Below are 144,179 nucleotides of genomic sequence, written 5' to 3'. Positions count from 1 at the left end.
TCAGTGATGTTGAATTGAGGGCAATGATGTTTCAAAAAAAATGAGGTATTTGTATTAAGAATGAATCTAAAATAAAGAGAAGGGGCAGAGAGAATGCAGTCAAAATTCAATGCATACCCAACAAAATTATGAAAACTAAGGGAAGAGGTGAATTGAGAGAGATCAGTGAGAACATTAAAGGTGCAGTGTATTCATAAACTACTTTGCTGCTTTGTGCAACTACGTAAAGATTACATGTATGTAAGCAGTACTCCATTGCTCTCTTCCATCTTTCTAGGCCATTCCTTCCAGTTCTTATTCTCCTCTGAGACTGTACATGTTTAGAGTATTGGTGTTTCTCCTTATTTCTACAAATTCCTTGTTCAAAATATAATATGCTTTAATCATGTTAAGTAACTATTTAAAATGAAGTGGGGAATAATGTTGAAGCATTGTGCTTAGTCCAGGGGGTTCCTGAATCATTGCTCTTAGAAAGCGTTGACACTCAGGGGATTTATTTGCATGCAGTCAGTCGCTCTGAGAGATCAGCTTCCTAGTGGGTGATGTACAGCATGCACAAGTTTTGTTGTTTCTCTTGGATTAATAAAGTGCTTTTTAAGAGGACCCCCAACTGAGGTGAAAATCCTTAAGTTTTCTGCTGCACTTCTTCTCAACCATTAAGTGTTTCATAATTAATTATTGTTCAAAACAAACCTGTGGCACAATTAGCATTATTCCATTATCCTTTTCATGTTATAAACACATTGAGGCTTCATATGAAGCAATCAATCAATGACAATTCTAAACATAAATTCACGAATCAATGTCTAAAGTGTTTGGAACCAACCAATTTTGACAATCTTTTCCCAGTCCCAAATTTCACATGCAATTAAAGTTCCTGTTCCAGAATTTAATGATATCTGCTACATTCTGATTTTGAGCTCACATAATATAGTTATGAGAAGACATAAAAAGATGAGCATTTAGGACAAAAACATAACATAGGGTCATCAAATAAAATGTATGACCCCCAGTCAAATTCAAATCACCTACATAATAAATTGGAACTTTTCATAAGCATATTCCAGAAAGACTAAGCCTTTTTTCCTACATCAAGATGGCAGGTATCCAAATAAAATGCACACAAATTGAAGAAATAGCTCCTACTTCTCAGCTGACCATTTGTGGCTCTTAGAAATGAAGAAAAGGATGCCTGGAAGTAATCAACTATGAGCCAAAGAAAGTTAGCTAATAATACATCTTTGGCCACATGCAATTGTTTACTGATTACCGTATATAATACTTCCTATAAACTAACAATGGAAACACTTTGAACTGTAAAAGTAAGAACAGAAGTTGCTTCCTTATTTAGATAGATCTTAGAGTTCAGAAAATTCTACTTTTCATATTTTATTTTACCCTACTTATTTAAATCATAGTACCAGTCAGTAGCCAGTGCAGAAATGATAAATCCATTCACTCTGAATAAACTATGGGCATCTAAATGATCCTGTCCTTTTGATTATACCCTTTTTTTTCTGTCTCTTATTTTCTCTGTGCTATCTGTATGGTTTTTCAGTCTCTAAGTTTCTATTCTCTTTTTCTCTTATCCATCAGGTATATTTTATTGTTAGAATGGTCATTAAAATTTGATAATGTTGCTTCTCTGTTTAAAAATCACCAGTAGTTTCCCCCACAAGTGCCTTTCATTAAGTGGTCCCTAATTCATTCTCTGCTACTCATTCCCATGGGACTTTCTGGCATATTGAAATCTGGGTAGATAGATCTGCTCCAATTGTCATTTATGTTTGACATTCAAGAGACAGTGCAAGGGTTATTTAACCCACAGTCATTTTTCTTAATTCTCCAAAGCAGCTATTCTCATTAGATTCAACATAATTATCTTTCCTTTAGCCAATGAACATCTTGTTTATTTTTCCATTAATGATATTTAATCACTGTGGTACCTAGCAGAGAGTCAATGAATATTTATTCATTTCTTTGCTTCCCTTATCCTTACTTCAGAAAAAAAAGAAAAAGAAAACAATAAGCTGAAGGGCCTATTACATAGACCCTAAACAAAGAAAAAAGTCACAAAGTTAGGTAATGAGTATGTCACTTTGCTCTTATATTCAATATTTCTGTATAATCTCATTTATTTCAATCTCATTGAGATACATGCGTTTCTAATTGGTCCGGTAATTTCTCATCATTTTGTAATATGGGAACATTAAACAAATAACTTTTAATGATTAGAGACAATTAAAATATTTGAATTCTGCAAATTATATCATTACTATATTTTAAGATAGGACATAATTTTGCTTAAAACCTAAGAAGACAATAGAATAGTATTATTTAGGAATCTAGAATTGCCATGTATGTAGAGATATTTCAAATTGAGATTGTTGGTTTGCTATATTTTTAGTTAAAAGTGGAATGTCCATGTAGTTTGTGGATTTCTCTATGATTCACTTTGGTGTTTGGGGGCACCAAGAACATCTACTGAATGGTTTCAGCAAGGGTTGTGTGAGTTGCCTTACAGTATAAAGCTCTATGATTCTAATTTCTTGAATGTAAATGTTGCAGCTAATTTGAGCTTTTTATATAAGTAGAGAGATTATCGAACAAGATAGTGGAAATAGTCATCACAACAAAGTATAAAATTTCCATTTTTGCCTATTTGTGTGCAATATCCAGCGCTTGGTTTCTGGGCATCACTGTATATGACTCTGTTTCATAAAACAGTAAAAATCCAAGCTTAATGGCCTATTTCGTCATCTCTGATAAGTTAAAGACTACAGATTTAATAATATGGGAAGAAATTGTTTTGTAGGGAGAAGAATTAATGTCTATAGCTATACTTTTTTTTTTTTTTGGTCGGTCATGGAGCTTGAACTCTGGGCCTGGGAGTTGTCCCTCAGCTCTTCAGCTCAAAGTGAGCACTCTACCACTTGAGCCACAGCTCCACTTCCAGTTTTCTGCATGGTTTATTAGAGATGAGTCTCATGGACTTCCTTGCCCAGGCTGGCTTTGAACCATGGTCCTCAGATCTCAGCCTCCTGAGTAGCTAGGATTACAGGCGTGAGCCACCAGTGCCCAGCGATAGCTATACTTTTAAGTGACAATTATTTCTAATATTTATTTAACTCTATCTCCATTATACTAGACATAATGAGGTGAGCTCCCTTGAATTTGTCTGTAAATGAGGACACAGAACTTTTTTTTATGAAGAACTTCTTTTTCTGAAGGAACTTTTAGCTTCATGGAATCATCTATGATTCTAAAGTTTAAAACATTTCCTGTCAATGAACGTGTAGTTGCTCGCTGATTCACTAAGGTAAATGTCAAAGATTATTCATACACTGGAAAGAACATTCTAGGGAATGCACGGCCTCAGGGTAGGTTCCTGGTGAGTGTAATAACACAGGAAGTGCAGTATATGTTGAAAAAAGTTTTAATGAAAAGTAAGAAATAGCAATTTCTAATGCTATAAACACAATGTGAGTGCTCTTTTGATGGTTATACTTCTTTATGACTAAATATTTTCATATTATTTTTAAAAGAGCTAATCTGAAAAGGTAGTAGAAACCTACATGTAATCTATATGGACATTTCTTATAATTAGATGTTGAAGACATACATATCTAAGTGAAATTAATCTAATTTGGGGGCCAAAAGTCTTCCAGGGCAAGGATTCAGTACAATAACTTCAAGTTTGAAATGCATAAAACACAGACAATTATAACAAACAAAAATTGGCAATGCCAAAGTGGAGATGAGCAAGACAGAAACATTTTGTTTATGATACTTATCAGCGCAGACTTACTTTTAAGAAGTCCTTAATGATGATTTTCTAAGATCATAAAAAAAATGGCTTCCAGGAACTAACTGAAGTGAGGAATTTAGGGATGATACATAGCAAAGGTACAAACATGTTCTTTTGCAAGCAGTTAAGATAGGTCAGGTGCTGGAGCATTACTGCAGTATCTTCATGGCTCTTCTGCCAAAGGACTGATGCATATTTAATCACTTTATCTAATGGATATGATTTTTCAAGTCACAGTTACCCATTAGGAAAGCTCTTGCTCTGGTTTAGCTGAGTACTCTGATTACATTTCCTGACTTCGCGGTTTCAGAGAAGCAGAGCTGGTGGAGAATTCCCTGGCTGATCCCTCTGTCTTTACTATGGAGAAGAGAATACAAGATCATCCAAGTCATTAGGATTGGGGGTTGGGTAGAAAAGACTCATGGATTCACCATGTCCATACCTAGAGAAAATGAGTGCTAATATGGTTTTAAGTAAAAGACAATCTATTATTTTTATTAACTTATTATTTGTAGTAGTATTTTAACAAGCTATCATTTTTTTTAACTAGCATGAGAACAAACCATTCTAAGTTACAAATAATTCTCATGAAGTCTGCCACAAACATGCTTGGTAGACTTAAGAGTAGTTACATATAGACAATAATGTAATAATTCTTAAGTTCTTTCTCCATACATCATACATAATATGATGTATGTGCTGTTAAAAAAAAACTACAGTCAAAAGTACATGGAAACATGTAAGAGAGCTAAATTACATTAAGGACATTGATGACCTAATGTTCCCCTTTATTGCACCTTCATAAGGAAATCATATTTAACATACCTAGAACATCAATTTTAAATATAAAATGGAAAAATATCCCAATAGCTTAGAAATTGATTCATTTTCCTATCAAAATATAAATGTTCAGGTTTGCATGGCCATACTCGTTTAAAGTGCAGAAAATGTAGTGTGCATTCAGTATATATATATATAACATGATTTGAAATATATATACAGGGTGGAACTGTGTGATCCAGTTTCTTAAAAATGCATTAATTCATAGTTACCCTTGTGAGGTGAGAACACACACTACCTACTGTCTTTGGATTCTGAAGACTACCATACATCATTACTGGAAGTCAACTTGTTGAACAATAGAATTATTGAATTTATTCCCTCTAACAGTAATTTCGACTCTTTGAGTTGTATCTTGCCAATCCTCCTTTCTAACCACTCCCCTTGTGATAACCACCATTGTATTCTCTACTTCTGAAAAAAATCAATGCTTTGGATTCCACATGAGTGAGATCTTGCAGGATTTGTCATTGTATGTCTAGCTTATTTTGGTTAGTACTATGATTCTTTTTGAGGCTGAATAGTATTCCATTCCCTTTTTTCCACATCCTCACTAACTCTTGCTATTGTTCTAACTACAGTGACATCTCCTGTGGTGGTATTAACTTACATTTCTATGATAATTAGTGGTGTGGAGCACTTTTTCATAATCTGTTGTACATAGTTCAGTTTTAAACATTGTAACAGGAAAAGTTCACAGCAGAAAATCCATATTGATTGATGATAACCTCTGGAGATTGTACTGTTTAGCAAATATTTACATTTTGGATTCCTCTGCTATGAGACATGAAATAAGGCAGGTAAATGCAATGTAAATAGTAGGTAAAATTTAAAAATGAAACACCACAGCAAATTAATAACTGGAATTAACTGAGATAATAAGTCTACCATTAAAGCAGAGTGCAGAGATACTGAAACCAAAGAAATTAAACTATAGAGGAATACAGGCTACAAGTTCAGAATTCCTTTTGTATATTTATAATTTTGTATAGCAAAGCTTCTTAAATTCAGATATCTGTATTATAACTAATACATTATAGAGTATTATAACTAATATATTGTAGAGTTTTATACATGGTTTGGATTGCAACCTCCTTTTCCATGTCTCATGCTTTCATCCATTCATTCATTCATTCATTCATTCAAATTTATTCCAGATATAGAAAGCCAATTATCTTAAACCTCATAATCAGCACACTTTAAGTTGAATAACTGAGCCCAAACTGTAAGGACATGATTCTAAAATCCCCTCTACATGCCTGTACTTCATTTTGAAAAACAAACCCACAGAAGTTTTTTTTTTTAAGTAAAATAAAAAGCCCTTCTTTTTCTCTATTTCCCAGTCACCCAGCTCACTGCCCTAGATAAAACTACCACAGAAATATACTTGTATATCTATTCATGTTTTTATCAGCACATATGCATTATTTTTCACACAAATACCATCCACACCGTTTAATACTATTGCCAATCAAAATAACTTTCTGCATTAGTGTAAATACAGCCATTCTTTGTATAGCAGCTTCATAAAATGCTGTTGTATGGAAGTGCCAAAGTTACTTAGCTATTCATCTACAGTAAAACACTTAGGCTTTTCCCAGAGCTGCATTGGTTGTTTTCTTATGCATACTTTCACAGTGTGGAATGATATTTTTAAGACAAATGCTTGAGGCTGGAATCGCTGAGTCATAATTGTATTTACACTTGCAGTTTAGAAAAAAACATTGTCCAATTCCCTGTTTAGAAATTCATGTTCTCCACAGACACATGCAGATGTGTTTTTTTTAATGATAAAACAGACTGTTTGATCAATTTTTTAAATATTTGCAGTTCTGAGAAATGGAGACTAAAAATTTCTTGGCATTTTAGCTGGTGTTTTGTTTCATAAGTGCTAGTGGGCTTCTTAGAAGCCATTTGTGCTTCTTTCTTTAGATATTGTCTGTATAGCCTTGTTCGTTTTTACAGGGGACTTTAAGTATTCATAATAATTTAGGAATTCCTAACAAAAAATAGAGTTAGAACTTATTTGTTGCAAAAGGAGTAATTTTTAAAATTAGTTTGTTGTTCTTTTTTTTCAGTGAATGATGATTTCCATCTTCTCCCTCTTGTTCTCCCTTAGCTTTTTCACTGAAAGCTAGAGTTCTACCACTCGAGCCACAGCCACTCCTCTACTTCTGTCTATTTGGTGATTAACTAGAGATAAGAGTTTCAAGGACTTCCCTGCCTGGGCTGGTTTTTCTATAAAGGTCCTCAGGTCTCAGTTTCCTGAGTAGCTAAGATTACAGTCCTGAATGGTGGCAATTTCTGCCCTTCAATGCATCCATTTTCTTTTCTTTAAAGCAAATTCATTAGTCTTTCTTTAATGGCTGTTTTGTTTTATACAATCTTTGAGAAGAAAAAGTTTACTTCAAGATTTTCATGAAATTTATACATTTTCTTCTAGCAGTTTTCTGGTTTATATTTTACTTTTAATTCATCTAAAATGTGTCTTGGAATAAATTGCATGGTAGTGATCTTATGTTTTCTTTATTTACACAGGTATCAAATTGTTTCAATGAATCCTATCAACTAATGTATCCACCTATGTATTGGAGTTGCCACTTTTATCATTCTCATACATAATTATGATTACTTTGGGATATTATATTTTTCAATGAGCTACATACTGGACTAATATAGTGTGCCTACTGTTCTAATTACTGTAATTCCACAGAGTGAGTTAATATTTAGTGGAATTAATTCTATCTGCCATTACACATTTTTTTTTGGGGGGGGGAGTAATTTTTCCCTAGCTAACTAGAGCCAGATTATCATTTTTAAAAGAGAACATGTTATTTTATTGTCAGATGATTGACAGTAGATTTACCTACTAACTTAAAAAAAATCTGTAGTTTTATGTTATGTTCTTAATATCTCCACTTTGGATTATAATCTATACACATATAATAGCTTATATAGATTAGTATCTATCATAAATTAGAAAACTGAGTTAAGATGCTTAGCCATTTTACACCCAGTTATAGAAAGCATATTATATATAAATTACAAGCAACAATAAATATTTACACAATCATTTTAATTAAATAAAATTCCTAGTTGTTGAAGTGTGGCTTCCATACTTAGCATTGTACTAATTAGATTAATGAATTCTTAAAATGAATATTATTTGCTAGAAGGAGTAAAGAACATTCAAACAACTTCAAAATTTCATGCCCTAAAAACTATTCAGAGTTTTTATAGCACATTATAGTATCTTAAAAATTGTTACATAAAACAATTTGATATGTCATAATGGGAATTTATAGATTTACTTCTAGACTATTTGCTGAGAAATGTTATTAAGGTATCATGGTCTGGATATTTTATAATATATTTTAATGATTATTTATATAATGCTTTAAGATAGTGACTATCTTTTTATGCATAGGCTTTATAAAATGTAGCATTCCCTAAATTCATAAGAAATTGAAGTCATAAATCTCAGGAAATATATTACACTTGAGAGAATTAAGAACATTACTATTAATTGTTGGCATACATGAAATTTTAATAAAAAAATTATGTGTCAGGAATGAAAAATATTTATTATTTTATGTTGAATATTATCCCCCTGCTGGTTAAAGGTATATATTTTTTAGCAACTCAAAATCATCATCATTTTAAGAAACCTCTACGGTCACAAATGTGGAGCTTAAGAGAAATTCTACACTTCTACTTAACACAACAGATGGAGACCACATTTCTACTATGCTATGTAATCATTCACCTCTGTTGGAATATCAATATGATTCAGGAAAATATTCATAATAACTGCACCAGAAAGAAATTAGCTAAAAATTAGCTTAAAATTAGCTAAAAATTAGCTCTATAACATTAGGCATTTTCTACATCCTGAGGCATAGAAATGGCTTTAATAATGTTTCTAGACTGAGTTTAGTACTATTAATCTTCCCCCTTTCCCATACATACTGTAATTTTTCAATGACAAATCATGTGCTTGTGAAATGTAGAACCTTTCAAAAGTTTTACATGGAACCTACCTATTTGTTATTTATGTGGTACTTTGTGTGTGTTAATTAAAATAGAAATCTGCAGTTACACAAGAGAAAGATACATGTGTTAAATTGATGCCTTCAAACAGGGTGTAGTGGTGTGTGACTATAATCCTAGCTATATGGGAAGCTCAGGCAGGAGGAGAGCCTGAGGGTGGCCTGAACAGGGTAGTGAAACACTATCTACAAAAACAAACAACAACCACCACCCACATCAGACAAATCCACGAGACTCATACCTCCAATTAACCAGCAAAAACCTGGTTAATCAAGTGGTAGAGTACAAGCCCTGAGTAAACAAGCTAAGAGAGCACTAGTCCCTGAGTTCAAGCCCAGGGAGTGATGCAGGAAAGAAAGAAGAGAAAGAAAGGAAAGACAAACAAAAGAGAGAGAGAAAGAAGGAAGGAAGGAAGAAAGAACAGAAAAAAAAGAAAGTGAGCAAGAGAGAAGAAGAAGAAGAAGAAGAAGAGGAGGAGGAGGAGGAGGAGGAGGAGGAGGAGGAGGAGGAGGAGGAGGAGGAGGAGGAGGAGGAGGAGGAGGAGGAGGAGGAGGAGGAGGAGGAGGAGGAGGAGGAGGAGGAGGAGGAGGAGGAGGAGGAGGAGGAGGAGGAGGAGGAGGAGGAGGAGGGGGGAGAGAGAAGCAGGGTGCTAGTGGTTTAAGCCTGTAATTCTAGCTATTAAGGAGGCTAGGATCTGTGGATCCTGGTTCAAAGCCAGCCCTGGCAGAAAAGTCCTTGAGATTCTTATCTCCAGTTAGCCACCAGAAAACTGGAAGTGGCACTGTGGCTCAAAATGGTAGAGCATTAGCCTTGAGCAAAAGCACTTAGGGACAGTGTCTCGATCCTGAGTTCAAGCAGCAAGATTGAGCAAGAGAAAAAATAAAAGAAAAAAAAAAGAAAAAGAAAAGAGATGGGAGGGGAGAGGAGAGGAAAACTTGGTTCAAATATTTTCTGTGTTCTTGGATCCTGGATACAGTTAATATATCTCTGTAAAACTTTTTTTAATTGAAAAACAGTCTGAAAATGATGATCCTAGAAGTCCATTTTAAGGAAAAGAACAGGAAGTCCTACAACACACTACATATTATATGGTATAAGCACACAATATACCTCACAAGTCATCATGCATTATCAGTTGTTCACAACCTAGGATAACAGTTCACAACCTAGAATAACAGTTCAATTAGGATTGTTGGCTGCATGGCAATAAGAAGCTAACCTGATTTCAGCAGAATGTACTCTTTGAACTCTGGTCTTTCCCCTGGCTAGTGAGAAGTAGTACTACATGCTCTCAGAGCTTCAGCTTCCAACCAGCCACACAATCTGGAAGGGAACACGTCCAATGTTCTACATCATACAGTCTTGTTAAGCTCTAATGTCCTGAGAGACAAGTTGGTTAATTCCTTTTGTTGGCTTATGATATTTTCAATTGATGTGGATTTTATCAGGATATACATTCATAGTAAAGTGAAGAGTGAGCTGCACACCTGCAGTTAGTCATTTTTATCAGTTTTCTTATAACTTGATGTTTGCATTGTCAATGATCTTAAGAAACAACAATGCATGTAAGTACTTTTTAACAGACAAGCTTTCATACTACATATACAGATCCCCACTCCCCTCCGAAGAAGCTAACAATTCAGGATGCAGAATTTTTTAAAGGAAAATAATTATTTAATAAAACTTAGTTGAAAAATTGAACCAAAGTTCAGGTATAAAAGGAACAAAGTATAAACAACTAATAATTGTTTTGAAATTTTTTCTTTTTCATTATCTTTAAGTAGTTGTACAAAGAAGTTCCCATTCTACAAAACAGTATATGAATACAAGGATACAGAATTTTAAAGAATATATTTAAGTTCCCGCAATCCCTGACTACACGGTTTCCTACCAGTAGATGGTTATGTGCCATATCATCATTTTAGTCCTCTCCAACACAAGGTTCACTAGCCCACTGCAGTACAGTAGGATGTGAACATTATTCTTAAGGTGGTAAAAAACATTAAATTGACCAGGCATGATAAATACAAACATACCACGAATGTTGGAAGATTGATGCAACAAAAGCATTGGAATGTGACAGTACTCAAAGTAGTAATAAAACAAATGTATTACTTTGAAAGTAGAAACAATTTTCAGAACTGAGGAAGACTACACAAGTTAAAACTGAGCCTAGGCAATAGACAAATAATTAAAACAAACATTACTTTGTTTTGACAGAGAAAACCTTTTAGTGCTTGTCAAGGACTTTTCTTCATTAGCAATGGCTTGTCCAGAATTTAATGCTTAAACTTAAGCAGCATGATAACTGCTGATGTTATATAGGGCAGAAATGGTCGGAGAGACTCAAGCCTTAACTTTAATATTCAAAAATTGAGTTAAGTAGCAGGCATTTCTGTCCTATATAAGGGATAAGGGATAATATGGTTAGATGATTGATTCTAAAGGAATAGCACATTTAGTGGAAATCCATGTTAAACTGTTAGGAAATTTGTATCATCAACTTACGAGCAAGCCCTTTGAAAAGTACTATGTTTATAGGAGGAAATGTTTTTCTGTTGCATACTTCTCTGTTGCCTGTTGGAATTATAGGTGATGATTACAGTACGATACTTGGTAATCCTTGTCTTAATCTGAGAATACACTAAAGCATGTACAATATTGCATTAAATTTTATTTTTGTTGTAGTTTAAAAAATATTGAAAAGAAAAAATATGGGTACTTTTTGAAAAGCAAATTAAATGTGTGGTTTATTTCTACCTTTTGAGGAAGAACTTTTAAGACCTTATAGATGTAAACAAGCATCTAGTTATGAGAAAAATTAGAGAATGATGTGTGATGGAGAGGAAACAATTCCCACTGTCATTTTAACTCATATCCCAGAAAATATTTCCTCATGGCATTTGAATTTAAGTAAATATTTCTACAAAAATATACTGTATAAATTCTTATAGTAACTCACAGGCAAATATATTTAAATTTTATTTACAGACTTTATTTCTTTTTTTTCTTTTTAAAAAATATTTTATTGTTTTTTTCTTAGTTGTTACAGATTTTATTTCTTTTCATCACTATTCTAGTTAGAAAGCCAAACGGTTTATTTTTAAAGTTATTAACATGTCATATTTGCATGACAATATAAACATTATTCACTAATCTTGAGGTTTTTTTGTCACCATTTTTCATTGGCTGCCAGTTGTCTAATAAAGGACTTAACCTCTACAAGAACTAACAAACAAGAATATTTCTGGGTACAAATATTTCTAGGCAGCAAACCCTTCTGATATACTTCTCATTAAATTGAGTGAGGAATTTTTATCTTTGCTAAGAATTAAGGGAAAGAAGGGAGAATATTCTAGGACTTGTTTATTAAAATAAATCTAAAGCCAAGTGTAGGTGGCACAAGCCTCCAATTCTAGCTTTGCAACAGGTTGAGATTCAGAAAATAATGTTCAAGGATAACCTGAACAGGAAAGTCTCTGAACTAGATTCATGGCTCACGTGGCAGAATGTTAGCTGAACAAGGAAGCCAAATAATTGTGAGGTTTTGCATTGAAACTGGCAAATAATGATGAGGAGGATGGTGGTGGTGATGATGATGATGATGATGATGATGATGATGATGATGATGATAAAATTAGTGATTTTAAGAAAATACTCTAAGTACTAGAAATCATGGGTTTTCTTGAAAAGAAGGGATAAAAAAAAAGGACAAGACAGTCTTTATCATTAATTGATGTAGATGTTTACTGACTACAGTGCAACTGAATACCCATTTTATGCAAGATATCCTTCTATAGTCTTTGGAGATTATGGCTACAAGAAGACAGAACCCATGTTTCTCTTACCATACATCTAATAAAAATAGAAAATATAGTATTTGGATTTATTTTATTTTATTTATTGATTGTGAAAATACCATACAGAGGGGTTACAATTACATGAGCAAGGTAATAAGTACATTTCTTATCAAGCATTGTAGCCTCCTCCTTTGTTTCCCCTTATCATTCCTTCCCATCCCCCCTGCCCTCCCTACCCAGTCCACTCCCCAACACTCCTCCCCCACCAAAGTTGTAAAGTTCATTTTTCGACATAACGTCTTGTACATTTTATTGTTGCAATGGGTCCACTTGTATCCCTATTTAAATGATTTGTTTTTTTTCCTTCTCCTCCACAAATTATACCAACATCAAATACAGTGAAAACAGGGGTTATATCGTGGGGGAGGGACATACAAAGCAACAAAGAAATATCTTATAAATATGTTAAAAACAATAGCAAGAAAGAAAAAAAAACATTTGAGTCCTTATCTTGGGGTTCATTTCGCCTATCATCAACTTATCTGGCCCTTTTTGATTTCTTAATCAAAGAGCCTCAGATTCTTAGACTACTTTGGGAGGAACTAAATCTGAGCATTTTTCAGAAATATGAATGGCCATAAAAGATGTTTCACAACAGAGAGTATGAGAATAGGAATATATAATATTTCTCTTTCCCTCAGGATTACTTCTCCCAAATTGCTAGTATACTCTTCCAATAGTTTAGGAATTTAAATCTACCTTACAACCACCCTCTCCCCATTATAACAAGACAAAAAAGAACAGGACCATCCAAAGAAAAGGTAAATGTTCAGATTTAGACACATTGAGATCAAATACCAAACTGTGGAAACAGTGACTGAAGGGAAATCAGAAAGCCTCAGAGTATGTAATATCTTTAGGAAATTTTCATAACTCATATCCCATAATTACATACATAGTGCTAAAACTTATAAAACTCTAAGAAGAAAATATATTGAATGTGATGACAATTTTTCAGATATGACACCAAAATTCCAGGCAAGAAAAGAAAAATAAGTTATTTATCAATCCTGTGTATCTCAATTCCTGTTAGCAAAAAGGTAACTCAGAGAATAAGAATATTGACAAATGTTATCTGATAAAAGATTCGTGTAAGTATTAAAGGAGTCCTACAGCTAAACAAGATACCTACATGGATTAAAAATGAGCAAAGACCTAAACAGATATACCACTAACCCCCCCAAAAATTTATGCCTTCAAGTACATGGAAAGCCACTCAAGATCACTAAGCATTAGGGAAAAAAAAACAAACCATGAGATGCATAGTAGAAAGGGTATTGTCAAAAGAGGATGTAAATTTTAGAGAGCACAAGTAGAAATTGGAAGCCTTGTGCATTGCTGATTGCGATGCAAAATATGCAATATGTGATACGGAATGTGTATAATATGGAATGAGTCTGATGGTTCCTCAGAATATTAAGCCAAGTATTATCATATGATTCAGAAACTTCTGTGGGTATAACCAAAAGTATATAAAGCAAGTTCTTACACAGATGCTTATATACAAATGTTTGTGACAGGATTATTCACAAGAGACTAGTGGTAAAAGCAATTTAAATGTTTGTTATAAGATGAATTAATAAAGAGAATGTGGCATAGAGGTACAATAGGCCATTATACATTCTTAAAAGGGAATAAAATTCTGAGACATGCCACAACAGAGATGAACTTTGAAAACACTACACTAAGTGACATAAACCAAATGTAAATGGACAAGCATATATGATTTCACTAAAAGGAGGTACCTAGGAAAATAAAATTCAGACAGAAAGAAAATAGAATGGTGGTTGCTAGGTACTAAAGGAGTTATTGCCTTACATGTGCCGAATTTGGGTTGGGAAACACTCTGAAGACGGCTGGAAAGTATTTCTTTACAACAATGGAATACCTTTGATTTGCATATGTAAAAGTGGTTAAAGTGATAATGTTCATGTTATATTATTGGATTTCAAGTTTTTTAATCCATGAGCATTTCCTGAAATTTGTAAGGAAGAATGAATCAGTAGGATAAGCAGTTAACAGCAGATCACCATGGAGGAGATAGCATGTTTTTCCTGGTTTATATTTGCTGGGACATAGACCTCTACATCTGTTAAATAGATATAAACCTTATTTTTTTAAGTATGGACACTATTACTGTACTCTCATTACTGTTTTAGTTTCCAGAATTTAAACCATTAAAGAGACTCGCAATTTTGCCCTTTGTCTAATTAGCCCTCATTAAATCAAATGGTACTAAGTTCACTCAAGAAGTCAAATCCACTGCAGACGGGAAGAAAATAAAAACACTTACATACAAGTCACCAAAAAAAAGACAAAAGAGTATTTCATGTGAGAATTACAGGGTGTGATCTTACTGAGGGGGTACAGCTACTCTGTCTGTGTGTTACCAGTGTCCAGAAGGAGATCCAGTTGAGACACACTCACACCTTCCCAAAGTGAGTCCTGTGCTGGACATTGTATCATTGGCTTATCATAAAGAGTTCTAGACAGGGCTAGTAATCTATACAATTAAGAAAAGACCTTCATCTTCTGTTGCTATCAACCTTGCTCTCTGAGATTCAGCCAACCTAGCTTTCCTGATACTCTGCAAACACATCCAATATGCCCTATGAGGTCTCAGCCGCCGAGGCTCCTGGGATGTTAATGATTCTCAAGTAGTTCAGCGCACTCTCTCATTTCCTCATCTCCTTTATGTGTCTGCTCATGTATTGTTCCTCAAGCATGTTCTTAGCCCTACCCTCCATTATTAAGTAGTGCCTCCTCTTTCTCTCCTGCCCTGTTTCCTTCACACAGTTTCTTACAGTATAATCATAGGGAGTGGTGAACATTTATTATCTCCATTTCAAAAGTCTCATGGAACTTCCATGTTTTGTTCATGGCTGTATCTTCTGTGGCTATGATAGGAATATACCAAAGGGCAAACGTGCAAATTTCTAGAAGGAAAGAAGAAGGAGAATAGAGAAGGAGGGGGAATAAATCCTGGGGGGAAGAGGATTATCTTAAATTCCAGAAAGCAAATGAATGGTGAGGATCGTAAGGCAGAGCCTCTGGAGATTCCACACCCCCTCACCACTGCCGAGGCCTCTGCTAAGGCTTCCCTCTCAGAAACCTCAATGGCTCCTATACCAGCTTGCATGCCAACTTCTGACCTGCACAATTTGGAGGCCAACAAGATGGGGCTGCATGATTGATTGTCAGCCCCAAACAGACCAATTTATACTTTTAGATTATTTTTCTTTCACTCTTATCTACTGGTTTATTTTTTCTTTCTTTTTCTCCCTTTACAGTACTAGGGATTGAACTCAGTACTCTTAAGGGCTGTAACTACTTAAATCATGCCACTTAGTCCCTTTTTTCTTTTATTTTTAGATAGGCCTTGAGGAACATAGAACAAAACTCACCTCAAACCTTAATCCTTTTATCTCCACTCCCAAGTACCACAGATGTGTACCAAACATGCTTAAATAGCAGTCCACCCTTAAGCAAACCCTTAAGCCACCTTTATTTTTAGAAAATTACTTCAAATTCAACTTTTTTAAGGCACCAGACTAAGTAGGTATTAAATTATTTTGGCTCATTTGTACAAAGAAGGATAAATACTGTCTCCCAGAATGGATGAGTCAAGTCAAAGCAGAAGTGTTCTTCTCCTCCGTATAAAATACAAATCACCACTATAAACCACCTATCAACGACATAAGCTAAACAAAGTTCAGCTTTATCTATGAGAAAGAATGGCATATAAGACCTCAATGGAAGATGGTCTTTTGAACAAGATATGGCCTCTTTCCTTTTAATAGGCTTATTGTGCATATTCATAATTGATATTCAAAATTATTATATGAAAGGTATACATTTAATTTATGTAATCTAATTAATTTGGACACATTTGTGCATACATTAATAATATCATAACATTCTTTAAACTTTAAACTTATCTATCACTTCTAAAAATTTGTCTGCCCTTCTTTGAACCTCAGTCATCAGTCACAGCTTCCTGAATAACTAGGATTATGTCTTCAACCGTGGCTAAACACTTTATTCCCCTCTGCATATATCTTCTATTCTTACTTTCTTTTACTTTGATAACAGCCATCCTCTCAGGTGTGAGTGGATATCCCACTGTCTAGCAAACAAGCTATCTCCTGGACAAGCTACCGACTCATCATCAACATAACAGGTCTAGGTTTATCACACAATTCAGGGAGGAAGGCAGCTTCACATGGAATTTCTATCCCACTCAAAGCAGAGTATTTAAGGCAGAAAAAAAATCATTTCATTGAAACTTATTGTAAGGATAATAAGCTTTAAATAAGCTTTTCAAAATGTTTGAGGAAAGTCTTAAATTACTTGTCTAAATTATTTAAATTATAAATAAAAAACTTAATTGACAATTAACTTTTTTTGTTGGTCATGGGGCCTGAACTCTGGGCCTTGGCTCTGTCCCTCAGCTCTTCAGCTCAAGGCTGGTACTCTACCACTTGAGCCACAGTGCCACTTCTAGCTTTTTCTGCTTATGTGGTGCTGAGGAATCGAACCCAGGGCCTCATGCATGCGAGGCAAACACTCTACCACTGAGCCACCTTCCCAGCTCCATTTAATTATATTTATGGTACTATAAATATTTATATTCCTTAACTCAGAATGTTCAAATTCTTAATTTCTACACATTAAAATGATTAAAATAAACATGGTCTTCTTTTCTTAACATTCACAAGGTCACATTGCTTTTTCTACTTGTCCATCTAATACCAAGATCCCATATGTATAAAGGTAGCCTCTGTTTCTTCTCTACCTTGACATTTTATACATGTGTCGTTTTCACTAACATGCTCATTCCTTCACTTCTTACTTACCTCGAGAAGGACCTTTTTAAAAAATCTTTTTAGCCTTGTAGTAAAGCAAATAAAATACTCTATTGGCAGTGAAGTCAAGTCAAAATAACATATTGATAACCTTAAACCAGAAAGCTAGCTGACTCAAACTCTAAAGTAGCCCCTAAACAATTTTATGAATAGAATCTCTTCAAATTTCCACTTAAATCTCAATTTTTGTTTATCACAAATGCAACTCCCATGAGTCAATGTGTAAAATGAGCATTTTTTTTCTAGTGAAAATTAGACAATCATGTTTTACACTGAAAGATTAAATGATTTCATACATTATCACCAGCAGTTTGTAAAGTTGGCACACAGTAGCTTCTGTACTTTGCTGGAGTATATCTGTGTACGAACTAAAGATGGTCCTCCATTTTACAACAAATTAACTGTTTTGTTTTGTTTTGTTTTTTTACACAAAACTTTTTGGCACCTCCAGATCTCTGTAAAGTTAGGTGAGCACTGGAGAAGATGAACTTAAAATGAAACAGATTTCACATGATTTTATAAAAATAATTTTATATCAGCCAGAGAATGTAGGTAGCACATTTTTGTGAAATATGAAAGAACAGTTTTGGTGTCTTGCCAGTCTACAAAGTGAAATTTTTCACTGAAGATTTTCTTATCTTTTCCTTTGTGTTACTGGAAAGAAAAAGCTTTAGACAACAGAGAAAGCCATCAATTCTTGGCAGCTAGAAGAGGAGTGAAGCTTGGACAATTAAAGCCCTTTATGGGCGGTAAGGACAAATGCCAGACCATGATAAAGGGGAAGGAAGAGGGAAAGCCCTGAGCAATGCCAGGAAGTGTAAGTCTACCACAGATGAATTTGAGTTGGTATTATGTATAGAAATAAATTATTTTATATCTTTCTAGCCACACTGGGAGAGTAGAACTTTCCTCTCTCTCTTTAAAATAACAATTTATTATACATAACATATGCTGTCATTCATTGTTTCTTCCATGCAGAAAAAGGAATATTGTGGATTTTAAAAGTGATATAACAGTGAGCCAAAAAAGGCTATGTATTTTGTTAAAAGGAAAATAGAAAACCAAACAAACCTGCAAACTGGTTGGCCATTTGCTAGATTACAATGATCATTAAGCCAAGCTGGTCACTCAACTGAGAGCTAAATTTTCAACCAAATATTAACAGCAAAACTACTTGCTTGCTTATGACTTTTACAGACTTGAAAATTAAAGAAGTGAGAACAAAAAGTAGACAGAGAGGCTTTTGCCATGCACAGTGTCACTCTGTATGTTTCTATGTGTTAAAATCCAGTATGGATGTATCACTGTCATCAAACAGTATAAATTTTGAAGGAAACTCCATTTTGAAAATAGGGATAAACCACCTCTTTAAGCCTTCCTTAGTGAACATCTGTGGGTTAATTTGTCCTTGCAAAACACTAACTAAAGGCATATGATCTTCAACCTAAGACTCTGGCTTATTTCTCCAGATTCCAATCAACTGGGATCACTCAAGTGTTTACATTCATTAAAACTCAGAATTTAGTGATTTAACTGTCTTTCCAATTCTTAAAGATATAAGTAGAAAAAAATTCCATCCTTATAAATTAGGAGTCACTCATACTGAAATCATACTAGTTTATGCCTTCAATTTTCCTTAAAATATATTAATCCATTGGAGCATTGGGCATGAAAATCTGCAAAATATCTACTTGATGTAATAAACATTATGAAGGAAACAAGGTACCTAGATTGCGATTAAAAAGAGACAATCTACTTTTGATAGATGATCTACAATGGGCTCTCTAAGATGAGAGAGTTTTTTTCATTTGAGATCTACAGTAGAAGAAGCTAGCTATATAGCGTTCAAGGGAACAGGACAGGCATTGGGTACAGCATTTTGAGAAAGTCCTTTGGGTATGTATGGCTTCACGTGTTCCACAGAGTAAAAGACCAGTGTGGGAAAGAGCACATGTATGAGAGAAACATGGATTCTACTGAGGTTGGAGAAAAAGGACAGATGGTAAAGTGTATGATAAAGAAGGATTTTTTTTTTTGTTTTCATGGATCAACATTTATGTTTCTGTGTTATCTTTTTTTCTAATGCAGTCACAAGCTAATGAATGGTTAAGGGAAGGCATGATAGTATTGATTCAATGAGGAACAAATTATAGGAATGATTTGACTGGGGACTTACTATAGTAAGTTGTGAAAGTGGAGAATCTAATGTGAAGGTTGTAGTAGGATTCTAGATAAATTATCATGATGATGTGAACTAATTTGCTGTATAGATGTAGAAAAAGGGTAGAAAAACACATTGGAGAAGAATGATCAAAGAGAGGTACAGCTAGCAGAGAACATTGATACACATTATGTGGGCAAGATAGGAATTAAATGGAGACATGGGACCAAAGAAAGCAATCAAAATTGACATACACTTGGTGGGGTCACTTTTTCAGATTATCAAGATCTGGGGAAGAATTTTGAGGAAAATCATAAATTATTAGCATATGACATCAAGTGTCAATATCACATTCATAAATTTTAGCTGCCTGTATGTAATGACCTATTTTAGAAAAGTACCAAAAACATCCTCCATATCTAATACAAATAGGAATTCAGTAAGTAAATTTGTATTACTTTATTGTGGAGATGTAGAATTTTGCCTTTCCCTTGCCAGGGCAAAAATGAACAAGATGTATTACAAAAGTTGAGAACCCACTAAGCAGTATGGCGGTTCCTCAAAAGACTACAAATAGAGCTTCCCTATGACCCAGCAATCCCCACTTCTGGGCATTTACCTACAGGATCACAAACAAGGGTACACTAAAGCTACCAGCACAACTGTTTATCACAGCATTATTCAACATAGCTAAGACCTGGAACCAACCCAGATGTCCCTCAGTAGGTGAATGGATCAAGAAAATGTGATATAGATAGATAGATAGAGAGATAGATAGATAGATAGATAGATAGATAGATAGATAGATAGATAGATAGATATAGAGATAGAGATATGGAATTCTATGCCTCTTCAGAAAGAATGACACCACCCCATTTTTTAGGAAATGGAAAGACTTGGAAAAAAAATATATTAAGTGAAGTAAGCCAGACCCAAAGAAACATAGGTCCCATGGTTTCCCTTATTTGCAATAACTAGTATATGTCTAGGATAATCTTAACAGACAAGCAGAAAAGATCAAAAGCTATGTACATATGACCATATGAAATGATATTAGGTGAAATGAGTCCCAAGATATGGACATAAGAGCTTTAGTTCTTTGTTGCTGTTGTGTTTAATGTACTATGTGATTTTTTTTTGTTTCATTTGCATGTTCTTCCCTCTATTGGTATAATTCCTGTTGTCACTGTATTTGATTCTAGTGCCCTGCATCTTCTTTATACATTTTTTTTCTAATTTGGGGAGGGGAAGGGAAATTAGAAAATGCTGAAGCAAGAATACAGGTTGACCCATTGTAACAATGAGATCTATAGGACACTATGTTGAAAAGGAACTTTACAACTTGGGAGGTGGAGGAGGGAGGAGTTGGGGAGATTAGGAGGGAAGGGATAGTTGGGGAAAAACAAAGGAGGGGGAAACAATGCTAGGTAGGAAATTTACTCTACCTTACTCGTGTAACTGTAACCCTTCTTTACAGCATCTTTACAATAAAACAATCTACAACAAAAAATCTTTACAATAAAAATATTTTTTAAAAAGAATCCACTGATCACTCCTCTGAATTTCTCAATTTTTCTTTGCTGCCAAAACTCTCCCCAGCAACAGGTAGCAAATGTGTGTTTGCATTACCACAGGAAGCCTCCCATGATTACCCAAGGACCCTTGGGACTAAAGAGACTCAAGGATGCTTTTGGCAGAGAGCCAAACCTGACTCAGCTTTATTCTGTGGAAATGTTAGAGATCCTTTGTGACCAGCTCTGTACCACAGGAATCACTGGATGCTATATATCCAACCTCTGCAGATAATGTCATTATATCCCATGCCTAACTTACTAAAATGGGCTTGCTTCTAAAGGGAATTCTCCCTGGAAACACAAGTTTTTGAAAGGTATCTTAGGCAAAATTATTGTCAGTCGCCTAGTAACTGGCATATCCTCATACCAAATGCCATATTTTATCTAGAATTTTGTTTTGAGTGAGTCAACAGCCATTAGAGTTCCATAGATAGGAATCAGATAAAATTCACGTTTGAATAATAGGTTAATACTACTTACCATAAATTCTAAGAAAGTTAATTTTGTCTTTAAAAATAGTGTGAGCAGAATTGGAAGATTTCTTAATAAAACAGGCAACTTATTTATTTGATTTGCAGATTGCACATAAATGATGAGCTTATAGATTACCATAACTGAAATAAAAGTATCTTTCTTCTCTTCAAAAAAATAGAAAAAGATCATCACTTTCTGGAAAGAATTAAACCTCCCAACCATAGACCACTTAGTAACTGAAAACAAACAAACAACAATCTTTGTTTAAACGCTGGTATTGCTTTAATACTATTGAATTGGGATTTTTACAAATCCTCTTAAGCTTCTCATTCAGAAGATGGCTCCAAAGGGGATAAAATTTACAAGATAAAAATATTAAAACTTTCCCTGAAAACACGATGGTGACGTGTAAAAGTCTTACTATAATCACGAAAACTTTCACTATTGTTTTTAGAATGACAGTTTTGCATTGATCTGTTGTCTTTAAGGAACGAAAATATCTAGTTTCTCCTCCCTAAAAGTACATGCGAGTTGAGGTTGAAGTGAGTGCATCAAAAGTTAAAATGATTCGAAATCCCATCCGAATTTCACTAGGAAGAGCCTACTGGATGGAAGAAAACATCCTGCGAGGAGAACTCGGGGCTGAGCTGGTCTCCCCATTATTTGCGTCTGGTGTGCTCTTCTGGGGGTGGCGCTTCCCGCATCTCCCACAGGTAGGGCGGCTCAGCAGACCCCGCGCGCTCAGCCTGGCTATCAGGATCGCAGCGCCGCGTTTGCTTTCACTGCTAAAGCAATAGGAGTGGACCCTGGTCCAGAAACCCATTTAGCAACTCAGCTAGAGTCAGACAGACCGAAACAAAGACAATAAATCTTTCGGTGTTGCCACCTTTCCTTTTCACAGTTTCAAAACCTGGCATCGAGCCCACATGATCAAAACTCGCCAAGAAGCATCCTCGCTAGGGAAATCGTTGCCTTCTGAGCTCTTCCACCAATGGCGCAGACCACCCGCGCCCAGCTTTCCCCAGGTGGCGTGAGACCCGATGAACAAAACCAATTAGGTAAGAATGGACACAGGTGGGTGTGGCACTGAGGCACCGACTGGCTCTGGAGGCCCGCAGCTTCCCTTCCCCACCGCACAAACGCAGCAAGAGAAAAGACACTTTACCTGCGCCCTGGCCCGCCGATCATGCCCAGCAAGTGCACCTGCCGGATCTGGTCCAGGGGAGGGCAGCGCGCGGCTGCGGGAAGCCTCCCTCTCTCGCTACTCCGACGCTCCTTCCTTCTTTCTTTGGGATCCTGTTGCTCAGAGGGCTCCAGCTACTACCGTTACTACTACCCTGGCTAGCCCAGCCCCAACCAACGGAGAGGGAGGAACTGGAAATCAGACAGCCTCAGTTCGAGCACTGGAGAGAGCCTGCACCAGAGAGCGCCCCTCCTTCCCAGGCGCGCCCAGGGACGAGGCAACCCCGCCCTCCGCCTGCAGCTGCGCCTCTCTTTTCTCTTCCACTCCGCCCTGCTCAACGCCCAGCTCCACACCCTTCGCCCCCTCCCTCCAACCTCGCTGGGAGGCGCAGGGCAGAGATCAGCCTGTGGGGCGGTGGGGGGCAACTCTTGAAAGCAAAGAAGGGTGGGTGGGGGGGTCACAAAACCTCCCGGAGAAGGCCACCTCATCCTATAGCACGCGTGCGTGCATGAGCGCCTGGATACCCAACAACTAGAAGAATCTTTACCTTGTGTTACCCCGCCCCCACCATCCCCTTCCTCCCTCCCGGCTCAGCAGAATCTGCTAATGTTTCCGAGAAGTCACTGGCTTGGTGGCAAAGCCCGAGAAAATCTCCGGGGCAGAAGAGCAGGCAGACGCAGACCTTTGGCAAAGGGCTTGGGAGGGTCACGGAGCCAGACAATGTTTCCTAGCCATTTGTCTCCTAGGTCCTAGGCTCTGGGAATTGGAGCTAGGAATTGCTTACTTTTCTAGATTGGGTTGGTGACTTTCGAGATCCTTTCCTTTTTTTTCTTTTCTTTTCTTTTCCTTTCCTTTCCTTCCTTCCTTTCCTTTCATTCCCTTCCCCTCCCTTTTTCATTTTTCCATTCTCTCCTTCCTTCCTTCCTTCCTTCCTTCCTTCCTTCCTTCCTTCCTTCCTTCCTTCCTTCCTTCCCTCCCTCCCTCCCTCCCTCCCTCTCAGTCTGCTGGTTGTTTTCCAGGCAGGCAAGGCATCAGAGGTGGATTAAGTGTCAGATTGTTGTTAGTTGGAAGGAACAGTAGGGAAGAAATGAATGAATCTCCAATTTGGGAATGCAAAATCAGCCATACAGGCACTGAATTTCTAAACTAGGTAGAAGCAAACATGAATTCTTTATCATTCTGCATGGGATGTGGTGTGCGTGTGTGTGTGTGTGTGTGTGTGTGTGTGTGTGTGTGTGTGTGTGTGTGTGTGTTTTATGGCAGTCTGAGAGGACCAGCAATGGAAACAGGATTGAATTATCTTCCTCAGAGAGAAACTGAAGATTTTCATGGAGAGAAGATATCTGCACAGCCCTGGGCTGCAAAGATTTCCAAACTAAGCCTTAGGTCGAGTGGAACCCTTGTGAAAGGGTGAGCACTACTAATAGGTATTAGCAGCTGCATTGTTATTTACTTCCATTTCTGTCATAGAAATGATACTTTGAGGTAAACCCCAGAAGATTTGAAGCCCCAGAGCCTTCCTTTCCTTACTGCTTTCAGAGCTTCTGAGATTCACCCTGTTTTTACTTCCTTGAATTCTAAGATTCTTTAGTGAAGGAAGAAATCTTTTCTTTTCTGGGCCTCTTCTCTGGGAAATGAAGTGAGTCTCTTGGGAATGATTCTCAATACCATTTGCTGGACAAGTCATTCATCTCTTCTCTGGCTGTAGATACAGGAAGAAGAGCTGGATTGTAATAGGAATGACAGCCTTTGTGATTAGATGCCAACAATTCTATGTTCTCAGATTTTGCACCTTTGTGTTTCAGTGTGGTTGTAGGTTCACAGCAAAATTGAGAGGGTGATATGGATATTTTCCACATACCTCGTGGCCCCAGACACGAGTAGCCTTCTCCCATCATCAACATACCTTACCAGTGCAGCACACTTGTTAAAAACTGATGAACCTACATGGTCACATAAGTATCATCTGAAGCCCTTAGTGCAGAGTAGTGTTCGTTCTTGATGTACATTCTGTGGACTTACAAGGTATAGTGACATGTATCCAACATTATGTTCTCAGAGTAGATTTCACCATCCTTAAAATCTTCTGCACACCACTTGTTCCCCTAACCCTTTGCAAAGATGATTTTTTTCATATCTCCATAATTTGCTTAATCCAGATGTTCTATAATTGGGACAGTAAGGATATGTAACCTTTTCATATTGGCTTCTTAAACTTAATAATATTTTACTTAGGTTTTCTTGTGTCTTTCTGTGGCTTCCCTTCCCTTCCCTGCCCCAGCACTTGAAGAAAGCTTGGTTCCTTCTGAGCTTTGGCAATTACATGTAAATTTTCGATAAGGATTTCTGTGAAGATCTGTGAGTTGACATAGGATTTCAACTCTTTAGTGAAGAGCATTGTAGCTGGATGGGGTGGAAAGATATGTTTAACTCCATAAGAAGCATCCAATTTTATCTTCTCTCACACGGTCAGATCTTTCTTGTTCCCAAGAGTTCTTGGTATTGTCAATGGCTTAGATTTTTCTCTCTTCTAATAGGTGTATAATAGCTGTGTAGTACCTACTGTTGGTAATTTAACAGGCTAACATGAAATATAATATGTCATATCTTTTCATATGTTAATTTGCAGTCACAATATCTTTGGTGAGGTGTCAATGAGTTTGCTCTATTTTTTAATTAAATTGTTTTGTCATTGTGTTTTAAGAGTTTGTGTATTTTATATAACAGCATTTTATCAAATGTTCCTCTTTGCAAATATTTCTTTCATCTGTGGCCGATGTCCTTATTCTGATGACATTTTCTTTTGAGGAACTGAAATTTTTAATGCAAATGAAACTAATTTATTAATTCTTTCTTTCCTGGATTATTCCTTTTCGGTTGTCTCTAAAATATCTAGAAATTAGCTGGGTATGTAGCTCACTGATACAAGCTTGCTTAGCATACATTAGGTCCTAAGTTTAATTATTGGCATTCTCTTCCAAATATAGACAAAAGCAAAACAAATTTTTTTTAAAATATGAAAATAATATCACCATAGGCAATGCCAGCTGGGAAGTTTTGTAAATTTTTATAAATTTGTAAAGCTATAAGCTTTGCATTTTATATCCAGGTGCTTTTTGTGACAATTTTTGTTCCACCTTACAGAAGTCCCTTTGCAACTTGGTTTTCTGTTACTGAGCAAGAAAAATGTTGAAACAAACTCTTCCTCTCAGAACTTTCTGACATTTGATCTTCATCCCAACAAGAAATAATCCATAGGACATTTTAGAACAATTGGGTTGTTAAATCTATGTTGTTATTTTCATGCAGAGATAAACTAGAACTTCAGGTCCCTAGTTAATTGAGAAAGTTAAAACAAAATGATCAGTGCCTCTAAAATTACTTATAAATACCATAAGAAAAGATTTGACCAACAGATCCCATAATACTAAAAGCCTTTAAGGAGGGAAAACTGAAAATAACCCATATTATTATATTGTAGAATGTATTGTGAATTCATTACGTGTGTAATGAATTCTGAAATTATGAAAAAATACGAGACATGATTTAAGATGAATTGGTAAATTATGGCACCATAAAGGATTTTTATAGGAATATAGGGTCCTTTTTGATTGTCTATACACCACTACTGAGGAAACAGCAGTTTAAAGATATACAGGATATTGTAATGGATAAGCCTTTGGTTTACTGTTTTATAACAATGTCTACTATTTGTATTACTTAAACATCAATATTAATATTTAATGGACAGAAAATGATTTCCCAATTGTCATTTGGAGTGATATTTGTTATCTCTTTCTAAAACATGCCACTGAAGTGATATAGATAAAAGACACAGAACATCTACTCTTCTCTACACAACCATAGTCCATATTTCATTCACAAGCACAAAATGTTTGTAGTACTTCGAAGGAGCTCTTTTAAAAATGTTTTAATTGCTATTATGAAGGTGATATACAGAGCAGTTACAGTTACATAACTAGGTAAGGAGTAAGTACATTTCTTTTTGGACACTGTCACGCCTTCCCTCACTCAGTTTTTCCTTTCCTTCTGCACCCAGAAGCTGTATAGTTCCTTCCCTCATATATTCTTAGGGGTTCTTAAAAAGAAAATGTTCTTGGGCTCTCTTGACAGGTTTTTTCTATAGAACTCTATTGATGAACTTACTGGAAAAGTGTGATATATACTAACCATTATTTTCCCAACTTTCTTTCACCTTCCAACTATTTGTATCACCGTAGACTTATTTTATGTCAGCACCCAGAACTTTCTCTAATGCATTACCTTTAGGTTATGCTGTGTGCTCTTTCTGCAGGCTCTCTTTTCAAGTATTATTCTCAACACTGAGAATTCAACTAACACTAAGCAAGGGGGCCACATGTAGTATGTAGACATAAGAAGATAGTGCCTTTGAGAAAATTAAAGTATAGATTCAATTATGAGAGACAGAGGATGACTGGATAAACCAGTTAACAACTAATAAGCTTCTAAGATTAAAACTGGTTTTCTGTAATCGAGAAGAAAAATTTAGAGGTGTTTACACATATAAATTAATCAATGTTATGCATTAAAATCACAACAGGAGCCAGGACCTGTGGCTAATGGCTGTTATCTTAGCTACTCAAGAGACTGAGATCTGAGGAGTGTAGTTTGAAACTAGTAAAACAGGAAAGTCCATGAGACTTTTATCTTCAATAAACCAGAAGTGATGCTGTGGCCATGTGGTAGTGCTCTGGCCTTGAGTAAAAGAAGCAGAGAGGTAGCCCCCTGGCCTAGAGTTCATGCCTCAGGAGTAGCTAGAAAGAGAGAGGGAGAGAAAGAGAGAGAGAGAGAGAGAGAGAGAGAGAGAGAGAGAATGAGAGAGACAGACAGACAGAGACAGAGACAGAGAGACAGAGAGAAATAGAGAGAGACAGAGACAGAGAGACAGAAATTAAGCCAGGTGCTGGTGACTCACTCCTGTAATCCTAGCTACTGAGAGAGAGAGAGAGAGAGACAGAGAGAGACAGAGAGACAGAGAGAGAGACAGAGACAGAGACAGAGACAGAGGACAGAGAGACAGAGAGAGACAGAGAGAGAGAGAAAGGAGAGAACACACAAGAAGAATAAAATTAAGCCGGTGCTGATGGCTCATGCCTATAATCTTAGCTACTCAGGAGACTGAGATCTGAGAATCTCCGTTCAAAGCCAGGCGGGGCAGGAATGTCTGTGAGAACCTTATCTCCAATTAACCACCAGAAAACAGGAAGTGGTGCTGCAATTCAAGTAGAAGGGTGCTATCCTTGAGCTGAAGAGCTGAGGGACAGTGCCCAGGCCCAGAGTTCAAGACCCATGACTGACAAAAAAATAAAAAAAAGATGAAAAGAGAACATCACAACAGAAATATATACAAGATTCAGATTATTAGGCAATGTTTTTACAAACCTTTATGCCAATAAATTTGAGAATCTGGGAGAAATGGAAGCATTCCTATACCCAAACTGAACCAAGAAGATTTAAGCCAACTAGATAGACCCATAGCAAGTAATAACATTGAAATGACAATAAAGGATCACCTAGCCAAGAAAAGCTCAGGACTTGACAGATTCACAGCTGAATTCTATGAGACCTTCAAAGAAAAACTCACTCCCGTACTCTTCAAACTCTTCAATGAAATAAAAATGGAAAGATCACTAGCAAACTCATTTTATGAAGCCAGAGTAACAATCATCTGCAAAACAGATAGGGTCCCATCAAAGAAAGAGAACTATAGTGTAAACTTGTTCAGCCACTCTGGAAAGGAATATGGAGATTCCTCAAAAGGCTACACCGAGCTCCTCTATAACCCAGCAATCCCACTTTTGGGCATTTACCCAAATGATCACACACAAGGCCATACTAAAACTACCATCCCAGCTATGTTTATTGTAGCATTATTCACCATAACTAAGATATGGAACCAACCTAGATGCCCCACTGTGGATGAATGGATCAAGAAAATGTTATATATATATCTATATCTATAGATATAGATGTATATGAATTCTATGCCTCTTCAGAAAGAATGACACTGCCCCATTTGTTAGGAAATGGAAAACTTGGAAAAATTATATTAAGTGAACTAAGCTAGGTTCAAAGAAACATAGGTCCCATGGTTTCCTTTATCTGCAATAACTAATATATGTCTAGGACAAGCAGAAAAGGTCAAAAGCTATGTACATATTACCATATAAGATGATACTAAGCGAAATGAACCCCAAGATAGGGGCACAAGAGGTTTTATATTTTTGTTACTGCTGTTGTTAATGTACGTATAATGTACGATGTGATTTTTTTGTTTCTTTTGTATGTTCTTTCCCCATGATATAACCCCTGTTTTCACTGTATTTGATTCCAGTGCCCTGCATCTTGTATATACATTTTTATAATTTGGGGAGGGGAAAGGAAATAACAAAATGTTGAAATAAGGATACAGGTTGACCCATTATAACAATGTGATGTACAGGACACTATGTTGAAAATGAACTTCACAACTTTGGGGGGGAGAGGGAGGAATTGAGGTGGTGGGGTGGGATGGTGGGGGAAAAACAAAGGAGGGGGTAACAATGCTCGATAGGAAATGTACTCATTACCTTACTCATGTAACTGTAACTCCTCTATATAGTATCTTTACAATTATATATACATATATATATATTAAAAAAGAAAGAATTATAGACCTATCTCTTTGATGAACATTGATGCAAAATTTCTTAATAAAATTCTGGCCAACAGAATTCAACAGCTAACCAAAAAATCATACACTATGATCCAGTTGAATTCATTCCAGAGTTGCTAAGCTGGTTCAAGATCCACAAGTTAATTAATGTAATTCAAAATATCAAGAGCAGCAAGAACAAGAATGATCATCTCAACAAATATAGAAAAAGTATTGATAAGACTCAACACCCTTGTATGATTAAAAACTCTGGAGAAACTAGGAATCCATGGAACATTTCTCAATATAAAGGCTGTCTGTGATAAGCCTACAAGCCAGCATTATGATTAATAGGGAAAAGTTGAAAACATTCCCTCTAAAATCAGGAATGACACAAGGATACTCACTCTCTCCACTCCTCTTCAACACAGTGCTTGAATTCCTAACAAGTACAATAAGGTAAGAGCCAAACATAAAGGAGATCCAAATAGGGAAAGAAGAAGTAAGAAGAAGAGGCTAAATATCCCTCTTTGTAGATTACATGAGCCTGTATTTAAAGATCCCTATAGATTCCTCACTCAAGCTACTTGAGCTAATCTAAACCTTTGACAAAGTAGCAGGTATAAGATCAACTCACAAAAATCAGTAGCTCTCCTGTATGCCAACAATGAGAAGAGCTAATCTGAAATCAGGAAAGCAACTCCATTTTTAATAGCTCAAACTAACAACAACAACAAAAAGACACCTAGGAATTAACCAACTTTGTGAAGGTTGTCTACTGTGAAAAATTTTAAATTCTGAAAAAAGAAATTGAGTCACGTTAAAGAAGTTGAAAAGCCTCCCATTCTCCTGAATGGAAAGAATTAACATTGCAAAATGGCAATAGTGCCCATGCAATATGCATATTCAATGCATTACCCATCAATATCCAAACTTTCTTCAAAGAAATATAGAAGTCAACCCAAAAATTCATATGGAATAATAAAAGACCCAGAATAGCAAAAACAATTCTTAGCAGGAAGTACAGTGCTAAAGGAATATCAATAGCAAACTTCAAGCTTTATTACTAAGCCATTAAAAAAAAACAGCTTGGTACTGGCACAAAAATAGGCCTGGGGACCAATGGAACAGAATAGAAGACCCAGAAATAAGCCCACAAACATATAGGCTCCTAATATTTGACAAGGGAGCCAAAAACAGAAGTTGGTGTTGGCAACGTTCGCTATCAACGTGCAGGAAACTGCACCAGAATCAAATGTAAATGGATCAAAGATCTCAATGTAAGGCCAGATACTTCGAAAATATTACAGGAAGGGATTAGGGGAAACACTAGACCTAGGGGTGAAACTTTCTAAGTAAAGATTGATAATCACAACAAATCAAAGAAAATAGATAAATAGGTCTAGATAAATAGGACTGCATCAAACTGAAGAGCTTCTGCATGGCAAAGGATAGAGCAAGCAAGACAAACAGAAAGCCCACAGATTGGGAGAAGATTTTTACTAGCTGTGTATCAGACAAGGGCCTCATATCTAATATATACTTAGAGCTCAAAATATTAACTCCCTTTTCAAATTAAAAAAAAACAACAAGCCGGGCGCTGGTGGCTCACGCCTGTAATCCTAGCTACTCAGGAGGCTGAGATCTGAGGATCGCAGTTCAAAGCCAGCCCGGGCAGGAGACACCGTGAGACTCCTATCTCCAATAAACCGCCAGAAAACCGGAAGTGGCGCTGTAGCTCAAGTGGTAGAGCGCTCACCTTGAGCTGAAGAGGTGAGGGACAGCGCCCAGGCCCAGAGTTCAAGCCCCACGACTGACAAAAAACAAACAAACAAACAAAAAAAACAAACAATCCTCACAGAAACAGCAACTCAATTAGTAAGTGTTGTAAAGACTTAAAGGGAGACTTCTCAGAAGAATAAGTAAGAATGCCCAATAGACTCATGAAGAGATGCTCAACATCTCTGGCCATAAAATACAGGCAAATCAAAACAACATCAAGATTTCACCTCACCCCAGTTAGAATGGCCATTATCAAGAAAACAAATAATAACGATGCCAGCAGCCAAAACAAAACTCTATTACACTATTGATGTGAATGTAAACTTGTTCACCATTCTGAAAAGCAGTATGGACGTTGGTTAAAACACTAAATGATATTTACCCTATGATCCAGCAATAGCACTCTTAGGCATTTATCCAGTGGAACATTAACAACACCACACTAAAGCTAGCAGCACAATCATGTTCATGGCAGCATTGTTTTCCATAGCCAAGATATAGCATCAGCCCAGATACCTCTCAGTGGCTGGTTGGATCAAGAAAATGTGGTGTATATACATAATGGAATTCTCCTCATCCATCAGAAGGAACAATTTTGTAGCATTCGTAAGGAAATTAAAAGACTTGGAAAAAAATATTAAGAGAAAAAAGCCAGAGCCAAATAAACATAGGTTGTATTGTTTCCCTCATTTGTGGTAACTAGAATGTAATCTACTAGCAAATACACTATAACACACATCCACACACACACACATAGTGGAACATGATAAATTATATAGAACTCTAGACATTTACACACTGACGCTGAAGGAGGATATGCATAGTAGTTGACAAAGCCTCAATATCTATGTGCATATGATGATATAAAATAATATTTTGTGAAATGAACTGCAAAAAAAGGAAACAAGAGATATTTTTCTTTGCTGTTGTTGCTGTTTTTGTTTTCTTTTCGTTTTGTCTTGTTTGTTAGTTTGCTTATATTTTGGAGGACAATGGGAGCACAGAAAAGAGGAACAAAGTTTGAATAAATTCAGCCATGGTACTCACTAGTCACTATGTGGAAAATCAATTATACAACTTGGGAGAATGAAGAAAGGGGAGACATGGTTCAAAAAGAATTGTACTTATTACCCGATTCATGTAACTGTAATCCCTCTGTATATCAAATCTACAATAACAATAAAAAGAAAAAAGTGAGAGAAATAAAGACTTTTATTTCACTTTTGTAATAACACCTAAATCCGCATCTATGTCTTTTTCACAACTGCCACTTGAATGTTGAAAATTACACATTTTGCAGGAACAGTGCACTATTATAGTGAGATAATAAAATTAAAGCACTACAAGACTGGGATTACTTCCCCTAATCACAAAGAATTAGAAAAGTTCATTTCCCTTTTAATAGTTGCCAAATGACAATGTTATATTTCTTCTTTTCTCTCTTTTTCTTTATTTGTCCCCACCTCGACCTCTGTAGTACTGAGTAATGTATCTAAGGCCTTATACATAGTCTAATTTAAGAAAAAAATTGCTCTCATAAAAATGAAACAAATAAATGTATACATTTTCTTGTTTTAATAGCCAACACTTCATGTGTCGATTGGCCATCCTTCTTTCCTCTTCAGAGAAGTTCTCTTTAAGTCTTTAGCCCACTTATTTATTGGGCAGTTGTTTCTTTGAGGATTTGTTGTTGGAGGATTTAATTTTTTGAGTTTCAGGTATATTTTAGATATGAGATCCTTGTCTGTTGTATGGCTAGTGAAGATCTCCCAATCCGTGGGCTTTCTATTAATCTTGCGAGCTATGTCCTTTGCCATGCAGAAGCTCTGCGATTTCATGCAATCCCATTAGTCCAACCTTTCTTTGATTTGTTGTGTTTCTGGGTCTCTATTAAGAAAATGTCAGCCTGTGCCAAGGAGTCCTAGGGTTTCTCCTATTCCATCCTGTAATGTTTTCAGGGTGTCTGCTTTAACTCCGAGGTCTTTGATCCATTTGGAGTTGATTCTGGTGCAGGGTGATATATAAGGATCTAGCTTTAGTTTTCTGCAAGTAGTTAACCAATTTTGCCAGCAGCATTCACTGAACAGGCTGTCTTTCTTCCATTCTACTTTTTAGCTCCCTTATTGAAAATTAGATGGCTATAGGTCTGTGGGTTCATTTCTGGGTTTTCAATTCTATTCCATTGGTCTTGAAGTCTGTTCCTGTGCCAGTACCAAGCTGTTTTGATTACTATGGCTTTGTAGTAGAGTTTGAAATTTGCTATTGATATTCCTCCAGCACTGTTCTTTCTGTTGAGGATCGTTTTAGCTATAAATGCTCAACCTCCTTAGCCATAAAAGAAATGCAAATCAAAACAACATTGAGATACCACCTCACCCCAGTTAGAATGGCTATAATCAAGAACTCTAATAACAACAGATGATGGAGGGGATGTGGACAGAAGGGAACCTTACTGCATTGTTGGTGGGAGTGTAAACTTTGGAAAGTAGTACGGAGGTTCCTCAAAAGATTCCACATAGGGCTCCCCTATGACCCAGCAATCCAACTTTTGGGCATTTACCCAAATGATCACAAACAAGGCCACACTAAAGCTACCAGCACGGCTATGTTTATTGTAGCATTATTTACCATAGCTAAGATATGGAACCAACCCAGATGCCCCTTGGTAGATGAATGGATCAAGAAAATGTGGTATATATACTCAATGGAATGACATTGCCCCATTTGTTAGAAATGGAAAGACTTGGAAATAATTATAATAAGTGAAGTAAGCCAGGCCCAAAGAAACTTAGGTCCCATGGTTTCCCTTATTTGCAATAACTAGTATATGTCTGAGTCAAGCAGAAAAGGTCAGATAAGTTGATGTGAGGGAAATGAACTCTACGATATGTATTCAAATGCTTTTTTTTCTTTCAGGTGATTGTTTCTAACACATTTATAAGATTATTTCTTTGTTGCTTTGTATGTCCCTCCCCCACGGTATAACCCCTGCTTTCACTGTATTTGAGGTTGGTATAATTTGTCGAAGGGAAGGAAAAAAACAAATCATTTAAATAGGGATACAGGTGGATCCATTGCAACAATGAATGTACAAGTCATTATGTGGAAAAACGAACTTTACAACTTTGGTGGTGGGGGGAGGAGGATTAAGTGGTGAGGCAAGGGGAGGATGGGAAGGGATGAGAAAGGGAAACAAAGTAGGAGGCTACAATGCTTGATAAGAAATGTACTCATTATCTGGCCCATGTAATTGTAACCATGTAATTGTAAATAAACACTGAAAAAAAATAGCCAACACTGGTTCTAGGCAGAGTTTCAAAGTAGGATTAGGCTGAAATGGAACTATAATTTTAAGGTAGTGATTTTCTTATTGTGTTGATTACCTGATATAAATTGTGATGATGAATTAAACAAATGGTAAATAAAATAAGTAAAGAAAAGGGGTCACCTACATATACCAGCATCAGAGTATTTGCTTGCCCAGTTCTAGAACTAGAACTAGAACTTTTGCCAGTAAAATTGTTAATAAAATAAACATTTTTTCTACCACATTGTAGATGCTTAGTTGATACATTGACTCAATGAATTCTTCATAAAGAATTCTTCTCATAAAGTCAAATAGTCCATTGTTAGAGCCTTCACTGGAATGCTGTTTGTGCTAATAATGTGCATTATATGAGAGTACTTCTGTTCATTTTTAAAATTTTTATTTTATTGGAAAGGTGATGTACAGAGGGATTACATTTACATAAGTAAAGAAATGAATTCATTCATTGTCAAACATTGTTACTCCCTCCCTGTTTTCTATGCATCCATCAGAAAGAATGACATCACCCATTTGTAAGGAAATGAAAAGACTTGGAAAAATTCATATTAAGTGAAGTAAGCCAGACCCAAAGACACACAGGCTCCATGGTTTCTTTCATTTGTAATAATTAGTATATGTTTAGAATAGTCCTAGCAGAGGATCACAACTGCTCAATAGCTATGGACACACAACCGTATAAAATGATACTAATCAAAATGAACTCAAGATATGGAAATGAGTTTTTTTAAGGTATAGTGTGAATTTCTTTCTTCTTTCTTTTTTTTCTCATCTCATTTATGTTCTGTTTTCACTGTTTCTTATTTTTGGTATCCTGTGTCCTGTACATTTATCTGATTTGGGTAAAGGAAAGGGAACAACAAAATGGTGAGACAAAGAACAAAGGGTGAACCAATGCAACAGCAAAATTCACAACACACTCTGTTGGAAGTGGGGGTACTTTTTGACTGAAATTATTGGCACTGATATCCCATTTTTTTGGCAGAAAGAAGCTTTAAACTAGATAAGGGGAGTAAAAAAAAAAGAAAAGAAAGAAACACTAAGAGTCTTTGCTATTGTTGTCCTTATTTTCGTAGCAGTTCTGTATTTGAACTCAGGGAATTGTGCTTTTATGCACTCTACCACTGGTGAACCCTGGCTCCATCGTCTTTTGGTTGAGTTTGTTTTTAGATAAGGTCTTGTACTTTTGCTTGAGTGGGCTTAGAACCACAATATATGAGGTTGAAATCTCTAAAAAAGGAAAATAAGGCAAGCTTGTGGTTATTCCAAATTATTGCACAAAGAGATTTTCTAAATAGCTCAGAAAGGTCAACCCAAAAGAGGCTACCAGAGATTAGTGTTCAGGAGACTAAAACAGATTACAGTAGATGAATACAAATTTCAGAGAGCAGAAAGATGCAGAGGGACCATTCGAGAGATCTAAGTTTCCTCAAGTTTTCTGTTTAATCTAAAATTCCAGGAGAACAAAAATACCCCAAGCCAGAGCAAAAACTCACATTAATGTCTACAAAGCCCTACACTGCATAAAATGTTAGAACTGACTTGGATTTTCTCTAGTCAAAGTGAAATCCACTAAATCCTACAGAGAATGCTAGGAAGGAAAGATATTGTGTCCACAGTGGGGATAGCTGCAAACCAAAGTTTCTCTGCACTTTCCCTAATGAAAACTAAAAGCAAGTCTTGAAAGGATCCAATTAATTTTAGTTTACTTAAATGCTAGTCAGAATAACATCCACACTTTAAAAAAGGTTTAATAACATGACACTGACTTACCTTGATTGGCATTACAGTCGAAATAATTGTAATAATAACAATAGTACTAATAATTATACAATAAAATAGTAATAATTACAATTATTATGTAAGTATGCAAAGAAGGAAGAAAATATGAGTTATAGCTAGTAAAGAAAGCTAAGTCAAGAGAAAAAGACCCAGAGATGGTACAAGTGAGGCAATTAGCAAATAAGGCATGAAATTCCATAATAAAAATGTATACTTTATTTCTCAGTGCAACAGAGAAAAATTTGAACAAGATAAGGAGAGAAATTGAAGGTAACATGAAAATAGAACTTCTACAAAGAAAAATTAGAATATGAAAAATTATGTCACTGTATATAAAAGCAAAAAAGCTGGGCACCTGTAATCCTAGCTACTCAGGAGGTTGAGATCTGAGGATCGCGGTTCAAAGCCAGTCCAGGCAAGAAAGTCCATGAGACCTTTATCTCCAATAAACCACCAGAAAACTGGAAGTGGCACTGTTGCTTAAGTGCTAGCCTTGAGCTGAAGAACTGAGGGACAGCGCTCAGGCCCAGAGTTCAAGCCCCATGATTGACAAAAAAAAGGCAATAGACACGATTTGGAAGAGTACACACACATACCCCCCCACCCCCACCCATACACACACAATCACTGCAGACTACTAATCAAAGTCTGACACTTCCACTATGGTTGACAGAATCCTTTCCAGCTGAAAAACCAATATCTCTTTCTATTCTATTTCCTTTATGCTGAGACTCACTCTCACACCTTTTTATTGGGCTCAGACAGATTAGTCAGAGTCACAGTAGATCTGAATGATAAAGCAAAGTACATCTGACAATTACAAGCTGCTATACTAAATTCACTGAAATGCACGCCTTCCTCAGGACCCTCACTATCAAGCAATGCCACTTGAAACTCCACTTTTTGCAAAGGAAGGTGGAATAGAGAATACAGATCCTGTCAAGGTAGCAATAGAAATTTTCTTCTAATTTTTACATAGAAGAGACAGAAAACAGCTTAAATTAAATCAGTCTTCATAATCAGAATTCTAGGCCAGAGGTTCAGCTATAGGGCTTCAGTTTTTTGGGTCTAGCCGCTTCTCCAATATGTCAAATGAAGAGTCTAGTAGAGCATACGGCAGAGAAAGATTGACTATGGAACACGGGCATTTCACACCAGGGAAGAATCAAAGTATGCTTTTCAGCCCATCTCCTAGGGTCAGACATGAGCTTTAGGTTTCAATAGAGCAAATGCAGTAGAGGGAGGGAAGTGTAAATAAGTAAACGGTCCCACTTAATGTGTGGCCTGGTTCATCATTATTTTAGTCTGCCAGAAGTTTCCAATAAAGCTGTTACTTCTGTCATGACTGGGGTGGGGGTGGGGAAATTTGATTCCAATGGGATGATTACTTCTTAGTGCAACCACCTCATCACAAATAATTGTCTTTATTTGAGGGTGCTCCAAACTGTAATAGTATCCAACGAATCTCATTATAAAGATTTAAAAGCCTAACCAACTGAACAAACACAAGACAAGAATAAGGTTATAGGAAGCCTTGTTAACAATTACACTGGTCAATAAAAGTAGCACAGGTTGTTAATTGATCCTTTCATTTGTGTTCTGTATTACAGGTGAGATCAGGTTACTACAGGACTGCCAGAGTGAACTTATTTATTATGTCGTTCAAAACTGGACTGTGTGAGAGGTGTGGCTTCTATTCTTTTAACCTTGAATTCTCAGGAGGTCACTTAAATACCTTAGTTTCAACTTTGTGATAAGTAACTTTGCTATACATAAGGTCACAATTTGATTATTGTTTTGACCTGGTCATTGATGGCCTAGTGAGAGCTTAATCAAAAATGATAACTTCTGTTTTTATATATGTTTTTCATTTTTTATTGTAAATATACTGTACAGAGGGGTTATATGAGCAAGGTAATGAGTACATTACAAGCATTGTTACCTCCTCCTTTGTTTTTCCTCCACCCACTCTTCCCTCCCATCTCCACAACTACATCTCCCCATCCCCCCAACCCCCCCCTAAATTGTAAAGTTCGTTTTTCAACATAGTATCTTCTTCATCTCATTGTTACAATGGGTCAACCGGTATCCTTATTTAAGCATTTGTTTTTTTTCCTTCCCCTCCCCAAATTAGAAAAGGGTATATACAAGATGCAGGGCACTGACATCACATACAGTGAAAACAGGGGTTATACCATGGGGGAGGAACATACAAAGAAACAAAAAATCACAAGGTACATTATAAATACGCTAGAAACAATAATAAAAAAAAACACTTGTCACTATTGTGGGGTCCATTTTGCTAAACCTCATCTTATCTGGTCATATGTACATAGCTTTTGACCTTTTCTTCTTGTCCCAGACCTACAATAGTTATTGCAAATAAGGGAAATCATGGGACCTATGTTTCTTTGGGCTTGGCTTACTTCACTTAAAATAAATTTTTCCAAGTCTTTCCATTTCCTAACAAATGGGGCAATCTCATTCTTTCTGATGGAGGTATAGAATATATATATATGGATCAAGAAAATGTGATATATATATATATATCACATTTTCCTGAGGGGCATCTGGGTTGGTTCCATATCTTAGCTATGGCAAATAATGCTGCAATAAATATAGTTGTGCTGGTAGCTTTAGTATGATCTTGTTTGTGATCATTTGAGTAAATGCCCAAAAGTGAGATTGCTGGATCATAGGGGAGCTCTATGTGGAGTCTTCTAAGGAACCTCCATACTGCTTTCCAAAGTGGTTGAACAAGTTTACACTCCCACCAACAATGAAGTAGGGTTCCCTTCTAGCCACATCCCCTCCAGCATCTGTTGTTATTAGAGTTCTTGATTATAGCCATTCTAACTGGAGTGAGGTGGAATCTCAATGTTGTTTTGATTTGCATTTTTTTATGGCTCGAGAGGTTGAGCATTTCTTCATGTATCTATTGGCCATTGTTATATCCTCTTCAGAGAAGTTTCTCCGTAAGTCTTTAGTCCACTTATTTATCAGGTAGTTGTTTCTTTGAGGATTTGTTGTTGGGGGATTTAATTTTTTGAGTTCCAAATATATTTTAGATATGAGACCCTTGTCCGTTGTATGGCTAGTGAAGATCTTCTCCCAATCCATGGGCTTTGATCTTGCTAGCTATGTCCTTTGCCATGCAGAAGCTCTGCAACGTCATGCAATCCCATTTGTCCAACCTTTCTTTGATTTGTTGTGTTTCTGGGTCTCTATTAAGAAAATTTTGGCCTGTGCCAAGGAGACCTAGGGTTTCTCCTATTCCTTCCTGTAATGTTTTTAGGGTGTCTGCTTTGACTCCCTAATGGTCTTTGTCCCTTTGGAGTTGATTCTGGTGTAGAGTGATATATAAGCATCTACATTTAGTTTTCTACAGGTGATTAGCCAATATTGCCCGCACCATTTACCGAAGAAGCTGTATTCTTTCATTCTATTTTTTAGCTCCCTTATCAAAGATTAGGTGGCTATAGGTCTGTGGGTTCATTTCTAGGTTTTCAATTCTATTCCATTGATCTTCAAGTCTGTTCTTGTGCCAGTACCAAGCTGTTTTGATTACTATGGTTTTGTAATAGAGTTTGCAATTTGGTATTGATATTACTCCAGCACAATTCTTTTTATTAAGTATCCTTTTTGCTATTCAGGGTCTTTTATTGTTCCATATGAATTTTGGATTGCTTCTTCTATTTCATTGAAGAATGAGGTTGCAATATTGATAGGTATCACATTGAATTTGTAGATAGCCTTGGGAAGAATTGTCATTTTCACAATGTTGAACCTTCTGATCCAGGAGCATGGGAGGTTTTTCCACTTCCTAGGTTCTGCTCTGATTTCCTTTTTCAGGTTTTTAAATTTTTCATCTTAGAGGTCCTTCACTTCTTTAGTTAATTCAATTCCTAGGTATTTTATTTTTTGTGGAGCTATTACAAAAGGAGTTGCTTTCCTGATTTGAACTGCACTCTTCTCATTGTTGGCATACAGAAAAGCCATTAATTTTTTATGGTTAATTTTATACCCTGCTACTTTGCCAAAGTTTCGAATCAGCTTGAGTAATCTGGGAGTGGAGTCCGTGGAATTCTTTAAATATAAGATAATATCATCTGCAAAGAGGGGGAGTTTTACTTCAGCTTTCCCTATTTGGATCCCCTTTACGTTTGCATCTTGTCTTATTGCTATAGGTAGACATTCTAATACTAAATTGAAGACAAGTGGAGAGAGTGGATATCCTTGTCTCTTTCCTGAGCTTAGAGGAAATAGCTTTAGTTTTTCATCACTAAGTATAATGCTGGCTATAGGTTTGTCATATATAGCCTTTACTGTATTGAGGAATGTTCCATGGATTCCTAGTTTTTCCAGAGCCTTCATCATAAAGGAGTGTTGGATCTTGTCAAATGTTTTACTGCATCTATTGAGATAACCATGTGGTTCTTATCCTTGCTCTTGTTGATGTGATGAATTATGTCAATTGATTTGTGTATACTGAACCAGCTTTGCATCCCTGAAATGAATTCTGTTTGATCATGGTATCTGTTTTTTTGGATGAATTGTTGAAGTCGACTGGCCAAAATTTTGTTGAGAAGTTTTCCATCGATGTTCAGCAAAGAAATGGGTCTATAGTTCTCTTTCTTTGAGTCCCTGCCTGGTTTTAGGATGAGGGTTATGATGGCTTCATAGAAAGAGTTCAGTAGTAAACTTTCTCTTTCAGTTTCATTGGAGGAGTATTGGTGTGAGTTCTGCTTTGAGGGCCTTATACAATTCCGATGTAAATTCATCCTGTCCTGGGCTTTTCTTAGATGAGAGGTCTCTTATTGCTGTTTGTATTTCAATGCTTGATATGGGCCTGTTAAGATGGTTTAACTCATCTTGGTTTAGTTTCAGCATGTCGATATTTGCTAGGAAAAGGTCCATTTCTGCCAAGTTCTCAAACTTATTAGCATAAAGGTTTGAAAAATATTCCCTTATAATGTTCTGAATCTTGGTTGTTTCTGTGGTGATGTTTCCATCTTCATCTCTGAGTTTGTTTATTTGTGTGTGTTCTCTTTTTCTGATAAGATTTGCTAAAGGCCTGTCATTTTGTTAACTTTTTCGAAGAACCAACTCCGATTTGTTGATTCTTTTTATGGTTTTTTTTAAAATTCTAACTCATTTAATTCTGATTTAATATTAATTATTTCTATCCATCTAATGGATTGGGATTTTAGCTTGGTGCTCTTTTTCAAGGAGCTTCAGGTGCCTCAATAGATTGTTGGTTTCAGATCTCTCCAATTTGTTGATGTAGGAACTCAGAGCTATAAACTTGCCTCTGAGTATTGTCTTTGCTGTGTCTCAGAGGAGCTGGTAATTTGTGTGTTCATTTTTGTTGAATATCATGAACATTTGAATTTCCTTTCTAATTTCTTCCTTGACCCACTGGTGATTCAACAGTGTGTTGTTCAGCCTCCAGGTGTTACAAAACTTTCTTTGGTGGCTTTTGGTGTTGAGTTCTAATTTTATTCCCTTGTCTGAGAGAATGCAGGGCATAACTTCAATGTTTCTGAATTTGGACAAGTTTGTTTTGTGACCTAAAATGTGGTCTATTTTGGAAAATGTTCCATGTGCTTGTGAGAAGATCATGTATTCTGATGCTGCTGGGTGAAATATTCAATAGATTTCTGTTAAATCTAGTTGATGTATGCACTTGTTTAGATCTGCGGTTTCTCTGTTGAGTTTTTGCTGGATTGATCTATTTAGTGGGGATAGTGATGTGTTAAAACCCTGAAAATTAGTGTCTTTGGATCTATGTGAGATTGAGGAAAAGTAGTGTTTCTTGGATAAATTTGGGTGCTCTCATTGTTTGGTTAATAGATATTTAGAATTGTAATATCCTCCTGAAGGAGAGATCCCTTAATTAATATGTATTGACCTTCTTTATTTCTTCTCACTAATTTTAATTTGAAGTCTATTTTATCTGATATTAGGATTGCAACTCCTGCCTGTTTATGGGGGCCCTTTCCTTGGTATATTTTATTCCAGCCTTTTACTTTCAAAATATGTTTATTTTTATGGGAAATGTGTGACTCTTAAAGGAAGAAGATTGAAGGATCTTACTTTTTAATCCAACTAGACAATTTATGTCACCTAATTGGAGAGTTAAGTCCATTAATATTGAGAGTCCATTAATATTGAGAGGCATTTTGGAGTTCCTGCCATGTTATGCACCTTCTTGGGAGCTATGACAACTGGGTTCTTCATTTTGGATTCTCAGTTTGGGTGCAGTTTCTTGGCCTTTATTGTGGTCTTGTTGGTTTTCTATGTGTAGGACATCTTTAAGTATCTTTTGTAGGGCTGGTTTGGTGGAGATATATTGTTTCAGTTTTTCTATGTTATTGAAGGTTGTTATTTGACCAGTTATGAAGGAGAGTTTAGCTGGGTACAGTATTCTTTGTTGATAGTTGTTTGTCTTTAGGGCATGGCATACATCATTCCAGGCTCTTCTTGCTTTAATTGTCTCTGCTGAGAAATCTGAGGTGATTCTAATTGGTTTCCTTTATAGGTGATTGATCTTTTCTCCTTGACAGCTTTATGGATCCTTTCCTTGGTCTGAATTGATCCTGTGAGGATTATAATGTGACAGTGGGATGTCCTGTTCTGGTCTTGTCTATTTGGGGTTATAAAAGCTTCTTGTATCTGAATAGGCCTATCTTTTTACATGTTTGGGAAATTCTCTGCTCAGATCCTGTTAAATAAATTTCCTAGACTATTAACTTCTGTCTCTAGTTGCTCCTCTACACCCATATCCTCTTCTGATGGTGCCTCCTAAATGTTGAAAAAGCTATCATATTTCTTGATTTCTCTTGGATAGTTGTTTGTTCTCTTTCTATAATATCTAGGCTGTCTTCAATCCCAGAGATTCGATCTTCTTCATGTCTGGACTTTCTACTTTGATTATTATTTCCTTTCCTTCTAATTGGTCGGCTTTGATGGCTTCAAATTCTTTGTTGCAGTTTTGTTTTAGATCTTATTTGGACTTCTTTACTTCCTTAATTTGGTGTTCAGTGTTTATTCACCAATCCCTTAGTTGATTGGTTATGGTTTCATTGGATTCCCTTTCCTTCTGATGGGCTCCATTCAGCATTCCCTTTGTGATCTCCCTGGATTCCTGCAGCTGTCTGTTTATAGATTCCATAAATACCTCTATTGATCTTTGTCTGTTCTCATCCAGCTCATGCAATTCCTGTATTACTCTTTGATTAGCTTCCTCACACTCATGCAATTCCTGTATTTCTCTTTTACTGTTCCCAGCCTGCTCACCTAATTCCTGTATTACTCTTTGACTATTCTCAGCCAGCTTGCCTGCTCATGCAATTCCTGTATTAATCATTTATTTAGCTTCCTCATGCTCAGGAGATTCCTGTATTAATTTTTAGTTAGCCCCATCATGCTCACAAAGTTCCTGTATTAAACTTTGATTTGCCTCTTTTCACTCCCTATCATGCTCACAATGAGTCCTTTGCAGGTTGTCAATCTTTTCCTTCACCATGTTTACCAGTAGTGTTTGTTGAACTTTTTGGGAACACTCCTCTGGATTACTCCTTAACTGATCTGTCACCTGATTATCATGAGTGAGAGTTGAGATACCTGGACTTTCCATTTTTCTTGTGTTTCTCTGCCCATTTGGTATGAAAGTAACACCAACTTTGCACTAGAACACTATTTTAAGGTGAGAATCAACCAAAGTCCTGTAGTTGCACAGTCAAAATGGCTGCAGATACAATGTAGTTCAACAGATACAATCTATTCAACATCAAACAACTATGGATTAAAGGGCTAAGAACATCAAAGAGAAATTCAGCAGACCAGAAATTAATAGGTTTAGGGAGAATTGTAGGGAAAAATAGGATTAGAGGGATGTGGAGAGGTAAAAGGTAAGAATGAATTTAACCAAGTCCAAATCTCAGGTAGAAAAGGTATAGAACAGAATGAAAGGAGAGAGATAAAGAAACAAGAAAAAATGAAAAAAACAAAAATTTAAATTAAAAAATGAAACATTTAAAAATTATGTATGTATAAAGATGTAATACTGATAGAAGAAAAGAATAAGATGAGAGGAGGCAAGAGATAAAAAGGAAAAAATGAACAAATTAAAAATTAAAAACTGGAATACTTAAAAATTATATAGTATAATATATATATATATATATATATAGTACTATTAAAGAAGTTAAGCTTAAGAGGCTGTGAATTGAGTAATCAATTTCTGAATTAAGTATGTACACAATGAAGGATGATGTTTATATATCTAAGGACAAGCAGAACAGCAATTAAGTCACAATACGCGCGCGTGCACGCGTGCGCACGCGCACACACACACACACACACACACACACACAGACCAAAAGTTTAAAAGAGATTAAAAGAAAACACACACACACACTTAAAGTAAAAATTATGAAAGAAAGAACAAAATAGAAAACAATTTTTTTAAAGATTTTTTAAAAATTAGGTAGAAAATGAGTTATTTGATTTTTTGGGGGGAGGAGGGGGAAGATCTTGTATCTCCCCTGTGTCTGTAACCAGTCTCTTAGTGGAGTCTCTGGTTTGCTTTTGGTGTTTGGTTTTCCTGTGGCTTGATTGGTTTAAGTCAGTTTGTTTGAGCAGGCAGAGAAATGCTCGGCCTTAACCAGGACTTTGTGATTCTTCTCCCCAGTCTAGTTCAGTGGGAGGGAGATTTGCCTTGAGTATCAGAAAAAGAGGGAGGTGGCCGTTTCCTCTAGCTTGGAGTTGCTGTGATGAGGCTGGGTTTTGGGTAGGGTTGAGGCCTGTCAGCAATTAGTAGCTTTTCCCTGAGGGGCTAGCTCCAGAGACACTCACAGAGCCCAGCCTGGAGCCATTCTCAGGATTTATGTTTACTGAGTTTCAATTGTTTGTCTTTTACCCCTCCTGCTATCTAGACTGCCGAGGGAAGGGGCAGCCTCTGGCTCCATTTACCTAGTGGAGAAAGTCACTCTTCAGGGGATGGAGCTACTTCTGCCTGGGCAGGGTGACTTTCCCCTGGGTGGAGCTGAGCCTGGCAGGTCAGGTAAGGTTCCTATGACCTGCTGAATGGCCCCTGTGGCTCTTAATGCTGTGGAGTGTACTCACTCCAGCTTCTTGGTTTCTGGGGTGTCCCTGGTCTCCGATCAACAGGATGAAGATTTCTCCTCCTTGTCAGTTCTTGCTGGTGGTGAGTAGAATCTGCTTGCACACCGCATCTGGTGCCTCGGTCCCAGGCTCTCTGTTGATATGGCAGTTGTGGCAGCAACTGCCACCACCACCACAGACAATGGCAAGTGCTCAGATCTGTCTCCTTGACCAAGCTGCCTGGATTTTTCCTCTCTGGCCAAATTCTCTGTACTGTGATGGCCACATTAGTGTGATTCTCTAGCCTAGGAATGTTCAATGGAACACTAAAACTGCTTTCTATGCAAAAGCTTGTTTAGCCTCCAGCTTCTCCTCTGCCATCTTCCTTGAAGTGCAAGGTTAACCTCTTATAAGTTATTTCGAGCAGTACAAGAAATTATGCCAAAACTATTTAACCTATTTTATGCATACAACTTCTAGATATAGGCAATCTTGTTATTACCTCTATTTTTTCAGGTAAGATTACTAAAATACAAAGTTCTAGACAATTTCACCAAAGATACACCATATAGGGAACAGAGAAAATGTGTGCTTAAATAAATTGAATCTGGAGTTTATATATCTAGCACCATAGGGAAATAGCTACTTTATCTCAGTAAAGAAAACATATCCATGACCAGGCTATATTTACGATTTTGAAAAATTGCATATGTAGAAGATTAAGATAAACATTATGTAAATAAAACTCAGTAGTTCACTTCCAAGCATACCTGTTGACTGCAGTAGAACATGTCAAAGAAGTTGAATAAAATCTCACTGTGAATAGAGGGGCAAGCTGTCTCCTGATTTGCCTGTTATTACTAGGCAGCCTATCATGTCTCCTAATTTCTGTGTATTTCAGGTTCCTCCTATGAAAATGAGAAAATTTGCACTAATTTAGTTTTTATTACATTTTCTTATCTTATATACCTATTTAAAGGGGATACAATTTAACCTGTCAGTTTTTAAGTACAATGCATCTTGATCCATATTACCCTTTTTATCATTATCCCTCATCCAAACCAACCCAAACCCTTCCTACTTTGATAGGATCTGCATGACTATTATGACTGCATTCTTCCCCACTTCCTCTCTTCATTCATCTGCCCTCTCCCTCCATCTTGTCTCCTCACACTTCAGCTACCAGCTTCCCGTATTCATTTTATCTATTCATTGTGAGTTAGTTTGTCTAAGGAGTAAAACCATTTGTTCTCTCCCCTGACTATAGCATAGTTCAGTGAATACATTTGTGTACACTTCCATATAACTCTAAATCAGAATTACTGTTCAGGTACTTTCTCCTTTAACATATTTTGTGTCTATTTAATGAATGTGTACAATTTTATAAGTCACGTTTAAATAAAATACAGTTGCATATTAAAAGTAGATAATCATTGTATGTGACATGCATTTATGTTTTCATTAATTTGTGTTTTTGAGAGATGATAAGTGGCTAATTCTGTTTTGATTAAGGGAAATGTATCCACGAGATATAGTCAAATGGAAGCAATAGAATAAAATATTAGTTTTCTTTACAGCACTGAATCATCATTGTACCCTTCAGAGATCCTTCCCAGTACACATTCTAGCACATACCATGCAGTAGACTCTGCCTATGGTATTTCAATACTGTTTAAAACTCACCCTCACTTTCTGATAAACACTATCCATACTGCCACCTTCTGCCCAAAAGAAGTATTGTTATATAAAATTAAAAACTTTCCAGAGATTACATTGTACGCAAGAGCAGTGGGCATGTTTTGCTAGTGTTGAGGCATAATAGCCAACTTTAGATGAGTTAAAGGCAGTCCTTTGAAAATCATTACATAAGGGATTTTTTTCATTTAAATGTATTTGATGACTCAGGCAAAGAACACTGACAACTTTTTCTTTAAAAAAAGTATTCCTAAAATTACTGTATAAGCCAGGGAGTCGTAAGGGAGCAGGTACTACTCAGAATGCTGTTTTCCAAGATCTTTGCTACAGATATTCTTTTCCATTATGGGTTACATAAACAAGTAGAAAATAAAAGAAGGAAAGAAGAAAATACACACACGCACACAAACACACAGAGTCAGAAACACACAGAGACACAGAGAAAGAGAAGATTGAATTTAGCAAAGCTAGAAGAGGAAAAAGAAAGCAAGAAAGGAAAAACAGGATTGTAGTTATTCTTTAGATCTAGAATGTTGATTGTCTATACATTGACTTATTTGTTTGTTTCCCGTAATTGTCTTTGCTATATAAATTTTAGGATCAGATGCCCAGTGGCAATAGGAACAATAGTATGATAAAATTACTTGGATGTTTATTAACTGTAGAAGCACTTACATACTTTCTATTTAGTGGCTTCCAGTTGACATAACCATCCTTTTTTAATTAGTTTTTAAAAATTAAATAGTTGTACAAATAGGTTACAATTCTTTGTCTGGTTCTGAGTAGAATGTTTTTGATCAGTGCCATACCCTTTTATTCTTTTTAAAGCATTGACATAATAGTACTTAAAATGTCTCTATAATTTTTTGTTTGCTTATTCATTATTTTTTATTTACTTATTTGGTGATACTGGACTTTAGAACATGGAACTTGCTCACCAGCCCCTCTGTCTACCTGAGCCATACTCCCAGCCATTTTTTAAAGTAGTTTTCTAGGTAGAGTCTGCATTTTTGCTGAAGCTGGTCTGAGATTACCATCCTGCCAGGTAACTGGGATCACAAACACGCACTACTGTGCCTAGTTTTCTATTTGAAATAGGATCTTCACCAATTATTTCCCAGGGATGTCCTTAACCCATGATATTTTTCTCTACTTCCTGAGTTATTGGATTACAGGCATGAGCCATTTTTGCTGGCCTAATTCTTTTTTTGACTGTTTCACTATATATTCCAGGCTGATCTTGAATAATTGTGATTCTTCTCCTTCAGTCTCTTAAGTACTATAATTATAGATGCTTGACATTCTTACTCTTCTTAATAACTAGAATGATTCTGTCATCTTATTAATTATTTTACTTTTGTTATCTTTTCCCAAACATTACTTAGTTACTTGAATATTCTTAGTATAGAAAGAAGATGCTGGCAGTTCATTTCAAATAGTAACTTGCCTTCTCTGAATCTTCTCCTTTTGTCATCTAGGGAGGCAATTCTGTCATATAGAAATAAAAATATTTCTTTATATCATGTATAATGCTTTACACAATGCATTCACACATATATCATACATTGTGCAAGATACTTCAAATACACACACTTTTGAGACTCTGGTTATAACTCAGTGGTAAGGTGTTTGCCTGACATACATGAGGGCTTGGATTCAATCCTCAGAACATATATACATGTACGTGTGTATATGTATACATAATCAAAATAAATATATACAAAATTGCATGTAGAGTTAGAGAAATTTTAAAGAAGCAATGACATCAGATTTATTGATGTAAACAGAGGAACAAAAGACAAATTTTGGGGGGGGAGAAAGTAAGTTGGGGTGCTCAGTTCATGAGTGTGGGTATTGTACAGTATAGTGAATTAGACAAGTTGTCTTGGTTTTGTGGGACTTCCTTGACTGGGCTCATTTCTCAACTGTCTTATGTGACAATTGACAATTCTGAAAAATACCCATCAGGTATTCTGCCTGACACCCCTGTTTGGAAGTGGACACCTGGCTTTTTTTTCTGGACTATACTGGTTCAAACAATTTCATGATGAAGAACACAGATGTTTTCTCGTTGCATCATGTGAAGAGTTCATTTGATCACCATCGTTTGACTCTGACCTTGATCACCTGGATATTTCTCTCCATTGTAACCTTACTCTTCACCTCTTTTCTTGTACTATATGTGAGAAGCTGTATTACAATGGCTGCCTTTCATTAACATTTATAATTATTTATGTATTTGAACATATATCTGAACTCTTGTGTTTATCTTCCTTTTTAACTTTCTTTTAAAATTCTGTTCTTGTTTCTATTATTCACCTCACATAGAAGTCGCTAATTATAGTTATTATATAGAATATATTGATACCAGAATAATGGCCAAGGTAAAGCAATGTGAAACAAAATTATATATACAGACAACATTGTCATACAAATTAGCAAATGCCTATTTGTTCTTTCTTAATGTAGCAGATACTATTTGCATTTCTGGTTGAAGATTTGTGTAAAGGAGTTAAGAAGCTAGTATCTACAACAACAACAAAGAAAAACCCCTTGTTTCCAATATCTTGGTGTTCATCTCGATTAGCCTCATTATATGGTCATATATACATAGCTATTGAGCAATTGTGACCCTCTGCTAGAACATATACTAGGCATATACTAATTATTACAAATGAGGGAAAATATGGAGCCTATGTTTCTTTGGGTCTGGTTTACTTCACTTAATATGATTTTTTTCCAATAATTTCCATTTCCTTATGAAATGATTAATGTTGCTATTTCTGATGGAAACATAGGATTCCATTGTGCATATATACCACATTTTTTTGGATCCCTTTAGCTACTGAGGGGCATCTGGGTTAGTTCCATCTGGTAAATAATGATGAATTAATATGGTTGTGCTGATAGCCTTAGTGTGGTCATTTGGGTAAATGCCCAGGAATGCGTTTGCTAGGTCATAGGGGATCTCTCTGTGTAGTCTTTTGAGGAACCTCCAACTGCTTTCCAGAGCAGTTGAACACTATCAACAGTGTAGTAGTATCCCCTTTTGGCCGCATCCCCTTCAGCATCTGTTGATACTAGATTTCTTGATAATGGCCATTAACTGGGGTAAGGTAGAATCTCAATGTTGTTTTGATTTGCATTTCTTTTATGGCCAGAGTTGTTGAACATTTCTTTATGTGTCTATTGGCTATTCTTATTTCCTCTTCCGAGAAGTCTCTCTTTAACTCATTAGCCCACTTGTTAATGGGGTGGTTGTTTCTTTGAGGATTTGTTTTGGTGGGCTTTAAATTTTTGAGCTCTAAGTATATGTTAGATATGAGGCCCTTGTCTGTTGTATGGCTAGTAGAGATCTTCTCCCAATCTATGGGCTTTCTATTTATCTTACTAGTCATGTCCTTTGCCTTGCAGAAGCAAGCTCTGCAGTTTAACACAATCCAATTTATTCAAACTTTCTTTGATTTGTTGTATTTCTGGGTCTTTATTAAGAAAAGTTTGACCGGTAACAAGGAACCCCAGTATTTCTCCTATTCCTTTCTATAATATTTTCAGGGCATCTGCTTTTACCTCAAGATCTTTGACTCATTTAGAATTGATTCTTGTGCAGGATGATATATAAGGATATAGCTTTAGATTTTTACACATGTTTAGCCAGTTCTTCCAGAACTATTTTCTGAACAATGTTTTTCTTCCATCCTAGTTTTTCTTTTTTTTCTCTCTCTCTTATCAGAGATTAGGTGCAATAGATCTGTGGGTTCATTTCTGGGTCTTCAGTTCTATTATTCCATTGGTCCTCAGGCCTGTTCTTATACCAGTATCAAGCTTTTTTTTTTCTTTTCTTTTTAATACTGTGGCTTTGTACTAGAGTTGGAAGTTTGGTATTGGTATTCTTTCAGCACTGTTCTTCCTGCAAAGAATTATTTTTGCTATTTGGGGTCTTTTATTATTCCATAGGAATTTTTAGATTGTTTCTTCTATTTCATTCAAGGATGATGTTGGGATATTGGAGAGTATTGCATTGAATTTGTAGATAGCCTTTGGAAGTATTATCATTTTCACAATCCAGTAGCATGGGAGTTTTTCTACTTCCTTAGATTTGCTTTAGTTTTGTTTCTCAGGTTTTTAAATTTTTCATTTGCTTTTTTGGTTAATTCCTAGGTATTTTAATTTTTTAAAGCAATTACAAAAGGGGTTGCTTTCCTGATTTCAACCTCACTCTTCTCATTGTTGGCATACAGAAAAGCCAGTAATTTTTATCCATTAATTTTATACCCTGCTATTTTGCCAAAGTTTTGGATCAACTGGAATAACTTGGTGGTAGAATCTGTAGAGTTTTTAAATACAAGATCATGTCATCTCAAAGAAGGAGAGTTTTACTTCATCTTTCCCTATTTGAATTCCCTTTATGTTAGCTTCTTGCCTTATTGCTCTCGTTAGGAATTGCAGTACTATATTGAAGAGGAGTAGAGTGGACATCCTTGTCTCATTCCCATATTTGGTGGAAATGGCTTTAACTTTTTGCCATTAAGTATAATACTGGCTGTAGGTATGTCATACACAGCCTTTATTATATTGAGGAATGGTCCATGGACTCCTAGTTTCTCCAGAGCTTTCATCATAAATGGATGTTTGATCTTGTCAAATGCTTTTTCTGCATCTATTGTGATGATCCATATGGTTCTTGTCCTTGCTCCTATTAATGTGATTAATTAAGTTAATTAGCTTACACATGTTTAACCAGCTTTTCATTCTTGGAATGAGTACTGTTTGATTATAGTGTATATTTATTTTGATGAGTTGTTGAAGTCGATTGGCCAGAATTTTGTAGAGAAGTTTTGCATTAATGTTCACCAAAGAAATGGTGAACACCAAAGAATGATGGTGAACATCATTCTTTGATGAGTTCTTTTTGGTTCATTTCCCCTCCCCTTGGCTTATCCTCTGTTGTCACTTTATTTGATTTTCATACCCTGTGTCTTATATATATATATATATATATATGTGTATGTATATATTATATATTATAGAATATGATATATTTTATATATAATATATAGTATATTATATTATATGTTTATATATTATGTATTATATTACAGATATTTTAATATAACATATATACTATATATTATATAGCATATTATATATAATATAGAATATATAAATATATATTTATTTGATTTGGGGAAGGGAAGGGGAACAAAAAAATGGTGAGACAAGGACAAAGGATGAACCAGTGCAACAATGATACTCACAAGGCAATATGTTGGAAATGAACTTTACAACTTGTAGGGGGTGGTGATGGGAGGGAACAAAGCAGCAGCAAAACGAGGGGAAGGCATTACAATGTTTGACGAGAAATGTACTCATTAACTTATTATGTAACTGTAACCCTCCTGTACATCACCTTGATAATAAAATTAAATTTAAAAAAAGAAGCCAGTATTGGTAATATGCAAACTGACCATAAGATTGTCTACCTTTTCTCCACCAGTAATGGCAATTAAGCTTAGATTATTGTGTTGAGAATTTTGACGAAGCAAGGCGAATGCTACATAAAGATTGTGATATTGTAAATTTAATACACAGGCTCAGACTGGGAAATTTTCTCATTTTTTTCATGTAAAATAGTAAAAGATAATGTGACCACAGTGGAAATTGATAATAGCTCTTCCAGGAAGGTTTTTCAAACCTCTCAATACTTCCTGTCATTGGCGTTAAGAAAATGGACTAAAATAGATTCACAATCTACAAGCTATTCTATCAGTAACATGTCAGTATTGGGCACTATCTCACTAGCACTTATCCAATTAGCAGGTGGCTTTGGGATAGCTGGTTTTAATTCTTACCTAGGCAGCAGTAGAAGAATTTCTGTTTTTACCCCACATCTGAGGCTTTAAAATGCTTTGCGTTTTTGTTTTGTGTGACATTTTGGGAATATAGCTTAGGTACATGTCAGTTTTCTGCAGAAAATAATGCAGTTCAAGCAAGCTAATGCATATGCAATCGATTCTTTGAGGGCTTTTAATCACACTTTCTTCCTGTAGAGATCAATTGCTAATGAAGGTATCCAATTACTTCCCTCAGAGTGGGAATAGCATTAAGCCAAGAGAGCTTCATGTGGCCACCTGTTTATAACTACATTATTTATGAGAAAATTCCTGTGTGCATCAAATGCTGTTGCAGCAGAGACCGCAGCAGACCTTAGCTCACTGTTTTCACATACACTGCAGTCCAATCTTTGTGTGCACTTGATTTCTGTTCTTACTTTTCCACACAGAAATGTAAGGATACAGCAATATATCTTCCAATTTGAGTTTCAGGAGAATAATAGATATGTTAGAGATCAGATGTCTTACTGATCTCTGAAAAACACGAGTCTTGTCTTAATATGTCCATGCTTACTTTGATCTAAAGATATTTCAGTCAATTGAAATGTCAAATACAGAACTATCATGTTGATAGAACAATTGTAAAATGTTATTCAGCAATTTATTTAGAATTTTAGCATTTATTCAGCAATTTATATTATGATTAAAGGATTGTCTCATTTCACACTGAACTATATATTTTATGGATTCATAATAATAATTTTCTTACAATTCAGTCATTTAGGAATGATGGAGACATTTTTGTTGTATGAAAAGTAAAAGTTACAACAGGGCTAGGAACTACTGCTGGTGATAAGGAGTCATTTATGATGAGATGATACTTTAGACTGCCAGACCATTACTATAAAAGCATTCAAGTTTACATTCCCACCAACAATGAAGTAAGGTTCCTTTCTGTCCACATCCCCTCCAGCATCTGTTGTTGTTAGAGTTCTTGATTTTTGCTGTTCTAACTGGAGTGAGGTGATATCTCAATGTTGTTTTGATTTGCATTTCTTTTATGGCTAGGGATGTTGAACATTTCTTCATGTGTCTATTGGCCATCCTTCTTTCTTCTTCAGAGAAGCTTCTCTTTAAGTCTTTTGCCCACTTACTTATTGAGCAGTTGTTTCTTTGAGGATTTGTTGTTGGGTGGTTTAATTTTTTGAGTTCCAAGTATATTTTAGATATGAGACCCTTGTCCGTTGTATGGCTAGTAAAGATCTTCTCCCAGTCCGTGGGCTTTCTATTGATCTTGCTAGCTATGTCATTTGCCCTGCAGAAGCTCTGCAACCTTATACAATCCCATTTGTCCAACCTTTCTTTGATTTGTTGTGTTTCCGGGTCTCTATTCAGAAAATTTCGGCCTGAGCCAAGGAGACCCAGGGTTTCTCCTATTCCATCCTGTAATGTTTTCAGAGTGTCTGCTTTGAGTTCAAGGTCTTTGATCCATTTGGAGTTGATTCTGGTGCAGGGTGATATATAAGGATCTAGCTTTAGTTTTCTACATGTAGTTAACCAGTTTTGCCAGCACCATTTACTGAATAGGCTGTCTGTCTTCCATTCTATTGTTTTAGCTCCCTTATCGAAGATTAGATGGCTATAGGTCTGTAGGTTCATTTCTGGGTTTTCAATTCTATTCCATTGGTCCTGAGGTCTGTTCTTATGCCAATACCAAGCTGTTTTGATTACTATGGCTTTATAGTAGAGTTTGAAATTTGGTATTGATATTCCTCCAGCAGTGTTCTTTCCGTTGAGGAGCGTTTTTGCTATTCGGGGTCTTTTATTGTTCCATATGAATTTTTGGATTGCCTCTTCTATTTCCTTGAAGAATGAGGGTGGAATTTTGATAGGTATTGCGTTGAATTTGTAGATAGCCTTGGGAAGTATTGCCATTTTCACGATGTTAATCTTTCCAATCCAGGAGCATGGGAGGTTTTGCCATTTTTTAAGTTCTGTGTTGATTTCCTTTTTCAAGATTTTAAAGTTTTCATCATAGAGGTCCTTCACTTCTTTAGTTAAGTTAATTCCTAGGTATTTTATTTTTTGTGGGGCTATTACAAATGGAGTTGCTTTCCTAATTTCAGCCACTTTGGAAAGCAGTATGGAGGTTCCTCAAAAGACTCCACATAGAGCTCCCCAACGACCCAGCAATCCCACTTTTGGGCATTTACCCAAATGATCACAAACAAGGCCACACTAAAGCTACCAGCACAACTATGTTTATTGCAGCATTATTTACCATAGCTAAGACATGGAACCAACCCAGATGCCCCTCAGTAGATGAATGGATCAAGAAGATGTGGTATATATACACAATGGAATTCTATGCCTCCATCAGAAAGAATGACATTTCCCCATTTGTTAGGAAATGGAAAGGCTTGGAAAAAATTATATTAAGTGAAGTAAGCCAGGCCCAAAGAAACATAGGTCCCATGGTTTCCCTTATTTGCAATATCTAGTATAGGTATGAGTCAAGCGGAAAAAGTCAGATAATGTGATGTTAGGAAAACAAAACCTCAAATATGTATTTTAATGTTTTTGTTTCTTTCATACATGTGTTTCTAACGCATTTATAAGATTATTTCTTTGTTGCTTTGTATGTCCCTCCCCCACAGTATAACCCCCGCTTTCACTATATTTGATGTCAGTATAACATGTGGAGGAGATGGGGACAAACAAGTCGTTTAAGGATTCAGGTGGACCTGTTGCAACAATGAGAAGTACAAAATGTCATGTCAAAACCAGCTTTACAATGTCGGTGGGGGGGGAGGGGGGGTATGATTGGTTGGGAGGGAGGGGGGAGGCTGGGAAGGGAGGTGAAGGGTAAACAAAGGAGGAGGCTGCAATGCTTGGTAAGAAATGTATGCATTATCCTGCCCATGTAATTGTAACCCCTCTGTACAGTATGTTACAGTATGTTCTCAAATAAAATAAAATAAAATTTAAAAAAAAAAAAAAAAAAGCATTCAAGTTTAAATGACAGAGATTAGTGTAAAAGATGTAGAGTTTTGGGATGAATGATCTGGATCTCTGCATGTACACTTTGAGAAGGAGCTTTGGATATTATTTTAGAGCCATTTAACTGTTCTTAATTCTGGACAGCCTGAGAAAGACAATACTTAATCAACTTCTGGCCATTTTCTGGATTTCTGAACCAGGGTTCTCCATTGGCTACATTCTCACTTGTTTCATTGTGAGAAGTTTACCTCCTAAGAAAGGACTAGTCATGTGATCAGACTTAACTACAAAAAGGATGATGTGGAATGTCACTCCAGAGAGAATGTGTGCAGCAGGATATAGCTCAGTGGTAGAGCGCTTGCCTAGTTGTGCAAGGCCCTAGATTTAATCTAAAACACACACACACACACACACATAGAGTTAAAAAAAGAGAAAAAGTAAACTTTGTATAACATTTAAAGTTTACAGTTATTTAAATTATTAAAAGATTCTGTTATTGAGTGTTAAACTGTTTCCAGTTTTCCTTTTCAGACTGAAAATGGTGCCCATATGGGAAAGAAGCTATTTCTTTTTTTGTTTTTATTTTTTTTTAATTTAATTTAATTTTTTTTTGTGAACATACTGTACCGAGGGGTTACAATTACATGGGCAGGATAATGCGTACATTTCTTATCAAGCATTGCAGCATCCTCCTCTGTTTACCCTTCACAGCTCTTCCCTACCTCTCCCTACCCCCCACCACCCAATCCTTCCCCCCCCCCCACCAACGTTGTAAAGCTTGTTTTCGACATGACCGTATCTAGTATATGTACGAGTCAAGCGGAAAAGAAGCTATTTCTATTCCCACAGAAATAGAGTTTTGGGAAATTTAGAACTTAATATATGTGACAGTAGATTTTGCAAATACTTAGGCTATCCTTGAACAAGAAAGAGGTGATTTTTCTGAAGACTAGATTCAGAATAATAGGAATTAAAGTAGGAGAGAATGAATAATTATGATAAAACTTGTGAAAATACCCAGACATTGATGGCTTATGGCTGTAATACTATCTATTCAGGAGGCTGAGATCTGAAGATCGAGGTTCAAAGCCAGCCCAGGCAGGAAAGTCCATGAAACTCTTACCTCCAATAAACCAGAAAATTGGAAGTGGTGCTGTGTCTCAAGTGGTAGAGTGCTCTCCTTGAGCTGAAGAGCTGAGAGACAGCATCCAGGGCTAGACTTCAAGCCCTATAACTGACAAAATAAAATGAAAGAAAGAAAGAAAAAAAAAGAAAACTTGTGAAAATATTCTTTTATCTAGTTTCTGAAAATCATTACTGTGTAACCCACATTCCTAAATTTCCTTTCAAATATCTCCTTCACATACTATGTCTTTTTCCATAGCAAGCATATATTTCTGAATTGTACATTAGCTATCTTTGACCCTAAAATGGAAACAATTCAAATATTATTTTCCATTTTATTCTCTTCTGTAATTTCCTCCAGAATGTTTTAATTTTCATTGGTTCATAAAATCAAGACAAAGAGATAGAAACAGAAACATAGCAAGAGAAAGTAGAGAAGAAAAGAAACAATTATTTGCTACAAGATTCAAGCTACAACAGAATTGATCCAAATAATGGAGAAAATGTGCTTCCATGAAGCTGGGAGTAGAAAAAGAAAAGGAATATTGAATATAAAAGAACTGGACAACATAAATTTGGGGAAGAGAGGACATAATTGGTGAGGATGTTTTGGAGTTAACTGATCTCTCATTTTCCATCTATCTCATAGCCATGTGTGAAACAAGCATTCTCCTCTCATCTTCAATAAGACTTTTCCCTCTGGTGAAGGAAGAATTATATCTCTTTCAGGACACAAGTCACCTAAACTTTAATGTTGGCAAAGCTTCAGGAGGAATCAAGCAATTTTCTTTTAGCATTACAAAGACACGGAGATGATATTTTCTGAAAGTTCCCTAGAGTCTTGATATGTCTGTGAGAAACATTCTTTAATGAAGACTGAAAGCATGAACTGTGGTCATAAATCAGGTACAAAAGTACATAGTGTTGACAAACCTTAATGGACTTAAAAGAATCAAAGCTACACACAATGTTTTCTTTGGACACAAAGGATTTAAACCATAAATCAATAATATGGGAACAAGTGGAAAATTTCTAAACATAGAATAATTCTAAATTATATTTCAAAAGCCAAAGATGAAGCATTAAAGAATAAAATTAAAGTACATAGAACTGGATGAAAGCAAACATACAATGTAACAAAATCAATTAAATAAGGAAATTTATAGTCTTAAAATACAGTAGAAAAAATATAGTAGATACAAAGACATTTCTCAAATGACTTAATTCATTCCCTTGAAGAATTAAATAATAAAGAGAAAAATTAATGTAAAACAAAAAGAAAATAAAAGATAAGAAATGGAAAAAATAAAACCACAATTAAAACAAGTGAAATAAAAGCTTTATTTAAAAATGGAATAACTGATACACCTCCAAATAAAAATGAAATACATCTCCCATTATTTTATAAGAAAATTCAATATTATTAATAATGTAAAAAGTTCCAAAGCTTGTCAAATTCAGTGTGAACTCTATCAAAATTCTATGTTACTTTTTGGCAAATTTGACAAGCAGATAATAAATTGATTTAAAAAATGCAAATACCTCTGTGTTGAATTATGTCTTCTTTCTCTAATTAATATTTTTTTCTTTTTCTTTCTCTAACTTAATCTCTAATTTCCAACACAGAAATCTTCATTCTTTTGGGCATAATTATTAAAATTTACATCAATACTGTGGGAATTACTATGTATTATAGACAGCAGCATAGCATTTTTTTTTCTTTAACTGTCAGTAAGCTCCTCAGTCTCACATTTATTTTTATTTGTGGATAATTTCTGACTGTGTTTCCAGCCTTCCAGATATGTTGAATAAAAAAACTTCTACTATAATTATATTCTTTGTACATTCTCTTTTTCTAGTTATCACCCTTACTATGAAATTTTATCAAAGGAGAGCAGAGAAAGAGACAGAGAGAGACAGAGACAGAGAGGGAGACAGAGACAGAGAGAAAGAAAAAAAGAGATTGGAGAGGAAAGGAGGGGGAAAGAAGGAGAGAAAGAGACAGAGAAACACACAGAGAAAGAAATTAATACATTGGAACTGGACCGCATTCAGTATCCTAGCCTAGCTACTGTAAGTTTTGTCCCATAGAAAGCTTCTCTAAAATTCTACATTTGTAATTTTAAAAAATCCAGAAATAGTGATTTCAAATGTGATAATTCTTTGAATCAGGCTAGACCCAATAGTTAGCTTAATAAATGATATCTGTTACTACTACAACTATGACTATGACTACTATTTTGACTACTACTACTACTACTACTACTACTACTACTACTGCTAAATCATTCATTATTTTGTGGTAGTGGAATACTGGACAGGAACTCTACCACATCCAGCCCTTTTTATTTAGTTGTTTATCCAGTAGGGTCTTGATTTTCTGGGCTGGTGTGAATAAGGATCTTCATACTCATAACTTTTGCCTAGCTGGCATGTCAGGCAAGAACCACTCTGTCCAAATGTGTGAGATCAAGTCTCAAGAACTTTTTGTCATGTTGGCCTCAAACTACTGTTCTTCCAGGCTACATGTCCTGAGTTACTTGGAGCCACAGTACTAGGTCTCCATAACATTTAAAACTATTTAAATATGCTTAAAAATCAGAAATAAAATTTTGGAAAGACAAATTGATAAAGGGTCACATGCAAATAAATGTATAAAATAATTTTTAATAGTAATAAGCTATATGTAGGTAAACTAATTTTTATAAAAAGGACTTTATTTTATATTTTGTCAATGGATAGAAACCCCAGTAAACTTCCTTACTTTATAGAATTAAATGATCTAAAGGAAGTCTGTATAAATATTGTTAAGTATTCAATTATTATTCTGAATAAATAAACTTATGTAAAAGTTACCTTTTCTTTCTTTCTTTTTTTTTTTTTCAGATCATAGGGTTTGAACTCTGGGCCTAGGCCCTGTCCCTGAGCTCGTCAGCTCAAGGTTAGTATTCTATCACTTTGAGCCACAGCTCCACTAATGGTTTTCTAGTGGTTAATTGTTTCCACCTTGAGCATTTGTTTAAGCCAGTTTAGGATTTAATGGCCAATTGCATTTCTCTGTTGTTGTTGTTTTCTTTTTTAAAATTATTAAAGATAAGTAGTTAAAGGAGTTGATATTCAACAAAGCAGTTTATGAATATAATGAATCTTGATTCCTGTCATCCATTTCATCATTCTCCTTCATCCCTCCCAACCCTCCTACTTCCCTCAATTTTCTTAATTTTCTTAATCTGACCAGGCTGGCTTTGAACTGCAATCCTCATATTTCTGCCTGCTGAATAAATAGGATTATGGGAGTGAACCATGGGTGCCTGCCATTACTGTTTTAAATTCTACTATACAAAGTGACTTATAACATTGCAAAAGAAAAACAAGCAAAGCTCATTGTGATTAACAGGTTGTATTTATTATTTAATATAGTATTTGAATAAAAGGTAAAATACATTGTAAAATGTTTTGCTAAAAATAAATCTTTAAAGCAGCATTTGGAAAGCTACTGGAAAACACAATTTCAAATGAAAAGCAATAATTTTCAAACCAAGATCAGTTTGTGGTCTTTTTGGGAATTTAGGGAAGCAAATTATCATTCAGTTAACTATCTGAAGCAACTTCCATAGTAAAGCATTCCGAAGACATAGAAGAGTGAGAAGCTTAAGAAAAGCACCAGCTGCCACTATGTCACTAAGTCAACACCAAATTCTCCCTGGTTCCCATCACAGGAAGGAGAAGAGAGAGAAAAGACATATTTATTGGTAATAAAGCAAAAAAACCCTGTCATTACATTTACTTTGAAGATCTTCTAAAGGCATTTTTGGTAAGGTTACTAAATTTGTGAAGAGCAGAAATAGATTGTAGTTTTTAAGGCTCAAGATCATGCATTTATAACAAAATACAATTACCAGTGTGTAAATGACACTGAGTATCATACAACATATTTAAAGCTTGTCATCTGAGTTAACAGTGCACAGATTTTTCTTTTTGAATCCTTTAGCAGTTTATAGGCACATTGCAATGAGCTTTCATACAAATGGAGTAAATGTCATTTGATGTATATCACTACAGTCTTATGACTAATTCAACAAATAACTCTTTGCGACCAACTTAAAAAAATACTCAATAGGCAAAATGCATGTTTGGGATTTGAAAGTTTCTCAAACATAAAATATTTTACAGAGTTGTAAAACAAAAGAAAACAGCACCTGAAAAGAAATGAGCAAGTAAAAACAAATTTTCACCTATTGATGTTATAAAGCAACGTTTTACACATTTGTCTTCTAGTTGGTAGACATCGAATATTTTAAATGATCACTTTTTTTCTTTAAGAAAAGTAGAAAGTACAGGAAGAAATACTTTAAAGTGACTCCAGTTTCCCAAGTAAGGCTGACGAACCAGATAAACCACAACTCACTGGTGGCTCTCATCACTTCTAATTCTTGTTATAACATGCTTTACACAGATCATATATACTCAATGTTATAATATGAATATATGGTAAGAAGACATTCAGTTTTGCCATAAGCTAGTGCTTGAGTCTATTAATGTATCAATTACCCTAATTACTATATACTAAATAAAACATGTAAATGTGGAGAAAACAAAACAAATGAAAAAGAGGGAATCCAAGAAGAGTGAAGCAACATTACTACCACTAGAAAAAGAAAAACAAAATGAAAACGTAGGGCTTCAAATAATTATTTTAAAATGTGGTTTTGATCATTCCCTGTGTTTGAATTCAAAGGCACTTTCTAAAGAAGGACATAATTCCATAATTGTCTCCACCTTGAGCACTTTTTTAGGCCATTTAGGATTTAATGGCCAATGACATTTCCCTGTTTGGTTTTTTTTTTTAATGATTAATGATAAAGACAAAGGAGTTAATGTTCAATAAAGCAGTTTATGAACACAACAAATCTTGATCCCTGTCACCCATTTTGTCTTTCTCTTCCATCCCTCCAACCCTCCTACTTCTCTCAATTTTCTTAATTTTGTAGATATGCATTAAATTTTATGACTGCATTGTCATTCCCTTCCTCTCATTATTTGTATACCCTGCTTTACTTGATCTCCCCAACTCCCAGTACTTGTTTCTCTGATGTAACTTTGTTGGACTGTGAGTTTATTTTGTTGTACTATAACTTTAAAACCTAAAACCAATAAGAAAGTGCTCCTCTCTTTGTAATCCTTAGTAATGGTGACTTCAAGCCCTTTAAGTTAGACATAAAGAAGGAAGGCTCTTTAGCTGCTCAACTTTACCATCAGAATAGTCACCCTCCAGCCAAGTCAGCTAGAGCAAACACTACCTCAGCAAAAGGCAACTTTAATATGCTTTCACTAACTGGAACAATGTTGTCTTTTTCCTTAAAGATTAGTTCGACTAAATGAAAAATATAAAAAAATGAGCTTGGAATGGAGGTTTGTGAATACAAGCTTTACATTGATACATTGTAAATCACTGATTATTGTTTCTTCTCTCTCTGACTTTTGCTTTCGTTTCTTAACAAAGTATTTACATTGGAGGATGAATGAAGAAAGCAAAAAGTCAGAAGTGGGATTATGTCTGACTTTGATTACATGACTTTTCCTTTGCTTTTTCAGTATGGGCATCTTCTTTGGCAGCTTGAGCATCCCTGTCATCATCAACGATTTGAATATCTGATGTATTTTTGTCACCTTGCCGCAAGCGGTAACTTTTATAGGCACGCTGAATGATGGTGGCTGAAACTGCCTCTTGTTTTCGTTTCAGAGTCGTTGTAATAGGTTCATATGTAATTTTAAAAGGGTTGGCTGACATAAACCCAGACTCTATCTCTGAAAGGACTTTCTCCATCCTCTCATCTTTTCCCATAACTCTTTTTGTAAGAGCAAGGAGGATGTCCAGGCAATGAATTCTGTCTCCAACAGCCATGGGAAGATCCAGAGACACAAGCTGTCCCTTGTTGGGTTTTGCCATGAAGAGAGGAGGATCAAGAGCAGCTGCAAAATCTGAAAGCTTGCTAGAATCTATATACTGGGTCCCATCAGGATCAAATCTCTTCCATACCTGAAAGAATTTCCTAAAGTCATCTTCACTCAAGGTCCTGGCTTTTTTCTTAGAAGTGATAGTTACAAATTCCATTATGACAACAATATACATATTCACAATGATCAGCCAAGCTATGAGGATATAACTGACAAAATAGAAAATGCCAACAGAAGGGTTTCCACAATCTCCTTTAACTTGAGTCCCAGGATTAATTTTATCAGGATCACAGTCAGACCATTCACTGTTGAAAATGGCGTGAAGCATCCCATCCCAGCCTGCCAATATGGTAACTTGAAAAAGACAGAGCATACTGCTGCCAAAAGTTTCAAAGTTGGACACATCATTAATTCCGGCTTCTTTTTTGACATAGGCAAAGTTATACATGCCAAAAATGGCATAGATGAACATGACCAGGAAGATGAGAAGACTGATGTTCAACAACGCTGGGAGAGACAGCACGAAAGGAAGCATCAGATCATGGAACACCTTTGGTCCTTTCCCACGACGCAGGATGTGGGCGATCCGAGAGAGAAGAATCAGTTGCACCAGGGACGGAGGAACAAGGTAGTATCCTATTGTCACAGGCACCAGTATACCTCATGTGGAAAAGATGAAGATAATAAACTCACTCACACAGAAGTGTAGTAGAGAGATATACATTATTTTGCACTTAATTGGTTTTTCTATATTTTATGAATCTCTCTTATTTTATAAAATTCTTCTATTTAATGATGAATTGAAACTTTGGGGCTACATATTAACTCTATCAATGAACAGAGCAAATAGCAAAATTGAGAGATAATTCTCTGTACTATCATCTTTAGAACATTATAGACTGAGTACTGCTAAAAATCACAGATAACCTAATTGGTAAACCAGAACAATAATCTTCAGTTTTCCTGAGTGTTGTTAAAACATGTAGTTCAATCCAACCCTTATTCAATGCTTTATAAAGGTATCATGGAACTATTCAAAGATAAGTGATACTTTTTCCTAGTCTGCAAGATTTTATAATTCAGTAACTGGTGACAGATGTTAAAATAAATATAATGCATAGTAGAAAAGCCTGACAAATTACAAAAGTGTCTGATATTCATGGTTATAATTTATTTGTTTTCCACAAGTAATATTTTGAGTCCCAGATGAACTACATTTTAATTAAATAAGAATATGTGAGTGTTTCCTTAGAGCTTAGAGATGATATAGTTGGGATTGAGAAGATGGTGGAAAAGAGAGCCCTGTGCAGAGGTTACGTGAAGTGGCATGTTAACCAATAGGAAGCATTAATCAGTATCATTTCTTTTAAACTGGGCTACTGGAAGGTGAGCTTCTTTGTGCTGTCTCTTACCCTAGGCCCATAAGTGCTTTAGGGTGTCTTCCAATCTTACTGAAATTCTCATTTCTCCTCAGTCTTCTAACATCTTTGACTACTGAGGATCTATCATTTATTAGTAAACAAATCTCTCAACTAGCTCACTACTAAAATTTCCAACTTTTTCTTATCTAAAATCTGATTGCACCTGATGACATGATTTCCCATGCCACACTTAGATAAGTGCAAGTAGCTCTTTTTTTTATATTTCTCAGGGGAAAAAATAGAAAAAGTATTATCCTTTCTTCCCAATGAAAAAGAAAGAGTAGAAACCACATAATGCCATTCATTCTCATCATTTTTATCATTAAAAAAAAAAAAGCTGGGAGCTAGTGGCTCATGCTTGTAATTCCAACAATTCAGGATGCTGAGATCTGAGGATCGTGGATCAAAGAGAGCCCAGGCAGAAAAGCTCATGGACTCACATTTTTTTTGGGGGGGGGGGTCCAGTTGTGGGGCCTGAACTCTGGGCCTGGGTGCTGTCCCTCAACTCTTCAGCTCAAGGCTAACGCTCTACCACTTGAGCCACAGTGCCACTTACGGCTTTTTTCTTTTTGCTTATGTGGTGCTGAGGAATCGAACCCAGGGCCTCAGGCATGCAAGGCAAGCGCTCTACCTCTGAGCCACCTTCCCAGCCCCTGGACTCACATTTTTAAAAATTTTATTTCCTTGTAAAGATGCTATACAGAGGGCTTACAGTTACGTCAGTAAGGTATTGAGTATATTTCTCATCCAGCATTATTATACACTCCTTTGTTTCTCCAATGAACCATCCAAAAGACAAAAGTGGAGCTGTGGTTCAAATGACATAGTGCCATCTTTGAGTGAAAAAGCTGAGGGACAGCACCCAGAGTAAGCTTAATTACATCATTCTAAGGTATAAAGGGTTTCTCATGTCGTCCTCGAACTTTAACGTATATTATATGCTAGAAGGATCATTAAGCATTTATTGGTGGTTTCTGACATAAAGTGTAAGCTCAGTAATACATTTTAAAAATATTTCATATTTTTCAAGCATGTATACATATTTGCATTTAAAAATGGGAGACATTCCTGGGAATGAGAAAGAAGTCCTTAGTTATTTTTCCTCTAGAAATACTACATTAATTTGACTGAATTAATGTTACTACAAATGAAAAACAAACCAAACAAAATATTACCTGTAATGGAGAAAACAACCACCACAAAATCAAAAATGTTCCACACAATGGTGAAATAGTAACAATGGAAGGAGATGAGTTTCAGGATGCACTCAACACTATATAGGATCACAAAAACCAGGTCAGTCCAGGTGAAAAAGACATCCATTTGTAGACTCTGTTCATCACTTTGTAACGTGAGTGTCAGTGCTTGCAGACAGATCAGAACCATACTGATGACTTTAAAGACTCTACTTGTCACAAAGTCAAAAATACAGCCTTGGAACTTGTTCTGTAGGCAAAGAAAATTAATTGTAATATTTTTACTAACATGATATTGACAAACACTGATCTATCTATCTATCTATCTATCTATCTATCTATCTATCTATCTATCTATCTATCTATCTATCTATCTATCTATCTATCTATCTATCTATCTATCTTGGTTATGGAGATCAAACCCAAGTTGTAGAACATGTTAGGCAGGTGCTCTACCACTGAGTTAGGTCCTGGGCCCATACACATACAACCATTCAAACTTTTGTCAAAGTGCTTATTTTTAAACTGTTGCCCCATAGTTTTTGAAGCTTCATCAATCATCTAGACATTTTTCTTACTTTTGGGCGAGGAACTGAGGTTTCAGAGTCTTCATACATCAGCCTCTTGAGTGCACGGTACTGTTTCTTCTGTTTGGCTGTTATGAAGATATTTGTGCCTCCCTGGTAAAACATTAAAGAAAGGGTTATTAAAATTGTTTATCCAAATTATTGTTTGCATTAGTACAAATTTTAGGAAAAATTGGCAATTATTGACCTAATTCCTGCAAAAATCATACTTGAGCACATTTGACTTTCTATGCAAAAATCCTCATGAAGCACCAGAGGGGTTATATAATGGTACTGAGTGATTTTTTAAAAATCATCTTTTTGTGTACTTTCCTATACACAATCAATCCTATATTTACTTTTGAGTTTTCTGAAGATTTTCTCTTGTTACAGAGAAACAAAAAACAATCAGTGGAGGAGATTTGGGAGCATTTTATAAGAAGAATTTAACTCAACAGATAGTTTATTTGCACCTTTTAACAAGTGGGGATAGAATTAGTCAACTGTCTTTATACAGTAATATGTTATTTTGTTTTATGAATACTAAATTCCAAAAATATATTGTGTGTAGTTCTTCACAGAACCTTCTGATGTATCTTTGTGTTTCTACTGCTAACTTCAGTATATCAAGCAAGCTATGTAAAATGAATAATGTCTGAATGATGTAAGCATTCAAAGTCATTAATGTCATAAATCAGAAACTGTTTATTACTGATAAGGTTCACCACCATGACGCCTAAAAGTAAATTCTAGGGTGTTATCCCATTGGTTGAAGTGGCAGCATCCACTAAAAACAACTCTTGATCAACCCAGCTCTTTGCAAACACCTGGTTCATGGAGATGTGGGGTGTTGGGTCAGATTAAGTAAATGGCTTCAGTGTGATGGCATGATTGTAGGTGGAACTTCAAAATTATTCTGTCTTTGGTTCTTTTGTCTTTTCTATACATGATAGAAAGAAGGTCACTTAGCAGGGCACATGAGTGGACTTAAATGACCTTTTAAGGCTTTTCCATTTGTGGAAATCCAGAAAGAATCTCTGTACAGAATGATATCAGTGGTTGTTTAGTTCTCTCTCAACCGTTGTCTCAAGCGTTCCTGTTCTGTATTCAGCTAGGGCTTATTATTTTTTCTACTGCTAGCAGCAGGAACAACATAACTCAGAAATTTGCCCCATTCTGACTATGATTCTGAGGGCTTTCAAATATACCAAATGAAAGAGGATTTTTCTTTTGGAGTCTTCACATATTTATGGCAGTTATATAATAATATCACTTAGTCGTTTTCAACACATTATTATTTAGAAAAACATTAAAATGTAGGTAGTTTATAAATTTCAAACTTGTAAGGATACATTTTGAATACATTTTATTAGAAATGTCTCAATTAAAAGAGGTAAGTAGAATCTAAAGCCAATAACCAAAGTAGAATACTTTTTATAAATGTGTCTTATTTTTCCTAGCATTTATGAGCAAAAAATATTTATACTTATCTTTATTCTGTGCTTGTTAAAATTAGAAACAATAGCACCAATCAGCATACTTAGGGGAAGAAATAATCCAAAGATAATGAAGTGGAGAAAGTATAAATACATGTAGATGTTGTTTTCAAAGGAAGGCTGCACATTTACCTAAAATGGAGTAAAAAAAAAAGCAAAACAATTGCATTATTTATTTCAAAAGTGTACAATTTAACTTTTACGTTTATCTACCTTCTATGCTTAATTTTAAGCAGTTTCAACACATTTTCCAAGTAACATTAGATATGCTTTTTCCCCTTTTCTTAAGGAAATTTGAAATATACAATATTTAGGCATAACCTCAATATTTAAAATACAATCAGACATTGTGTTTAAGTGTTGCTGACATTTCAGATAGATCTGTACTAGTCATTCAGAAATGTCCAGAATTTATCTGCCTTCTTAGCACAGTAAGCAGTGCATCGGTCTCATAATCTGAAGAAATGTCCAGAATTTGTACAATACCTAAGAAGAAAGTGACTCTATAAAATATATTTCAAAAATATTTTAAGTTTTAATTTTTTGTATTTACTATTTAATTGTTCATTTATTATCATTTTAAATGTGTGATTTATAAAGTAATTTGTTATAAGGAAATACAGCAATGCTATGTGAAATAATGTTTTCTCCTGGTGAAAGAATCCCATTGCTTTCTTGATTAGCATATTAAAGTTTGTTTCATTGGTTTAATATTTGCTACCAAGTGTGGTAATCTTCAAGTAGACCCACTGATCTTCAGTCATTGTTCACATTACTGAAAGTTGTCATTGCCCATGGAAAACACATATACACTGGATCCTGTCCTTCAATCACAAAAATAGGACTCTTCTTGCACTTAACAATCCCTTTAGGGTGATTTTGTACTTACAGTGGTAGAATCAACAGCTGAATTCATGATATCAATCCAGCCATTAAATGTTGCCTGTTATAAACAAAATGTATTTAACTTTGATGGAAATCTCCATCTCATAGTAAATAAAAAATAAAACTAAATTTGCTGTTAATATTCTGAAAGACTTTAGAGTATGGATTGCCAAACTTCAACATACTGTATAATTGAAGTATGTAATTATATTAATTGGTAACTATTTTAGTTTATTCATCTTTAATAACAAAAAACAAGAAAAAGAGAAACTAGAAGAGAAAAAGGTAAATAGTAAGTACATTCTCTCAAATAGCCTATATGTATGATATATATACATATATATATGTATACTAAAGAGGGAGACAGCTTCTCTGAATAACTAAAAATGAAATAGTGTATCCCTTCATGTCTACTAGATATCAAGTCATGAAGTAGTAAGAGCAAGCTGGGCACCAGTGACTCATGCCTATACACCTAATTACTCAGGAGTCTGACATCTGATGATTGAGGTTCAAAGCCAGCCTGGACAGAAAAGTTCGAGAGAGTCTTGTCTCTAATTAATTGGCCCCCAAAACTAGAAGTGGAGCTGTGGTCAAGTAGTAGAGCTCTATGCTTGAGCAAAGAAACTCAGGGTCAGTGCCAGAGTTTAAGCCATAGGACCAGCACACAAACTAAAATAAAAAAAATAGAATAAAAACAGTAATACCTGAAGTTGGACCAAAGAATTGCAATATTATTATCAGTTATTGATATGGAAAATAATTTTAACCAATACCCGTGGTTTCCTTTTCAGTGGTCCCTCTTATTTCCTTCTGCCAACAGGAGAACCGTATTTCCCTTTTGTCTCTTTAAAGGAGCCTAACACAGTATGTTCTGTGACATTCTATTAACTAATAATTGCCAACATGTTTTATAACCAAATGTACTAATGATCTACATCTTATTCTGTATATTCAGTCTACAATACAGAAAACCATATGATTCATTTTCTTTCTTTTTTAAAAAAAAAGGTGTAAAAGTATACTTACAATTTGAAATAGAGACAGAAAGCCATTTCCAACATTATCAAAATTCAGTTTTGCATTTTCCCATGGCATGGTTTCATTAAAGACAAGGCTTTCACATTGACTCCTGTTCATAACCTCAAATATAGGAAATTTTTCTCCACTTGTTGGGTCAAAGCAGGCATAGAATGTGCCGGCAAATAAGTTCACTCCCATCACACTGAAAACCAGCCAGATCATAAGGCAGACCAGAAACACATTCAAGGTGGGTAAAGTTGTTTTTATCAATGCTCTGACAACTACCTGTTATTAAAAACATGTACCTTAAGTAAGAAATGTGAAATTATTTTAATTTCTGATGAAGTAGAAAATACTATTTAATATAAATGAAATCTGTGGAAGAGAAACAAAAAAAGTTTATAGTGAGCAGCCAACATGCAAGCATTGGAATAACTAAATAGAAATTCAATTTATTGAAAATATATGTTAAACATTGTGACAGTTTCAAATTCTTTGAGGCAACAAAGCTAACTAGTACTAATAAGATTTAATTTCAGTAACTTAACATATGTCTAAAGAGTTGCTGTATTGGAAACAGAAGTGGTCAAGATAAACAAAGTTGTGTTTCTATGAGATTATCTAGAAAATATGTAAAGTGGGAGAGAAGGGTGGCTAACTATTAAGGACCTACTCTCTGGGACCTACGGAAGGAGTGAGATGGGGAATAAGAGGCCAAGAGTATGATGGAAGGCAGGGAAGGTTTAGCAAACACTGAGTGGTGGTCAGGTGTAACTTTTTACTGAATTATCTTCCACCACCAGTGAGTCACACCAGACTGGGAGGTTTGGCAGATTAATCCACTACCCAAATTTGACTACTAAGAACACTCTATAGTCATTGTTTTCACTCCCTTGACTCAATATTGGCCATTTTGTATAGTCGAATCTACTAGTTTTCTTCACATTGGTCAGAGAAGGCTTAAACAATGAAGTGGGACAGAAAGGACAAATATTAACAATAATGTATGATATACAATTTTTATTTTGAAATTCGAACTTGTGTTTGTTCAGTGACTAGTGTGTACAATATTTTAAAATTCAAAAAGTTACTTAACTTAGCAAAGTTTCATTTTCCACCTTTATTTTTTATTGGAGAAACTTAAACTCAGCTGTATGTCTACGGGTTAGAAAGACACTATTTTTAAATGAGATTTTATCTTTTAACAATTAGTTTCACTTCCTTATCTTTATTAGTTCTCATTTCTTTTGATCAATAAGAACCTCATTATACAAAGCAAAACTAACATACTTGTTCCCTTCGTTTTATGCAGAAGAGGATTTTGTTGCATTAATGAGGTTATAGGTCCCAGTGAGAAGGTAATACAATTTATTAGCTCTTAGAAAGTTAGTACAATCCCCAATAAAACCCAGACAGCAGTCCAGAAACTTTTGTCTTACCTTCATTCTTTCAAATTGAGACAGAACTCTGAGGCCCCGAAGGAACTTAATGGAAGTGAGTAGTTTTAGGTCATCCCGAGTTTTGCCTATTAAGCTGAGACAAAATACCTGTATAGATATTTTTAAAAAGAGTCAATATGATCCCAAGAACTGAAAGAATATCTAAAAACTATAAAAAGTATACTATAAAAAGTATAGTCAAAACCTACTAATAAATCTATGAAATGTTTTAAAATACTTTAATAATAGCTTAACAATGTTTTAAGAAATCACTTTGTCTTAAAATCCTTTAAATATAAAAATATTTTTGATGGAAAGAACATAAGTTACTGAAAAAAGATCTATATACTTACGTATTTCATGTTCTTTGTGTGGGAGAAAAGAGGGTGGTTGTGTATGTATGTGTGTTCACATTAGTCCCCAGCCTCAAACTCAAAGCTTAGGTGTTGTCCTTTAGCATTTTTGCTGAAGGTTAATTCTCAACTACTTGAACCACAGTTCCACTTCCAGCTTTTCTGCTGGTTAATTGGAGATAAGAATCTTACAGACTTTCACACCTGGACTGGCTTTGAACAGCAATAATCAGATCACTAGCTGTCAAGTATCTAGGATTACAGGCAAGAGCCCACCAACACCTGGCGATATATGTTATATTCTTAAAAAAATAATTTATTGTTATTATAACAATTTATATATTATTATAAAACCCCTCTGTACAGAGGTATTATGGTTACATAAGTCAAATAAAGCATACATTCCTTTTTGAACAATGTCACTCTTTGTTATACTCTTTAGGATCAAGCATAAATATTTTTATCCTAGGCTAAAATCAATTAAGAATTTTATGATTATTTTCATTACCATAATGATATGTATATATTCATTAAAACAGTTTGAAATATTTATTTGTATACATACATAGTTAAGACATTATACACAATATTATTTTATTTAGAGAAGGCTATGCATGTCATTTATTCAAAAATAAAAATTGTAATAAAAATGTCTGTAATTCTAGTTACTCTGGAGACTGAGATCAGGATAATCAAGGTTGGAAGTCCACATCCTAGATCAACCAGCAGAAAGTGGTGAGCACTGACGAACACTCTTGTCATCCCAGCTATGCTGGGATAAATAACGTTGTGGTTCAGCTGGGAAAAAGTATGAGGCTGGTAAAAAAAAAAAACCCTAAAAGGATTGAGAGTATAGCCTTGGTGACTTAATGTCTTCCTAGCAAGTGAAAGGTCCTGAAGTTCAAAGCTCAGTACTACTAAAAAACGTATAAGTTATAAAATTGTAACTCTACAGTGAGGTAAACTTTAAAATAAATATAGCTACATGAAATTATTAAGGATTAATAAATGTGAAGTTGAGGCAAGGTTGATGGAGCTCTGATGTTCACTGTATTCTATCACCATGTTTTGCTATTTTCAAGTCAATGTACATGAATGCACTTTTTCTGCTTTTCTTTTTCTTTCCTTTCTATTGGTAATAATTGGGTTTGAACCCATGACCTCAAGCTTCCTTTCATTTGAGTCATACCCCAACCATTTTTGCCAAGTTATCCTCAAATAATAATTCTCCCATTCTCCACCTACCAAGTAGCTTGGATTGTAGGCATATATAACTTCACTCAGCTGTTTGTCTTTTTTTCTATACTAGGAATATGGGCATGAACATGTCTTTGAAGCATGGGGATCATTCATATAAGCATAAAATCTACAAAAATAGTGACTATGAAAGGATTTTTTAGCTATCCTATGGTTGGCATGAGTAGAAGTTTAATTTGCAAGAATAATTCAGAAGAATGAAGTTAGCTCTTACAACTCATCAACTGTAGATTGAAAACATTTCATCATTATAGACTAGACAGCCATTTATTCATTCAACAAACATTATTATCACCAATAATATGATACGAATTTCTCTAGGCATAGAAATAAAGGAAGGAAGAAAACTGAGAAAAAATTCTCTGCTGATAGAAATTGTCTTTCCGTAGGGGAAGAAAAACAGTAACCAAAACAAAGGAATAAATAACATATTTAATGGGTTATGAAGATAAAATAAATCAGAGTACTGAAGTGGTTTGTAGTTTTGATTACCTAATGAAAGAAGATCTAACTTGAATAGTTTCATTTCAGCCATGATATAAACAACAAAATTTCAGTGGAAGAATGAGTTCAGATACTAAAATGGAAGTAGTGTTGACTAGTTTAGGAACTTCAAAAGTGTTGGTAGTGAGTGTATTAGCTGGCATGACAGGAAGGATGAGGAGAAGCGACACTTAAGATCAGGTCATATAGCCTTGTATGTCTTTAATTATAAAGATTGTTGCTTTGGTTTGACCAAGCGTGAATGTTTAGGATACAGCTCCAAGAAGGGAAGTACATATAAGACAATCCTACAATCATCACTCTTGTTGGTACTTGGGAAATTAAAAAAAAATGTAGCAGAAACAAGAATGCCAAAGTAAAATGAATGGCAGTGATTCAAATGAACAATTCAACAGTGTGGGTGCTGGTGAAATTTTCAATAAATAGTTATGGATATACTGTTTAAAAATAGAACTAATAAATGTCAGCGTACTTATATTTTCATGATACTGTGTCACAAGCTTTTCTGTTACCATAGGGTTGGTAGGTGAGTAATTACAATAATGAGCAGTATAATATTGAGTGTATTTTAAGATTTAAAATGACAAGATATGAATGAATATTAAACTACAGATACAGAATGATGGAGTATGGATATGAAAGTACACAGAGATGGAAAAAAGGAGCTCTAATTAAATAAAAGGGCAAGAGGAAAATGAAAGTGAATCATCCTTCAAATTCTTTCTTCAAAATACGTACAAGAACAACCATGAAATCCAGCTTGTACCAGCTATTGGAGAAATATGCTTTAAAACCATATGCTATCCATTTTAGAAGCATTTCCAGAATGAAGATGTAGGTGAAGATCATGTCAGCATATTCTAATAAGATTTTAATAGTCTTTCGCTGATCAATATAGATATCCTCAAAAGCCTGTGGGTAAAAAAGTTAAGGATTAGCATAAATATAATTTCTGAAAGCTCTGACATTAAAAGGAGTGACATTCTACTTCCAACAAAACCAGATACAAAACTAAAGGAAAAATCTTTTATAATAATAAAGCAACCAATATCATAATTACAAATCTGTATCCACAAATAATTAGTGATGAAAAATTTTAATGATTTTAAAAAGAAATTTAAAAAATTTGGTATTGTGGGATAGTTGCATATATTTTTTAAATCGCTAATAAAGGAGACTAAATGTTCTTCACTGTATTGAACAGGATATGGCAGGTGGAGTCACTAGCTATAAGATGACATAATTGTACCTAACACATCAGATACCATATACTTTTCAGGTACATATTGAATATTGTAGTTGATTATGGGTAGAGTTGTTCACCAATAGCTACCATTCCACAGCAACTATGAGTTCATCTCCTAATATAACTGAAACTCTCTATGAAGAATTGCCTCTAGCAGATGGGAACACCAAAGAGACAGTAAGAGGGACACAATTCAACTGATGGCTAACTAACATAGAGAGAGAGAAAAATCAGAAATCTCCTTACTCAGAGTGGAAGTATATCATGTATTTTGGAGCCCAGAAATGTTCCTCTCATATTAGACTTAATCAAGTTTTGCTTGAGGATCTGGAAAACCCACTCAGTGTGGGAAGTACCCTAGCAAGGACCTCTTTAAGATTTGCCTTGACCTCATTTCCTGACCCCTGATGGATTAACAGTCAGAACTCCTCATAAAGAAGTTAGAGAATTTCTGGTAATGCTAAAGAAGAAAAAGGGTGCTTGCCAGACAGAGCACCTGGTACGTATGTAGGATGTGATAAGATGAACTGAAGGAAGTGAGAGAGGTTGCTTGGGTGTGGATCCTCAGTGTGTGGAAGGGTGTTTTTTTTTCTTTTTTTCACTTCCCCATGGATTCTGTAACAGATTATCACAGTGAGTGTCTGACAACCATCCAAATATAAATGCTTACAAATCTTGAAGTCAGATGTCAGAAAGCAGTTGTGTGAAGCTAAAAGCAAAATGTCCAGAGAGCCAATTCTAGACAGAATATTCAGGAATAAGGCATTAAGGGGGCATGCTATGTCTTCACTAAACTTGAGGCTGTTGTCACTTGGTCACTTTTGACTTCTTACAATACAGTAGCACGTAAAGGAAAGAGTGACCAGTCTAGCAGGACTGATTGGCCATGATTATCATGAAGAAGTGGATATTGCAAACAAATGAGAAAATGAAAAAATAAACAAGTATATAAGGGCTGAATCTATTATTATAAAGCTAAAAAACTGGGAACATTAATTTATAGCAGTTGAAGTTCGCATACTGGCTTTTCATGTGGTGATGGGGAGTTACTGTGTGGGGTCCCAACACAATTCCAGTTACAATTAAATGTCAAAACTGTGTAATTCTGGAACTCAGGCAATGTTCTATCAATCTAAGTGACAGCTTCATTCACTCTGTGAACCTCAGTAATCCTGAGTATCCCAATAAATGCAGTATATAGTATGTGTGATAAATACTAATTGATAATATACTTTACAAATATATACAGCCCAATGCTGGGGGGCTCATGCCTGTGATCCTATCAACTCAGGAGCCTGTGTTCTAAGGATTAAGTTCTGAAGGCAGCCCAAGCAGAAAAGTCTGTGAGAAGCTTACCTCCAATTAACTATCACCAAAAAAAAATAATAAAAGAAAAAATGAAAACAAAAAGCCAGAAGTACAGCTGTGGCCCAAGTTGTAGAGGGCTAGCCTTGAGCAAGCACAGAGACAGCTCCCAGGCCCTGAGTTCAAAGTCCAGTATGAAGTCTGCTTTCCAGCAATGACTTGTCTGTTCATATCAAATACAAACCAATTCACTAATACTCTAAATTTCTTACTTTCTTACATAAAAGAGAATATGTCATAAGCTTTAAAATATTGGACAAAAATATTGAACATTCTTTTAGCATGTTATAAAATAATGTAGCATTATAGTATCTATCTATCTATCCATCTATCTATCTATCTATCTATCTATCTATCTATCTATCTATCTATCTATCTATCTATCTATCCAGATCTTATGTTTGAGTAATAGTTGCTTTTGTAGATTTTTATCATAGCATATCTTAGCTATTATGAACACATTCTCTACTCAAATTTGGTTATTACCAAAAATATTTATGAGAATAACCTTGTATATAAAATTGGCACATGTACCTATACATACAGTATAGTTTCCCCTACTTAATTTTGGATTGAAGACTAAATACTTTGTACTTCCAAAGCCCTTAAAAAGTCATGAGATACTTCTCTTTCCTTATTGAGCACCAATCAATAGGTTAGTTTAAATGTTCAAATTATTAATTTGCTTAATGAATAAAACAATTGAAATCAGAAGATTTAAATGTCTATTTTTATTCTTTTTTGCCATTCGAATTCATACTGTTTTTTGGTCAGCTGTAGGGTTTGAATGCAGGGCCTGGGCATTGCTTCTGAGCTCCTTTTGCTCAAGGCTAACACTCTACTTCTTTAAAACACAGAGACACTTCCAATTTCAGAGTGTTAATTGGAGATAACAGTCTCACTGGGACTTCTCTGCCTGGGATGGGTTTGAACCATGATCCTCAGATCTCAACTTCCTGAGTAGCTAAGATTACAGGTGTGAGCCACCAGCACCAGGCTCATATATATTTAAAACTATATTATCTATGCAATTTTGATGCTTAAATTTAATAATAAATTTTAACATTGAATGATCCATACAGAAACTGTAACACAGTTACTGAAATAAAATGATAGAATATTAAATCTGGTGTGATATAAAGCATTCTGGGGAATGTAGTCTGGCAATGTGACTTTCTTAATGAACTGAGTTTACCTTGACTTCTCACTTACCAGAGCACCAGTGCTGAGCAGAGTGACAAGGCCAATGAAACCCTTAAACCAAATGTTTTCTACAATCTTGCAGCAGGTCTTCCTTATATTCTGCCAAATCTTTCCTCTTCTAGATTGTTTATTGATCTGACCAATTGAAGATCCCCGTCTATAACCTGTCAAGGATGAATGGTTAAGGACAAATATCTAGAAAACTCAAGAAAAATAAACATCTTAAATGTTAGACTGCATGCTTCAGCAACTATTTGCAGACTCTAAGAAAGGGAAGTTAAAAGTGAAAAAATATTTTATTTTAGATTTTTGCTCTGTGCCCAGTTATTATCATTATTATCATGAGTGATCATTTCTTGCTTTGTCTTAAATGATATATGTCTTGGGTTTACCTGGGTGACAATAGTCTTATTCTAAAGGTAGAAATTTGATACTTAGCAGTGACCATTTTGATGACTTCCTGTTGCTTTCAAATGACCAAACCTGTAGTGAGTTGTTAATTTTGCCAGGAAATAAGCTTAAGTTATAAACCATAAGAGATTAAAAGTTATATATCAAGTGTGTTAGATAAGTGGAGCTGTATATTGTATATTTGTATTCATGTGAAATTTATAATAATATCACCATTATAATTTGTTTTATTATGAAAGTTACAGTGCTTTTTGTAATGAGTAGAATATTGTCTTTAATTCAAAAGATGAAGACTATTTCACTCAATATATGTATCAATAATGTAATATATATGTATCTATAATGTAATATTTAATTTATAATTTATATTATATATACATTAAGTTATAAAATTATATTAAATTATAGACACACATATATATTCCACTGATGATTTAGATATACTTTCTATATTTTTATTATGCTTAGATTATGCTATATTTAAATTTGCAGTTACATTATTATCAGTATAAATTTAGATAAACAAATTTGTATATTTTAGTCTGTATTATTTGTAGCATAAAATGTACCTTGTGATCAACATTATTTGCTGATATTCCACTGACATATACTGCTCAATAGTACTTTTCTGAATTGACTATCCATTGGATTGTTATCTTTGTAAGCTAAGTCAGTGAACTTTTTCCTTAATGTTGACTTTTATCTTGGCATCTATTTGTGCCTATGGAAATATAGGTGGTGTATGTATATATTCCCACAGATTAATATGGCTGCAACTCCTTGAAAATTTAAGGAACTCTTTAAGACTGAAAACAACCAAAAAAGCATTATTTGGGTTAAGAAACAGTCTAATCACACTAAAATTTTCCCAGAAATTTTTTCTTACCACTTTTAAGATGCCTTGGCTTTTCATGTCCATAGATGATTTCTTCTTCTTCAGAGATAGCAATATCAACTGTACTGCATTCTGATGAGCTTGATTGCTTTATTTTCTAAAAACATATAGTCCCACAAATAATTATATTAAAGTTTGATTTGTTCAGTATAGCTATGACTTATTCCATTTTGAGAACAAAAATTATTTACAGAGCAAATGTGATCCAGTTTAAGAAAAGCCTCATGACACTTTTACGATTGATATCGAAAGGTATTGGCATACATTGAAACTTCAATTTTTTTAAAAAAATACTTAATTTAAGGTAGAATAACAGGTTAAATTTAACATTTAGCAAGTAATGTTTTGCTTGTCAATATTTATATGCAACCTCTAACTTATGAAGGAAATTTTATTCTAGTTTTTTTTGGGGGGAGGATGGGGGTGGGGGGATCTGGTCTTAGGGCCTGAACTCTGGGCCTGGGCACTGTCCCTCAGCTCTTCAGCTCAAGGCTAGCCCTCTACCGCTTGAGCCACAGTGCCACTTCCAGCTTTTTTCTTTTTTGCTTGTGTGGTGTTGAGGAATCGAACCCAGGGCCTCAGACATGCAAGGCAAACACTCTACCACTAAGCCACCTTCCCAGTCCCTCCAGTTTCCTTAAGGGGACCAAAAGGGTTCTGTATATACTAATTCAACTACATGAACAGCATAAAAACAAATGATTCCTTCATCCTAAAAATAAGAAGATAACAATGTAGCAGATCTTCTTGCATTTCCCATCATTGATGAGTTGGATAGAAAACCATGATGAAGTGAAATGGAAGAAAGGGAGAAGGAATGGGGCCATGAGAGTCTTATGAAAGTAACAGAAGCTATATAGTGAGTGCCTGGATCTAGCAATGAACTTTCTTCTTCTTCCCCTCCCCTCCCCCTCCCCCTTCCCCCTCCTCCTCCCCCCCTCCTCCTCCCCCTCCCCCCCTCCTCCTCCCCCTCCCCCTCCCCCTCCCCTTTCCCCTCCCCTCCTCCTCCTCCTCCTCCTCCTCCTCCTCCTCTTCTGTAATTTGCCAGTCCTGGAGCTTCAGGGCCGGCATACTGTCCCTGAGCACTCTACCACTAGAGCCACAGCACCACTTCTAGCTCCACAGCACCACTTCTAGCTTTTTCTGTTTATGTGATACTGAGGAATTGAACCTAGGGTTTCATGCATGCTAGGCAAGCACTCTACCAATAAGCCACATTCCCAGCCATTGACCTTCTTTTCTACTCTGCTTCTGACTCAAGTTCAATGCTGGTTAAGCCAAGGAGGTCATTGCTCTGCACCTGTGGTGATAACGATAATGATGTAATTTGCTTTTATGCATTTTAGTGAATGCTTTATTTTCATTACACCTTTTCTATGTGCATTTTAATCCAGACTTTGTAGTGGTATTTTTAAGAACTCCCCATAACTCCTCTAACATGATGAATTATAATAAAAAAAATAGCAATTTTATCCAGAGGTGGACGATCGTCAAATTCTTCAGTGAAGGTAGAGAAATGTGATGGGTACCGTTTTCTTGCAATGGTATTAATTAAAGGTAAATATCGAGGAGGAATAAAAATGCTTCTCAATAATTGAAATTCAACTTCCAGACCATTTTGAGAAGCCATTGAATACAATGCCTAAAAAATCAGAATAAAGTATGCCAGAAGGTTTGGAGACCTGGAGACATCTTTTGATGCCTTTGAGTAATCTAGTTCCCCAGTTAGGGCCAAAGCAAGAAGCTTACAGTTCAGTGAGCTTTCTGTAGATATAGTTTCCTATAAAACTATACCTCCTACTAAATTATTATACTGTTACAAATGGAAATAAGAAAACCTTTCTGGTAGGGTACATATTTTTAAAATCAAAGTGATAAACAACAGTGTTTCAAAATGTGACTCCAGGGGTTGGGGATTTAGGTCAGTGGAATAGTACTTGCACGGCAAGTGTGAGACTTAGAGTTTGTTCCTCATCTCTGCAAAAAATTAACAAAGAAGGAAGGGGGAAATGTGGCTATTTTACAGCTTGGTATCTGCTTATGAAGCTATGAGGCATTTGCAACTCTTTATTTAATTTTTCTTTCTTTCTTTATTTGTTTTATGGGAATACTGTACAGAGGGGTTACAATTACATGGGCAAGATAACGAGTACATTTTTTATCAAGCATTGTTGCCTATTACAACTTCATTTGATAATTTTTAGGTTGCAGAAATTGACCAGACTTCTAAAATTTTAGCAAACAGGAAAGAATATTTTCCCTGTTTAAACCTAATTTCATATATTGGGGACAATGAAGCCCAAGGAAATTGACAGATCTTGCCATGCTTACACATGATTTTTACAAGTGTAGGTGACTGCAAAATACTTTCCATAACTCCAAACTGCCTTTTTTATTAATTTACAGAATTTAACCATTGTGCCATCTAGTATATTCTAAGTGCTTACCATATATCAGGCATTGTTCTTTACAGTGCAGTTTTTTTTTTGGGGGGGGGTCCGGTTGTGGGGCCTGAACTGTGGGCCTGGGCACTGTCCCTCAGCTCTTCAACACAAGGCTAGCGCTCTACCACTTGAGCCATAGCGCCATTTCCAGCTTTTTTCTTTTTGCTTATGTCGTGCTGGGGAATCAAACCCAGGGCCTCAGGCATGCAAGGCAAGCGCTCTACCGCTGAGCCACCTTCCCAGCCCTATAGTACAGTTTTTTTTTTTTTTAATTTATTATCCTCCCTAGAAAGTACAAGTTTATCCTCAATTACAGATGCAGAAACTAACATTCTGGAAGTTGAAGTAAGCTAGTCAAAGCATAGACTTCTCAGTGAGGAGTGGTTGAACTAGCATGGAATGGATCATCTGACTCAAACCTCAACACTGATTTACTTTCTTTTCTACAAGACAATACATCAGCTCTAAGCAGTCAGGATAATAGAAATGTCTTACCTCTTTGCTGTCTCTGTTGCCTGACATGCTCCGAATCTCCTTGTTATCTAGGTTTTCTATATCAGATTCTCCTGAAGCGATTGGTACAGTTTCTGAGGTACTAAAGCTGGGCCTGAGTGACTGACTCTCATTTTCAGTCAGTGGTGTTTTCTCTGTGCCGTTGCTCTTGTCCTTATCTTTCAGGAAATCTTGGGTGTAGCTCAGTTCAGAAAGAGTGTGGTCAGAAATATTCTCTTTAAAATAAGTGTCACTCACATGGTCTATTGTTTCCTTTGGAACATTTTGCTTTTTGCATAACATTTTACTAAGGACATTGTTCATTCCTTTCTTCATCTTTTCCATTGCCTGCTGGATGTTTTTTATTTCATTGCTCTCTCTGGTTGTAACATCCTTACATGAGCTAAATGAACTCACCAATGCCACAAACAGGTATAGGACCTAAACAAAATTTAAAATGAGATAAAATCGCTTACTTTTTGCTTTATTTTAAATAAAAGAAAATGATCTAAAAAGTCTGACATGAGATTTGAACAGAAGCATATGAACTCCGCTGCTATCCAGTCATATTCACTGATTATGTGTCAGGTGCAATACTAACAGTTCCTATGGCCAAAATGCACTTTAAACTCTGAATATCCAAAGCATCATTATTGGTTCTCTTTGCAGGATGAAAACTTCAAGGCTTAATGGATGTCAAATGCCAAAGGTCAAACAGATTATACTTAATTCTCATTTATTCTAAAATGTATTTTATTATCAAGGCAGGCTGATTTATTCAAGGTAAAAACAGATATTGCAGCCCTTATACAACCGTGTAGACACAGCTTTGTAAAACAGAGGAATCAACCATGGAGCAACTATTCATGGTGCTGAAGATGTTGTTTTTGAGATGTGCAAACACAGACATTAGGGAGGTTAGTGGATTTTCTTTGGAAAACATTTGGTCAAATAAGAAATAGATAATGATAAAGGGATCGCTCTTGATTCACTATTTAAAGCTAAGGAATAGCATCTTCTAACTTTAATATCATTGAGAAAAATGTCCAAGCAAGTTTGCAGAGATTGAGATCTTGATTTTGTTTGAAATTTTAGGGCACAGAATATATTTTTGTGCTGTATTATTGCAGATTCACATTTACTACCAAGATTTAAAATAATAATTTGAGCATTTGACATTACGAAGGATTTCCCTATTCTCTTTAGTTATTTGAAATTTTGATTTATTTTGTTTTAAATATTATTAGATTTTCTCATCTTTCTGTTAATTTTGTATTTTTGTTAATGGGCTTACATGAAATATTTCCACCCACATAGTATGTGTTATTTTGAGAGGAGAAAGTTCAAATTGCATGCACTATGCTTAACAATGTATATATTTTCCTATTTACACTTCCATATAGACTCACATAATAAATACTTGTCTACTTGTATTTCAGAATTCTTTGCATACTAAAGTCTAAATTTAAAACATTTTTTGCCATTTGTATTTATATATAATGTGTGGTTATTTCTTATTCCTGCTTTGTTTGCTTAAAACGTAAGACTAGTGACCCAATAAGGGAAGATGGTGGGCAAAGCATAATGACAGTTCAGTCATAACCACATCTCTAGTAGACAAACGCTGTTAAGAAGATGCAAGTAACAAATGAATACTCAAACTAAAATGAATTATAGAATGTACAATACATTTGTTTTTACTAGGATTCAGAGAATGAAAGTATGCCGTGTACAGTGTGCTGGTTATGTTTTCATGAGACTGTAAGATTTTTTTTCTTAGACAATGCATCACACATATATCCAGCCAGATATAGGGAGAGGATTAAAAGTCTGAAATGTATTTAATGTTAAAAGATCCAAATGATTCAGAACAGCACTATAAGGAGTGAACTTCATAGCATTGCATACTCCTGTCGCTTTGATTTGATGTGTTGCAAATTGAAAAATAACCTCAACTTTTTAAGGCACAAAAAGAAAATACTGGCTTGTAAATGTCGGAGGATATGAAGGTCACTTATTTATTATGTGTTGGCAGTTAATTTTTAGAAAGACAGAAACCCTATCATTATCATAGCATATACTAGGTTCCTTTTGTTAGCACTATTACAGTCAGAGTTAAAGGAAATATGTAGTATGTGTGCTGAGTTGAGATAAAATAACAGGCCATAAAGCAAACTATTTAAAAATTTCCCCAGAAAATTGCTCTTACCTTCCTTAAATATAACCACATATTGAGTGAGAACTGAGTACTTGTATCAAAATAGTGGCATAAACAAAAAACAAATACAAATTTGTTTCAGTAATTCTTTTGATTTGGAATCAAATCAGACATAAACATATAGTAGGGATCTGACAAATATTGAAATACATTATTTTAATATTATGTCAATTATATTTGCATATATTTAACTTGGCAATGTGTATATATATGTGGAATAACAAGTGCATGATTTAAAAAATTAATCTCCATTTTTATAAATCTATTTCTTTTCTTTTCCTGTTTGCATTCCTATTGTTTGACTTATGGAACCATAACCATAACCAGGTTCAGTGATTGATAACTGTCTAAATCATAGGTATACATGGAAATAAAGTATGTATGTAAGAAAACAATAGCTCTAAAATAGGTTGCAAGTCTAGCTCAAGCTGTAAAGATGAATAATCAAGTCCAGAAAATGCAAGAATGAATTAAAGCTTCAGTACCAGGTGAAAAAGGAAACAAAGTTCTGAAAAATGTTTTTTAAAATTATAAATTATTAAAAATAATTGTGATTCTGAGGTAAAATTTTTGTATTATATGTAAATGCAAACAAACATTTATAAATTAAGCATAGAGTACTAGGTTATTTCACTTAGTTACAAGAACACTGAGTCAGGCATTACAATTTTGCTCAATGTCTCACTAAATGTAGTCACATTTAGAGAAGGTAACTTTTATGGTTGTTTTAAGGCTTTTGAGAAAGCACTTGATCTTTATGACATAAGAATAAAATGAAAATATTGGATTTTTTCCTGTAACAACCATTTTTATAAGCCATATCCTTTTCTTAGAAGTAGTAAAAAAATTATTCAATTCATATAACACAGGTTCGATTATAGGGGGAGTTTAAAGTAAAAGCTTACACTGCAAGATAATGCATAACAATTTTACAACCTTTATTACACATTTAGTCGAGAGATTTTTTTTAAATTCTGAACACCATTGCTATGTTCACATAGCCATAAAACCAGAATCTCTGGGAGTGGGTTCAAGACATCAGTATATTATCTGTGATTCCCAAGGTAGCTCTATGTGCAGGCAAGTTTGACAACCAGTGTTATATTTAAGTGCTTCTTAAAACATAACGGGCAGACAAATCACCCCGGGGCTATTGGTAGAATAGATGATGCTTCTGTATATCTGGGATGGGCTCCAAGAGTCTGGATTGCTTACCACCTCCCACATGATGCCAGGGTTACTTCAAGTAGCAAGGTGACAAACTTACTTCATAACGGAAATGCGATGCAAGTCACATATGCACTTATCACAAAAAAATAAGCAATTGTAATCAAATATAACTGAAATTAATTTTGCACATGGACTTGTTTGAACTAAATATATCTATATTCGCATAAGCATTATTTAAAATGCATTCAATATGAAAAAATCCATTATGCAAAATATTAATGACAAAATTGACATTCAAACACGGATAAGAATTTAAATTCAGTGTGTATATATTTTATACTTACTGAACATCTCACTTCACAGCAGTCATTTTTCACCTGATAACATCCATATGGGCATAGTGACCACTACATTTGAAATCTCAGTGGGAGATCACTGGGTCCCCGTCGATCCGTAACACAAAAAATGCCAGTCTACATTATAGCATGCTTTTCAAGGAAAAGGTAGAAGCATAGCATACTTACCAATAAATTGCCAATTAAAATAACCATCATATAAAAAGGAATGCACCAGGATGGTCTTGAAACTGCCATGCAGTCCCACAAGGTCTCTATCCACTCCCCACAGAGAACTCGGAACACATTCAAGTAGGAGTGAAAGAAGTCAGCCATGTGCCAGCGTGGAAGGTGGCAGTCTATGTCTATGAGGCAGACATAATTTGTATAGCTCCAACTAAACAACTTCATGCCAAATACAGCAAAAAAGAAGACAAACAGGAGCAGCAGAAGGACCAGGTCTTTCAAGGCTGTCAGGGATTTACTAAGATTCAGCATGAGAATTTCAAATGTTGGCCAATATTTCCCCAACTTGAAAATTCGCAACTAGTGGGAAAACAATATGGAAGACAAAAAAAATAAGAAAAATAACAATAAGGAAAATAAAATGGCTAGTTTTTTTTACCTTGTGCATGTTTAAAGTTTGTGTCAGCATGTTACACATATTCTTCATATATACTCTTGAAATATTATCAAGCATTATTAATACTAACCACTGCATATTTAGTCTATGCATATTGTTAATACATCTTACAAACGCAAGAATTTTGCAGATTGAATCTAGATGCATCATCTTGGTTTTATGTACTTGTCAGTGACTGTTCAATATTACAATTAGTACAGTTTTATGTTTAAATATCTAGTAGGAACAAGTGTTCTCTGTTTTTGCTTTTCACATTGCATTGGATATTATTTTTGGGGGTCTGGTCGTGGGGCCTGAACTCTGGGCCTGGGCACTGTCCCTCAGCTCTTCAGCTCAAGGCTAGCGCTCTAGCACTTGAGCCACAGCACTACTTCCGACTTTTTTCTTTTTGCTTACGTGGTGCTGAGTAATCGAACCCAGGGCCTCATGCATGCAAGGCAAGCACTCTACCATTGAGCCACCTTCCCAGCCCTGCATTGGATATGTTTTCACATATGTTCTGCAGAAGATATTGGGAAATGTTTGTCAGGATCCAGATTAGAAGAATATCACAGGGCCTACTATGCATTTCCATTTATTGAAGATCTAATACAACATTCTGTGCTTTGACAAGTATTACTATTATTTTATCACATTTTCAATTTATCTTTCAGTGTATCTTTGTTTGCTACATCACTGTCTACTTTGTTATCTAGCATCCATGTACCTCATACTCATGTCCTAATACATTGCTTGGGTGACAAGTATATGCTACCATGCTCTGCTAATTTATTGAGATGGAGTTTTTGCTAACTTTTTGCCTGAGCTGGCCTCAAAACTCCATCCTCCTGATGTCTACTTCCCATCTAGTTGGGACTGTAGGTGTGAGTCACCATCACAAACCCCCATAAACAGTTTTAATACATTCTGTACCTTCCCTAATTTTCTAGTTTTCTGAACTCAAGATTTTACTTTTACCCTGTAAAATTTCACCATGTTAGATTCAGTTTATTGCTAGTCTTTAAGATATTTTTACATTCCCTTTTAGAGGATTTTTTTCCATCCACTTCTTTTTTCACTTATAAATTTAGTGACCACGTCCTATATACATTTTGCTTCTTCAGTAAATAAGTTTATGAAGAATTCAGACATAGTTCTGAAGAAGATGCCATATAGGAAGAAGGTTTTGGATAAAAATCAAATCTGCTTAATTATTCTTGGTTCCTGTGACATTTTTCTACTCTGTTATCAGAAGGTAACAATAAATTACTTATCAAAGGTTGAAACTTTCTCCAAAGACTATCCTAATATCATTGTCTTTGCTTGATATTTTGATTCACATCACCTCCCTGGACTTGTGGACATAATACTTTTCAAAATAGTATTTTACTTCTCATATTTCTTTGTTTTAAAAATAAAACTTTCTCCCCTCTGTTTAGAATATTTACCTGATTTGAGTTTCTCAGTTGCCACTTCTGGTATCCTTCACTGTATTGCTTTTGAATCTCAGGCTGTCTGTCACCCTGGCTATGTTTCTCATAACTACACTTCCAATATCCAATGCATTTGACTTGATTTCCTTAAATTCTTTATCCAAATGACAACACAAAAATGTCTTACTCTTTCTTTAAGATCTTTATATATGAGTTACTTCATTTCATGGTGTCACTGCTCCAGTGGAAATATTTTATGTTCAAATTGTCATTTTAGCTCTGAGAAAACAGAGAGAGTAATTTTTCTAAAACAAAAGTTAAGTCATGGACTTACCGTCCTGAATGAGCGCAGAAGATCTGTTCCTTCAATGTTTGCTAGATAAAGTTCAGAGACACCAAGGAATACCACTATGCTATCAAAAATGTTCCATCCTGCTTGAAAATATTCATATGGATGCATGGCTATTATTTTAAAAATCATCTCTGCTGTAAAAATTCCAAGGAAAACCTAAATAAGAACAAAACAGGCAAGGATGATTCTGATGGCTACATCAAGATAACAGAAACTTAAACATGCCTTGCCATTTTCTTCATGCTTCCCCCTCAGGATCTGGTTAGTTTTGTGGCTGAATTACCATGACAGGTACATACATTTTGTCTAACAGTCTAGTATTAGATAATGTACATGGAACATTAGCCATTCTTGAAGCAAAACAAAAAAAAATACTTGAGAGCTAAAAAAAAAACCCATAGTATTTTAAGTAGATTCTTTTTTGTGATATGGAGCGTACATCAAAGTATTGATATCAATCAGACAAACAATAAAAACACATAGATGATGCAGAAAAATAAGCTCCATTAACACAGATGGTTAGAACAGATGGGTTAAGTGCTACTGTTGATAGGATAGCTCTGAGTTCAGGTTTCAGTACCGGTCATTCTACCTCTGCTCTACTTTTATCTACTGGGGCAGTGGTACCAAGACAGTATGGGTTTGGGAAAAAAGAAGCAATAAGTAATTTACACACAGCTGCATATGGTGGTTTACACCTACAATCACGGATAGTGGATGAGTAGAAATTAAAAGAGACCTAGTTTGAGGACAACCTGGAACATGAAGTTAGCTAGACCCTATCTCAATCAATAAATTTTACATGGCAAATATTCTTAGCCAATAATTTTTACCTCACTGCCAAGTAGCTGGCTCAGAATCCTGAATTTAAATGACAGAACTTTAATCTCTAGTTGTAAAACTATCAAGAATAACATCTACAAGGTGGGGGAGGGAGAGGAGTTGTGGTAGAGCATGAATACCTATTATCTAACAATAATTCCATAATGCATGTCTATGTATTTCAGTTATAAAATTCAATATTGAAGATAATAATGAACCAAGAAACCTTGAAAGCACAAATGGAAATAATGGAAATCTTACCATGTTTCCAATGCTGAGAAGATAGTAGGCGCTCGCGCTCATTGGAGAATGTTCCCAGGCCAAAAAACAAATGTTTAAAATGATACATACGATAAGGAAAAGATCACTGAAAGGAGACATTATTATCTTATGGAAAAAATCTCTCAATTTTAACCAACAAGGAGAGCAATTCCAGATCAAGAAACTTTTAGCAAATTTATGACAATACAATGGGCATCTCTTTTTGGATTTTTTATGGTCTGAAATAGAAGAATAAAAAAGTCAAATAGTAGAAAATTGTTTTATTTTTTGTTTTTAATCTTTTTATTATTTAAATTTTAATTTTATTGTCAAGGTGATATATATAGGAGTAACAGTTACATAAGTAAAGTAGTGAGTACATTTCTTGTTGACTTTGTACACCCTCCCTCATTTTTCTCCCATTTAAGAAAATTGTTTAATTTTAACTTTTTTCATTCAAAGGGAGGCTTGAGACTAGACCTCTGACTTGGAATTAGGAAACAGGAATAATCTTTACTACACAAAAACAGAATAGTAACTTCCTTCCCTCTCTCTCTCCCTCCTTCCCTTCCTCCCTCCCTCCTTCCTTCCCTTCCTTTCTCCCTCCCTCCCTCTCTCCCTCCCTCCCTCCCTCCCTTCCTTCCTTCCTTCCTTCCCTCCTTCCTTCCTTCCTTCCTTCCTTCATTTCCTTCCCTCCTTCCTTCCTTTCCTCCCTTTTTGTGCCAGTCCTGGAGCTTGAACTCAGGGCCTGAGCACTGTCCTGGAACATTTTATTCACCGACTTTTCTGCCCAGTCTGACTCTGAATCACAGTATTAGGATCTCAACCTCCTGAGTAGCTAGGATTGTAGGCATGAGCCACCAGCACTCAAGTATTTTATTTTTCGTTTACTGATTTAGACAAATGAGATGAACTAAATATTTGTGGGCTACACAGTTCAAATGCAAGCATTTACAAATTATCTGGTATCTTTCAATAAATCTCTACATAGACAGACACAGTTCACCCTAATTTATTCAAGGGTAGACTGCATAATCCAGTTTCCATTTTTAGTCACAATTTAATATTCTAATTTTATTAATGTTAAATAAAATTCTTTTATGTTTTAACATAATGTTCTTGTTATTATTAAGGTGTTGTACCATTTCATAAATCAGGAAATGAATACAGTTCTTTTTGCACATGTAACCCCTTATTTTCTCCCAGTTTCTCTCTCCTGTATCTGCCCACAAGTTGCATAGTTCATCTTCCAAGCTACATATACTGAATACTGTGACTGCATTTGTTTACCCTCCCTCCCTCCATGTTTATGCTCCCCCTTTTTGCCTGCCCTAAAAAAAAAAATCCCTCAAAAGCAAATACCACCACCACCACTACCAACAACAACTATAACAACAAAACCCTGTGTTTCCATATTTTGGAATTTATTTTGCTAAATAGTATTTCAGAGGAGTTAAGCTTTTGGGTTCCTCCCTGTGAGTATCCTCCTTTTGTTGGATGATGTGAATGTCTGGAGTCTTGTTCCTTTACATTTTTGATGACATTCTCAACCCTTACGATACTTTGCTTTTGAAATTTTTATGAAATATTCATCCTATTATTTTCATATTATTTCTTAAATTTAATATAAGAAAGAAAAATAAAAACTGCAGAGCTTCAATACGAGTGTTAAAGGATAGTATCTCCCACAGAAGGTGTCCGGGTATTTTTTTTTAATGTTACCTTTTGTATGTCTGAGAGTAGCATCTTCCAAAATATCCACTGATGTGTTTTCAGAAGTTGCAAATTTTTTCTTCATTTCTATTTGTATAGCTTTGGTCTGAAAGGAAATTGAATGAATTTACTATTGATTTCTCTCCTGTTTGGGATCAAGACTATAATTTTAAAGTAGTATATAATATACCTTAAAAAACCCTAATTCTAACCTCAGAAAGCTTTCCTGGGTTTCATCATTTGCCACTTTCTATACTAAGGATTAAACTGATTTAGGATTATTTGGAAAACAAATGCTGTAACATATAACTTACATCCAATCAAACTTTATACTGTAAGCTCAAGTATAAAAAGAGTAAATCTTAGTAAATATGGTGTTTTTCATTTTGAGAAATCATTCAATATACAATAGAGGTAATCGATTACTGTGAAATGTCCAATTGGAGAACATGATTCTGAATAATCAGAATATTTCCTTATCATCTTAAATGCTTTCCTTAAGAATATATCACTTCATAACTTAGTAAATTCTCTTGCTAAAATAAGATGATTTGGACTTATGATGATGAAATACATAAGGAAAATATCAGGTAATGCAATGAGTTCAAAGGGCTTGCCTTGGATAGAACAATTATGATAGCAAATGAGCAGGAGAATCAAGCTTCTATAAAAGGATTCTTGTATGTTTGCTTATTCATTGGATTTCTTAAGCTCTGCTCTGCTCATCTTGTCAATGCGATTAGATAAAAATTATTGTATTAAAAATTCCTAGCTTCTGATGCAGATATTTCAAGTTCTATACACTTACAGAGATCATAAGAACAGACTGATATTCCTAGTGCTTGTGTGTAAAATTATATTCATATTTAAAGTCTAAGAACATAACAGCGGATGGATGACACTCCCAAAACAGTGATTATCATAAGTTTAACACTGAGCCTGCCCAAACTATGACAATTACATGTTTGTGAATTTAGGGTGACTAGCCTACCCTAGTCCCTTTAATGGTGTTGACTAGCCTGGGAGATAATGCTATCCCGAGAATATTATTTTTTTATTTTTATTTTTTTGGGGGGGTCCAGTCGTGGGGCCTGAACTCTGGGCCTGCGCACTGTCCCTCAGCTCTTCAGCTCAAGGCTAGCGCTCTACCACTTGAGCCACGGAGCCACTTCCGGCTTTTTTTTTTCTTTTTTGCTTATGTGGTGCTGAGGAATCGAACCCAGGGCCTCAGGCATGCAAGGCAAGCGCTCTACCACTGCGCCGCCATCCCAGCCCCACCCTGAGAATATTCTTAACTGAGCCTCAGTAAATCATGCCGGGCACACTTGTGTTGACAAAGTCTGTCATCATATATCTGGAGTAGCAAAGCGGATACCAGGAAATCACTATGTTCATTTCACTTAGCACTCTGGTTCCATTAATACTAGAGCTACAGGAGTTTAAACCAGCTAATGGCAATCTGAGCATCACCAAGAAAACACATAATAAAATCTGCAAGTGTAAGTACAGAGCTTTACTTACAAAATGCAATCTAGAAGCTGGGAAGGTGTATTCTACCACTTGCCTTGCATGCATGAGGCCCTGGGTTCAATTCCTCGGCACCACATAAGCAGAAAAAACTGGAATTGGTGCTGTGGCTCAAGTGGTAGAGTGCTATCCTTGAGCTGAGGAGCTCAGGAACAGCGCCCAGGCCCAGAGTTCAGGCCCCACAACCGACCAAAAAAGAAAATGTACTCTAACCATTTTGGACGGAAGGTTAATTTCTTTACTTAAACTGTGCTTATTATAGAACATATTTTTAGGTGGATTCCAAGGTTACAAAAAATGGGAGTATTAATTTGTCTAGTTCCAAATTTCCATGAGATAAAAACCAACAGACGGAAATACGTTTCTGTTACATGGATCTTGCTGGAACCAGTCAGGTGTGTATCTTCACAAAGATGATAGCTTTTTGAATGCATAATATCTCAACTAATGCCTTATTATGAAGGAATTCTATCTTAATTATATTTTTCAGATAGTAACAATATTTATTGTTACTGTACAGAGCAACTCTGTAAAGACAATTGCATGTGGGAGTGGAGAAATAGAAGGTTACTCAAAAAACCAGCTTCATAAATATATGTTTTGATGAATTTCAGTGCTTTATTCAGTTTCTTAATATACTGTGAGCACCGTAAAGTATTGTATATGTTTTTCACTTAGACTTTACAACAGTCAGTTGGACAGGTACTGTAATTATATATATATATATATATATTTAATATATAATATATAACTCTCTAATATGGCAAGGTCCTTAATCAGATCAATTAACCAGAGTCCTAACATAGTCTATCTTAACCCCTTCTCTTCTAGTGTTTAATTGGGTGTAAATTAAACAAAGGGAAATAAACCTTTTATGAAATGGCTTTTACTCTAACTTCTCAGAAATCTCTGCATAACAAAATGTTCCAGGATTCTTCCGGGAAAAGAACTTCACAATTGAAAGATTTTAATTAAAACTAAGAAGGCGAAATGAAAGGAAATATTGGGAAATACCCAAGTTCTTTCATAATTAGAGCTAATAGAGCATTTCTTCTTGGGATAAGAGAAGTATTGTTATGCTCTTGGATACATTCATGTGCATCTGGCTCTTGAGATTCCAAAGTGCTCTTTCAAAATATATTTCATGTTCAACATACCATTCAGACTCTTGTCATTCAATCTGAAGGACTTTGGACTTATTTAGAGAGACAGAAAGCTTCTGTAATGTGTTTTCTTGTGACTGACTCATTAACAATAAAAGCCTCTTTTCATACATATTTTTCATTATACTTATAATTGTTTCTTGTTCAATTGTATGCATATTATGGACACACATGTATCAAGTCATTGCATATGATTCTACATTCTGTTATTTAGGCTTCACTTTTGGCACAACAGAGCTTCTTCACTGATGATGACCTAGTATGATGGCCAAATATATAGTAAAAAGTTAGCCTTTTGCTGCTTCTTGACTCAGAAGAGACCTATGCTATTTGTAAAGCTCTCAGCCACTCTTTCTACACATTCAACTTAGAGTCACTGAGTATTGGCCCTTTAGTGACCCTGATAGTTTATTCTACTCATATATGCACAGGTTTCCAGGTGTCACTTCTCTATCTTTGACTTCTGTCTCATTTTAGATCTATTTTTCCATCTACAAAAAAAAAAGTTCAAGGAAGAGGTATGGTATTGCCTGTAAATTATAAGAAATTTTCTTCTGATTGCTTTTTTTAGTCTTTTATTTCCTTTTGGCACACTAATGGAAAAAATGTTGAAATTGTTTTTGAAAATTATTTTCTAAAGTTCTTTAATGTTACTTATGTTAAATGTACAGTTTCAGGTTCATAGACTGTAATTTTATATGAGGCTAATGATCTGGAAAAAATCAAATACAACATTAAAGTAAACATGGCTAATTTTTACTAGTCATGGATATAGTTATTCAAAAAATGAACATTCTCCACATCACAATGTACTATGTGTTTCTTTTGAAGAAACCCAGAAAGTTGTGCAGGATACTATCATTTAAGAGTTGAATGTATTTTCCAAAGTTGATTCAGATGTATAATCTTACACCAGATCCGTTTGGTGGTACTGGGGTTTGAACTCAGGGCCTCAGCCTTGGTAAACAGGAGCTCTACCAGTTATGCTACATTTTTATTTTTTTTTATTTAAAAAAAAATTTCTTTTGGTCGTGGGACTTGAACTCTGGGCCTGAGCGCTGTCCCTCAGCTCTTTAGCTCAAGGTTAGCGCTCTAACACCTGAGCTACAGCTCAGCATATATAATTTTCAATTATATGTGTGTTAAGTGAAATCAAGTTCTAAAAACATAATATATTAAGATTTGTCAACATTAATTATGCAATTTTTGGAACATAAATTTTATGTATTGAATATTTCAGCACATTGCTGATTCTTACCATAATGTAGTATGGGAGGAAATATTATATATCCTAAGTGAGTCCTATTATTATTATTATTATTATTTTACTGGTACTGGGGCTTGAAATCAGAGCCTGGGCACTCTCCTTTAGCTTTGTTTGCTCAAAGTTAACATTCTACCAGTTGAACCACAGTTTTACTTTTGCCTATTTGGTGGTTAATTGAAGATAAGGGTCTCATGGACTTTCCTGCCTGGGCTGGCTTTCGATGGAGAGCTCAGATCTCAGCCTTCTGAATAGCCAGAATTATAACACTGAGTCAATATTGCCCAGCAAGGCTTATTATTAAAAATCACCTTTCATCTCATCATATACTATACACAGATAGAGTAATCGATTGAAGGCAACACACTACATGACTGATAAAATTCATCTAGTACTGTGGATCTAAAAAGAATACAAATGTTATACCTCAGATGCATCGTTTTCTTCTTGTAGTTCAATAGTCTGTTGAAATGTTAGTTGAGTTATTTTAACTTTCTCAGCCTCTGTCTGCTTTTCTTTTTCATAGATCATGATAAGTATTCCCAAGAATAAACTTGCCATATAAAAGGCAAACCAAAAACTGACCACAACAAAAAACATCATGTAGACTTTCCCAGAAGCATAAAGGATCTAAGGAGAAATGGAACACAGAAAAATAAAAGGAAATGTTACTTAGTCTATATTCTCCTACTTAAAAATAAAGAATGGAATTCTGTTAGGAAAATAATTTGTTCATGAGTGTAATCTAATTACAAGATTGCCTAAATGCTGGATGCAGGAATAAAATGAAAACTAGGTTAACTTTAGACATACACTTATGCATAAAATACATGCTACAAAACCAAGGGATAAAAGTGGTAATTGATGAATTCGTTGTGAACATTTGACTTCTATGTTTTCATTAACAGAGAAAATACACCGACTGAGAAGTTAAACCGTTTGAATATGGAAAACCATTTTCTATTTTGGAGAGGTTTTTTTTAATGGTCTAGTTTTTTTTTGTTTTTTGTTTTTATTGTAAAGTACCGTATACAGGGTTACAATTACATGAGCAAGGTAATGAGTACATTTCTTATCAAGCATTGTTGCCTCCTCCTTTGTTTTCTCTTACCACTCTTCCCATCTCCCCCCCTCCCCTGCCCGCTCTGTCACCACTCTGTCCCCACTCCCCGGCCAGAGTTTTAAAGTTTGTTTTTAGACATAAGTCTTGTACGTCTCCTTGTTGCAATGGGTCCATCTGTATCCTTATTTAAACAATTTTTTCCCTTTCCCTCTCCAAATTATACCATCAAATACAGTGAAAACAAGGGTTATACCGTGGGGGAGAGACATACAAAGTAACAAAGAGATCATCTTATAAATATGTTAGAAACAATAGCAAGAAAGAAAAACCATTTGAGTCCTTATCTTGGGGTTCATTTTGCCTAACACCAACTTAACTGACTGTTTCTGCTTGTCTCAGACATACACTAGTTATTGCAAATAAGGGAAACCATGGGACCTATGTTTCTCTGGGCCTGGCTTACTTCACTTAACATAATTTTTTTCCAAGTCTTTCCATTTCCTAACAAATGGGCCAATGTCATTCTTTCTGGTGGAGGCATAGAATTGCATTGTGTATATATACCATATTTTCTTGATCCATTCATCTACTGAGGGGCATCTGGATTGGTTCCATATCTTAGCCATGGTATATAATGCTGCAATAAACGTAGTTGTGCTGGTGGCTTTAGTGTGGTCTTGTTTGTGGTTATTCAGGTAAATGCCCAAAAGTGGGATTGCTGGGTCATAGGGGAACTCTATGTGGAGTCTTTTGAGGAACCTCCATACTACTTTCCAAAGTGGTTGAACAAGTTTATACTCCCACCAACAATGGAGTAAGGTTCCCTTCTGTCCACCTCCCCTCCAGCATCTGTTGTTATTAGAGTTCTTGATTATAGCCATTCTAACTGGGGTGAGGCGGTATCTCAATGTTATTTTGATGTGCATTTCTCTTATAGCTAGAGAGGTTGAGCATTTCTTCATGTGTCTATTGGCCATCCAGAGAAACTTCTCTAAAGAGGAAAAAAGGATTTTGGAGAGTTGTTACTGTTGAAACATTATTCAAGTCAAGGGATATGGTAGATGTTGTTCCTCTGATCATGAATTTATAGAAAAATCACTACTTCAAAATCAGGACTACATAATAATGGAAGCAAGACTATTTCAAAGCCTGCCAGAGTATCTCCTGCTTTGACTTAAGCTCTTTGGAGAAATTAAGTGAAAAATTAATCAGAGTAGTATGGTTTATATGAAATCATCAAGGCAAGGATTATTGATGGAGAGAAAACTCTAAAAGTCATAAAAATCATATGCTTTTTTTTGGTTGGTCGTGGGGCTTGAACTCTGGGCCTGGGCAAATCATATGCTTTTGAAATGAGCTTATCATAAATGACTAGTTTTAATTTCCTAATAATGCCCTAAGAAGAATCAAAATATTAAAAATGTAGGCAATTATTAAATAGAAACAACACAGATACAAAATATTATGCCCTGATTTATGATTATTGACTAAAATTAGGTTCCTAAAATTTAAAGAAAACATGGAAATAGTTTTAATTTTGAAACATCTTTTTGAAACAACAGGAAAGTATTATTTACACAAATGTGGGTAGATAAAATTAAGAATGCATATAGAGTAATAAGAAGTTTGAACATTCAGTCAGAAATCAATATTATTAACTTAGAACATACTTACCATTAGCAGCATTTTCAATATTGCCTAGTATCCCAGAAAAGCAGCTATTTAGGTTTTGAGCTAGCTGTTATTTACACAAATCATTCACCGATCAGGATTATGTGTTATAGTGTACACTGTGAACATACTCATTAATAAATACCCACAGTTATTACTTCATCCTCATATAGGGAAAATAATTCCTAAGACTTTACAGTAATGAGGAATGCTTTATCCACTATGCAATGCCAGTGTAGATTAAAATTGCTTTATTTTTGTTTTTGTTTTTAAATATATTTTTGTTTGTTTGAGACAAAACTTCATTAGGAGTTCAGGCTGGCTTTGACTTTGCAAACTGCCTGCCTGAACTTCTTCTGGGGTTACATGAAGCATCAGTTATACTATTAGAAGTATTAACTGTATTATTTTTTAAAAAGTCTGAGCTGTGTGTCATTAACTCACACCTGCAATTCTAGCTACTCATGAGATTGCAATGTGAGGATCAAAGTCTATGCGACTTTTATCTCCAGATAACTACCAAAAAACCCAGAAGTGTTGTGGCTCAAGTGATAGAGCACTAACCTTGAACAAGAAAAAAAGCTGAAGGATAGCATCTAGGCCCTGAATTCAAGTCCTAGGACTAGAACTCACACACACACACACACACACACACACACACACACACACACACACACACACACACCAAAAACAAACATAAAAAAATAAGTTTGTTCTATGAGGATTAACAAATGTTTTCTACCCATGGTGTATCAAGAATACTTGGAGCCAATAAATATTAGTGAATGATTTGAAGATAAATTTCTTCAAAACATAAGGAAAATCTCAAGGAGAACACTTAACCTAGAAACATGACAGAAGAATACTTGAATTTAGGCAGAGGACACCAACATTGAAATAAGAATTTAAGAGAAAAGTTCCTTTAGGAAACAGCAAGCCATTAATATACTCATGGGAAGCAGAGTATATAATCTAGAAAACAGTAAGAAAAACATCAAGGCTTCTAAAACACATCTTAGAGGGTATCAAACTTCTTCTCATAAAAATACTAGAAACCAATAAACTATTTTTACAAGTGAATGAGATTATTTTAGTAATAAGCACAGATTCTCTGTGTTCTTACCTGGTGATAAAGTGCTTCAGGATAATCCTGGGTCATTAATCGAAATAGTGCAAAGAAAGCCCAACCAAAATTATCAAAATTTGTGTAGCCACGATCAGGATTTATGCCTTCTTTCACACACACATATCCTTCAGGGCACTGACTAAAAAAGACAAAGGAAAAAAATACAGCCTGCTTACTGTTAAATGATTTTCAGATTATGGCCAAATCATCACATATGTTTATGAAAAATAAGGGAAAGCTCTAACCCAGCAACTGAGTTAGATTTTTAGGTTGTACACATGAATAGCATCCATTAAGGCAAAATAGAAGCATTTGAAATGATTTTTGCAACTTTTTTTGAGGGGGATGTTGACTTATTTACTTTAGTGGATATGAATCATATATATTTATCATCTACATTATAGTGGTCTGAAAAAAAGAAATATCTATTAGAAATGGATAAATTAAGGTGATTAAGATATGAATACCTCATATACCTTTCTTTTTATGGTGAAAACACTTAAAATCTACCACCGTATCACTTTAAAAACACATGATATAATACATTGTTATTAATTATAGTTTGGCTGTTCAAAAATAAAACTGAAAAGGTTAACATGTTTCTCAATGGTAGAATGCTTACCAAGTGTGAGTGAGGGATTGGGTTTGATTCCAGTGATGGGACACAAAAGAAAGAAAGAATCTAAAAATGATGGGAAATGCCAAAAAGAAAGAAATGGGAAATATCTGAAAACTGTATTGATAAAAATAAAATTCTAAAAGTTGAGGATTTAATTTTCAAATAATCTCACTTCAAACTCTTAGATCTCATACTTTAAGGGACAGAAAACATCACTTCAATAATTTATAAGTAGTGTTTGCACTTGAGGAGAAAGATCAAATTAAATATTTATTTCTTTTCCTTTAATGGAGTTTTAATACTTTTATCAATGGAGGGGTTTGAGTGATGTGGTAGATTATTACATTAGTGGCCCAATAAATTATACTTCCCCCGTCCCAGCCTTTGTGAAGAGTCTTCCACATTATTTTGAGTTTGGTCATGTCAATCATGTATTTTAGACAATGGTTAATGGAAAATGCATAGATTTAAAAAGCACTTGTGTACTGAATTTTTAAAGTGCTGACCTGCAAAATCTGATCAACTACACTTTTTTGTTACATTAAGGCAATAACTTTGGGAATAATTTTCCACACTACAAAAATAACTACTTGGTAACCACTGAATGATGTTTTCTTCTTGTCTAGGAAAGAATCACTGTCTACTGAGTACTCAGAGACCAGATACCTTTGAAATGCTTTTCAGGACATATTTGAGTTGAAGATTTGCATAAAAAAATAGTTGAAAAGAGGATACTATAACTCATGAGTTGGACTTGAGCCTAACAGTAACTGGGTAAAAATGACTTGGCTTTGAGAAATGAATTTCTCTTCTTTAGAAGCCATGCATTCTCTGCAATTTTATTGTTTCTCTAAGAAAAATTAAAATACTTCACATATTAAAATATGTTTGTTGATTAGATGAGATAATGCAATCAACTGAGACCAATGGTCAAGGTAGTAAATATTCAGTCAGTACTACAATATCGGATGGATGATATTGACTTGATAGGGGATAACAACACCACCACTTACCCAGCATCTGTTCTGTTGCCACAAAGGAGAGCATACTTGTCTCCTTCCATATAGTAAAAGTGCTCAGTTTCTGAAAAACAGGAAAGAAATTATGTTCCTCACTTAATCTCAAATTAGCAACATCAAGTGGATTTGAATCTCCACAGATGATTAACCAATATTGTATTGAGGAACATTTCATGGATTCCTAGCTTCTTAGAGCTTTTATCATAAAGGGCTATTAGATTATGTCAAAAGCTTTTCTGCATCTATTGAGAGATCATGTGGTTCTTGTGTTGTTCCCATTGATTTACGTATATTGAACTAGCTTTACATCCCTAGGATGAATTTTGTTTGATCATAATACATGATTTTGTTTTAGTTAGTGGTTGAATTCAATTGGCTACAATTGTATTAAGAAGTTTTGAGTCGATGATGCACTGATGACAAAGTGTTGGATCTATAGTACTCTTTTTGTGATTTATCCCTATCTGGTTTGGGGATGAGTGCAAAGCTGGCTTCATAGAATGAGTTTGGGAGTGATTTTTCCTTTCTATTTCATTGAAGGGTTTAAAGAGAAGGCCTTATAGAATTAGGCTTTAAATCCATCTGGTCCTGGGATTTTCTTCAATGGGAGACATTTTATTGCCATCACAATTTCCTTATTTGTTACGGGTCTATATAATTGGTTTAACTCTTCTTGGTTCAGTTTGGGTTCAGTTCAATGTTCTCTGTTAATGTATCCATTTCTGCAGATTCTCCAGGTTTTTCACCTAAAGGTTTGCAAAGTATTCCCTTATGATATTCTGAATTTTGTTTGTTTCTGTTGTGATACTCCATGTTTTTACTCTAATTTTATTTACTTGAGTGAGTTCTCTTTTTTTAAAAGACTAAGTCAAAGCCCATCAAATTAAGAACCAGGGAATGGGTACTTGCAAGGGAGGAAGGGAAGAATGTAGGCAACAATTCTTTGTATGTGCCACAGAACTGAGAAATACAAGAGAAGGTATGGATTGAAGTGGGGGGTGAAAATATTCAAGTAGTGACACAGATCAAGATGTATTGTATGCAAAAAAATTCAACATATAACCTACAATTAAGATAAGTAAAGGAAGGGATGTGTTGTGAGGGGTTGGTGGAAATGTTAAAAGGAGTAACATTGATCAAGATGAACTGTATTCATAAACTGCTTTAGTGAATGGCAACTCCTTTGTTCAACTACTTAAATATAATTTAAATGTTTAAGAAAGCACACAAACCTCACTTTCTAGAGCTAAAAAGAAAGAAATCAATGACTTGGCTTTTTTGCCTACTATATGATGTATATGCCTTTGGAAATCCAGAGAAAAGCCTTTGGGAATCACTACCTTCTAACTGACAATGCTCAGCAGAAGGAGAAAATCCCTTTCAAAATTAATGTTCAGGGAAATGAATAAAATGCCAAGGGATGACAAGACTTCTCAAATTTAAAAAAATGTTAGATAACAAAGGGTGAAGCAATGAAAGAGTGGTACTCATTAGACACTATGTTGTAAGTGAACTTTACAATTAGGGAGGTGAAATCGACAGAAAATGAGGGATGGGGTAACACTGTTCAAACTTACCTTATGTGACTAACCTCTCTGTACATCACCTTTACAATAAAATTGTTAATGAAAAATTTCAAATAATATCTACATTGTTTGAAAGTAGGGATACTCTTTTGAATACATATTCCAGATGACATACTTGAAGAAGAAGGTTACATTTTCTGTGTCTCTGGGTTTAATTTAGATTCTTTTCCTAAAGCAAAGGTGATTCTTCTTCATTGGTCATCCAATGATAATTATTTGTTCTGATGTCACCTAATTCCAACCATGACTTTTGCTAACATTGTCATAATTCACAAAATCTCTCCAAATAACTTAAAATGATGCCAATGAAAATGTAAATGAAGCATAAATTTTGTATTTGCAAGTATCAGGTACTATGGTTACAGACATGTCGCTTAACAAGCATAGATTTATGCAGTTGACTATGAAACTGCATGTCCATTTTGGTGAAAACTGCTCAGAGGTTTCTATTTTCAACTCACCTGGAAAGTGATCCTTACCTCGAATATAATAGGGGTTTCCTGTTCTGTTATGCTGAGTTTCATTTTCTTGGGGCCAATGCACACATTTGTGCTTTAAGTTACCCATGAAGAGTCCCATCCCAAAGAGAGAAAATATACTTAGAAAAAGCAGAGTTAGGCTAATGGCACCAATAAGTTTCTTCAAGCCATGAATCAAGGTTCCTACAAGAGAGTTTAAACCTGGAAAGATAAAAGCATGTTTTGGATAAAATAGAAATTTCAGTAAAGCCAAACTTGTGGCAAACCACTCCCATGACAAATGCATTTCATCAATATCAGCAGATCTATGTCACATAAAGTCAAACCTCTATCTAGGTCAAACAAATATGTGAATAGAAGTCAAACTTTGAAGTTTCTGTATGATTTCTAATTTATAATGTCCAAGTGAAATAGTTAAGATAGTTAAAACATGTTGTTTTTTTCTCTTTGACTCTTCAAAGCAATCTATTGTTTCCTGGTACTACTTATACTAACCATTAGTGTTGATAAACAAAAGCAAACAAAACAAGTTATAAAGCCAGATGGTTGAAAAGTTCAACAAGACATCTTGAAGTTGCAGTATCCTACACTATTCTTTATAAGAATTTGATGCCTAGAGATCATTAAGTAAACATTGTGACAAAAATGTTAATGATTCAGAATAAGAATAATACAACTGAACTGTAGGCAAACTATACCAGAGTTCTTACTAAAAATCCAAGTATATAAACCGGATATAATTGTCAAATAATAGGCTAAATTCTGAAAACAGACAATAAACAAAAAAGTAAAAACATAAAGTAATTGTGTATCTTAGATGAAACTATTATTAATATTTCATTGCATAAATTTCTTTCTCACATCCTTTCTTTTCTTCCTTTTTTCTTTATCTTCCCTCTTGTCCTTCCTCCCTCCCTCCCTTCCTCCCTTCCTTCCTTCCTTCCTTTCTTCCTTCCTTCCTTTCCTTCTTTCGTCCCTTTTTGTCTTCCTTCCTTCCTACATTTTCATCTTTCCTTCTTCTATTTCCCTTGCTCTCCTATTTTGTCGTCTGTGAATATTTAAGGCATTAAATGTAGCAATGTATGAGAAAATATAGCTGCTTTCTGATATTGAGCAATTTGTCAATATATTTACACCTGTTTATATATTTATAACAAAAATAAACCTCTTTCATCTATTGTTAGAATTGCATCTTTTCTTTTACTTTTATTTACTTTTTGCAGTACTATGTTTTGAACTCAGAGCTTCATGATTTCTTTTTTCTTTTTTTGTACATTTTTTATTTTGAAAATGCTGTACAGAAGGGTTACAGTTACATGAGCAAGGTAATGAGTACATTTCCTATCAAGCATTGTTGCCTCCTCCTTTGTTTTGAACTTCATGATTTCTTGAGCCACAACTTCTCTAGGCTTCCTTTACACCATGTATTTTTTTTTCTTTTTTCTCATTTCATATTCATTAGGGTATTGAAATTAACATCAAATTTTCATCTTAAAAGTATGGTATTTGCCTATTTTATTGTTTTCTTTTGCTCTTCTGCTTGAAAGAGTCTGAGTTTTCTTTCATTGAGACTGTAAAACAATTTCTTTTCCTTGTTCTTTTCCTATGCACATCTTCTAATAAGAGTAATAATGACATTCTTAAAATAATATGTTTCTCTATGTTATTTACAAAGTATTTTTATATTATAGTCCCAATTTCTAGCATATACTTGTTTATTCTCCTTTGAACAAAAAAGCAAGTGGTGTTTATCAGCCTGTTTGGTCTCACTCTAGGTGTATCTCCTTATATTAACTTCACTGGATTTCATTTATAGTCTTTACATCTGGTCCTAAAACAACGTTGTATGTGTTTCAAGAGCAAGTTTATGCTCTCAGATTTTCAGGGCATGGAAAGGAGTTACAGCAGGAGCTACTTTTCCCCAAGTTACTGATAATTCACTGGATTTGATCAATCTCCCAAACTGCAGAGCATTACTGCTAAACACATTTGTTGAGATGTTAATTCAAAATCCTAAAATTAATCTGCTCAATGCATCTAATACAGTGTTTAAAGATATTAATATGCTCTGAATCCATTTCTACATTCTCAATCTGTTTTTCCCAGCCTGAATTCCAGCTACATACTTGGTATCTCTACTTTTCTCTGTCATTTTCCATGCTGAGAAACTTGCTTAAGGGCCTTGTTTTGGTGTCAGTACATTCATTGTTTTGTGCAGTCATTTCAAATTACTTCTAAATTACAACAGCCTAAAGACTCTCAATAAAGTTGTTTTCCTGATTTTCATTTCCAGTACTGGGGATTGGAACTCAGGATCTTGTACTTGCTAGGTAGGTGTCTATCACTTGGATCACATCCCTAGCCTTTATCTGATTGTTTTTAATGTTTGGGAACAATAAAATAGATATTAGATGTTGGTATGTATGAGCCAGGAAAGAATGTTGTACCAAGTGCTCCACAACTTTTGTTACTATGAATACAGCTTTCTGCTTCATTTGTGAAACATCTGATCTTTGTAGCATTGCGTCTGACCCAAGCACTGAACACAAGGACATTTGCTTTATTATATTGTTCATTTCACTATATTGCTTGATACAATGAGGAAAGCAATGAAAAAAAATAGATTCCTCCATACTATTTCTCTAAAATTCCAAAGGAACATTTTATAATTTCATATTTAATATGTAAAATAAATCATTAACAACAAAAGCATAACTGAATAATTTATATTTTGGATAGCGAAACTATTGAATCCACACAACATAAATAACCATCAATGACTTTTTCTTGCCATTCCTACCTTGACATTAAAAGAATCAAATGATTCATAGGTTCAAAGTAGAAACATTCTATAATTTTACATTTTCTCTGAGAAACAAGAGAGTTCAAATGAGAAGAGTACATGAAACCATCTAAAATAATGAGGAAAAGAAATCTAATGCCACTTCTTACCTTGGTTTAAAGGAATAACTTTCAAAATTCTCAAACTTCTTATAGTTTTAAACAATGGAGTGTGGTTTGGAAATGAATACCTGGTCATAAGTCTGCAGAAGTAAATTTGAGTTATTTAGAAGTCATATTGAAACTATGCTACTAATCTTTGGCTTTCAGGACTCTTAAAAGTTTTTTTAAATTATATATCTAAATATTTTCCTTGACAGAACTGGCTACTAATCAGTTAGTTAATAATCTACAATGTGAATACATAAATGTACAATACTCAATACTCTAAATTCATTACCAAATATGGTATCTTATGTTCATAACATTTTGTTGTTTATGAAAACAATAAAATATTATTGAAAATATGGTTAATATTTTAAAGGAGAACAGTACCTGAGTTTTATTAAGAATGAAGTTCATCTAACATATTTTCTCTTTAATTAGTGATGGTAATGCCAGTACTCTGTGCCTATGGTGCCTAAGTCAAAATGTAAGATCCATACATACTAGATATGTGACAAAGGACATTTGCCTACTCTTTCTTTCTACAATTGCCTCAATTGCCTCTGTAAAACAGAGACATTACTTCTCAACTCTGAGGCTTTTACTGTGAAGGTCTTAGAGTAAGCATAGAGAGGCACAATAAATGCTAGTGTTAGTTAAATTACCTTAAGTGTTAACTGGAGGACCCATGAACAGAACTAATAGTAGTAATCGTAGAAACAGTAACAATAATTACAATGGCATTAGCCTTTTTTTTCCTTTTAATTGGTTGTGGGGCTTTAATTCTGGCCCTGTGCACTATCCCTCAGCTCTTCAGCTCAAGGCTAGCGCTCTACCACTTGAGCCACAATGCCACTTCCGGTTTTCTGGTGGTTTATTGGAGATAAGAGTCTCACAAACTTTCCTGCGTGGGCTGGCTTTGAACTGCCATCCTCAGATCTCAGCCTCCTGAGTAGCTAGGATTACAGGCATGAGCCACTGGCACCCAACGCATTAGCTATTTTTAAGTAGTCATACTATGGCAGTCATTGCCTATACTGTTTTAAAAGAGTATATTTTTTAAATAATATAAAAATATACAGAGTATCTTTTAAAATTATTTTAACAGGAATTTTATATCACTAGTCATTTCCACATATAAAACAGAATACAAAAGGGAAGCACTGAAATAGTAAGCATGAAGTAATTGTTTCATGTGACAGTACGTAGAATGTGTTTTTAAAATACCTTGACTGGATACTTATATCATCGTAAGAGTATAGCTTAATGAAAGGTTTATTAAGAACTGGGAGCAAAATATAAAGGATCCACAGCTAAAGATTCAGGGAATTTTTCACTTAAAAAAAGAACTTCAAGACAAAAAATGGAATATATTCCTTTCATTTTCATCTCATATTTTAAAGTTTATAAACAGTTTCCTGAGATTCTATATGAATATCACTTATGAAATAATTTTTAATCTTTGAAGTTTTACAAGCAGAAATCTTTGTAGATATTTTTAACAAAAGAGTAAGATGTTGCAACTTGAGGAAATACCCACTCAAATGAAGTTACACTGAAATCCAGCCAGTTCCATAGATCTCCAAGGAAAGAAAAAGGTCCTGCCCAAACACCCCTGGCAATGATTTTTATAAGTATTTCAAATGTGTAAATTCCAAGCAAAGAATTCCTGCAGAACAAAACATAATTTCAGATAAACATTAAAAGTAAGAACAATATATTGTCAACACTAAAATACTATGTGTTAGTAATTATTTGGTATTTGAAAATAAGTCATTAAAAGGAATTTAAAAATGTCTGTTTGGTAGGCCAAAGTAATAAATCATCAACATATCAGGCAATGATAAAAATACAAGGGCCAAGGAATCTGAGCTTAGAGCTTTAGACAGGACTTCCAGCATGACTAAGTCTTGTGGCACCAGCCATAAAATTTCACTAACAAATGCTATCAAAATGTCCTCACTCTGAAGTGAGATCCTTTCAGTATTATTTGCTTAAGTAAGTAAGAATATCAAGTGTCCATTTTGCTCCACATGGGGATTACACAATAATTGATAAAGGGGAAATGCAAGGTCTAACTTTATGGATACACAAAGAATTTTTGGTGACTCAGTATCGGAGTAGCCTCTCAAAGTCAACTAATTTTAAGAATCATTAAAGCTCAGGAGTTAGCTTCAAGAAAGCCTTCTTTTCTAGAAAACTCAATGGGCCTTTCCATTGCTGTAGTTTAATGAAAGTCTTAGGAAAGAGAAGAAAAGGAGACTAGAACTCTAAAGGTTACTTAATTGATATGATTTTAATGAATAAGACTGATTTGAGTTAGAAGAATTCAGGTATGTGATCGCAAAGACTGAGAGTTGAGAGACTAAGGTGTTAAATGAATCAGCAACTAGGTTTGAAATAAAACCCCACTGGAAGATTACTTTGACCTCCTCAGTTAGCTGAAGACTCTCATGTTAGTTGACTCTATGAAGAGCTAGAAGTATTTGAATTGTGACTAGGGTTTAAGAGCACATCCCTATGAACCCAGAACTTAGAGGACTGAGGCAGGGGAACACAATTAGGACAGCCCATGCTACATAGCAAGACCTGACTCAAGAAAAAATAAAAGAAAAAAGTGAGAGAGTATCTACGAATGGATTGAAGGAAAATTAAAATTGATGAATTGACATAGACTTACGAGTTTTATAGATTTCTTTGGGGAAAATTCATTTACTATACCAATATAAATGATGTTTTATATTCCAGAGATATATAATCACATGTGAAGTATACATAAATATTAAATTACATGATATTGTAATATGTAACACATTATGTAATTTTATGTTATTAAAATCTTAAAAACTAAAGTATAATTAGAGATGATATTAAACGTAATAAAATTATACAACTTACTCTACTGTTAGAACCCATTTTGGTGGGCTACTCAGGGTCATAATCATACCATCAGTGAGAACACTGATCAAAATTAACAACTGGAAAAAGGTAGGTTATAGTTAAGGAGATAAAAAGGTCATAAAAACATTAGACGACTATGTTTTTGTCAGATTTATATAAATACAAATAACAAACATTTTAATAACTTATTTTATGATTCTCATTGATAAATCATGGAATTAATATTTGTTAAATGTACTTATTTTGGGGGGGGGTCTGGTGTGGGGCCTGAACTCTGGGCCTGGGCGCTGTCCCTCAGCTCGTCAGCTTAAGGCTAGCGCTCTACCACTTGAGCCACAGCGCCACTTCCAGCTTTTTTCTTTTTCCTTATGTGGTGCTGAGGAATCGAACCCAGGGCCTCAGGCATGCAAGGCAAGCGCTCTACCACTGAGCCCCCTTCCCAGCCCTGTTAAATGTACTTTTAAACATACAATACAGTCTATCTATTCCAACTCCATGGTAATTTGAGTGAGATACCAATGAGAAAGCAAACATCTCTGCACTAAGAATTCAGTAACACAACAGTTGAATCTGGAATTGGCCCCATTTTCAACACAGAGGACAAACCCATCATAAAGGATATGGATGTACCAAGACCTTCACACTGGTTCCTCGGATAACATTGAAAGGAGAAAGTGTGCAAAAGATGGAAGATGCATTGAATCTGAAGATTGTTCTCTTTTTATTTAATACAATGAAAGTCTATAAGAAGCAAATGAATAATCATTAATAATATCAATAATAATTTTGTATCAAATAAATCCAACCTCTATGGTAATAGCCAATAAAATAATAGTAGTATTAATAATAAAAAGATGGAAGAGGAATTTATTCTAGACACTTTGTTGGTTTAAAATTAAGAACCTCAAATGGCTAGTTAATGTCCATAATGCAAGTAGTCTATAATAAGGTGTACCAGTATATAAGGTAAAAGGTAAAATAACCAAAACAAGGTATACAGTCAGTCTGATGTCAATTTTGATAGAAATCTGAAATGTATTCCCCAAATAAAGTATTTTACTCTTAATATAGTAGCCATTCACTTTTTGTATCTTATCTCAATTACACTTAAGCATGTTTGAAAAATAACAATGTATTCATAATAATTTCCACTAGTTCTCACATTTTTTTTTACATAGTAATAAGGGTCCACATCTTCCAGAGGCACTGACATCATTCCTTGGGAAAGATTTCCATAAGTAAATGGAAGCTTTTTGCCAACTTCCAAGTCTGGATTTGGTTCTAACTCTTCCTCCTCATGGTCGTCATGGTGCTTCTTAGCCATACGTTGTTTTATCAGATCAAGAGACTCTCTAGTGAAAGGGACAAGGCCCTTTGGTTTTGGCGACACCAACATTTCCAATTTTGTACCTATAAGAAATTAATTTTCTTCAGTTTAATGTAAAAGATGGGCTTTTAAAGAAAATATAAGTAATATCACATAAGGTTAGAATAAAAAGAAAATAGAGTACTCATTATCTTGCTCATGTAATTGTAACCCCTCTGTACAGTATTTTCACAATAAAAAAATAAATAAATTTTAAAAAAGAAAATAGAAGCCAATGTCTAAATAAGTACATTTGAGGAACATCATTCTGAATTTTGTAATTAAAAATATTGTTCTGAGTTTAACTGTATTTAATGTTTTACCTTATAATTTTATGCTAGTTCAATTCACTTGCTCATTGCTTGAAAGTTTTGTTTTTCTGAACTTTGGCTTTCAAGTTTTCTACTGTAACAAAAGAGGTCAAAGGATGTGTTATCTTTAGTTTGATCAAATACAATTACTCTATGAATTGTTCATTTGTAACTGTTTTTCTCTAAACAATCTTTGTTGTATACATTTACCCCATTCTTCTTTTTTATTTGTATATTTTAGGTTATATCCTTTGGATAAATTTAGTATGTGTCATTTTGTCTTTAGCAGTGCTGATGATCAAACCAAAGGCCTGACACATGCTTTGAAAGTATTCTCCCACAGAGCTATAAAGTATTCTCCCACAGAGCTATATTACCAGGAATATGGGAAAATTTTAACCCAAGTTTTAACTTTGAGACTTTTTAAAGTTTTACCTTTCTTTCTTTGTTATACTCAACTTTAATTTCTATCTGTATGAATATTTATCAATTATGTTGTATATTATTTTCTGATATATCAACAATTTGGGTCATGAAGGAGAAGTAGCCTAGTGGAAAGAAATAAAATAAACAAGATCATGAGCTTTGGAGTTAGGAAGACTAATGTTCAAATTTCAAACTTTTGCTAATGTTCTGAGAAAACCAGGTTACCTATTACCTATTAATTTTGCATCCTTTTTGTCAGCCATAAAACTGGATTTCCTTTCTTATTTAAAAAAAGACAGAAAATTTAAAATATGGGCAAAAAATCAAGTAAATAAAAATCAATTGGCTTATAAATAGGTGCAAAATTAATGTTTCTGAGTGTGATAAGATTTGGTAGTGTAGAATAGTAGAGCAAATTTAACAGAAAAATATAAAATATATAAGACTTGGAAATTTAGACTACATAGGTACAATAGAGAAAGGGATATGCTTTTGTGGCAGAGATAAAATGTCTGGAAAATCCTACTTAACATTAATTACAATACAAATACTACCCATTTATGTTCTGCCAAGAAAGGTAATATAATCTTAATCTATATTGACAAAAGTTGGAAGAGGAAATCTACTTGGTGCTAGATCATGAGCATGTACATATACTGGAATTTCATAAATTGGGACCAGAATATTGAGTTCAATAAAATGACAGGTAGAGCTAAGTTGAAGTATAATATTTATAATAGCCAGAACAACAACAAAAAATGATACAAGAGGAAACTTACTGTTTCAAAGTGTCTGAGTGATTGCCACATGGAAAAGAAATTAGACTCTATTCTTAGTCACAAAAAATGAATGACAATCAGTGAGTTGAAGGCAAGACCCATTTGGTTTGAGATAAGAGAAACTCTCAATTAGCTTTCAAAATATTAAATATGTTGAGTTGAGTATTAAATCATTCTCTTAAGTAGCAATGGGAAGTATGAACTCATGGAGTGTTCATTGACATGACTGCAGTGGATACAAACATTCATTGTTTATATCAGTAACCTGTAATTTGGAGCTTTCCAATGTTAAAGTCCTTGTATTGAGTTAGTTGCACAGTACCATAGGATCTAAAATTAGAAGTAAAGCGTTGGTGAAATTGTGCGGCAGTGATTTAATAAAATTTTCCCCACAGAAGGAAGTGTTATATATTTTTTTATTGTGTATTTTTTTGTTTTCTTGATGTAAAGTCTCATTATGCTGCATAGGCTGGGCCTGATCTCCCAATCCTAATTTGTAGAGTGGTTGGGACTTTAGGAGACAACCACCAAATTTGTCCTTCACGTAATTCTTGTTTCTGTTAATTCTACATAGCCATTATGAAGACTAAAACACATTGTTAAGCTTAGGCATGTTAAAAATATTGTTATTAAAAGCAGATTTAAAGAATGGTTTTTAAACTTATTGCAAAGATGATCCCTTTAATGGAAGCAGTCTGTCTTTCATTGAAACTTCAAGATTCAAAGATTCAAGTTTTCAGTGTATCACTTCATTGAATAGTCTAAATATAATCTACCTTAACTTTCCCTGTTTCCACGCCACCCTTTGATGCTTGTTATTCACTAGCTATGAGACCTCAATAACATCACCTGAGATTAATTTTCTTCATGTGCATCATTTAAAATCATTTATATATTTCAAGATGCTGTAAAGAATAATTCAGACAATACAGAAATCCTGGACCACAGTAATACCTTCCTCAAAACTCATTTTCACTCCCAACCACATTCATTTATTCCAGATAACTCTTTCTGTGATATTTTGATGTTGAATAAAATTACCCAGAATTGTTGACTTAATGGCTAGTCATTTGTTTTCCATAACACAGCAAAGCAATGCAAGCATTTATCAAATGAAACTGGCACACATCTGACTTTTAGATGACTGAGTGCAGACTATAAATTATTAATTATTAAGTCATAATTCAGTAAAAGCTTTTCTTGAGGGAATTTATATAATATGGTCCAGGCACTATGCTTTCCGGAGAGCTATCTTAATACAGCATTAAAACCTGAAAAACACAGAAAGATTAATAGTTAATCTGTCCATTAGAGTGATTTTCCAAAGAACTGAATAGAAAAAGTAAGCTTTTGGCAATAATTATACTCACTTCATACTTGGACATGAACATATCCAGTTTTAGCAATATTTTATATAGTTAACTGAGGTGAAAGACATTTATCTTGGAAATCAGTTGCAAATTGTAGAACCAGCAAACAGTTGGGCTGAATTCTCATAGAAAAGAAATTATCCTCCTCAAATTTCAGATTAGAATATGAGCCAACATTTATCATTATATTCTGATAGTTATAATTATTGCCACTCTTTCTGAGTAGCTATCATTTCTACAGCATAAAAGTAGATATTTTGAATTGTATTTTCTCATTTTTTCACTAATATTCTTGCGATTTTTATTTGGTTTATTAGGGGACAGGGTTTGCTCAGTGTCTTAGCTTCTTCATCATTGTACAGCTAGTTCAATCATGAAGATAAATTCAAACCCATTTGTGTTTAATCTAAATTTATATACCTTTAGAAAATATCACAAAATGAATGCAAACAATAGTTTTTATAAAAAGTGTGAGCAATTGATATTTCGATGTCAACTGGATCAAGAACTTAGCCTACCAACTAAGTTAATGCCAGGTGATATTGTCTAGAAATTTTCTTTATGTGATTGGTACCAGAGTAAAATAATTTCTACTTTGTAAAATAGAAGATAAGTAGCATATTGAGCACCAATTTGGACATTACAAGATACTAGCTAAAATGCTAGGCCACTATCTAGATTGAGCATACTTGTATGGATAGTAGTAGCAGACTGCTGCGTAAGAACTAACACAGTGAGCCAGACAACACAAAAAATAACTAGCTGCTCATTCGTCTTGAAATGATATGACTGTGGCCAAGCCAATCAAATCATTTAGCTTAAGACTTTGAACTTAGATCTAAAGAGATAAAGTAAGAGAGGTACCGAATCTGTTTTTGTAAGAAGCAGACACTTAGCAGCAGCTTGCAGTACTTTCTGGGAGAAAGGGTTGAGGGATTATGGGTGTTGCTCCAGTAGTCACTATTAATATCCACTCTGCTGGCTTTGCCATTTGATAGATGTGGTCTGAGCTGAAAGTTAGTCCCTCTCAGACTTAAACAATATAAAGTTGTGTTTTAATTTATCCTATAGTGTTGATATTGTTTGCCATTGCACATAACCTGAAGCATAAGCCAATTATACAGTCTACAAAAATTTGAGTTTATTTTAGAGTGGAAAATTTCAGGTTAATCGGTGACCAACATAGGGTGGTTTGTAGAAAATGCATTTTCCACTGGCATTTTACCAGTGGGCAGTGGGGTGGGGCATTATTTTCCTGTCAGTCATGTTAAAGTTTAGCCCCTAAATGACACATTTTCTCTTGCTACAATTTCCATAGAATTTGACAATGCCATATAGCTCAAATGGGTTTGGTTTTACTTTTCTTGTACAGCATGTTGTAGTCCTAGAATTCGCTGCATTCTGGCTATGCTGGTGGAGGGGGCGTTGGTAGACTGAGTTTTGTTTTGTACTCTGGGAGACATATATAGAATGATTCAGAACTAGATCATTCCCATCATCCCTTTCTTCATATATGTATCTCTGTCCAAATGAATTGTTAAAAATAGAAGTAAGTGTTGACAAGAAAGAATCTATTTCCTAACAGCTTTATTATTTTAAAAAATTCTTCATAGTTTATTTCTAACTTTATATAAATATTATGAGTTTTTGTAAAAGTTTATGACATCTGGGTTATATCACTGAGTGTCATTCATAAAGACAATGTGCAAATGGGAAAATTCTAGTTCAAAGGTCAGGAAAGGAAGACTTATTTGGTTTCAGATGTGTGAGGTACATTTAACCATTTCAAAGCAAAGAGTTAGAGATTAAGTTAAAATATGTATCTTTACGTTGAATATATTACATATTAATATACACATAAATATGTTTATATATAAAATATATTTATATATAATAGGAATTTATATGCATCTTTATGGTAAATGGATATAGAGTTGTATGGATGCATATAATAGCTTTAACTAACAGATAATGAAGTATTTGCAAAATTTTTGAGATTTGGGATTATGATTTTAAGGGTAACCCATTTCATAGCACCTATCATCTAACATTTTTTAAAAAGTACCCTTATAAAAAATTTTACTTTTTAAAAAGTACCCTTAAGGGAGGGGGTACACATTACCTTACTTATGTAACTATAACCCCTCTGACATCATCGTTAAAATAAAATTACATTTAAAAAAATTTAAAAATTTAAAAATGTTTGAAAAAATGAAAACAAACAAATAAATAAAAAGTAACCTTGACTAGATACATACATACTTATATATGGTATAAGTATATATATATATGTTATAATATTTATATGTATATTATTACTTATTTAAGATATATGAGTTAAATATTAGCAAGTTATATTATAATCTAAACCTCAAAATCTGTTAGGGGGAAATTATATACAAGTATATGATTGTTTACACCAAGAAATTATGATAAGAATGACTAGTAGTTTCTTATTTGAGAAAGTTAAAATGAGAAGACAATGTAACAATATCTATAAGGTGTAGATAGGAAATGAGTTGTAAAACTGGAATACTAACATAGTATCAATACATTAATTTTGAAGACAAAATGAAGTTACATTTTAATGTTTCAGATGGAAGATTAGATATTTAAGATGGAATGAAGAAAAAAATGAAACTTACTAAGTGCTAGAACTGACAGGACTACAGGTGAGAAACAGAAAAGAAATGCTGCCTGGGATGTAATGATGTATCTCTTTAAGGTGATGGCAATGGTTAACATCCTGTTAAGAATTTGGAGTGTACATACATATTTGCAGATTTCATTTTTTTTAAATCTGTAAACAAATATCACCTTCTAGATAATTATCTAAATGGTGAAGTGTTTCTGGTCAGATGTACTGTTTTCAAATTTTCAGAGGTGTTAAGAATAATTGCTGAAATTGTAGATAGAGGTAGAGAGAGAAATGTAGACTCTGACAAATGACTAAGGAGCATAATGAGCTGGTTCAGGCTCCATGGTTGAGTGTAGGAAAAGGAGTCAGAAGGAAAAAATATTGTGAATAAGCAATAAAATTTGGCAAAATCCATTTCATGTTACCTACTTTAGGAAAATTTTAGAAAAAAAAACACACACAAAAAAAATCAAGGATAAGCCTTTTCGCTCAATTTCCACATCAAGCAAACCTAGCAGCATCCAATTATTTGGGCAGCAGCAAATAAGTAATGTATAATATGACTTTTTTTAACTCAACAAGATGCTATTGCAAAAAAATCTATGTAATATAAATATACAATGTCTGAGTGTGTATTTTAGTGGTAGAACATTTGCTTTTCTTTTCAAATTCTTTATTGTAATTAAGTGATTACATAATTTCCCAAATTTCACAGTAGTGTGGAATAGTGATGCTTAGTTAAAGTCACAAACACATTCTAACATTCATGGGGCACATTGTCTGTCGTGGTCTACAACATTGATGAGTTCTATTAGCTTTGCGATACAGTTATTTCTGCCACATGGGGAGATATGTACATTTCTTTTGTTTTGCATAGCTTCAGCTGAAGAACACTTGCCTAATAATGCCAGCACTCCAAAATCTTTTAAATAAAGCAATAGACAGTGAAGTTTAGATGTATATTTGATAAAAATCCAGGCTGTGAGTGTCCATACAAGAATGGTTATATATCAGTATAACACAAGTCATTGAAAATCAATCACCAAATCTGGGGGCTTTGTGCCCTGAACCTTATTTTGTTTTTTGTTATATTAGAGCCCCTGAACACATATTGTGTTGTGTTTCCTTTTTTAAGTGATTTCTTAAAATGAAAATTTGCATGTAGTATATTGTAATGTTGTACTATAACATTATGCAAAAAATGCTTTTGCAATATTCAAAAAAGGAATAATACCTAACTTGAGTAATGCATAGATGGAAAGAGATAAGATACAGCCCAGACAGAAAAGATCACTGAAAGCTATAACTTGACAATACAAGGTCTGCTTATACATTTCTCCCTCTTTTTTTATTGTCAAGGTGCTATACAGAAGGGTTTCAGCTACATAAGTAAGGTAATAAGTACATTTCTTGTCAAACTTGTTACTCCTTCCCTCATTTTTCTCCTACTACCCCCCCTCCGGCCCCCCTAAATTGTACACATCATTTCCAACATATTGTCCTGTGAGTATCACTGTTGAGTTGGTCCCCCCTTGTCCTTTGTCTCTCCATTCTGTTGTTCCCCTTCCCTTCCCTAATTCAGATAAATGTATATACAACACCAGGGTACCAAAGTCAAATACAGTGACAACAGGGGATACACCATAGAGGACAGAACATACAAAAGAAACAAATCACATAGTACATTAAAAACAACAACAAAGAAAAACTTCTTGTGTCTATGTCTTGGAATTCATTTTGCTTAGCATCATCTTATATGGTTATATGTACGTAGCTATTGAGCTATTCTGATCATCAGCTAAGACAATCCTAGACATATACTAATTATTGCAAATCTGAGAAACCATAGACCTATGTTTCTCTGGGTCCTCAAACTTTTTTATGTTAAAACATTTTTTTTTAGTCTGTCATGGGGCTTGCACTTGGAGCGTGAGTGTGGTCCATGACCTCTTTTCCTCAAGGCTACTGTTCTGCCATTTTGCAGCTTTCTGGTGGTTGAAGATAAGGATCTCCTCAACTTTCCTGCCCAGGCTGGCTTTGACCCATAACCATTAAATCTCAGGCTACTGAGCAGCTAGAATTACAGGTGAGAGCAATCAGTACACAACATGTTCAAAATATTTTATCATCAGTATTTGGGAGAAAGTTTAGCTCTGCTGATAGTCTGGATTCAGATCTAGGCTTTGGTACTAACTGTGACCTTAGCAAGCCACATCACCACACCATGGCCTTGTTTCTTCAGTGGTAAAGTAGAAAAATAATAAAACTTATTTTATCCTACAAAATACTAGCATAGAATGAGTTAAGAAACTCACGGCCTTTCGAACAATGCAATCAGGCAATACAGACTCAAAATTTTATTACATATACTATGATATAAAGAATATTTTTATGGTTAACTAGTTTTTTCATTGAAATAATCATTTTGTGTCCTAACATTTATGAAAAATATGTAGAATATATTGTTTAATTGCTTATGTGTAGCCCGAAATACTAGTAATACTAACCAATTATAATTATCATCTGTAATATACTGAAATTCTTAATTATTCCTACTTTTTACTCTGCTTTATTTGAATCTCATCTAGATTTTATTTTAATTATTTTCAAGGGTTTCTTTTGCTTCTCTTTCTTCTTCTAACACTAATTTCTAACTTGCTGTCTATTGAACATAATAGGCTATAAAGGCAATCCAAGATGTCTGATTTAAAAAAATAATCAACTATGCTATAAAATGATGGCTGTTTAGAAATCCACTATCTATTCATCCCACCCAAATATGTTAATTTCCTGTCATAAGATACCTGTCATAAGTTAACATTGATAGATGCACACCATTGATGGCTGCAATTACATGTAAGAACCTCTTTCTAGATATCAATCCTGTTTTGAAAAACTGAATTTTTTTCCTATGGTAAGTATAATATAAAATGTTACCAAGTACCATATGGTAAGACCAATAGCCAGCCAGCACAACAGAGCAAATATCTGTCATGTAATTTCCTGTGTTCTTCAGTCTCTGGTCTCTAAAACTACAATATGCTTTGATCCATTTGTTTCATATCTAGCTGGATTGTTCCATGCATTTGCAGGTGTTTAACATGGATAATACTTCTTTTTATTCCAACACTTTTTCTTGCTTCTTTTGATTTTATCTTTATTTGAAACTCAATTTTCCCTATTGTTCAGAAATATGGAAAAGCTTCTCTGTTTATCTGTCTAATGGAAAACTACCCAGAGCCTCTTCCCTTCTTTCCTTAACTCCTCTCTTACTCCTTCAAACAAATTATTGGAATGTGTTTTCTTATAAAATGTTTTAAATAAGTGAGTTGCCCTATGTGGAGTCATATTTATTTATTCCTTATTATTGTATATTTTAATTGCATATGGTAGCATTTTTAATTTAAGGTATGCTAACACGAGTTCCAAATCAATCTTTAAAGATTCTTTAAGGTTTATTTGTACTTTGATGTATCCTATTTGGCAAAAGTTTAATGATGGTTGTATGGTTATTATACGTCTTATTTGTGCATTGTAGAGCTATTGTAGAGTTGCTATGCAGAAGGCCTATGGTTACATGAATCAGTAATAAGTGCAATTCTTTTTGAACCATGTCTCCCCTTTCATCACTCTCTCCTCGTTTCTCCCTCCTGCCCCCACCCACAAGACTTACAAGTCTTTTATTGACACATTTGTACACACTGATGAGGTCTAATGGGCTTTTATCTATGTGTATGTGTTACATTTTTGACATTCATTTGTGGAACATGATTGGTACAAAGTAAGTGTTGTATCCGACAGCAGCAACACTAGGATTAATAAAGTAATTCTTTCTGGGCACCAGTGACTCTTGCCTGTAACTTTAGCTACTCAGAAGGCTGAGATATGAGGAGTGCAATTTCAAGCCAATCCATGTAGTAAAGTCTGTGAGACTCTTTTTTTTAATTGTAGAGGTGATGTGCAGAGGTGTTATAGTTACATAAGTAAGGTAATGAGTACATTTCTTTTTGAACAGCATTACTCCCTCCCTCTTTTTTTTTCTTTTCTTTCTTCTTTTTTTTTTTTGTCTGTTGTGGGGCCTGAACTCTAGGCCTGGGCACTGTCCCTCAGCTCTTCAGCTCAAGGCTAGCACTCTACCACTTGAGCTACAACACTGCTTCCAGTTTTTTTGCTTATGTGGTGCTGAGGAATTGAACCCAGGGCCTCATGCATGCAAAGTAAGCAATTGAGCCACTTTCCTCATTCCAGCCCCTCCCTCAGTTTCTTCTGCTTTCTGCACTTCCTCTCCCAACACCCCTCCCTCCTTACTTGTAAAGTTCATTTCCAACATAATGTCTAGTATCACTATTGAATTAGTTCACCTTTTATCTAGCCTTTTTGTGATTCCCCTTCCCTTCTGTAAATCAAATAAACTTATATACAAGACAAAGAATACAGAATTCTTCCTTCCTTCCTTCCTTCCTTCCTTTCTTCCTTCCTTCCTTTCTTCCTTCCTTCCTTCCTTCCTTCCTTCCTTCCTTCCTTCCTCCCTCCCACCCCCTCTCTCTCTGGCTGTCCTGGGGATTGAACTCTGGATGCTGTCCTTCAGCTCTTCAGTTCAAGGCTGGCACTGTACCACTTGAGCCACAGCACCACTTCCAGCCTTTTTTGTTTTTGTGGTGCTGAGGACTCAAACCTAGGGCTTCATGCATTGGAGGCAACACTCTACCCCTGAGCCACCTTCTCAGCCCCCCCCCCCCCCGCCTCTTTATTTTTATTTTTAGGCCAGTTCTGGGACTTGAACTCAGGGCTTGAACACTCTCCTGGAATCTCTTTGTGATCAAGGCTAGTGCTCTATCACTTGAGCCACAGTGCCACTTCTGACTTTTTATGTAGTTTATTAGAGATAAGAGTCCAACAGACTCTTCTGCTTGAGTTGGCTTTGAAATGCCTAGAGACTCTTATCTCCAAATATCCACCAAAAAGCTGGCAGTGCAGCTGGGCCTCAAGTGGTAGAACACTAGCTTTTAGAGAAAAAGCCCAGAGGCAGCACCCAGGTCCTAAATTCAAGCCTTAGGACTGGCAACAAATAGTAATCTTTTAATTTAAAGACAGTAAGAGGATAGATTTGTGCACAAAGTAGAGCCAGTTCTTCAATGTTCATCTTTGAATATGGTTAAAGCTTCATGGGAAGTTTTAAAATTATCAGAATAATTCCAAACACTGTTGAGTCTGGATTCAACAGTTTGTCTCTTCATCCAAGAATGCCTGTCTCCTTGAGGGAGGAAGCAATCTAAACATTAAGCTTCAAAATGGCAGCATCAGGAGACATGATAAAATTTGAAATGCATAAACACTGACAGAAAACTAAACTAAATCTTTCTACTTGCACCTGAATGTGCATGAACAAGAGCAATGATTGTAAGAAGAGCTAATTGGTAGACAACTGCAGAAAAGGATACATATCAATGGGAATAAGATCTTCTTGATCCAGAAACTGGTGATTTATGCCTGTAATCCTAGCTACTCAGGATCAATGTTTGAAGCCAGCCCAGGCAGAAACATCTTTGTTTAGTTAGGGATACAATGAGATGTACAAGACATTATGTCGAAAAATGAACTTTACAATTTTGGCTGGGGACTGGGGGGGGGGGGGGCAGGGGGAGCTGGGAAGCAGGGGGGAGGGGGGAACATGGGAAGGGATGGGAAGGGGAAACAAAGGAGGAGGCAACAATGCTTCATAAGAAATGTACTCATTACCTTGTCCATGTAATTGCAACTGCTTTGTAAGGTATTTTCACAATTAAAAAAAAAAAAAGATTCTTATCTCCAATTAACTACCAAAACACTGGAAGTGGAACTATTAAGTGATTGAATGCTAGCCTTGAGCACAAAACTCAGGATTAGTTTCTAGGCCTTGAGTTCTTGACCCAGGACTGGCAGTAAAACAAAAACAAAAACAAGACACTGTTGAAAAATGAACTTTACAATTTAGTGGGGGGGAGGTGTAGTTGTGGAGGTAGGAGGGAAGGGATGGTAGGGGAAAACAAAGGAGGAGGCAACAATGCTTGATAGGAAATGTACTCATTACGTTTAACCCTGTAACCCTTTTGTACAGTATTTTCACAATAAAAAAATGTATAAAAATACATTTTCTTGAAGACCCTGTAGGTAATTCCACTGTGATTGGGATAAAGGCAGTAGAAAGGGAGCTTGCTGCTCTCACAGAGTAGTACTGGTTCTGGTTCTGCTGTGAATGTTCCCACGTGAATCTTCCAAAACAACAGATGTCTTTCCTACTCTACCAGTGACCCTGGGTAGAGAGGTAAACCCAACAATTCAATCTATTTCTGCTTCTTCTCCAGATTTTCTCGAAACTTCCATGGTATTTGTGAAATTATCCCCAAGGATTTCTGAATCATCCATTGTTATTCCATCAAAATGAGCAAGTTGTAAATGAGCCAAGATTTTACTACAATTCTGTCTAGTGGACCCAAACTGTGAGATCTTTCACCCAAAATTCCTTTCCAGTGGCCACATTAAGGATCAACAAGTGAAAGAATAGTACCCTCTTTTACTTTGCAGAGGAACACAAAGGAGGCTCTGTCAGGCCACCCAGACTATATCACTTGCCATTGATCTTGAGGGTCATTGATACATCTGAGTCCTCTTAGTTACAAGGACTGAGTTCATTGCTGTTAGAAAATTTCCAGAACTCAGTCTGTCCACAGAGTTCATCAGAACCTCCTAGAGCCACCTGACCTCATTAAGCACCCTCTTCATCTGTGGTTAGATCATAGCATTTCCCAGAATTTTCAAGTGCTTTATTTCTCAGCAGTGGAACTAAGCTCATAGGCTCATAAATGACATTCTACATCTTTGAACAGACAGCAGATCATAGGCCAACTCTAAGCTTCAAACTCTTGTTTTGGTTAGAAGCTTACTCTGTGTTAGCTTGACATGGACAAGAATCCTTCAACAGCCCAAGACTCTGATTACGGATGCCAGTGTCAAATCTAGACATCCCAAATCCCGGATGTTCTGATCAACAACCCGATTCTTAGAGCTTCCTAGAGACAAAATATTCTCTCAGAATAGTTGGTAACAATCACACTAGTTCTTGACTAAATATCAGAAATTTCCTGAAGTGGATTTCCAACCCATACAACTTCAAAATACCTTCGGTTATAACCCCTTGAAGTGAATCGTCTACAATCTTCCAGACAGAAAAATCACTTTGGCTAAAAAAATCAAACTTTAACCAATCATCTTTTAAAGCAAGTAGATACTCATATTTCTTTGTTTTTATTTTTCTCATCAGACAGCCTGAGTATGACAGAGAAAATCTAGAGTTGCTGAGACAAATTCTGCTCTTCAACATCTCTTGTCCAGACACTCTTCCTTCTCGTCACCTATTTGAGTACCTAGTTTCCCTTAACTTCTCAGTTTTCCCATTCTCCAAGTGTCTCTTTGCCAAGGAGCTTATCATGTTGGTAATGGTAACAAAGATGACAAAACAAGTTGCAAATTTACCTTATCTATGGCTGTCGTTTGTCTCCAAGAAAGCAACTGTACCTTTTTCCTCGTACTCTTTCATCTAGTAACAATATAGCTGTCTGCCTGTTGTTGAGGACCAACTACAAATGACATACTCTTTTGGATGGATGCAGCATCCTGAGTTGGATGATGAGTTACATATCCAATCTGTGAGCCAGTGCTGGGCTCTTCTGTGCTAAACTTGTAGGAAAGTGACTGCTTCAACCACACTCTGTATAGACAAAGGCTGCTGCCCCTTCTTAGAGAAAATGAAAGAAAAGAGAATGCCAGAAGTCAATGCGTCCTTCTTCCTTGCACCAATTTCTAGTTGATTCTTTTTCCTTTCTATCATTTTAATGCCCAGAGAAGAGTCAATTATGCAGACAGACCACAGAAAACTACAAGTGGGTGTGATCACCATGAGCAATTACAAATTTTTCATATTCATTCCATGCCCCTACCTTAAGAAACTGAATGTACAGCATATAAATGATCAATCTATATGATTTCTAGAGACTGAGATTAATCCTAGGGAAAAGAAAACAAATGTTTCATTAGCTTTGACAAAGAAAATTGTGAAATTTGAGCAACTACTGTGTATGTATATACACATATCACTAATGTATCTCCAATATAATAAATTGGAAGATAAAGCTGTAGTTCATATATAAACATGATAATACAACAGAAGAAATTAAAAAAAAATTAAATGTTAGGACAGTGGATCCATTGAGTGAAGATAAGATCTCAAATGACAATTTTGTTCTAGCATGGAAAAGAACATTAGGATAGATAATTTATCATTTAAGAGTTTTCAGACTACTACTTTTAAATATGTTCTCCATTAGACAAACACCATACATCAAACCTGCTGCACCAACACAACTCAAATAATGATGCAAATAGAATACTATTGATCCAATAAAATAAGCTAACACATGACTAGAAGATGTTGTCTGCATAGGTGACAGGTACAGAAAAAAATACAGACATTAGATAGACTCTCTCTTGTTAAGAATGTAGAAACCATGTCTACTGACAAAGTTAGCTACTAAAGAACTAATTTAGATTGCCCTTTGATCTGATTGGGCCGCCTTCATTGTACTTAATACACATATTATGACTTGTAATTAATTTTTTCTACATTCCATAATGACTCACAGACAGTATTCTGATGCAAGGGCTTTTCTCTTAAGGTTTCTCTAGCTAGAATCCTTTGGTCCCCACAAACTTTAGTATTTGATGACAGTCAGCAAGCTGATTTGTCTATTCTTTTATGGGAGGCTATGAAAATATAACCATTGACTTCTAGGAAGCAAAAGAGTATCAGTAAAGAAGATTGAAGCAAATGAAATCTTGAAAGCTATGGATAAAATTAACATGATCAAAATTTTAAGAGAGATGATGAATGTGAGCTTCTAAAGGCTGATATGTGGAGATAACACACACCTTGAGTATAAATTGGTATTTTGCAAGTTTAGCACAATTTATCAAAAGATTCTCAGAGTTTCATTTTCATAAGGTGATTAAATAGCTCTCGGGAAATTTCTGCTAAAACCTGAGAATCTATTTGCAATTGTATTTTTATAAGTTGATTTTAGAGATAGAGCATCTAAACTTACTCGTGGATACCATAATTTCTCATATGTTGATACAATAAGTATACTATTAATAAAGAAGTTCTATTTGTGCTGAAAGAATTCAGTAGATAAACTACTAAATTTAAAATATATATATAAAATTGAGAACAATTTCAATCATTTGCTCTCAAGTAAAATTCTGAAACATGTTTAATTTAACAGATGACACTAACTTTTTAGTGTGTACGATATAGTTTTGTGAAGTATAAGTGACACTTCACAAAATGGGAAGAAATTAAATCAAACTGGATTACAAATGCATAACACCATATAATTACTTTTGTAGCAATGATCTGTAACATCCTCTCCCTCTATACTTATGCAAAAGTAAAATAGAATGTAATGAATTATGATCACTTTGCTGTTTAGTCAATCTCTCATAATTTACTCCTCCTATGTGACAGCTACAACAGCTCCCTATGTCACCTTTTCCAACCACTCTAACTTTTGGTAAGATTATTATTCTCTCTGCTTTTCTTTAACCATGATTATGTCCATGGAATTATATGCTGTGGTGTGTATGTAATGTTTCTCCTCTGAGAGGAGGAGATAGTAGATAGCTTATCCTGCCTGGATTAAGTGATTTTTGCTGCTTTGTCCTGGATGTAGGGTTTTGACCTAGCTTTGTTTTTCTCCTGTTAAACCATTTAGGCTCAGGTCTTACTTATCAATATAACTACTAACTCTGAGCTCAATATCCTCCCCTCTGACAATTTCGGCCAACACATTCCAAGAATATGTTATCTCGATGAACAAAACCATAAATATGCAACTTTGTAAAAAACATAAGCATACACTGATGTTTTTGAAGCTTTTCTTTAATTGACAAATAGATGCGTATATGTATGGAGTGCAATGTGATGTTAGAAAATTATATGCGTGTAATAATTGAATTGACCTAGTTAATACATGAAAAACCTTATGTACGTATCATTTTTCCCTAGTAGGATTGAGTACATACTCCATTGTTGTTAGCTAAACTAATTGCATGGCCCAACAGATCATTGTCTTTCATGTCCATCTGAAACTTTGTACACATTTAACTAACATCATCTCCTTTCCTTGTCAACTCCCTGACTCCAGCTCTAGTAACCATCCTACTACTCTTTGCCTCAGTGAGGTAGACTCTTTTGGTTCCGCACCTGCCACACTTCTGGTCCTCTGAGTCAATGGATTGTGCATCTACAGATTCGACCAACCATGGATCAAATATATTTTAAAAAAGACACCGAGTCTACAGTAAGCATGCACAGACACTTTGTTGTCATTATTCTGTAAGCCATACAGTATAAAATATTTACATTTTATTATACATGACATTATCTAGAAATTATTTGATGTGTGTTTGGATGCAAACACTGCATGATTTTTATAAATGGACTTCATAATGTGAAGATTTGGGTATACATAGGGGATCCTGATACCAGTTTTCTGGGAATAACAAGGGCTCGCTTCATTTATGTTTCAGTGACTGGCATACTTGATTTGGCATAATTCCTTCAGAATCATTCATGTAGTCACAAATAGTATATATTCACTATTTTCGGGAAAAAAAATCACCCTTTCATGTTTATTATAGCATTATTTCCAATACTCCAGGCACAGAAACAGCCTAAGTGGCCATCAATAGTTGAGTGGATAAAGAAAATACCACATATACACAATGGAGTACTGTGATGCTTGGCTTTCTGTCCTGTGTACTGTCATTTTGTTTCAACTATAATATCTAAGAATTTTAATCTAGGCATTCTGAATTAAAAGCCCAGGTAAATGATCGAGCAAACAAATGAATGCCAGCACAAATCCAAAGGTACAAGTCTCTTCTCCATTACAAAAATTCCAGTGTCAGTGTAGCAAATTTAGTTTCTAAAGTATTCAAGTGTTGTAGACCTTATTAGGTTTCTTCTCGCTGTCAAAGAGGGGTGCTTGTTAGACTCATTCAAAGTGACATGGTCCACTTAAGTACAAGATCAAAGTCTTCACATAGGCATCGGTCACAAATTCAATTATGAGTCAGTTAGTGTAAGTTGGAAAGCCTTTGGGGCTTCATAGCTATTTAGGCCTCTCTGGAAGATGAGGTCTTCCCCTGGATGAATTTTTATAACTTCCTTGACAATGGAGTCAGGGAAGAGTTCCAGGAATGTGAAGAGAAGCTGCTTCCTTTTGAGTATTCCACTTGAGCTTCTCTGAAATTATCATGCTACACTATAAGGGTCTTTGTTTTCAGTGACACGTTATGAACTTTCCTGCTGGATGTGCATGTCCAGTCTACCAAAACAAGCATACTGGGGCAAAAGCCAGAATCTCTTTGGAACTATTTTAATTACTCTAGGCAATTAAATTCTTCACCAGAAGCATCTGACAAGAAGCCAAGTACGAGCTCAAAAGGGAGGAATGCATTGTATGTCTCTGATGGAGACATACAATGGAGATTCTGTGATGAATGTGGCTTGTAGGGTCACCAGCAACCCTATGACCTTATGTCTACAGATTTAGATGCCATTGGATCTATGCAATAAAAATTTCCCCTTAAATCCAGAATTGGCATGTTTCCCAGAACTTAGGATGCTTCTTAGAACTGATTGTTTACTTCTACTTGGAGTCTATTTTTTGTTAGCATTCTTCCTGTGAACAAAAGATACTCTAGCTCTTCAAATGTAGAGCCAAACATGAGACATCCCATGTCATAGAGAAGCTATGAAACATATTGGTGTCCACATGAAGTTGCAGTTTTTAATCTAACTTTTAAGTTGAGCAAAATATAACCAGTTTAGACCTCATGACCCAAGGGAAGAGAAAAGACATGAACCAAAGCCAAAATTACATCCTGTAATCAGATACTTACACCATTCAGACTCTAGAGGAGCTCGGAGCTCAGAGGCTGGCGGACTGTAAGCTTCACTTCAGTATTTAAAGTGGACAATGTAGAAATATCTACATGATACAATACATTTGTCCAGGGAATTTGTTCTTAAATCAGTGTCATCTGATACTTCCATTTAAAACCTAACATTCTATCCTAATCATATACATTTCTATTTAAAATTACCTAAGGTCTGTTTTTTTTTTTTTTGTCATGATTTTTGTTCTTGAAAACTGACTCATGACTCTCAAAGCTGTCCACACTGCTTGCTATTCTCAGTCAACTCCAGACTAAGTAAGTTCAGGTAGAAAAACCAAATAAACAGTAGGGATAGTTGCTTTCTAAGGTTACTGTGAAGGTGTATGATAAGATGGAGACTTGAATAGAAAAAGAAGAGCAGAGATTGAACACAATGTATGGAAATCATGCTCTTAGTTGTGTCAAGAGATATGCTACAGCTAAAAAAACAACCTTCAGGAAAGGTTCTCTTCAACCTCAAAATTTCTTTCTTTCAATGTTGGTATTTTTCTTTTTTTGTGGTGAGGGGTATGGGGAGCATGGGGGGCTGGGGGAGATGGGAAGGAATAGGAAGGGGAAAAAAAGGAGGAGATAACAATGCTTGATAAGAAATGTACTCATTATCTTGCCCATGTAATATAACCCCTCTGTACAGTATTTTCACAATAAAAAAAAAAACAAAAAAAATTATTATCTTTAAGGAGTTGCCATTTAACAAAACAATACAATGTATCTTTTTAAATATATATTTTATTGCAAAGCTACCGTACAAAGGGGTTACAATTACATGAGTAAGGTAATGAGTACATTTCTTATCAAGTATTTTTATTTCAGTATAAGACATCGAGTAGCTGGTATTGAAGGTAGCTACATAACAGAAGAATGAATGTCTAAGGCAAAGGAAGATCTGTAAGATCAATTTCTATAAGCTTGTCCACATAATGATGAGTGACTGTGCCTGGAAGTGAGTAGGAGTTTCAGTTGTTCTCAAACTGACAAATACTGATGACACCGGCTACTGGAAACAAGAGTCAGATACCTAGAAGTCAAGAGTTTCCATATACACTATTGCTTTTACCATAATCACTGAAGAGAAAAGGAAGGCAGAGGACTATTGGTAAACTAGATACCCCATGTATTCAACTTGAAATGCAGAATCTCATATCAATAGAGTATAGGACTGAGTTTATTAATGTAATTCTTACCTAAGGAAGAGATTGAACAAAATACTGTTACCTTGACTTGTAATACTTCGGCGAAGTCACTGAGATTACATATAAATTATTCTATCTATTTCTGAACCACATAAAGCTTGGGGGACAGACAGCCCAGCTCCTAAGTGTTGAGCTATTCCTCTAGTTGTGCAATTTGTGCAAATCTATAGTGCTAGGTCATCTGATCATACCATCTGAGGAGATCTAACTTTTTTTTACAGAGGCTCTGCCAAATATCAGATCTTTTCATTGTAACTTTAAACACATCTGTGGGGAGAAAGGGAATCATAGTATCTGGGATACTGGGATACAAGAGTTGAAAGAATCACTGTAGTCGAGTATTTATGCCTAAACTTGGACTTCTCCTATATAAATGAATGTACTGCATAAAGTCTGTGCTGGGAAGTGAGCGGGAGTATCTAGTACATTTGATAAGTTCAACTCCCAGGAAATAGTATCACATACCTAAACCGCAATTTAAAACTGGAAATAGGAACCATCTAAATCATATGAGAGAATATTCAAAGATGTTTAAATACAAGTAGCTGGGCAGTACATATGATTTTGCCAGAATGGAGGCTTACAGGATAGAACATGGCTTGAATTGTGGAAGCAGTGTGTGTGTGTGTGTGTGTGTGTGTGTGTGTGTGTGTGTGAGAGAGAGAGAGAGAGAGAGAGAGAGAGAGAGAGAGAGAGAGAGAGAAGTTTGAATTTTACTTTCTCCTTTCAAGACTCCTAAAGTCTCATATAAAAAGAAAGAAAAGAAACTTTTGCATAAAATTTGGATGAGACTAGAATGGTGAAAGTTGATAAAAACACAGGATAATTCTCTATGCAAACAATTACAAAAATGTTCTCTCCATCTTTCCCTCCCTCTCTCTGTCTCTGTCTCTGTCTCTGTTTGTCTCTTCTGTCTCTGTCTGTCTCTGTCTCTGTGTCTCTGTCTCTGTCTCTGTGTCTCTGTCTCTGTCTCTGTGTCTCTGTCTCTGTCTCTGTGTCTCTGTCTCTGTCTCTGTGTCTCTCTCTGTGTCTCTGTCTCTGTCTGTCTCTCTCTCTCTGTGTCTCCCTGTCTCCATATTTTATGTACTGGTACCAGGGCTTTATCTCTATCTCTGGCACTTCACCACCACTGACAGTTTGCTCAGGGCTTGGAGCCCTATCACTTGTGTCATGTATCAGCCCTGAATTTTGCTGGCTGATTGTAGATGACATCTAGCAGACTTCTCGGCCCAGACTGGCTTCAAACTAAAATCTTCCATGTTTCAGCTGCCTGAGTGGCTAGGATTAGAGGTGTGAACCTCTGGTGTTTATTTTCCTATAAAATCTACATCATTCCTTAGCATGCCTTTTTGATGTGTCCTGTAAAACTGTAAAACTTAGATAATTTTCTGCATTTGCATAGAAAAACCTGTTATATTTTATTATTTGGAATCCCAAAGATTTCCAGTTAGACTTCCAGTTCTGTCATTGATTAGTCATTGCTAGTCATTGATTCGATAGTTATTTATTGATTAATTTTCTCTTTGTGGAATTTACTTTGCCAGTAAAAGGAGCAGCTTACCATAGTACAATTAATCAGGATATGCAATAACAGGTGTAATGCCTGGGGATCTGTTTATTACAGAACCATTTCCTTATACTTGGCCAGAAATCATTCTCCAGAAATGAATACAAAAAGACAACCCAATCCTATTTCAAAATATTTTCCTGGCCAATATTCAGCTTGACTCGATTTCCCCGCATGGATAAACCTACATAGTAGATCAGCATTTGTCATATGTTAACCAATGTCCTTTGTATTGCATGAAAAATTTAATCAGAGTCACATCACTTCTTTTAAAAAAACTTAAATGATCAGAAGGCACATATTTTACAGATCTAAACAATACAACAAGCAAATCTAAACAAAACAAGACAACCTTTGTTCCAAACTATACCAAATTGCCCAGCTTTTAAAATAAAATGTACCATTTCCAGTCATATTCCTTCCTCTTCTTTGGGACTGATGATGATTATGTAAAAAAGTACTAAAAGTACATTCATCCTGAATGCCTGAACATATCAGAGGTAGGATTCCTGGAAATACACTCTACTATACTCCATCACTAGTAATAGGAAAACCATCGATGTACAGGACTTCTAGAAATTCCACACTAAGAAAGGAACTTGGTTTCAGATCTTACCTGATGGAGGAAGGGACTAACCATCCACACAGCACAGCCGACTGAATACCCCGGGCTGCTCCTCTTAGAGAAGTTAGGTCCAGGAGGTTAACCTCTGCTTGTCTACAGGGGACCCTAATGTGTGCATAGGGTGGGGTATGGGAAGGGGCAGTGGAAAAGCTGCAGCCAGCAGCCGGTAATGATCATCCTGGAGTGGACAGGACAGCAAGAAAAACGCACTTACTTGCTGCCAAGTGACAGAACTCCACCAGCCCCTCAGGGAACCCTGGAGAACAGGGCTCCTTGGCACCCTCTCTTCTTCCTGGGCTTATGGTTTCTTCAGGGATCTCTGATGTCCTGAGCGCTGGTTGCTTAGGTGTGGCGACCTCAGCGTCTGCCTTCTCCAGCTCTGCAGGAAGCTGGCCCCAGAGAGCTGTCAGCTGGAAACAGAGTGACGGGGCTGCTCCTTAGCCTAGAGCCAGCGGACTGCCAGGTGCCTATGGAGCCGCCGCCCATTGGCTACAGGGAAGTTGTTTTTGTCTCCCTCGCACTCCGCCCTCCCTTCTCTCAGCCAAGTCACTCTTCCCCCGCCCTCATCTCCAGACCAGAGCTGGGCTTCAGCATCGGGATCTAGGGAGCTTGGGCGGTGGTGTTGATAAAGCAGGGATGGATGAAGAGAGCAACTGGCTGCAGCTGCGGTTCTCCTCCTCCACCTGCTTGGGGACCATGTCTGCAAGAGGAACTCGGGGGGGGGGGGGCTCTAAATGGGAAGGGAAGGGGGCTGGCCTGGAGGGCTGGAACCAGAGAAAAGCCAGAAGAAAAAGAGAAGGGTACAGCTACATCCTGTGTGTGCGTGTGTGTGTGTGTGTGTGTGTGTGTGTGTGTGTGTGTAAGAAGAGGCAGCAAAGGCAGGTTCTTTACCTGTCCTTTACTTTTTAATTCCCTCCCCTGGTAAAACATATAGGAAATGTTGTGAGCCTACAGCATGCAGAGATGGACGTGGCTGTAGTTATGTGACAATTCTGTTGTCTGCAGTCGTAGCTGTTTAGGACACAATTGGTTGAAACTACTTGCTTGTTGTATATTTTCCCCCCACTGTGTTGATTTGAAACATGGTACCTACAGGTAGAATTAATTGAGTTTGGGGTGCAAGAAAGAGGTGTTGGGGCACCTTTCCTGATGTAGTATGGAGGATTTTCCACAATGCCAAACACTCATTCTGCAGCACCACCACATCCAGTTATCACACCACTTTACACAAAGCTTCACTAGTATGTCTCCAAATAAGAACACTGAAATGATTTCACACAATAACATCATCATGCCTAATCAGCACTAATTATGCTGCAGTATCAAATGCCTACTTGATTTTTTTTTAATTTATTTTTTTGTTGGTTATGGGATTTAAACTCAGGGCCTGAGTGCTGTTCCTGAGCTTTTTCACTCAAGGCTGGTGCTCTGCCATGTTGAGCCGCAGCACTCCTTCTGCTTTTCTGGTGGTTACCTAGAGGTAAGAGTCTCACGGACTTTCCTGCCCCATGATCCGTAGATCTCAGCCTCCTGAGTAGATAGGATTATAGTTGAGAGCCACCAGTGCCTGGCTTGATGATAGTTTATAACTTTTGATTTCTTCCTATGTATTCAAAGAGTAGAAGCTCCAGACCTACCTGTTCTGCCATGTTAGGAAAAACCTGCCCTTTCTCACTGTACTTAAACCAGATAAGTCCTGGAGATACAGCTTCTTTGGAGGTCTATTTCTTGGGAGTTGTTTATTCTAACCTCAAAGAATTCACATCAGGAATGTGGGTGGGTATGCTGGTCTAATTTGTGGTCCATATTACTACTACATCAAGAAATCAGAACCTTCCTTTGAAAATATGCCCTCTCTCTGAACCATCCTTTTCTTCTTCCAATGTTTTCTTCTTCATAATCATCCAACTATAGCCATTCTTATTGCTTGAAAATTTATATTATGATTGACAGCTTTCTCTTCCATCCAAACTCTTACTGTCACTCTTAACCACCTTCACATCTATTTGGATGCCAATAGCAATTTGGATGAAACCTGCAATGGCCTAACTGCTGAGTATGTCCCTCGTAGATTCTCTTCTACTACATACCACCTCAGCTCTAATTCATAGACTCACAACTTGAATTTAGTTATAGAAATGACTTTGCTTTCCCTCATAGCACTTACCTGTCTTACTTATTCAAATCCATTGCTCATTTGTGTATTTTCTGCCATGCTCCACTAGACTGTATGGCTGCAGGACAGGTGGAATGATTTCTTTTCTACCATAACATAGTGCTTTGAACAGAGGTTACAATGTAACACATATGGAGTAAATTTCCTAAAGGAATGGCTAGCATGCATGAGCTGCCCCAATAGTACTTCTTGAATGTGGTAATTCACCCATAAAAACAGACCATACAACATATAAATATGAAAGACATAGGAAGACATAGACATAGATATGTTTTCATTCTGCTCCATGGCTTGAGCATATTGTCCTTACTGATTTGCTAATATATGAATACGTAAGTTTGAAAACTGCCACAGGCTACAAAAACTGGATACAAAGCTTGGACAGAGCTGGCTGAAAGAAAATGGTAAATAATAGCAATGTCAAGCTTGTCTACAGGGAATGCAAGAGCTCAGGGAAATAAAGCAGTCAGCATCAAAAAGGAGCTCTAATTTTCCCCCAGTAGTCATTTTAACAGGAAGAGGGTAATGTCTTACTGGATATTATCATAAAAATAAGTGATAAGAAGTGTTGGAGCCGGGCGCTGGTGGCTCACGCCTGTAATCCTAGCTACTCAAGAGGCTGAGATCTGAGGATCGCGGTTCAAAGCCAGCCCGGGCAGGAGAGACCATGAGACTCCTCTCTCCAATAAACCACCAGAAAACCGGAAGTGGCGCTGTAGCCCAAGTGGTAGAGTGCTCGCCTTGAGCTGAAGCGCTGAGGGACAGTGCCTAGGCCCAGCGTTCAAGCCCCACGACCGACAAAAAAAAAAAAAAAGTGTTGGAAAAGTGTGGAGAAAAAGGACACTTGCATACCGTTGATGAGGATATAAATTAATGCATTTATTTTGGAAAAAAATAGAGATGTCACTCAAAAGCTAAAAATAATATAATCCAAACAATCTAGTTTTCTCACTTCTAATATAATTGAAATTGATCACTTTAAGGGAATATGTGTACTCCCATATTTAATTTAGCATTATTTACAACAGCTGAAAACTAGAAGTTTATTGTCCTCTGCTGACCAGTGGATAATACAAAGTGGTGTTTATGCATGCTGGAATACTATTTAGCCTTCAAAAAGAAGTAGATTTTTCTACTCACTACAACATAGATAGAACTGTTACACGTAATGTAAGTGACATAAGCCAGGCAAATGACAAATGATCCTATTTGTATGCAGAAGCTGGAATGCAAAGTGGTTTCTAGAGGCTTGGGGCAGGCAAGAAAACGGAAAGAAAGGATTTTGATCAGAACACAAATATTCAGTTAGAGGGGAGGAATAAAATTTTAATACTCTATTGTGCTGCATGAAGGTTCAGTTAATAGTATTGAATAATTCAAAATTGTTAAAAATATATTTTTTGTGTTCTCACCATAACATAATTGGTAAGGAGAGATGTTAAATAGCTTGATTGAATCATGCTGCAGCATCTGCATATATTTACACAGCACAAAGACCTGAAAGAAAAGGCAATGGTTTTGGAAGTATGATTTTAAATGTGGATGCTGGTATTATTTACCATAGCTAAGATATGGAACCAACCCAGATGCCCCTCAGTAGATGAATGGATCAAGAAAATGTGGTATATATACACAATGGAATTCTATGCCTCCATCAGAAAGAATGACATTGCCCCATTTGTTAGGAAATGGAAAGGCTTGGAAACAATTATATTAAGTGAAGTAAGCCAAGCCCAAAGAAACATAGGTCTCATGGTTTCCCTTATTTGCAATATCTAGTATATGTATGAGTCAAGCAGAAAAGGTCAGATAATGTGATGTTAGGAAAATGAACCCTTAGATATGTATTTAAATGTTTTTTTCTTTCATGCATTTGTTTCTAACGCATTTATAAGATGATTTCTTTGTTGCTTTGTATGTCCCTCCCCCACAGTATAACCCCTGCTTTCACTATATTTGATGTCAGTATAATTTGTGGAGGAGATGGGGAAAAACAAGTCGTTTAAGGATACAGGTGGACCCGTTGCAACAATGAGAAGTACAAGTTGTCATGTCGAAAACCAACTTTACAACTTTGGTGCAGGGGGCGGGGGTGGGGGGGGATTGGGTCGGGGGGCGGGAGGAGGAGGCTGCAATGCTTGATAAGAAATGTACTCATTATCTTGCCCATGTAATTCTAACCCCTCTGTATAGTATATTCACAAAAAATAAAAAGAAAATGTGGATGCTGGTGACCACATTCTATGCCCTGTCAAAGGAAATCTGCTTTATTCTGTTCTATGTAAACACATTGGTCCCTCAGAGTGCTACTTTGTTCTTGCAGCCTGTTTGAACAGGAACTGCTTACTCTAGAGCAGCATGCCAATCTCAGGTGTGCAGAGTTATCCTTGCCCTGATTTAGAGGGACAAAGTTAATAGATACTGGTTTATGTTGTAGTAAAAACCCAGGAAGACATTTTTAAGGGATGCATAAAATATAGATAATATTTTAGAAACATGTCTTCCTGAGCATTTTAACTTTATATTAGGTGAGTGCTACACCACCTAGCTATACCTTCATCTCAGAATTTTATAGCTGTTATGACTGATATTTTCTCTTGCTCAAGTCACTTGACTTTCCAAGTATCAAGTTCAGTCTCTCTGGAAAATGCCCATTTTTATCATCCTTGTATACTCATTTTTAAAAATAGTACTGCACGTAATATAATTTTTTCCAAGTCTTTCCATCAAGTGAAGTAAGCCAGACCCACAGAACTATAGGTCCCATGATTTCCCGTATTTGCAATAACTAGTATATGTCTAGGATAATCTTACTAGACAAGCAGAAAAAGTCAAAAGCTATGCACATATGACCATATAAAATGATGCTAAACGAAATGAACCCCAAGAGGTTTTAACTTTGTCACTGTTGTTTTTAATGTACTATGTGATTTTTTTGTTTCTTTTGTATGTTCTTTCCCCATGATATAACCCCTATTTTCACTGTATTTGATTCCAGTGCCCTGCACCTTGTATATACATTTTTCTAAATTGGGGAGGGGAAGGGAAATAACAAAACTCTGGAACAAGGATACAAGTTGACCCATTGTAACAATGAGATGTACAAGACACTATGTTGAAAACGAACTTTACAATTCGGTGGGTGGGAAGGGAGGTTTTGAGGTAGTGGGGAGGGAAGTGATGGTAGGGGAAAAACAAAGGAGGGGGTAACAATGCTCCATAGGAAATGTGCATTACCTTACTGTGTTACAGTATCTTTATAATAAAATATATTAAAATAATATAATAAATATAATAATAAAACATATTAAAAAATACTACTGCAAAGCCAGATTATTTCCTTATCATCATGCATCTTTGCTACACTCTGTATGCTAATTATGGGTTTGAGTTTCTGGGAATTGCTTCAAGAAGACCTATCAACAAATTCAATGGTAAGTTCATGAGGTATAAGAGTTTGTGCCTGATCAGTGGATAAAATTGTAAAGAGATATTTGACAATAACAGAGAAACAAAATAAACAGCTTGTACCTTAGGAATTCTCAGAAATGAAAGAAAAAAAAGGTCATAAATTGTAAGAGCCACTTGAATGCTACAAAAAATTGGCAAAATTCCTTTTAGAACATCAGTTTTCAGCTGGCAAAATTCTAAATTGGTTGCAATTTCTCAGAATTCCAGGGTTAATACATATAAATGCATTGTCCTAGTTTGAGTTTCCAAAAGTCTTCAAAATATAAGTATAATTAATATAAAATATTAGAAAAGTACAAACTAGTAAATGTCAGAAAACAAATATATTAAGCATCTCACTGGAGAAATGTATAAGTCAAACTGTAATTTTTATGTTATTTTATCATCTTTCTTGGGTCCAGAGAATCAGATTTTAAACGTTCCAGACACTTTCAGACTTTTCAAAATATTATTGAATAGAATATACTCTGTTGGCAATTTTATATTGAAAATCAATTTGATAGTAATTCTAAGACAAGTTTGAAAAGAACACAGAATATTTTCAAGTCAAACACATAATATACAAAGCTGAGATGTGTTGCAATCTGTGGGAAGTCCCATTGTTTTTTTGCGTGCCTGTATTGGAAATAATTGAGATATTCAGGTCACATGTGTGCATCAGAATTGACTACAAACCTTAAGTACAATACAAACCTTAAGTAATAGTGACTTCAACACAACAGAAATTTATTTCTCTCAAATGTAATGGTTCAGGTTTAAGCAATTCAGGGCCACAAAACAACAAAGAATTGGCCTCTTCACACCCAACTAATTTGCCATTGCTAGTGAATGGCCTTTGTGTGATTTATGGTAGCTTACCAACATTTGTATTCCAGACAAAGCACAGACATAAATATTTATTTTACATGTTCTTAAGTTCATATTATATTGGCCAGAACAGCATCATCATTGTGCTTCAAGGATGGCTAAAAAAAAGACTTTTTTTTTCCTTTTGCTAAAATTAAATAGTAAGAATGTAGGAAATTAAAGAAATTAATGTAAGAAAAGTAACGAAGTTCAGGTAATATTACCTGCAGTTGGCATTCTATTCAAACGTGTACCACAGGTAAAGATTAACTAGAAAAATGTGTGACTTCTAAAGTTTTAAGGGTTTATGGAGGTACAAGAACTTTTTTTTCAGTAAACATTCTTCCCCATTTAAATTAGAATTACCAGGCATGGAATTCAGATTGAATAATATGCTTACAATTTTCTAGGTAGTTTTCTTGAGTTTATTAGTTATTGCAATTACATCATTTCTTTCATGTTACATTTTGCGTTTGATTTGATAGATAGCCAGCTGAAAAAGATTCTCACACATTTTCCTCTCTTATACATTTTCATGGCAAATATTTTGGAACACTATTTGTTTTTACTCTATTTTCTGTGAAACCGCCATAACATTAAAACACAATCTTCAAAGTGAAATGTAAATGAACCAATAATAAATTATTTGTAAAGAAACAAAGAAAATCTAATTGAACTATCAACAAAAAGTGATACTGGGTCTGGGCCTACTGGCCATGCCTATAATCCTATTTTCTTGAGAGGTAAATATAGGAAGATCATGGTTCAAAGTCATCCCAAGCAAAAAAAGTTAGACCTATGTTTAAAAAAATTTTTTTAAAAAGCCTAGCACTTTGGCTTATACAATTTCAGAAAGGCACAGGTAGAAGACTGGAGGCCTACCAGAGCAAAACAAAAACAAAAACAAAAAACTCCCAAGACCCTCCCCCCCAAAAAACTGAAGTGGTAGAACGCATGTCTAGCAAGACGAAAGCCCTGATTTTGTACCCTAATAACGCAACCATCGACAACAAAAAGTGAGTATTAGATGAATTAATTTCAATTTTCTCCCTGAGGATAGCAAAAACATCTTAAGTCTTCGAAAAGACATAGTTATGGTACAACCAGGCAAGGTTGAGTACTGAAAATAGAAAATTCTCAGAAAATCTTGAAGCTATCAGAAGTCCAACTCAAGACCATCCTACTATCAACTCCTGTCTTCCTCAACTTAGCATGAGTAGCATATTCTGTCGAAAATTTTCATGATGAAGTCCTCAAAAGCAGAACTATTAAATACACAGGAGGACAAAGACAATTGCTATATGAAATCAGGCACATTCACACAGTAATGAGACTTTGACCTCTTGATAAAGTTCTTTCCCATACTCAGTACTCAGAATTTTGGCTGTCATATTTTATGTTTCAAATGGGAGCATTGAAGATCTTTCTTTACTATATCTGACCTATCCTACAATGTAGACTCATTGGTGTTCACATTTTGATAAATTAACATGCCATTCTAGAATAAAAGAGTTGTACATCACAAGATTCACTGTCCCAGCTTTTAAACACATGCAAACATGTAGAGTGTTTCACTGGTTTCCTACTTACCACCAAACAAGAATTGCTGGTCATTTTAGGAGTACTTTTAGTTTAGCAAGTAGGAATGAAAAAAAGTATAGTGAAAGAAATAAACTAGGGGATGGGAAGCTGGCTCAGTGGTAGAGGGCTTGCCTCCCATGCATGAGGCCCTGGGTTCGATTTCTCAGCACCACATAAGCAGAAAAAGCCAGAAGTGATGCTGTGGCTCAAGTGGTAGAGTGCTAGCCTTGAGCTGAAGAGCTGCGGCACAGCACCCAGGCCCAGAGTTCAGGCAAAGTAAGAAAGAAAGAAGAGAGAGAGAGAGAGAGAGAGAGAGAGAGAGAGAGAGAGAGAGGGAGGGAGGGAAGGAAGGAAGGAAAAGAAACTATATGACACAGAATGAAACTTAAATATAATGAATGTAAGAAATGAAGGAGATCAATGCATAAAACAAAAAGATGGGGGGGCTGGGGGTTTAGCTCAGCGGAAGGGCACCCGCCTGGCCCGCACAAGGCCCTGGGTTCAGTCCTCAGCTCTGGAAAAAAAAAAAAAAAAGCTACAAAAGACCAAAAAGATGGTATCTATTTTAAAGAAATAACATAAATATTACATGATTCGCCCCCCATATATATATATAAAATCTTAAAAAATAATCTTCAGCAGTGAAGCACGGTTAAATGATAGTTTCCAAGGGCTGTGGTATGGGGAAATGGTAGGCCTTTAGAGAGATGCTGGTTAAACTATTAAAAAAAAATGGTTACTGCCGGGCACCCGTGACTCACGCCTGAAATCTAATCAGGAGGCTGAGATCTGAGGATTGGGGTTCAAAGCCAGCCCTGGCAGGAAAGTCTGTAAGACTCTCACCTCCAATAAACAACCAGAAAACTGGAAGTGGTGCTGTGGCTCAAGTGGTAGAGCGCTCGCTGCCTTGAACTTAAGAGCTGAGGGACAGCGCCCAGGCACAGAGTTTGAGCCTGAGGAACCGACTGGGCATTGTAAAGCGGTTGTGGAACATTTAGGAGGTGGAGCCCAGAGGGAAGTAATTAGATCATTGAAGCAACCTGTTCAGTGCTCAGAGGAATTAAAGCTTTTTCTCCAAGGCCACCCCTGCTGGGGTTTGGTCTCTTTACTGCTGCTTGCTGCTCCTATTTTCTCTGCCATGTTGGAACACTACCTGCTGGTCCTTGGTAGCTGCCCATACATGCTCTTTAAAATTTCTACCAATTGGAGTCAGGAGAGACCTTAACTTCATTTCTTCATAAGGTACCCAGCTCAAGCATTCTGTATAGCAACTCAAAATAGACAAAGACATAGAAGAGAAACAAGTTCTGGGAATCTAATGGTGCCTGCCTTCAATGCTGACTATAATCAATACAAATTGTTTTGTTCAAATTACATAAGGGAGTAGACCTTAAGGGTCCTTACCATCTCCTCTCATAACAAATGTCATTGGTGATGAATATGTTTATTAATTTGATGTGGTTATCATTATGCAATATATACAAACATTAGCCATCACACTGTATTCTTTGAATGTATACCATCTATCGTTTTTACCTCAATAAAGCTAGGAAAATCTAAAAGAACAGTATATATCTAAAAGTTCTTAGAACTTTGATTTATGTTAGCTTCTTCTTAAATGGTTTGATAATAAAACTTTAGAAATTATCAGGATGGGAAAAAAGATAAAGAAATTAATAGCTACATTTACAGTGGAGCAATCTAATTTTTCTGCCAGGCGATGAAAATCAACATCAGCAGTTACAAACAATGTGGATAAGTATACATTTTTGGTATTTTCTCTTTGGTCTTTGTATCCAAACCCAGATCAATAAAAAGAGAAATATTAGACAAATTCCAGTGGAGCAACACTTTCAAATATGCCCAACGAGTTTTTCAAAACTATTAAACACATCAAAATACTGAAACTTTGAAGAACTAACAGATCTAAAAGTAGCCTAAGGATATTACATTTAAAGATAATAGAGTGAACTTTAGTCAATTCTGGGAAAGAAAGAGAACATTAAATAAAAACTAAAGGATACTTTGAAGTATCTATGTACCTTAGTTAATAATTTTAATTCATTATTGTTTTACTAATCATAAGAAATGTGCCACAGTATAGCAATATGCTAGTATCAGAGGAAACTGTGTGTGTGTGTGTGTGTGTTGGAGTAGTTGGGGGAGTAGTATACAGCAATTCGTGATTATTTTTCCACTTCTCTGTAAGTATAAAGCTGGTCTAAAAATAAAATTCACTGTTATTAGTGAAGAAAAGATTCATCCTTAGATACTGAAGCTAGTTGATAAAAAAAAAAAAACCTAGTGATAAGAAGGAAGGTATTTTCATAGTTTCAAAAAAACCCAGGTGGATATTAATTACAAAGGGAGAAAGAACAACTTGACAATAAATTGTCCTAACAGGAGCCAACATAGCAAACACACAAAAGTTAACATTACCAGTAATGAAACAAGCAGAATTCATGCTCCTTTAAATAATGCAGTAAAGATAACACAGGTACTTCTGTGGTATTTTGCCATGTGTTCCTAAATTCAGTTTGACCAAAAGAATGTGTTGGACAAGCCCAATTGAAAAATATTCTACAAAATAACATTTCCAGCATTGTTCAAAGATGCAACTGTTTGGAAAGACAGTTCAGGAGACTAGAGAGACATAGCCCCAAGATGTACAGTGGAGCTTTGGAAGGGATACTAAATCAGAGAAATGACTTGGATGGGACCCCCTGAAATGCTAACAAAATCTATAGATTTAAAACAATGACAGTGCCTGGGCTATCAATGGTAGCAGATATGCTACTTATCAGCATTAGAATCCATAGGACACTAGGGACATATTCAAGTTTCTACAGAAAAAAGAATGATTTCCAATCTAATGCACTAACAGAACAAAACCATACATGAATATGAAAAAATACAGATGAATTTTAGATATAGAAGTTCTCAAATATTTATTGTGTCTTCACTTAAAAAAAAAAAAACCTCTTATGCAATTTTGCTCATGAAGTTACTAAGTTGGTCTTTTGTTTGTTTGGTCATAGGGCCTGAACTCTGGGCCTGGGCACTGTCCCTCAGCTCTTCAGCTCAAGGCTAGCACTCTACCACTTGAGCCACAACATCACTTCCCATGAAGTTGTTAAGAAATGTGCTATATTTGCAGAGGAAGTAATACAAAAATGAGTCTGAGTTTACAGCTCAGTGGAAGACCATTCGCCAACATGCACGAGGCCTGCAGATCTACCCACTGCACTGTAAAAGCAAGCATTTGCGGGGCCCAATAAGTACGATTTCATCACATGGAAAATGCAAAGAGATATTTCCAAATGGTGGGGACGGGTGCAGGAGATACAGAGCAGGGCCTGCTAGGACCCAATTCAGACTACATGTATATTACAAGCAAATATTACAGAAAAGCCTTGGAGAACAAGTTAAAAAATAAGAACTTTCAGAAGTTTCTCCAACATTAACTCTAAGAAAAATAACATATATATATATATATATATGTGTACATATATATATATATATATATATATATATATATATATATATATGAAGAACTATGCTTAACGTTTTTAACGTTTTAACTGTGATTACTCTTTGACTTAACAGAGTCCTAAATTATGGCTATCGCTATTTTTGTCTCCTGCTTTAATTTCCCCTTAAATTTGTTTATCCTTCATTTAAAAAAATTATATGGGGAATCCATTGCTCTCTCCCATCATCTCAGTTACTAGCTTCTAGATTATCATAATTAAATTGTCATTTGTGCCATTTGTTTCACTATATCTCCTTCCAAGAATCTAATACCAGAATCGAGTCTAATGTCTGATGGGCTATAGAATTGAAGACCTAACATTTTGAGTATTGGAGACAAAAAAGAATTATTGCATTTATTGAGTCATCTGTAATATGAGGTAATTTAATTATGCCTCTGATCAATGGGAAAATTAAATGATATAATCATTATGAGTATGTTTGATATGCCAATTATTTAATCAATAATTTTTGTCAATTATTTCAAGATAATCAGAACAATAACTGACTGAGAAAGTAATTTCCAATCATCTAATTTAGAATAAAATCCATACAAAAAGGTTGAAGGAAGTAGTTTTGCATTATACTTCCCAGGAAGTATGATTGCTTATTGTACAGCACAGTGAGGTCTTGGGATATACTGGAGAAAGGTGGAAACTAAATTATGCATAGGAGTAGCAAAGTAAGATTCCCCAAAGTACTAAATATTTAAAAATCTTTAAAGTTACATTGCATCTAGGTCTATCTTTGTATAGATCTGGTCTTTGTACAACTAAACATAAGGGGGAAAGCAGTACTGATCACAATCCATTTATAAGTGCTTAGTACAGGTGAATAAGTTACTTTATAATCTATATTTACAAATATGGTCTACAAAGTGTGACAGATTGCTTCACAGTTGTAATTTTCTATGCAGAGATTACATTTAGCAAACCTGTATAGAGAAAGCCTGCATAAAGTCAAGAAATAGAAAGCAATGTGGACAACGTTCCAGAACTTTTTTTTTTTTTGGTCGTGGGGCTTGAACTCTGGGCCTGGGCTCTATCCCTCAGTTCTTCAGCTCAAGGCTAGCGCTCTATCACTTGAGCCACAGCTCCACTTCCGGTCTTCTGGTGGTTTATTGGAGATAAGAGTGTCACAGACTTTCCTGCCCGAGCTGGCTTTGAACTGCGATCCTCAGATCTCAGCCTCCTGAGTAGCTAGGATTACAGGTGTGAGCCACCGGCACCCAGCTAAGACTTCTTGAACTAATCTTTCAAGATTTCTCTGTACCTATCTGCTTTGCTTTCCTTTGATAAACAAATTTGAAGGAGACTTTTCTAAGATATTCTTCTCTCTCTCTCTCTGCCTTATTTGCTTCTTCAGGCACCCTTTTAAATTAGTTTTTACGTCTTATTCTTTGCTTCTTACTTCTTCAACTAGTCTATTGAGATGCAACCCACTGTATTTACAGGGGGAAAAAAGGCACAAATACATAGAACGTTTTGTGAACCAGTCTGAGTTTGATATGTTCTGAAGGCAGACAGTGCAGAAACCTTTTGTATCTCACCTAGCTTAAAGAACAGCTTTTGCATAACATTCTGCCTTCACCCCAATTTGCCGCTTCCATTTCCTTCTGGAGTTTGACTTTCAGCTCTTCCTCATCCACTGCAATGCTCTTGCCCAGCTCAACAACTAGCAAGTATTTCAGGATAAAATGCATGTATTGGTAAGACTTGATGCCACTATATGCTGCTAGGTAAGTGTACTTTTCCTTGACTTTTTATTTCTTACCAAATTTTTAGAATTGTTTCTACAAAAATTCATTGACATAATTACAGTCATGATTTTTTATGAAAAATTCCAATGGGCCCTGCAGGACACTGGAACATGGGAAGCCCTATAAAAACTAAAAACGTAGAGCAACAGAATACACTTCCCTGGGTCATTTCCTTTTTGAAATTTGGTATTTGCTAACACCGCAGTGTTTGGCTTAATTTTTCTGACATACCTTCTCAAGAGATCTGGTTTTATTCTAGCTCTTTCTGTGTTTTAGCATTCCCCCAAAGAGCTTTCTTTTATGTTGGAAACATTCCACAGCACAGTGCTCATTAGCCACAAATAGCCATGGGGCATCAGCTATTTGCAGTATAGCTAGTCAAATGAAAGTATACCATTTAAAATACTTATCATCATCATCATCATCGTTATTACTGATGTAGTCTCAGTATCGCTCTAACTCCTGGGTTCAGATAATTTTTCTGATCCTCCTTAGTATCTGAGACTACAGGTGTGCACCCCTGCACCCAGCTGAACATTATTTTGTAAGAAATCTTTTCTACATATCTTTCAAGAAGCTGTACATACTGGGCATTTGCTAGATATGACTGATTGAAAACTTCAAATTAAGTTTTCCCTTTAGCAAGAATTTAGCTACAGGGTATTTTATATAAGAAAATACTTTACTGCCCCCTTGTGTTCAAATTCAGCCCCTTATGTTAGCTGGCCAATCTTCCATGCATGCTGCTAGGATTTATTGACTTCATATTAAAGGAGGGTGTTTGCAGGGCTCTGTTTCAGAAATCAGACCTATTTTCATTCTAGATCTAAATTTGGAGATATTAGTAGATATATTCAATATGGTTGATATTTAGTATATCATAAATAATTCCAGCAT

The 144,179-nt window shown here is 35.4% G+C and overlaps 1 protein-coding gene and 1 long non-coding RNA gene across 2 annotated transcripts; one reads left to right on the top strand and one right to left on the bottom strand.

Moving 5' to 3' along the window:
* Positions 1-31,609: 31,609 nt before the first annotated feature.
* Positions 31,610-50,206, top strand: LOC122120056. The gene is made up of 4 exons (XR_006149660.1): positions 31,610-31,619; positions 41,721-41,726; positions 42,795-42,798; positions 50,140-50,206. It is a non-coding gene; the product is annotated as an uncharacterized LOC122120056 (long non-coding RNA).
* Positions 50,207-60,526: 10,320 nt separating this feature from the next.
* Positions 60,527-130,295, bottom strand: Scn7a (sodium voltage-gated channel alpha subunit 7). The gene is made up of 25 exons (XM_042694180.1): positions 130,133-130,295; positions 108,749-108,996; positions 108,209-108,327; positions 107,584-107,673; positions 106,226-106,354; positions 104,692-104,783; positions 101,740-101,940; positions 99,669-99,738; positions 98,034-98,175; positions 94,603-94,806; positions 90,232-90,328; positions 88,510-88,748; positions 87,409-87,582; positions 85,209-85,565; positions 81,300-81,737; positions 78,352-78,457; positions 77,064-77,218; positions 73,979-74,152; positions 71,127-71,234; positions 69,694-69,972; positions 68,669-68,722; positions 67,774-67,911; positions 66,296-66,400; positions 65,697-65,967; positions 60,527-63,760 (listed from the first exon to the last, which is right to left on the bottom strand). The coding sequence occupies exons 2-25, from the start codon at positions 108,980-108,982 to the stop codon at positions 62,694-62,696; spliced, it is 5,043 nt and encodes a 1,680-aa protein (XP_042550114.1). The 5' UTR covers positions 108,983-108,996; positions 130,133-130,295; the 3' UTR covers positions 60,527-62,693.
* Between the last annotated feature and the right edge of the window lie 13,884 nt (positions 130,296-144,179).

The sequence above is a fragment of the Dipodomys spectabilis genome, unplaced genomic scaffold, assembly GCF_019054845.1.
Source record: "Dipodomys spectabilis isolate Male_0828 unplaced genomic scaffold, ASM1905484v1 ptg000174l, whole genome shotgun sequence".
Taxonomy (NCBI): domain Eukaryota; kingdom Metazoa; phylum Chordata; class Mammalia; order Rodentia; family Heteromyidae; genus Dipodomys; species Dipodomys spectabilis.
The sequence above is the reverse complement of the archived record's forward strand: the minus strand, read 5'-3'. Positions and strand labels throughout refer to the sequence as shown.

Bases quoted from the DNA above. Each gene is read 5' to 3' on its own strand.
- Scn7a (XM_042694180.1), bottom strand. From the start codon at position 108,982: ATGTTGGTGTCGCCAAAACCAAAGGGCCTTGTCCCTTTCACTAGAGAG. The intron at 90,329-94,602 runs GTATAACATTTG...ATTTCCTTTCAG, and splicing joins AAGAAAACGATGCATCTGAG to ACCAAAGCTATACAAATAGA. The intron at 63,761-65,696 runs GTAATATTTTGT...TTTCCACATGAG, and splicing joins GGTTGTTTTCTCCATTACAG to GTATACTGGTGCCTGTGACA.